This window comes from Balaenoptera physalus (genome assembly GCF_965194825.1).
Source record: "Balaenoptera physalus genome assembly, contig: SUPER_1_unloc_22, whole genome shotgun sequence".
NCBI lineage: Eukaryota > Metazoa > Chordata > Mammalia > Artiodactyla > Balaenopteridae > Balaenoptera > Balaenoptera physalus.
The window spans coordinates 8,287-152,465 of NW_028126577.1; the positions used below are offsets into that span (position 1 = coordinate 8,287).

Here is a 144,179-nt window from a genome sequence, read left to right on the forward strand (position 1 = left end):
AGGTGGGACCGCTCTGCCCCCAGGCCTTCCGGGAGTGAGGGCGGCACCAGGGGAGGAGCCGCCTGCAGCCGCCAGGAGCCCTTCCGGGGGTCCTGGAGGGGCGACCCGGCCTGCGGGCCCCGCCCACTGTGGCTGCAGCCCAGGCCTTTTTCCTCGAATCCTACACAAAAAAGAAAGATACACAGTCTATAGTAAATATTCACAAATGATTGTTGCTGCTGTGCTTACTGTTCTATTAAAGGTGTAAAATCCATAAAACACTTTAAGTTCAAAGTTAAATATGAATTTTTACCTTTCTAATTATGTCTCTGCTATTCCCAACTGTGATTAATGAATCAGAGACTGTGGCATCACCAGTTAAAAATGAGCTTGAGAAAAAAATAGAACTCAGGCCCACCAGACCTACTGAATCACGATCTGCACTTTTACAATCTCCCCAGTGTACTTGTGTACCCATGAATAGTTGAAAGGTACATTTCTACCTCGACATGTCTTTTCTGTCTGAGAAATACACACATTTTATCCAGTTTGATATAAATAACACACTCAAAAATGCATATGCCTTTGTTGAAACCATCATTTTATCATTTCTTTTCAAGATAAGTATAGTCTCTACACTGGTTTTGTGGATCACGTGCCATACTCTTTTCTTGTAGTTAGAAATAAGGTAGAGAAAGTTACTTTGTAAATATATATATATATATATATATATATATATATATATATATATATATATATATATATATATATATATATATATATATAGTGGATAATTGAAGACAGTCTTCTAAATTAAAACCAGTTCTCTTAACTTGCTGTTTTCTTCTTGGGTCACATTATGAACTCTTCCCGTGGCCACATGGCATGTGTACTTTTAATTTCAGGGGCTGCTGACATTCCAGGATGTGGCCATAGATTTCTCTCAAGAGGAGTGAGAATGACTGGACCAAAATCAATGGGAATTGTACAGGGATGTGATTTTAGAGAAGTATAGGAACCTGCTCTCCTTGGGTGAGGATACCTTCCTTCCAGAATTCCTTATCCAACCACAGGGTTTAGAGTCCTTCATTTGTAGAATGTCTCCTGGAATCTTCTGCTTCCTACAATAGGGTTTCAGATTGCAACGTTTCAGGAAAGATTGGGAGTTTGTGGGTATAATTTATCTTATTCTTTTAAAATTGCAGCCTCCCTTTTAATATACTTTGTAACTGCTTGGGATGTGTCTATATGAACTGTGTACTATATGCTTCTGTTATAGTCCTTACAATATTTTTTTGCCTTATTTTCTGTAACAATTTTCCATGGATTCTTTGGGCTTAAGGTATACTAAAAGGGAGACTGCAATTCTGGGACTTCCCTGGTGATGCAGTGGTTAAGAATTCACCTGCCAATGCAGGGGACCCGGTTCGATCCCCGGTCCGGGAAGATCCCACGTGCCACGGAGCAACTAAGCCAGTGGGCCACAACTACTGAGCCTGCGCACCACAACTACTGAAGCCGGCGTGCCTTGAGCCCGTGCGCCATTTATTTTTTGGAGAATAAAACCGCCTCTGAGTGATTAAAATTTAGACCAACTAGTCAAAATCCTTTATCACCTGTTCTTTTAAACCACTGATCAACGGAACAAGTTTTACTAGGGATAACAGTGTGATTGTATTCTGGAGTTCATATGGGCAATGTGGTTTATGACCTTGATGCTGGATCACGACATTTCAATGGTATAACTGCTATTAATTGTCTGTTTGTTCAACGATTAAAGTCTCACGTGATCTGAGTTCAGACTGGAGTCATCCTGGTTGGTTTCTGTCTATTGCAGATTTCTTCCAGTATGAAAGGACAAGAGCAATTCGGCTTACTTTACAAAATGTCTTCAAACTAAATGATGATATAATCTATATTCAATTAATTTATACATACCCTACTGTAGAACAGAGTTTGTTACGGTGGCAGAGCCCGGTAATTATGTAAAACTGAAACCTTTATCTGCAGTGGTTCAAGTCCTCTTCCTAAGAATATGTTTATAATCAACATTCTTTCACAAATTACCCAATTTAATTCACCATAGCATTCCTCATATTAACTAAATGGAGAATCCTAGGCTATATACAAATCCAGAAAGGGCCAAGAATCATCAGCCCCCATGGATTATTACAACCCATTGCTGAGGCATTCAAATTACTTATTAAAGAACCACTATGTCCATCAACATCATCAATTTATATATTATTGCCCCAATGCTAGCCTTAACCCTGGCTCTCACAACATGAATTCCTCTTCCCATATCTTATCCACTAATTAATATAAATGTAGGCATACTATTTATATTAGCCATATCACACCTAGCCATCTATTCCATCCTCAGATCTGGATGAGCTTCACGTTCAAAATACTCACTCACTGGAGCTCTAGGGACAGTAGCACAGACAATCTCATATGAAGTAATGTAACAGTTATTCTATTCTCAGTCTTACTGATAAATGGATCATTTACACTTTCAACAGTAATTATTACACAAGAACACCTATGACTAATTTTCTCCTGACCCCTACCCAGAATTTGATTATCTCCGCAGTAGCAGAAATCCAATGAAGCCCCACTTGATTTAACAGAAGTAGAATCAAAACCTGTATATGTCTTCAATGTAAAAAATGTAGCAGGCCCATTCACCCCGTCCTTCCTAGAGAATATGTCAATTTCCCTATAATAAACATTTCCACAACAATCTATTTTTAGGAGCATTTGACAATCCCTAGGTGCCAGAATTATAGATTCTTTCATCTTGTGAATATAGTTTTTTTTTAATAATTTTTATAGTTTTACTACCTTTAAACAAAATGTACTCCATTGCTGTGGAATATTCCTTCATAGGAGCGTGCATGATTCATTTCTGCATCCGCTTGTGATGGCCTTCAAGTTCTTTCAGGTTTGGCTCCTGTGGCTGCAGAGTCCATGTCCGTGTGTCCTGGTGCAGGGCTGGTGGGTTTGTGTTCAACTGGGAGGAGCACTGTGGGTCTGTGTGCACGGACTTCGCTATCTGAGGCCCGATTGTTTCAGAAGTGGTTGCATCCCCCCCGCTGCGTACCAGGCTTTCCATTGCTCCACATCCTGCTGATATTTGATACTATGTCTTTCATGTCTGCCATTCTGGTAGGTGTATGCACAGTATTTTTCTTATGGCTTTAATCCCTCGGTTGTTAGTGAAGTTGTGCATCTTGTGGTATTCATGGACTATTTCCTGTTGTTTTTTAAAAAGTTTTTAAAATTGTGGTCAAATACACATAACATAAAATTTACTATCTTAACCATTTTTAAGTGCACATTTCAGGGTCAAGAAGTAATTCGCACTGTTGTGCAAACCTGACCGCCATCGTCCTCCAGAACTTTTTCATCTTGCAGAATTGAAACAGTCCCCATTAAACACTCACTCCCCATTGTCCCTCCCTCAGCCTCTGGCACTCAACATCCTACTTTATGTCTCTATGTTTCCGACTGCTCTAGGGGTCTTGTATGAGTGGATCAAGCACTGTTTGTTTTTTGTGTCTAGCTTACATCACTGAGCATAATGCCCTCAAGGTTCATCCCTGCTGCAGCCCGTGTCAGAATTGCCTTCCTTTTTAGGCTGAATAACATTCCCTTGTATTGATGGACTGTGTTTTTCTTCTCCATTCATCCATTAGTGGACACATGTAATATCTACATTCATTTCTCCTGTCATAATATTTGTGGAATAATGTCAGAAAGTCCTATGAATCAAAAGTCATTTGCCATTAACTTTTTTCTTAAACTTTGTATTGTGAAAAACATCAAAGCTAAGAAAAGGGAAAAATACATGTCAGCTTCACTTGTGTTCAGGAATTAATACTTTACGGATTCACTTTATTCCCTGTGTGTGTGCTATGCTTGTGCATGTGCCTGTTTGCATACATATGCTGTGAATGTGCACAGGTATGTGCACTTGCACATGTTAGTGTGTCCATGGGCATATGCGTGCATGTGTGTTCATATGCTAGTGTGTGAATATATTTGTGCTGTGCACGTGCATATGTTTGTGTGTGTCCTGTGCCTGCCTGTGCGCACACCTGTGTGTTTGCTGGAACCACTTGCACTTGCAAGTTGGTTGCAGACTGAATTGTGCCCCAGATATATCCGCACGCAGCTGCTCCAACAATCCTGCGTAGCCACGTAAAGGTCACAGATCTCAGGGATTTAAATGGATGGAGCAGGATGTCCTGACACAGAGTCTCTCCTCCAATGACTGTCACCGTCTCAGTAACTTCTTTCACACCTTCTTTAAACACCATTCAGGGTCCAGTTTAGACCCCCATTACATTCAGTCACCTGCCCCAGGTCCCCTAAAGCAACAATGTCACAGTTGGGGAGCCCGGCCAAGTATGGGGGTGCCCCTCCTGTTGGCCTGGCCTCCAGGCCCTGCCCTTGGCTCCTGTGTTTCCATCTCTCAGCCAGGCCCCGACTTGGATGGGGCCGCCACCTCTTTCCTCACAGGGTCCCATCGCCCAGTCAAGGGGGTTCATTCTCCCCAAACACAGTATTAGGAGTGGGGGGGTGGTGACAGTCCCCACTGGGTCTCCTTCATGTGAGACCCTGTGCTGTTGAAAGATCAGGCACCCTGTCCTCGGGGGTGGGGGGCTGGGGTGTGACATGTGTCCCACGATGGGCAGGCGGGTCCCCAGGTGGGGCGAGCCAGCGTGCAAGGAGTTCCGCGGTAGGTTCTCCTCTCCAACGGCTTCTGTGCCCCTACATCTCCCCGTGCCTCCCCTGGAACACAGCGCGGTGCCTGGGACGGGAACCATGGGAGCCGTCAGCCACCGCCCCCTCTACACACACACACACACACGCACACGCACACGCTGCAGGGAAGCAGGACCTGAGTGTAGGGTTCTCAGCAGCCCTGAGCGCCACGCCCGGAATCGGCCAGCCGAATGGACAGACCGGATCTCCCGGCCCGGACCATGCAGGACTCTCCTGCCTGGGCTTCCAGTGTGATCACCTCCTTCTGGAAGCCTGGGAGGCTGGAATCAGGCCACTTCTTGTCTGTCTTGGCAGCAGACTGGGCTGCACTCTAAGAAGTTCGTGGCTCACCCATGGATCCTGACCATCAGGTGGCCAGAGAAATTGGGAACATTTCCGTTTTGCCTGTTGAAATGTTTAATGACAAAGATTTTGTTCAGTTTCCTGATGTGGGTGTCCAAAGATGAGAGACCCATGTGTGTGATCTGTACGTCCTATGAGATCAGCCCTAAGCTAGTTTAAACATGATCAAGTTCTGTCTACATGGTAGATTTAGACCTCTGCATGTCTTGTCTACCGAATATGTTTAGAGCTGACCATGTGTTGTCTATAATAAGAAGATTTAGACCTGACCATGTTCTGTGTACGCTAGGACTATGGGGACCTGGGTAGAGACCCGGCCTGGCCTCAGTACTGGGAAGCTCCATGCCTGCATCTGAATGTCAGTGCTTAGATGTCTGGGGTCTGGAGCTGAGGTGGGTTTGTCTACGTAACAGCCTCTCCTCTGAGTGTGGTGACCTGGTCCTCCCAAGGGTCAGTGCTATGGTCGGGGCCTTAGTCTTAATCCCTGCAAGGTTCACCTTCCCTGGGGCTCGTGGAGAATCCTCAAGGAGGCTACCTGGCAATAATTCCAATTTACCAGCACGTGCATGGTGCATAGGGAGGCAGGTTTAGCTGGTGAATTGATTGCAGGGCACGCAGATTGGGCAAAAGCCCGATAGGCAGGTTTAGCTGGTGAATTGATTGCAGGGCACGCAGATTGGGCAAAAGGCCGATGGGTAACAGCTGAGGCTGCTGCTGAGCACTCCTTCCAGTCTACCGTCCCTACTCAGCAGAGTCCAGAGCTGCCCCTCGGCTTTCAGCCCTGCTGTCCTGTGAGTTTTCTCAACATGTAAGTGAGACGAGAAAGGACTGAGCCTGCCAGCGCCAAGGTCGTGTGTTCAACTCTAGCCTGAAAGCTTTAAAAACAGTTAAAATCACACAGAACCAAAGTGAGAAGAGGAGGACTCCTGTGGGACAAGTGTGGGGAAAGGAGACCCACCTGACACTTTTTCCCATCCCAGGAGGTCCCAGGGACCCAGCTTGTTTCCACATTGGGGGAGCCCCCTGCAGAGCCATGGTGTCCTGACCAAGGGGACGTGTGACCCCAGGTGCAGGGTCTGGGGAGGTGAGGTCACCCTGGGACTGTGGACATGTGACCCAGGTGGAGGGGTATGGGGAGGTGGGTCACCCTGGTGAGTGTGGATGTGTGACCCCAGGTATAGGGTGCGGGGACTGTGTGGGTCTCACCACACATGCATGGGTCAGGATCACAAGTACGGGGAGACCGCATATGCGCTCTTTGCCTGCAGTGTGTCCTGTCCCCTTTGAGATTTCCAACCTCTGCATTAAGGGTGTTGCCCTGATTAACCTGTGGTTCCTTTTCTTCTCTTCATCTTGTCACAATCATATGAGGTCAGACATGTTTGAGTGGGTTGCTGCTCTGTGTTCTGGTGAGTGACAACACTTGGTGGTATCATATTAATATCATAGCATATCATATGTCTAATCTATGGGGGTCACCACTGCCTGGGTCCCCCTGGACAGAGGTCAGGTGAGCACAGACTAGCCCCCCCCCAAGAATGGTCTCCCACGTGCTCTGTGAGGGTACCGTGATGGCCCCTAAGGTAGGGGACTGTGTCAGGGCCTCTGACATTTGTGATGAAGGGGAGTCGAAATGGAATCTCAATTAACAAGACATTATTTTAAGAATTTATTTTAAGTGAAATAAAACACACATCACAAAAAAACAAAAAAACACACACATCACATACCCTTTACCATCATCACCATTTTAAGTGCACGTTTCTGAGGCATCAGATATATTCACTTTCTCGTGGAGCCATCACCCCCACCCCTAGAACTTTTCATCTGGCAAAACGAAAATTCCACAACCATGAAAGTCTCACTTCCCATTCCCTCCCACTGCCCCTGGCACCGATATCCACTTCAGTCACTGAGTTGTCCACTCCAGGGCACCCACTGGAGTGGAATCCTGCAGTGTTTGCTGATGGGTCATTTTGGAAGAGCTGACTTTCAGTCTGAAGCTCTGCCTGTTTGCATCTGAAGATTCTGCATTTAAGGAGAGGGTGTATGAGGAAGGGGGTGTATGAGGGACAAAGGTGTCCGGGGTGCAGATGCCAGGACCTGACCAGCTGCCTGTTGGGTCCTCTGGTCCCATCTCTTGGTCTGTGCCTCATCTGCATCATCACTGTCCCCACTGGCACCCCTGGGGTGTTGTTGTCTGAGTGAGACTCCCCTGGTGCCCCTGCTCTCCTCCCCTCCTCCTGCTGGTTGGGGAGGGAACTGCTTGTTGTGTGGTCTGTACTCCTGAGGCACGAAGGACCCTGTGGCATGGACCTGCAGAGTGTGGGATGTGATCCCAAGAGCATGGGGCCCACATAGGACACAACATCGGGGCGTGACAAGTGCTAGGGCTGCCTCATCACTGACAGGGAATGTTGTGCACATCCTGCTCGGGAGGGTGTGGTGGGTGGCCTGGGACCCTAGAGGCCCCATTCCTATCCTGGAGCTTGGAGAGTGCATCCACATGGGCTCCAGAATCACCCCCATATCTCAGCCATATCCCTCTGTCCTGTCTTTGAACTCAGGAAAACGAGCTCTCTTGTCCACAACATAGGCCTGGTCCTGTTGGTACTAGGATTCTTTAAGTTAGGCGTCCTGGGATAGCAGCTCTTTTTAGGTCTGAGAAGGAACAACTCAGGAGTGTACAACAATTTCAGATGAAACTAATATTCAATGGCTATCTCTAACTATTCGGTTGTTGACTTCTATTAGTCATTATTCTCCTGGTTTTAGCTCTGATGTGGGGATTTCAGAGGAGTCAACATTTAAATCTTCATAATCTGTGTATTTGTAGCTTCAGTATCATTACTGACCCATAGTTTTTTATGCTTTGGGAAGAGTTATTCATTTCATGTGTCATGTAAAGGATTCACAATGATGATAGGGCAATTAAGAGTACAATAGTGGCTAGTAAATTGTTCACATTTTCTCTACCTGTGCATCTATTGTATGCAAGTGAGTTAGTTTAGATGTCAATATTAGTGAAATGATATAGAGGACTAGAGAACTTATTTTAAAAATCACTATTCATGTGTGATGATGAAAATGTAAAAGTTCTTCCATAATCGGTGATGTTGTATCTTGAGAGCCTAGATGAAATTGATATGCCTTAGTGATATACAGGATTTTAGCCTATGATTTAACTTTGACAAAGCTACATCACTTTTTACTTTTATCTCATTTATTGAGAAAGACATAATTGTTATGGTGTTGGCTTGAAACTGGTTGAAAAGGACTTGAGTCCTTCCTTATTTTACATTTACATAGGTAGGATCTTGAAACATAGGATATGGTGAAGGACATTCGTGTAACCATTCTAGGTTAGGAGTAGCAGTTTCCGCTGCTAAGACTTCTCGTTTAGACGCAAATGCTTTTCAAAGTATGAAGATTATTAGCATTACTGCTGCTACTGAGATGAATGAGCCTAAAGACAAAATATTTCATGTTGTGTGTGCCTCAGGGTACTCAGACTAACGTAGTGACATCCCTGAGAGGCCACGAAAGTGCTGCAGGAAGTCATATTTACTACTACAAATATACTTGTGAAGTGAATTTTTGCTCATGCTGAGTTAACTGTATAACCTGAGAATAGTGGGAATCAGTGTAGGAAGCCTCCTATAATAGTGAAGACTGCTCCCATGGACATTAGGTCATGGAAGTGTGCTACTACATAGTATGTATCCTGGAGGACAATGTCTGCGATGAGTTGGCTAAGATGATTCCTGTCAAACCACCTACTGTAGAAAGAAAAACTAAAGCCTAAAACTCATAATATAGTGGGAGGTCATATAATATTACTTCCGTGAACAGTTGCTAACCAGGGACTTCCCTGGTGATGCAGTGGTTAAGAATTCGCCTGCCAATGCAGCGGACACGGGTTTGAGCCCTCGTCTGGGAAGATTCCACATGCCGCGGAGCAAAAAGCCCATGCACCACAACTACTGAGCTGCCCTCTAGAGCCCACAAGCCACAACTACTGTAGCCCACGCGCCTAGAGGCTGTGCTCTGCAACAAGAGAAGCCACTGCAATGAAAAGGCCGCACACCGCACGAAGAGTAGCTGCCGCTCAACGCAACCAGAGAAAGCCCACGTGCAGCAAACAAGACCCAACGCAGCCAAAAAAAAAGAAAAGAAAAAGAAAAATTAAATAAAGAGTTGCTAATCAGCTAGATGCTTTTACTCCTGTAGGGATAGAAGTAATTACGGTAGCTGATGCAAAGTATGCTCCTGAGTTGACAGCTATCCCTATGGTAAACATATGATGGGCCCACAAGAGAAATCCTAAAAAACCAGTGAACATGACTCATACTAATCCCAATTAGCTGAAAGGCAATTTTTGTCCTAAATAGTATGTAATGATATGTGAGTTTACAACAAACCCTGGTAGGCCATGAATACAGACTTCAGGGTGAGCAAAGAGTCAAAATAGGTGTTGGTATAGGATTCAGTCCCCTCCTGCAGGGTCAAAGAAAGTAGTGTTTAGATTTCTATCTCTTAACAATATGGCAATTCTGGCTGCTCGGACTGAGAGTGGTAATTATAGTAATATGGCTATAGTTGGGAAAGATTAAACAAATACTGGTGTTTGGTATTGAGATATGACTGCTGGTTTTGTATTAAAGACTATAGTAATAAAAGTAATAATACCAAGAATTGAAGAGACACCTGCTAAATGTAAGGAGAAAACAGTTAGGTCGACAGAGGCTCCTGCATGGGCCAGATTGCAGGCTAGAGCTGAATACACGGTTCCACTGGTACCAGAACCAGCTTCTACTACTGGTGATATGAGTAGGAGTAAGAATGATGGGGGAAGTAGTCAAAAGTTTATATGATTTATTGGGGGAAATGCTACTTCAGGTGTCCGAGTTATTAGTGGTCCAAGTCAGTTTTCAAAGCCTGCAATCATAATGGGTACAACTATAAAGAAAATTATTACAAGTGCAGGGACTGTTATGACTACCTTACAGGTTTGGGCATCTCCAAGTAGCGCTCCAGGTCAGCATAGCTCAGCCTGGATTAATATACTTAAGGTGCTGCCTGCTACTCCAGCTCAAGCACCAAATAGTAAATATAAAATGCCGATATCTTTGTGATTTGTTGAAAATAATCAGCAGTGTATGAACAGAGGTAAAATGACTGAGTTAGCATTAGACTCTAAATCTAAAGACAGAGATTGAGCCCTCTTTCTTGCAAACCCTGTGGTGAATCAACTAAGTGAATTGTAACTTCAGAGAAGCAGCTTCAATTCTGCCGGTGATTTTCCTGCCTTTTTTTCTCTTTTTCTTTCTCAAATGAAGGAGAAGTAGACTGAAGCCAGTTGACTAGAGGATTTGCCTGTTAACTAAAGTTTCCTGGGGTTAAAACTCATCAATCTCGTAAAAATTTGGCTTAAATACAATGTTTGCTTTACATTCAATTGATGTAGAATAAAGTCTTGCAATCCTTATTTTTAGGAATTAAGTAAATTTTACTCGTTTAGGGTTTTGAAAGCTCTTGGTCTGAACTAACCTAAATTCCTAGTCCAGCACCAATAGAATGGGTGTTGTGTGTAGTAATCGTGTGGGTATTAGGATTGGTAATGATAGGAAGGTTATTTCTTTGTATGTTCAAATTGTTTTGTCTTTGTGTTGTTTAATGAAGGGAATATAGTTATTGATGTGGAGTATGTTAGCTGCAAGTAGAAATATATGCTGAGGACTGCTATGATGGCTATTAGTGTTGGGAGAATGATGTCATTTTTGTTATCTCTTGGATAATTATTCATTTGGTTAAAAACCTTGATAGTGATGGGTGATGTCCTAATGATACTATAATGGTGAGGAAAAGGATTGTGATGGGAGGTGTTTTATCACATGTGTGTGACAATGATACTCTTGTACATGATCTGGGCATAAATAAGAAGAAGATAGTGTTGTTATGATATAAATTAGTATGTTTAGGATTGTTATAATCTGAATATACATTATAATAGCTGTTATTCATCCTATATGGGCAATTGATGAGGAGGCTGTAATTTTTTCCAGGTGAGTATGGCGAAGTCTGCCTCAGCCTCCAGCTATGATTTATAATATCACTATGATTAATAGTTTATTTAGGTTGATGGATGGTGACATGTGGTATAAAACTGATAGGGGTGCAATTTTGTGATGTTGATAGCATCAGGTCTGCTGTTCATGGGATGCCTTGTGTGACTTCAGGCACTCAGAAGTGAAATGGGGAAAGTCCTATTTTTGTGACAAGGGGCGATTGTCATGAGGGTGGATGCTGCTGGATTAAAGATTTTTGTTATTCATTGTGTTCTTTGACCAGAGTATATTAGATTAATGATAATAGCCATTATAAGTAGTATTGATGTGGTGGATTGTTTTCGGAAATATTTGTTGGATGCTTCTGTAGCTTATGGGTTCATGTTTTTTATTAAAATGGGGATACCATTAACCAGTGTGAGCTTGTTATACAATTATATTTCCTGAGATAATGGTCAGTAGAATGATAGTAAAAAACAATGAGAGTTTATTAGCACAGGAAGGATATACAAAAACATTTTGTGGGTATGGGCCTGAAGCTTACATAGAGAGCCTTACTATATAGCATGTGGTGTCATGTGGTAGCATGGAGAATGTAAAATTCTTTGGAAGAATTCAATTCCAGGAATAAGAGCATTGAAACCTCTATGAGTTACTCTATCAAAGTAACTGTTTTGTCAGACATATTTCTTAAGTTTGCTGTGGGTTGCCTGGTATGATGACAGGTAGAGGAAACTCTCATATACATAGGGCTAATGTTAGTAGTAAAAAAACTTTTTATAAGAGTTGTATATGTTGATCATATCAAAATTGTGGGTAAGATGCTCAAATTCATAGAAAGGAGATTTTTAGATGTATTTTAATGATGACTTGGGCTGTATATAATTCTGGCGCCTAGGGACTGTTGAATGCTCCTAAAAATAGATTGTTGTGGAAATGTTTATTATAGGGAAATTGACATATTCTCTAGGAAGGACGGGGTGAATGGGCCTGCTACATTTTCTACATTGAAGACATATACAGGTTTTGATTCTACTTCTGTTAAATCAAGTGGGGCTTCATTGGATTTCTGCTACTGTGGAGATAATCAAATTCTGGGTAGGGGTCAGGAGAAAATTAGTCATAGGTGTTCTTGTGTAATAATTACTGTTGAAAGTGTAAATGATCCATTTATCAGTAAGACTGAGAATAGAATAACTGTTACATTACTTCATATGAGATTGTCTGTGCTACTGTCCCTAGAGCTCCAGTGAGTGAGTATTTTGAACGTGAAGCTCATCCAGATCTGAGGATGGAATAGATGGCTAGGTGTGATATGGCTAATATAAATAGTATGCCTACATTTATATTAATTAGTGGATAAGATATGGGAAGAGGAATTCATGTTGTGAGAGCCAGGGTTAAGGCTAGCATTGGGGCAATAATATATAAATTGATGATGTTGATGGACATAGTGGTTCTTTAATAAGTAATTTGAATGCCTCAGCAATGGGTTGTAATAATCCATGGGGGCTGATGATTTTTGGCCCTTTCTGGATTTGTATATAGCCTAGGATTCTCCATTTAGTTAATATGAGGAATGCTATGGTGAATTAAATTGGGTAATTTGTGAAAGAATGTTGATTATAAACATATTCTTAGGAAGAGGACTTGAACCACTGCAGATAAAGGTTTCAGTTTTACATAATTACCGGGCTCTGCCACCGTAACAAACTCTGTTCTACAGTAGGGTATGTATAAATTAATTGAATGTAGATTATATCATCATTTAGTTTGAAGACATTTTGTAAAGTAAGCCGAATTGCTCTTGTCCTTTCATACTGGAAGAAATCTGCAATAGATAGAAACCAACCAGGATGACTCCAGTCTGAACTCAGATCACGTGAGACTTTAATCGTTGAACAAACAGACAATTAATAGCAGTTATACCATTGAAATGTCGTGATCCAGCATCAAGGTCATAAACCACATTGCCCATATGAACTCCAGAATACAATCACACTGTTATCCCTAGTAAAACTTGTTCCGTTGATCAGTGGTTTAAAAGAACAGGTGATAAAGGATTTTGACTAGTTGGTCTAAATTTTAATCACTCAGAGGCGGTTTTATTCTCCGAAAAATAAATGGCGCACGGGCTCAAGGCACGCCGGCTTCAGTAGTTGTGGTGCGCAGGCTCAGTAGTTGTGGCCCACTGGCTTAGTTGCTCCGTGGCACGTGGGATCTTCCCGGACCGGGGATCGAACTGGGTCCCCTGCATTGGCAAGAGAATTCTTAACCACTGCATCACCAGGGAAGTCCCAGAATTGCAGTCTCCCTTTTAGTATACCTTAAGCCCAAAGAATCCATGGAAATTTGTTACAGAAAATAAGACAAAAAATATTGTAAGGACTATAACAGAAGCATATAGTACACAGTTCATATAGACACATCCCAATCAGTTACAAAGTATATTAAAAGGGAGGCTGCAATTTTAAAAGAATAAGATAAATTATATCCACAAACTCCCAATCTTTCCTGAAACGTTGCAAACTGAAACCCTATTGTATGAAGCAGAAGATTCCAGGAGACATTCTACAAATGAAGGACTCTAAACCCTGTGGTTGGATAAGGAATTCTGGAAGGAAGGTATCCTCACCCAAGGAGAGCAGGTTCCTATACTTCTCTAAAATCACATCCCTGTACAATTCCCATTGATTTTGGTCCAGTCATTCTCACTCCTCTTGAGAGAAATCTATGGCCACATCCTGGAATGCCAGCAGCCCCTGAAATTAAACGTACACATGCCATGTGGCCACGGGAAGAGTTCATAATATGACCCAAGAAGAAAACAGCAAGTTAAGAGAACTGGTTTTAATTTAGAAGACTGTCTTCAATTATCCCCTAATATATATACATATATATATATACATATATTTTTTATTTTTTTACAAAGTAACTTTCTCTACCTTATTTCTAACTACAAGAAAGAGTATGGCATGTGATCCACAAATCCAGTATAGAGACTATACTTGTCTGGAAAAATGATAAAATGATGGTTTCAACACAGGCATATGCATTTTTGAGTGTTTTATTTATATCAAACTGGATAAAATGTGTGTATTTCTCAGACAGAAAAGACATGTCGAGGTAGAAATGTACCTTTCAACTATTCATGGGTACACAAGTACACTGGGGAGATTGTAAAAGTGCAGATCGTGATTCAGTAGGTCCGGTGGGCCTGAGTTCTATTTTTTTCTCAAGCTCATTTTTAACTGGTGATGCCACAGTCTCTGATTCATTAACCACAATTGTGAATATCAGAGACATAATTAGAAAGGTAAAAATTCATATTTAATGTTGAACTTAAAGTGTTTTATGGATTTTACACCTTTAATAGAATAGTAAACACAGCAACAACAATCATTTGTGAATATTTACTATAGACCGTGTATCTTTCTAACTTTTGTGTGTAGGATTCCAGGAAAAAGGCCTGGGCTGCGGTCACAGTGGGCGTGGACCCCGGGCCGGGCCACCCCTCCAGGACCCCCGTTGAGGCCGTACGCTCCTGGCGGCTCCCTCCCCCAGCGTCCCCCTCCCTCCCGGAAGGCCTCTGGGCAGAGCCGTCCCACCCCCTGCGCCCAGAACGGAGCCCGCATTTCCGCAGAGCTGGAACTCCCGGCTCGGGGTCTCTTCCCTCCGCCGTCACGGAACTGCCCTGGAGCCCGAGGGGAGGGCGGCCTCACTGAGGTTGCCGGCTCTGGAGGGGCCCCGGCGGGCGAAGCCGCGACAGTCGTGGGGACGGCGGGCCAGGTAAGTGGGCACCGACCCTCCTCCTGGTGCGGTGCCCGGGCGTCAGCGCAAGACCAGCTTCTGAGGGGCAGGGGTTCGCTGCCACCCGCCGCTGCTGGGCAGAAAGAGCGGCCCCCAGCGTCTGGTCCCGGGGAACTTCGGTCCCTCCTCTCGCCCCTGCCCTTGGCCTGGCTTGCGGGGCCTGGTGGGTGTGGGGAGGGGGGTCGGCCTGAGCTTCCTGAGGGGAAACGGGGCAAGGGAGGCGCAGGGTCCAGTTGGAGCGTCAGCGCCCCTCCTCCTGACTGCAGGGAAAGCGGCTGAAAACGCATCCCCAGGCTTGCAGGCCCCTTGTTCAGCCGAGTCTCTCTGCGCTCCTTCCTCCCTGAGCTAAAGTACAGGGGGGAGGGGACAGGGGAGTGGAATGGCGCAGGTAATCGGGAACATCAAAAGGTGACTGTTAACTAAGGAAAACCAGCTCTCCCAAGGTGAGGAATGGAATGCTTTTCTTTGTATGGGAAGTTGCAAGCGTCTGGGCTCACTGAAATCCTTCCTTTGATATGCACCTCAGCTCTCTGGGTCCTGCATTCTGTATTTGCATATCCTGAGTTCCTCAGGGCCTGCCGGCTCACACTGGAGGGCTGCAAGTGCTGATGTCTGTGACATCCTTTGTTTACTGATATGGCAAGAAATATTCCATTTCTCACAGGTTTGAGGGGCAGACAGTGAAAAAGAGTAGAAGAATCTCGGCATGTACTTTGGTTTACATATAGATAATATTTATACTTAACTGTGCTAATAGAGGTTCTCAAGTCCAATCAACTTGTACTACTGCCCTTTATGTATCAATTTCATCAATATCGTACGATAAATGCGTATAGAATTCACTTAATCCATTTTAATAGGATAATGATTTTTAAAGGAAACATAATAGAAATATAACAACAAAACCTTTACCATTAAAGGCTGGGTCTGGAACAACCTAAATAAATGTTCCATTGTTAAAATATTGAAAGATGTATTCAATAGAAATATCAACAAAATTGACAAATAATAAGGGCAGCAGAATGTTCAAATGTTCTATCTTTATCATTAAAGTGGCAGAAAATCATTTATTAGTAGGCACTGGGGGCAGAAGATGCCTGATTTTATATCTTTGTCATATTTGTGCAGTTGTTTCAGCAAGTAACTTAAAGACAAAATGGAAAAACAAGGAGGTTTGTGCCTGAGATCATGTTGATGTGAAACCAGGGATGGCCACCTTGTGCCAGGTGCATGAAGTTTACCTGCCCAGGTAGACCGCAGAGCTCCTGAGAAGCCAGGGTTGGAATTCTTCTGCTGGGTGCCCCTTAGCTTCTGTGAGTTGATTGATTGTGAGTCATGTTGGGGGAAAGACCTGATCACAGGAAATGGGTGGAAATAGAGTGATTTGGGGAGCAGCTAACGACATTCATCACAGCTCGTGACCTGACTGAATTTTATAGAAACAGGAAAACAAATGCTTCTTATGGAATCAGAGAATATGAGGGTGGGACAATCCCAGAAAATGAGAAACACCCATCCCATTTTCCAGATGAGAAAACAGAGGCCCAGCAAGGTGAAATCCCTCACCCAAGTTGCACCCGTCTCTCCTCCCCACTACATGGGTCATGAAAGCAGGACTCTTCCTGCCTTGATCACTGCTGAACCCCAAAAAGGGCCAGGCATCTAGCAGCTGCTCCAAAAATTTTGGTTGACTATAGGAACAATGCTATTTCTTTCTTTCTCACTCTTATTCAGGATTGTGCCAAGAACTCCCCAGGTTGCGATGTAATTCGATAAATGTAAATATTAATTGAGTTTTGTTGTCATGAGGACTTAGGCTTTGAAGGTAACAGACTTGGTTCAGATCCTGGTTCTGCCACTCAATAGCTGTTTGGCTTTGGGAAAATTACTAAACCTCTCTGAGATTATTTCCTCCTTTGTAAAGTGAGGATAAATCTATCTGAGCCAGCAGAGCACCTGCATGAGAGATGTGCACTAAATATTGGTCTTTCTCACTCTCCTACACCATCTCTCTGTTCTTCCCAGAGAAGTTGTACAGAAGAATATAGTACTCTTTTAAAATAGCTAACTAATTAATTTGTTTTTGGCTGCGTTGTGTATTCGTTGTTATGCACAGGCTTTCTCTAGTTGCGGCAAGCGGGGGCTACTCTTTGTTGTGGTGCGTGGGCTTCTCATTGCGGTGGCTTCTCTTGCTGCACTTGTTGTGGAGCACCGGCTCTGGGCGCGCGGGCTTCAGTAGTTGTGGCCTGCAGGCTCAGTAGTTGTGGTGCATGGGCTTAGCTGCTCTGCGGCATGTGGGATCTTCCCTGACCAGGGCTCGAACCCATGTCCCCTGCCTTGGCAGGCAGATTCTTAACCAATGTGCCACCAGGGAAGTCCGATATAGTACTTTTTAAAAAGGGGTTTTAATTTATTTCAGATTGTGTACATTTTTCTTGTAGAAAAGATTATTCCACTATAGAAACATAAACACGCAAAACCACTCCAAATGCTGTATTCTATGGGTTAGATATTATCAGTCACATTTTATAAGTAATTGGGCAAATGCCAAAGCACTAGCTACTGGGGAGTAAGAAGACTCAAATCTGGAGTGCCCCTCACCCCAATTTCAAGAGCAGAGTGTGTTTTTCAAATCCATGTTTCATCTGGTCTTTGCTTCTCATCCATCTTTGCTTCTCATCCATCCTCTGTGTCTGCCTTTCTCAAGAAGGCTCAGATCCTCCGCTTTCACACCCTCGTGGCTGGTTGTGCCCCAGCTCCCGCCCTGGAGCCTCTGCATGCCTGGGTGTGCCTGCTCCCCCTGTGCATCACCAGCTTTGCCAGGGAGCTGCTGTATCGTGCACTGCTTGCTGTGCCCAGAGTACCTGGACCCTTCTGGTACATGAAGTACACCCTCATCACCATGTGTGCATGCCCATCCCCTTACCTTATATCCTGCCTCTAAGCCAGGGTTGGGGTTGACTACAGTGTGCATTCAGCTGTGTGAGGTGCTGGGATCAAAGTGAAGTTCCCAACTTTTGAAGTTGCAGGCTTGAGGGGCACACAGTGATTTAAAATCAGGTCACCTGACTTAAAGGGGGGACTGATTGATTTAAAGCCAAGGCAGCTGACTTAAAGCCTGTGTCCCTCAGCTGCAGGACGAGACCAAATTTGGCGGTGCACGGGTTCTATCCAAGCCAACAATGCTATTCAGGAAGAGCTTCCAGCAGCGCCTTAGTGCAGGGGGACTTGGTCGGTGGTCTTGCCCCTGCCCTCAGAGGGGGGCCACCTGCTCTTCTGGAGCATCGGGGGTGTGGGGGGGGAGTGCAGAGTCCCAGCTGGAGTTGCGGCACCCTTGTCTGATGGCAGGGAAAGGGGGGCGGGGCTGTGTGGTGTCCTGGGGCTGGACTCACCAGGTCGACTCAGCCTCTCAGCCTCCTAAGCTACCCCTCACACACCCCACAAGAGTTTCCAATAATATGTAATTGCGCCTTAGGTTCTCGGTCTTCAAACTCATACCCAGGCTCCCAGATCCCTTGATTCAGCCTATTCCTCTGTGCTCTTTCTTCTATTACATAGAGTCCGAGAGGGAGGGGCTGGGGGATGGGACTGGAGGGATCCCGGCAGCACTGGCCTCAGCTGACTAAAGAGATCCGGGGCCTGCGCTATCACACACGTGCGAGGACCCTTAAGGCGGAATCGAGGGGGCCAGTTAGACGCAGTGCTTGCTGCCTCAAGTGAGTATGGATCACCGTCGGGTGGGGAGCACGCTGACCCCTGAGAAGTACTGTTAGGAGGATGTGTTCCTCCCTTGGCTTCAAGGACGTGGGTGGGCTTCAGGGCTCCAGTTCCTCTCCAGGCCTCCAGGTCCGACTGCACCGCAGCGGGCTTGCAGACCTGTCTTCCTGTCCCAGAACTTGCCAGGCTCCAGGAAGAATCCAGACTGCAGAAATGGTGCCTGAGCACTCCAGCGTAAGAAGTGCTGTCCCTGGGGACCCAACAGTGGAGGGAGGAAGGGTGAAGGGACTGGGGGTTAGGGTAGGGAGGGGTGGCTGCCCTGGGAGACATTGAGAGAGAAATATCGCCCCCCACACCCCTGCCCCTGCAACTGACGCATTGATGCCATAGGATCTCAGGGCCTTTTAGTCAGAGATGCCTCTGCTTCTTTACTCCTGTGTTCAAAACTATGCAAAACCAACTCTTCATCCTCTTGCTGCCTTGCCAGGACTTTTAAAGCACTGTTCTTTTGAAGCACTCGTTCCCTAAACTGCAGTTTGGAGCTGTTCCAGCTATTTAAAAGTGTTCTCCTTAAACTGAGACTAAATCCTACTCTTTTGGAAAAATGTCCTTAACTTCATTGGAGATCGTCTTTTCTGCCCATTCCTTCCTTCTACTGCCCTCTTAAGAACCCCTGTGCTCAAAGAGCTTGGTGATTTATTTTTTGCTTGATGTCAAAAAGAAACCTTCCCCATGCACCCCAAAAAGCTTTCCTGGATCATAGGTGTTTCAAAACCATGACAGTGTTTTGCAGTTAGTATACACTGGGTAGACTGCCTAGCAATCCCTCCAAGAGCCAGAGGTGAGCAACACTTTTGCTTATTTGATTGGATGTCCTTCAAGTTTAGGAAGGTACCATTCTTATGACCCAGGAGATAAGACAGAGCCCTGGATGGCTGTGGCTGTGATTAGATAACTTCTGATGATTTTATTTCCCTTACTGAGCTGCTGCTTCTAGGTTAAATTCATTTTATTACCTGTCCATTTTTAAAGAAAGACTGACAAAGTCACTGGAATAGGTCAGGAGTCTGAGCTCAGGGTTGGTCAAAGGTACTCACAGGGAGGAAGGTGGATAAAAATAGGTGGGTAAATAGGAGGGTTAGCAAGTACAGCCAGGACACCCGTGTTCATCGTGCATACTAATAAAGGCCAGAATCGCCTCATTTATCTCTGGTGGGAAGTTCTGATGGTTTCACAGGATCAAACTCAAATCATATTCAAACTAGGGGATTTCCCTGAGCATAAAAGGAAGTGTCCATCCCTAGCAGGAGTCGCTGCAGAGGAATAAAGATGTAGATGTAGAGAATGGACTTGAGGACACAGGGAAGGACAAGGGTAAGCTGGGATGAAGTGAGAGAGTGGCATGGACATATATACACTACCAAAGGTGAAATAGATACCTATTGGGAAGCAGCTGCATATAGCACAGGGAGATCAGCTCAGTGCTTTGTGACCACCTAGAGGGGTGGGATAGGGAGGGTGGGAGGGAGACACAAGAGGGAGAGGATATGGGAATATATGTATACGAATAGTTGATTCACTTTGTTATACAGCAGAAGCTAACACAAAAAGGTAAAGCAATTATACTCCAATAAAGATGTTAACAACAACAACAAAAAAACCCCAAAATCTAAGTCAATCAAGCCAACGCAGACAATGTATGTGTTTACAGTTCAAGAAATCCACAAGAGAATCCTTTATTCTGTAGGCAATGAATGGTCCATTCGAAAAGAAAAAAACTTTCTAAAATGTTGTTTTTCCATTTATTGTTCAGAACATCCTTTTTATACCTCTGCATTTCTTACTATTCAAAGCCAAGTCACGTGAGTTACAGGGAAGCAGCTGATTGATTTAAAGTTGGGTCATGTGATTTAAAAACCAGTGGCAGTTGATTGATTTAAGTCCTGGTCATATGACATGAGAAGGGGGTGCTAAAAACTGCTTTTTCATCTCTGGCTCAGAATATCATATTTACCTACCTTGGTTTTTCTTATGATTTAGAAAACTTGGGCTGTCTCTCCTTGGAATCATCAGGAGAAAAATACAGCATTTCAGGTTCATTCTTGAAACCAACTTCTCACGGTTAAGGTGTATTGGCTAAAAGATCTTCCTTCTTCAAGAGATTCCAAACCTCTGTAAGACACTTCATTGTAATTGGAGAAAAAAGAAGAATGAATTCAGGCCAGCAGCTGCAGGAGACCAAGGCAGCCCCCAGGATTAGGGAAGGAGGGGGAGGAAGGGCTGAGAGTTTGGCTTTAGAGCAGACAACCCCCAGAGGACACTGAAGCACAGGCAGAGCCCACCTGCCACTCCCAGTTTGGCACTCCAGGGTCAGATTTGGGTTTGGAGATGGGGTTGCTGTAACCCCAAGGAGGTGAGCAGAGAGGAGGAGTTGATTACCGGTCTCCTCTGACTCTCTGACCCAAATTGCCTGGCTTCACAGGGGGGACAGAGTTTTGCTTTCAGCAACTGATGGGCACTTCCAGGCTGGTCGGGTTGCCCAGTGACCCGACAGCCTGACAGGCTGACAGCAGTGTGACCGCCCTTTGTTTTTCCAGAATCTGTACATCAGGAGGTTCATGGGTGTGGGAGCCCATTCACTGCCCCTCCCCCCAAGGGGGATGACACCTTCCCTGGCTGTACCCTATGATCACCAGGTACTTGAAATGAATGCAAGTTTTTTGACTTCAAGGAAATGCTCACATAACCGTTTCTTCCTCATAATGTGTGAGATTTACTATAATGGAAGGACATTATAAAGAACAAGTAGGAAACTCACCTGTTGGTCTCCATGTAGGAGTTTATTTTGCATGAATCCCTCCTACATGAGTAGATAACAGAGGTTTATTTTTGTTCCCGTGTGTGTAGTTGTGTCAGAGGATGTAGGTATGGTGATTTGAAGCCGTCAAAGAAATATTCTCAGAACTCTCAAGACTTCTCTTGATTGGAACCGAAAGAGACCTGGAAAAGGAGGAAAAGAAAAGGAGGAGGGAGAAAGAATGACTGTGTCTCAGTAAATTCACCTTCCTGGTTGATTGTTCTGTCTTCTCATTTCTTTTAACTTCTATATATGTCTAATGGAATAATGTAGAAAGGCTGATTTTTATGCTTTAAAAGATTTTACATCACAAAGAAACTAGAAGTGGCTAACAGAACTTATTCAAATCAATTTTACATAGAGACTTTGATATTAAATTTGTATACTAAAATGGGTTTATCCAAATTTTCTCTTTCTTTTTGAGTGAATATTTGTAACATATTTTTGTAGATAATAATTTATCCTAGATATACAAAATTGTGAGAATGGGTACCATTTTTTTACCACTTAAATAGTTTCTTTTAAATGAATAGATTTGTACACGTTAAATGCCAATGTTGTGTCTTCCATTTTGTTTTTCAATTCCTTGATTTCCAAAACTTGTGTTTATTTAATTGATTTCTATCTAATAATCTGTCTCCCCTTTATTGTTTCTTACTTTATATTTTATTGATCTATAGTTAATTTACATTATTATATTAGTTTCAGAGGTACAACAGTGATTCATAAATGTTTAGGTTCTTCTCCATTTATAGATATTATAAAAGAGTGGCTATATTCCCCATGCTATACAGTACACCACTGTAGATTATTGATTTTATACATAGTGGATTGTACCTCAAAATCTCCTACCACTATTTTGCTCCTCTACCCTATCTCTCCCTGCTGGTAACCACTAGTCTGTTCTTTAATCTGTGAGTCTGTTTTTTTTGTTGTTGTTGTTTGTGTTGTATTCAAATTTTTAGATGCCACGTGTAAGTGATAACATACCATGCTTGTTTTCTCATAACATACCATGCTTTTTTTCTCATAACATACCATGCTTGTTTTCTCTGCGGCTTATTTTACTAAGCATAATACCCTCCAAGTCCATCCATGTTCTTGCAAATGGCAAAATTTCATTTTTTGCTGGTCATCATAAAAAATCTTTTTTATCCACTAAGCTATTGATGAACACTTATTTTGACTCTATATCTTGGCTATGGCAAATAACACTGTTATGAACATTGGGGTGCAGTTATTTTTTTGAAATAGTGTTTTTGTTTTCTTCTGATATACCCAACAGTGAAATTGCTGGATATTATGGTAGTTCTATTTTTAGTTTTTTGTGGAACCTCCATTCTGCCTTCCACAGTAGCTGCACTACTTCACATTCACATCAAGAGTGTACAAGAGTTTCCCTTTCTCCACATCCTCACTAACCTTTGTTATTTGTGATCTTTTTGATGACAGCCTTTCTGACAAGACTGAGGTGATATATCTCGTAGTTTTGATTTGCATTTTACTGCCGATTAGCTATGTTTAGCATCTTTGTGAGTTCTGGCTGTCTATCTGTATTTTTTCCTTGGAAAAATGTCTATTTAGGTCTTCTCATTTTTTTAAAAAAGATTTTGGGTGTTCTTTTGATATTGAGTTGTATGTGCTGTTTCTGTAGTTTAGATATGAACCCTTGCTTGGTCATCTTTTTGGTGTTAACCTCTTATCATGTGCAAATATTGTGTCTCCTTCAGCAGGTTGTCTTTTCATTTTGTCTTTGGTTTCCTTTGCTGTGCAAAATCTTTTAAGTTTAGTGAAGTCCCATTTGTTTATTTTTGCTTTTGTTTCATTTGCCTTAGTAGACTGAACCTAAAACTGTTGCTATCATTTATGTTGAAGAATGTTGTATACTTTCCTCTAGGGGTTTTATGGTTTCTGGTCCTACATTTAGGTGGTTATTCAGTTTTGCATTTATTTTATATATGCTGTGCTAAAATAATCTAATTTTATTCTTCTCCATCTAGCTGTCCAGTTTTCCCAGTACCACTTATTGAAGAGACAGTTTTTTCTCCATATTGCCTGCTTTGTCATAAATCAATTAAATATAAGTGTGTGGGCTTATTTCTGGGATCTCTGTTCTCTTCCAGTGATCTTTGTGTCTGTTTTTGCTCCGGTACGATTCTCTCTGATTACTGTCACTTTGCAGTATAGTCTGAAGTCAAGGTGCGTGATGCCTCCAGCTCTGTTCTTTCTCAAGATTGTTTGGCTATTTGGGATCTTTGTGTTTCTATACAAATTTTAAAATTACTTTTTCAAGTTCTGTGCAAATGCTTTGGTATTCTGATAGGGATTGCATTAAATCTGTAGATTGTCTTTGGTAGTATGGTTATTTTAAGAGTATTAATTCTTCCAGTCTATGCACATGCTATATTTTACCATCATTTTGTGTTGTCTTCAACTTCTTTCACCAATGGCTGATAGATTTCTGCGCACATGTCTTTTACCTGCTTAGGTGTGTTTATTCGTAGGTATCTTATTCTTTTTGATGTGATTGCATATGGTGTTGTTTTCTTAATTTTTCTTTCTGACAGCTTTGAGGTTTTTTTTTTCTTCTTTTTCTAATTCCTTCAGGTGTAATGTTATGTTGTTTATTTGATATTTTTCTTGATTCCTAAGAATAAGCTTGTATCATTATAACATCCCCCCGTGAACTGTGTTGGCTCTGTCCCATAGATTTTGGATCATTGTGTGTTCGTTTTCATTTGTCTTTGGTATTTTTGGAATCCCTCTTTAATTTCTTCAGTGTTCCTTTCTTCCCCTTTTATTCCCTTCATCTGTGATGTGAGGACTATCTTTAATATTATGTTTGGATTTCTTTCAGTTTTGTGTATTTGTGTTTGTGTGTGTGTGTGTGTGTGTGATTATTTAAGTTGCTGAGCTCTTAATTTCACTTGGAAACTACCAACCCTGCATTGTTACTCTCCTCCCCCACAGTTGCTGAATTTGACCTTATATTTTACATCTACTTGTTTGTGTGTCCCTTAACTTCTTATTGTGAATATAGATTTTATTACTGTTTTCTTTCATCCGTCCCATTAGCTGTGTACATGGTTGATTTACTACCTTTGTTGAATATTTACCTTAGCAAATGAGCTTTTTCCTTTAGTAAGTTTCCTTTCCTAATTTTTATGTTTCAGTCGTGACCATTTCTGTTTCACTTAGAAAAGCCCCTTTAAGATTTCTCATAAAGCTGGTTTGGCGATGCTGAGCTCTTTTAGTTTTGCTTCTCTGTAAAACTTTAGATATCACCATCAAATCTGAAGGAGAGCCTCGCTAGGTAGAGTATTTTAGGTTATCGGCTTTTCCCTTTCATGACTTTAAATATACCATGCCACTCCCTTCTGGCATGCAGAGGTTATCGAGAAAAGTCAGCAGATAACTTTATGCAATTTCCCATGTTTGTAACTTGTTGCTTTTCCTTTGCTCCTTTTAATAGTGTCTTTTTATCTTTATTATTTTTTCCATTTTAATTACAATGAGTCTTGGTGTAGTCCTCTTTGGGTTGATCCTGTTTTGGCCTTACTGTGTTTACTGGACTTGGATGTCTGTTTTCTTTCCCAGATTAAGGAACTTTTCAGCTCATATGTCTTCAGGTTTGTTCTACACCGCTTTCTCTTTCCTTTTTGCTTCTGGGACCAGTATAATGCAAGTATTAGTACACTTGATGTTATTTCACAAGTCTGTTCAACTTTCCTCATGTCCTTTTAATCTATTGTTTTACCGTTCATCTTCAGTGATTGCCAGTACTCTGTCCTTCAGTTTTCTGATTCATTCCTCTGTATCATTTAGTCTACCGTAGTTTCCTTTTAGTGTATTTTTCATTTCAGTTATTGCATTCGTCATCTCTGTTTTGTTGTTCTTTAATGGTCTAACTCTTTTTAAAAAACTTCTAACTTCTTGCTCTGGTCGTCCATTCTTCTCCTGAGTTCTCTGATCATCTTTACCGTCATTACCTTGAACTCTTTCTTGAGTAGATTGGCTACCTCCACTTCACTTAGATCTTCTTCTGAGTTCTTATCTTGTTCCTTCATTTGGATCGTGTTTCTGTGTCACCTCATTTTTCTTAACTTGCTGTTTTTATTGCTATGTATGTAGTAGATTCGTTACATTTCCTGACCTTGGAGAAGTGGCCTTTTGTAGGAGAGGTCCTATGTGTCCCAGCAACCCAGTGTCCCCTGGTCACTAGAACTATATGTTCTAGGTGTACCCCCTATGTGGGCTGCTTGGGCTCTTCTGTTGTGGTGGGCTGACTACTGTGGGTGGTCTGGTAGGCTTGGCTGTCCCCAGACTGCTTGTTTGCCAGGCTCTGCCTTGTATGGAGGCTGTCTGTGCTGCTTGGTGAGACTAAATCATAAGGCAGCTGGCTGCACAACTCTGGGGGACACCAAATCTAGTGCTGGTTCACTTATGGGTAGAACTGCAGTCCAGGTGATAATCAGGGCTAGTGCCCAGTCACTGGTCCTGGGGTTATTCTAGCTACTGGGAGGAAGAGACAGGTCCTGAATTCTGGCTGCAGGGCCCAGGAGTCGCAGAGTTGGTGTTGGATCACTGTTCCTGACACAGCTATCTGCAGGGTCTGGGGTGTCCCTAATCTTGTGTTGGCATTCTGATGGGCAGGGTCAGGACCCAGCTGAGTCCATGGCTGCTTCTGGCCTGCAAGTGAGTGTTCTGGTCACACAGGCTGCTGGGCTGTGGTATTCCTGGAGCTGGTGTGTGCCTGTTGGTGTATGAGGCTGATCCCAATGCTAGAGCAGGTTTGCTGTTGGGTAGGTCCAAGCTCCATCCAGTCCCTGTGCAGTTATCACCTGCCAATGGTGAGGCTGACTCCAAGGCCAGAGTAGGCTCACTTGTCAGAGGGGCCAGAGACTCTGGGGCTGGTGCCTGTCCACTGAGGTGTGGAGGCTGGTCCTGGGGCTTTTGGTGGCTGGGCCCATGTCCAGGGGCAGCTGTGCATTGAGAGGGTCTGAAGGCAGCCTGTTTGCCGGTGGGTGGCGCTATGCCCCTGCTCAGTTAGTTGCTTGGCCTGCAGCATCCTAGTACTTGTGTCTCTAGTCTGGTGGAAATGGGTAGGGCTAGGTCCTGAGGCTAAAAAGATAGAGGGAGGATTCTCAAATTATGCTTGCTGGTACCAGTGTCCACGAGGTAGAAGGAGCTCCCCCGAATGGCTGCTGCCAGTGTCTCTGTCCCTGAGGCTGTGCTGTAGTTGCCTCTTGCCTCTCTGGGAGACTCTCCAAGATCAGGAGGTAGGTGTGACCCGGGATCCTTTCAAATGACTGCTTCTGTTCTGATTCTCGGATCATGTGGGATTTTGTGAGCATCTTTTAAGAGTGGAATCTCTATTTCCCACAACCCTCTGGCTCTCTGGAAAATAAGCACTACTGGTCTTCAAAGCCCAACTTTCTAGGAACTCTTCTTTCCAGAACAGGATCCCTGGGCTTGGGAGCCTGATGTTGGCTTCATACCCCTTGCTACCTGGGAGCACCTCTGAAATTGTAATTATTCTCACATTTGTGGGCCACCCACCTGGTGGTATGGGTCTTGACTCTATTGAGATTTTGCCCTTCTTTCCTGTCTTGTCGAGGTGCCTTCCTTATATCTTTAGCTGTAAAACATCTTTTACGGTAGGTCCCGGCCTGTTTCATCAATTGCTGATCTGTAAACAGTTGTGACTTTGGTGTGCCCATGAGAGGCAGCAAGCTCCGGGTCTTTGAATGCTACCATCTTGGACAATCTGTCCACTTCATTCTTAATCATATTATTTAAGCTTTCTTAGTATCTTATTTGATTAGCGACAGTTTGAAATTTATTATCACTCATGTTTACTTCGCCTGTTTAAAGAAATTGAATAGTGCATTCATTCAGTTTGAAATGAAGGTAGTGACCTGTGAATTTCCATACCTCAAAAATCAAGGATAGGACAAAAGCCTTTTCGACCTGTGTTACCCTCAAACTCTGCACCCCACCCCAGCCTGGCAATTAACCTCTTACACCCATGCTCACACCTTCTGTTTTCGGACCGTTAACCATCATTGCATCTTTATGTGTGTTGACAAAGTGAACTCTAGTCTTTCCAGTTTTTGAGTTTTGTTTTTTGGTTTAGGGAACAGTCCTACTATGAATGTACATTTACTGGTCTGCTGAAGTTCATATATAAACCTGTCAAGCACATTACCAGAATTGGAATTGCTTGTATACACACTTTGATAAATTTTAGAGACAATGGTAGAACAGAAGTAAATTGTATTTCAAATCCCACAATATTTTCACACCATGAAAACCCTTCCCTGTTTACTATATTTGTGTGTAGTTTATCTTTATGCCCATACTATATTTCCCAGAGATGGGTAAGTGTTACTTTTCTTGCTAGCACATTTACCGTATTGTTCAAAGTCAGGCGTTTAGTGGTTTTAGCATGATCCTATTTCCATGAACTCGCAAATACAAGATCTTCTCTCACACTGTCTTTTACTCCCTGCTGTTTTATATTGCCCTCCTAATTCTCAGTCCTGGTCTTTCTTTATGTTCTTCATCAACCTGGATAGGTTATACTATTTTCTCCCTTATTCAAGACCAACAGAATAGAATAGAACACCCAGAAATAAACCCTGATATATGGCCAAATGATTCTTGACAAGTTGCCAAGACTTTTCAAAGTAGAAAGGATAGTATTTTCAACAAATGGTGCTGAGAAGTCATGTTGTCAACATGCAAAGTAGGAAGATGGACCCTTACCTAACATCATATGCAAAAATTAATGAAAACGTATCAAGAAACTAACTATAAGACCTAATAAAATAAAAAGTCTTAGAAGAAGACACAGGACAAGGGCTTCATGACATTGGATTGGCAGTGTTTTCCTCAATATGAAACGAAGGAACAACAAAGGTACAGCTGAGAAAAAAATTAACAATTTGCAGTACATAATTAAAAAAAAATGTGTATCAAAGAAATGTAAACAGAATAAAATGGCAACCCACAAGATGGGAGAAAATATTTGAAAGCCATGTATCTGACAAGAGATGTCTATTCAGAATATACAGAGAACTCCTACACCTCAACAAAAAGCAAACACCCTGATTCAAAAATGGATAAAAGACTTGAGTAGATGGTTCTTCAAAAAGATGTACAAATGACTAAGCACTTGAATAGATGCTCCATATCACTAAATGCATGTTTATATATTTGTGTGCATGCATACACACACAAGCACACACACACATACACAAGCAGAAAACAAGTATTGGTGAGGATGCGAGGGAGTTGGAACCATTGTGCTATGTCAGTGGGAATGTAGAATGATACAGCTACTTTGCAAAAGAGTATGGCAATTTTTCACATATTGAAAAAAAGAATTACTACATGATCCAAGAATTTTACTATGAGGTATACCCAAAGGAATTGAAATCAGGGTCTTAAAGAAATATTTGTACTCCAGTGTTTAGAGCAGTAATAATCAGAGTAGCTAAAATATGAAAGCAACCTAAGTGTTCATCCACTAGTTCCTGGATAAGCAAAGTGTGGTATACCCATATAATACAATATTATTCAGCCTTAAGAAGGAAAAGATCTAGGAATATGCTACAACATGGATGAATCTTGAGGAAATTGAGCTACCAAAAATGCCATTTTTGTGACTTTTAGTGAGTCATAACAATACAACTACTTATTTCAATTATATGGGGTACTTAGTGTAGTCAAAACCATAGAAATTGGAGGGTAATGATTCTTTTCAGGTTGTTATGGAACAAGAAGGAAAGTTATGTTTAAAGGATACAGAGTTACAGTTTTAAAACGTAGAAAAGTATTAGAAAGATAAATGGTGATGTTGATTGCCCAATAATATGAATGTATTTAATATCACTGAATGGTGCACTTTATAATAATTAACATGTTATATTTTATGTTATTTGATTTTACCAACATACACAATTGGGAAAGAATGTAATATCAGGAAAGGGAGTGGACCTGGGATAGAGCAGAGAGTAATCAGAAGGGTGAGACCCTGCATATGTTGAAGAAGAAGAACTGAGAGTCTTCATTGGCCAGAAGAATCTTTATTAAAAAAAAATTACTCTGAGGGTGTATTAAATAGATATCTATGGGTGCACTGCTATCTCCCATGGGTTATCTTAAAGAGTCTTTAATAAAGTCCATAAGGCTTGCTGAGGCTTTTTTAAAAACTGGATTCCCTAGGAGATAATTAGAGGTTGGTACTTAAGTCTATGTCTAGGTTGACAGATTTTGCAAGGAAGACGAACCTGAGAACAGTGGAGGTCTTAAGAGTGTAAGTACATGGAAATTAGAAAAAAAAATAAAAAGAATTAGGAAAACTGTGGACTTCGAAGGTCATGTATTATTACTGAGTCAGACCTGAGGTTTCTAAGGAGTTATATACACAGTTGCTATTTGGATTACTTGTTGATAAAGATAAGTGGAACAACTAGAATCGTTCCCAAGTGTAGGTAAGATATAATGAGAGGATGGAGGTGGAAAGTAGGGAGGCCCAGAGAGAAGTGGGAAGGTCATATTGGGCCAAGATGGTGGTAATATCCAGCAGAACAGATGGTAGGACAGACTATGGGTTCATCGTTTTCATTTCGGCTCCCCCCCTCATCCTTAATAATTCTTTGGGAATATTTCATGGCTCTGTGATGCAGGTACAGAATTCGAGTGAGGAGACTGCACCCTCAGTGTCCAGCTGTCTGAGTCCTCAGTGTGCTTCAAATGATGGAGAACTATTGCTTCTTTATGAGAAGAGTTAGTACCTCGTAGCTAAGCTTAAGCTGGAGCTTATGCAATATTGATTCCATTTTATATATACTGTTGGCATGGAGGTTCCTCCTCCTCTTTTCTTGACCATTATGAAATGAATCTATATTTCTCAATATTTGGGTATATCAGGTAAATACATTAAGTAAAGGAATCTTATATATTGCTCCCTGCATAGTTTGCTCTTTCTTGTTTCTCTTTTCTCTTTACTAAATTAGCACAGGGAGAGACCTTGAAATGTTCTAATCAGGAGAGATTAGAACATCATATTTCTAGAGAGGTTGGTTGGACAGAGCAGGGGTCCCAGTGAGAACCCAAGCTTCTGTTTCTACTTGGAAGTGTACCTGTGTAGAATAGAGGACTCCAGGAAATATCCTAGAATATTCCAATGTCCCTGCAGGAGATCATTAAGAGAGGCAGGATCTGGTACCAGATCAGTGTACTATGCCATGTTTGTCAGTCATCTGATGTGAGATTCTCAGAGCCAATCCCTTATGGTAGGGCTGAGTGCAGAGTGATGAAGAACCTGTGAAAGCCTTTGATTGCATGTTAAAGATGAAGCTCTGATTTCGGGGAGAATTTTCTTACCTGACTGAATGTCACCCTTCTGTGGGGATGAGATTCTGTGCTTTTCCTCCGTTGATGACCACTGACTGAAAATCATTAGAGGATCATGTCTAGAAAGCATTCCTTATTTAATTTCTTAAAGAAGAAAACATAGAAAACATTTTTATCCACTTTCAAATTGAGGATCATGGGGAATGTCATCAGTGAAAATGTCAGAGTAGGGAGCTCTGGCTTGTGTCCATCCCCAGAAACACTGACATACGTGGTAAAACCTGTCAAAATGATCTTATCCAGACATGTAAGTTTTCTTTTCTTTTCGCCCTGTAGATTTATCTTTCATTGAAACTTTGCTTACTACAGGGTGTGGAGAATAAACAGGGAAGTAGAAACTGTATTTCCTGATGAGAGAATCACTAAGTCACATTAGCTGTTCTGAGCTACGTCTTACTCACCATGACTCTAATTAAAACAAACAAACAAAATACTTTTTTTGTAAGTCAGTTCTGACATTTCCTCGTTAAAGACAAGGTAACAGATATAGACTTAGATCTACCAGAATTGAGCAAATTTTTGATTTTACCTGTGTTGAATATATGAGCATGACCTGCTACAAATCTTCATTATACTTATTGACACAACTGACAAATTCCCTTTTTCCACTCCTGATATGTTGCATGTAAAGAATGCATAGGTCACTAATCCCAGCTGTTCACAGGTAAACTCTGCCACATGGATTACTGCATGTTTTCCTGCTGGAAGACCACACATTCTCGAGTATCATGCCTGCCGAGTATCTGGGCTCTTCTTTTTTTCTGGATAAAGGTTAGATAATCACCTAATTTTATGAGAAATATATAAAATGTATTTGCATATTCTTCCGGTTTTTATTTATCCATTCTCTTTCAAGTCCTAAGTGCAAATATTAAAGTGATTTCCAAGAGGGTGGTAAATAAGACAGCTACATTTATGCTCCAAAATTAGCAATAAATCATAATACAATTGTAAATGCATTAATGTGTGATTAATATGTAGATACTTATGTAAATGCAAGTTTAGTAATGCTTTGTGGAGAGCTTCAAAATCTAGGTATTAAAAAAAAAAAAGAAGGAGTTCTTGAAACTCTGAGGGAATTATAGAGAAGTCTTTGTGTCTATAAATATCACTCTGAAATAATGCATTTTCTCAGAAGTAAACTAGGCATAAAACTGTAGGAAAAAACTTCATGAAATGAAAGAGCACGTGAGATGGCCATACAAGAAAAAGAATATTCTCACAGAATAATGAACAGTGTGGAGTTCAGCAGAAGGGTCATACAGATTCAGAGAGTAAAACTTTGTAGAGCCTAATTGTGAGTTCCTCATATTTCATCTTTGGAGACATGGTAGTCATTGGAAATATGATGTTATAAGATGACGTTAACATACTTAAATACTTTCGTTTAGAAATGACCACTTAGAACCAGAATAAATGAAAGAGAACACAAAATTATGTTTTTGTTGATTTTTAAAGACCTCAGGTGAGTGCTGATAATTTAAAAATACATGATGTCTTTCACTGCAAAGTAAAGGAGCTGTTACAGTGGAGGATTACTGGACTGAATGTCAATATTATGACACAGTATGAGTGTGTTTCGTGTTTGGTAATTGCAATCATTGTTGCTTTTGTTGTGCTCATCCATTTACAATGCTTGGTGTCAGTTGATTTATCTCTTGTAAAAATAAAATACAGTGTGTGTGTGTGTGAAAAAAAGCATACATGATTTCTTGACTAAAGTTGTATGGAATTTGAGATCTGGAAAAAAAGCATTTCTTTTCTGTAATGCTAGGATGCTAATTGGACATTTTTGCAAGAAAGAGATTTCAGGATGCAAATCTCGTGTCTCTAAGGTGGGAAGTCAGTTCATGGCGGAACATTCTATTAAACTTGTGTGAGTGGAGAAATATTTCTTTGGAAGGAAGAGGTCACGAATCCCTTTTTAATAGTTATTGGTTTATAGTATACCAAATGAGCAAAATGGCTATTTCTGAACGTTAGAAACAAATAATATAGTTTTTCTGCATTTATAATATGAAGCTGATGTAAAATATCAAAAATTCTTTATTTTGCAAAGCAATGTAATCAATTTGACATAATTCACATATATTGAACCTGTGGTACACACACACACAATAAAACTTACATTCAGAAAATTTTTGCAGTTAAGAAATATTTTCAAGTGTAGTTGATTTACAATGTTGTGGGTTTTTAAAATACATGTTTATTGGAGTATAATTGCTTTATAATACTGTATTAATTTCTGCTTTACAACAAAGTGAATCATCTATATGTATACATATATTCCCCACATCCCTCCCTCTTGAGCCTCCCTCTCACACTCCCTACCCCACCCCTCTGGGGGACATAAAGCACCGAGCTGATCACCCTGTGCTATGAGGCAGCTTACCACTAGCTATTTTACATTTGGTAGTGTATATATGTCAGTGCTACTCTCTCACTACGTCCCTGTCTCCCCTTCCCCCCTGTGTCCTTAAGTCCGTTCTCTACGTCTGTGTCTTTATTCCTGCCCTGTCACTAGGTTCGTCAGTACCATTTTTCTAGATTCCATATATATGTGTTAGCATACGGTATTTGTTTTTCTCTTTCTGACTTACTTCACTCTGTATGACAGACTCTAGGTCCAACCACCGCACTACAAATAACTCAATTTTGTTCCTTTTTATGGCTGAGTAATACTCCATTGTATAGATGTGCCACATCTTCTTTATATATTCATCTGTCGATGGACATTTAGGTTGCTTCTATGTCCTGGCTATTGTAAATAGTGCTACAGTGAACATTGTGGTACATGTATCTTTTTGAATTATGGTTTTCTCCAGGTATATGTCCAGTAGTGGGATTGCTGTGTCATATGGTAGTTGTATTTTTAGCTTTTAAGGAATCTCCATACTGTTCTCCATAGTGGCTGTATCAGTTTACATTCCCACCAACAGTTCAGGAGGGTTCCCTTTTCTCCACACCCTCTGCAGCATTTATACATTGTTGTATTAATTTCTGCTGTGCAGCAAAGTGATTCAGTTTTATATATATATAGATATATAGATATATATCTATATCTATATATATGTATATCTATATATGTATATATATTCTTTTCCATTATGTTTTATCACAGGATATTGAATATAGTTTCCTGTGCTAAACAGTAGGTCTTTGTGGGTTGTCCATCCTATGTAGAATAGTTTGCTTCTGCTATTCCAAAGCTCCCAATCTTTCCTTCACTCTCTCCTTGGCAACCACAACTGTGTTTTCTATATCTGTGTGTTTGTTTCTGTTTCGCTGACATGTTCATTTGTGTCCTATTTTCGATTCCACATATAAGTGATATTATATGGTATTTGTCTTTCTCTCTCTGACTTACTTCACTTAGTATCATTATCTCTAGGTCCATCCATGTTGCTTCAAATGGCATTATTTCATTCTTTTTTATGTCTGAGTAATATCTATTGTATACTTATATCACACCTTCTTTATACATTCATTTTTCAATGAACATTTAGGTGGTTTCCATGTCTTGGCTATTATAAATAGTGCTGCTATGAACATAGGGTTTCATGTATCTTTTTGAATTATAGTTTTGTCTAGATATTTGTCCACAAGTGGGATTGCTAGATCATATGGCAACTCTCTTTATAGTTTTTTTGAGGAACATCCATACTGTTTTCCACAGTGGCTGCACCAACTTACATGGCCACTGACAGTGTAGAAGCGTTCCCTCTTCTCCATATCCCCTCCAGCATTTGTTAATTGTAGATTTTTTTTAATGATGGCCATTCTGATCAGTGTGAAGTGATACCTCATTGTAATTTGGATTTGCGTTTCTCTAATAATTAGTGATGATGAGCATCTTTTCATGTGCCTATTGGCTATCTGTATGTCTTCTTTGGAGAAATGTTTATTTAGATCTTCTACCCATTTTTCCATTGAGTTATTTGTTATTTTGTTATTGAGTTGTATCAGCTGTTTGTATAGTTTGGAAATTAAGCCCTTGTCAGTCTCATCATTTGCTAATATTTTCTCCCAGTCCATAGATTGTATTTTCATTTTGATTATGGTTTCCTTTGCTGTGCAAAAGCTTATAAGTTTGATTAGTTCCTGTTTCTTTTTTGCTTTTACAGTAAGTCCCCTACATATGAACAAGTTCCCTTCCAAGAGTGCGTTTGTAAGTCCAATTTGTTTGTAAGTCCAACAAAGTTCGCCTAGGTACACAACTTACACAGTCGGCTATATGGTATGGTACCGTAATAGGTTTATAATACTTTTCATGCAAACAATACATTAAAAACAAGCACAAAAACAAAGAAAACATTTTTAATCTTACAGTACAGTAACTTGAAAATTACAGTAATACAGTACAACAGCTGGCATACTCGGGCTGGCATCGAGGGAATAGGCGAGAAGAGTTACTGATTCAAGAGGGAGAGGAGGTGGGAGATGGTAGAGGTGAAGGATTATCAGTAGTAGGAGACAGAGGGCAAGCTTCAAATTCACTCATACCTGACGTTGATGGCAAATGTTCTGGTTCCTTGTTGGATTTAATTCTATCTACCCTCTTGAAAGAATGATCCATTGATGTCTGGGTAGTAGCTCTTTTTTTCTCATCATAGATGACAAGGTAGCACTGGATTGCATTCTGAATGGCTGCTGCCACCTTTGGGTCCCATTCTAGGTTCGGGTCCTGTGCCTCAAAAACTAACAGTGTTTCCTCAAATAACGAAGATTCCCTTGCCATTTTCTGTGTCGTGAATCTCTTCAGTTCTTCAGTTACTTCTTCTTTCTCCTGTCCCTCTTCATCCTTTCTCTGGGCCTCCAATTCCATCAGTAAGCTCCTCATGTTGCACAGCAAGGAGTTCAATGGAATCATCCTCTTGCAGATCTAGCTCCAGCTTCTCACTGAGGTTCACTGCGTTGCTGAAGACCTCTTTGGACTTCTGATCTACCTTCTCAAATCCACAAAAATCATGAACAAACTGTGGGCAGAAGTTCTTCTAAACCCTATTCATGGTGACCGCCATACCCTCACACCATGCAAAGTCAATGTTTTTTATGGTCTTGTAGATGTTATAGTCTTTCCAAAGTTGTCCCTAGGTTGTTCCTGATTTGTTACTTACCTTTACTGCCTGACAAAAAGTGTGACATAAATAATATTTCTTGAAAGTCGTTATAACTCCCTGGTCCATAGGTTGGATGAGCAACGTAGTATTCGGTGACAGATGCAGTACTTTGACGTTGGGATGAAAGTCATCCATGAATGGGGGGTGGCCCAGAGCATAGTCAAGCAGCAACAGAATGTTTTGCTGGAACGTCCTTCTCCAAGTAATATTTCTCTACATCTGGGATAAAGTGGTGGCAAAACCAGTCCTGGAATGTGGCCTGTGTAATCCAGGATTTGGGGTTACGCTTCCACACAACAGGAAGGGTTCTTGGGTTCTCTGAATGATAAACTGAGAGAGGTTTCAGCTTCAATTCACTGGAAGCATTGCCACCAAACAACAGTTAGCCTGTCCTTTGCTGCTTTACAGCCCGGCATCAACTTTTCCTCCTTACTGATGTAACGTCGGTCTGGCATCCTCTTCCAGTACAGTTGTGTCTCATCCACGTTAAAAACCTGGTTGGGTAAATACACACCATCATCAATAATTTCTCAAAGTGTTTCTGGATGTTCCTGGACAGCTACCCTATCTGCACTTGCTGCCTCTCCACTTACTTTTACATTGTGAAGGTTGGCTCTAGCCTTGAACCGATGAAACCAGCCATGGTTGGCATTAAAAGATGTGCCCTCTGATTCTTTGCCGTGTTTCTTCTTCAAGTCTTCATAAAGGCTTTTAGCTTTCTCTTGAATCAGTGTTAAGTTGAGCAGGACTCAGCGCTGATGTTGATCCTGCATCCGCACACTGAGAAGTTTCTCCATCTCCTCCATCACTTTTCCATGCTTCTTCGATATTTTGTCAACATCATCGGCACAGCAGACTTCACATGTTCCATGATCTTGTCCCTGTTCTTTAGATTCCTGACAATGATTGAATGATTCATGTTATAAGAATGAGCAATGTCTAACATCTTTTTGCCTCGCTCCACTCTCTCAATTACTTTCACTTTTGTTTCCATCATTATCGCTTGGCGCTTCTTAACAGTACCAGCTACATCACCTCTGCTTTTACGCTTGCTTCCAGACATCTTGGGCTTGAAATAAAGATACTGTACTACTGTACTCTATACAGTACTGTAAAGTACACAAAAGCACAACCACATATAGAGGAAGCACGCACGTGACAATGTATGCCAGACACGTGAACTAACTTACATGATTTGACATGCAAATGGACGTTTGCATCTTTGAAAGTTTGCAACTTGAAGGTTCGTATGTAGGTGACTTACCGTATTCGTACTGCCTAAGGAGAACTACCTAGGAAAACTTTGGTATGACTTATGTCAGAGAATGTTTTGCTTATGTTCTCTTCTAGGAGTTATAAGGTGTCCTATCTTATATTTAAGCATATAAGCCGTTTTGAGTTTATTTTTGTGTATGGTGTGAGGGTATGTTCTGACTTCACTGATTTGCATACGGCTCTCCAACTTTCAAAACACCACTTGCTGAAGAGACTCTCTTTTCCCCATTGTATATTCTTGCCTCCTTTGTCAAATGTTAATTGACCATAGGTGTGTGGGTTTATTTCTTAGTTCTCTATTCCATTCCATTGATCCATGTGTCTCTTTCTGTGCCAATACCATGTGGCTTTGATTACTGTAACTCTGTAGTATTGTCTGAAGTTTAGGAGGGTTATGCCTCCTGCTTTGTTCTTTTTCCTGGGGATTGTGTTGACAGTTCTGACTTTTTATGGTTCCAGATACATTTTAAGATTATTTGTTCTAGTTCTGGGGAAAATGTCATGGGTAATTTGATAGGGATCACATTAAATCTGTAGATTGCTTTGGGTAGTATAGCCATTTTAACAGTATTAATTCTTCCCATCCAAGAGCGTGGGATGTCTTTCCATTTCTTTGAATCATCTTCAGTTTCCTTTACTAACGTTTTGTAGTTCTCAGCATATAAGTCTTTCACCTCCTTGGTGAGGTTTATTCCTAAGAATTTATTTTTTTGATGCCATTTAAAAAAGGATTGCTTGTTTACAGTTCCTTTCTGATATTTCATTGTTAGTATAAAGAAATGCAACCAGGGACTTCCCTGGTGGCTCTGTGGTTGAGAATCTGCCTGCCAATACAGGGGACATGGGTTTGAGCCCTGATGCAGGAAGATCTCACATGCCGTGGAGCAACTAAACCTGTGTGCCACAACTACTTAGCCTGCACTCTAGAGCCAGAGAGCCACAACTACTGAGCCCGTGTGCCACAACTACTTAAGCCTGCGTGCCTAGAGCCCATGCTCCACAACAAGAGAAGCCACTGCAATAAGAAGCCTGTGCACCACACGAAAGACTAGTCCCCACTGGCCACAACTAGAGAAAGCCCGTGCACAGCAATGAAGACCCAATGCAGCCGAAATAAATTTTAAAAAAAGAAAGAAAAACCAAGAAATGCAACCAATTTATGTATGTTAATCTTGTATCCTGCTACTTTGCTGAATTTGTTTATCAGTTCTAGTAGTGTTTGTGTGGAATTTTTAGGGTTTCCTTTATATATATTATCATGTCATCACATATAATGACAACTTTACCTCTTCCCTTCCAATTTGGTTGGATTTTATTTCTTTTTCTTGTCTGATTGCTGTGGCTAGGACTTCCAGTACTATGTTGAAGAGAAGAGGTGAGAGTGGGCATCCTTGTCTTGTTCCAGATTTTAGTGGGAAGGCTTTCAGCTTATGAACATTGAGTATTATATTGGCTGTGGGTTTGTCATAAATAGCTTTTATTATGTTGAGATATGTTTCCTCTATACCCACTTTGGTAAGTGTTTTTATCATGAATGGATGTTGAAGTTTTTCAAATGTTTTTTCGCCATCTATTGAGATGATCGTTTGTTTTGTGTTTTTCCTTTGTTGACGGGATGTATCATGTCGATTGACTTGCATATGTTGAAACAACTTTGTGACACTGGGATGAATCAAATTTGGTCATGGTGTATGATCCTCTTCTGTGATGTCAGTTTCAGTTTTCTAATATTCAGTTGAGAATTTTTGCATCTATATTTATCAAAGATATTGGCCTGCAGTTTTCTTTTTTGGTAGTGTCTTCCTCTGTGTTTTTTGTTAAAGTCTTTATTGAATTTGTTCCAATATTGTTTCTGTTTTATGTTTTGGTTCCTTGTTTGTGAGGCATGTGGGATCTTAGCTCCAAAACCAGGGATCGAACCTGCACCCCCTGCACTGGAAGGCAAAGTCTTAACTGCTGGACCACCAGAAAAGTCCCCATCTGTTTTATTTTGTTTTTTTTAAGTAAATTTCTTTATCTATTTATTTTTGGATGCATTGGGCGTTCGTTGCTGTGCTCGGGCTCTCTCTAGTTGAGGCGAGCGGGGGCTACTCTTCACTGTGGTGTGCAGGCTGTTCATTACAGTGGCTTCTTTTGTTGCAGATCATGTGCTCTAGGTGCACAGGTTTCAGCAGTTGTGGCTATCAGGCTCAGTAGTTGTGGCTCGTGGGCTGTAGAGCGCAGGCTCAGTAGTTGTGGCACACAGGCTTAGTTGCTCCGTGGCATGTGGGATCTTTCCAGACCAGGTCTCGAACCTATGTCCCCTGCATTGGCAGACTGATTCTTAACCACTGTACCACCAGGGAAGTCGCCCCCCCCATCTGTTTTTGATATCAGCGTGATAGTGGCTTCATAGAATGTCTTTGGAAGTATTCTTTACTCTTTAGTCTTTTCAAAGAGTTTGAGAAGAATCAGTGTAAGTTCTGCTTTGTATATTTGGTAGAATTTGCCTGTGAAACCATCTGATCCTGGACTTCTGTTGGTAGGGAGTTTTTTAAAATTACAGATTCTATTTTTTTAAAATTTTATTTATTTATTTATTTATTTATTTTTGGCTGTGTTGGATCTTCGTTTCTGTGCGAGGGCCTTCTCTATTTGCAGCGAGCGGGGGCCACTCTTCATCGCGGTGCATGGACCTCTCACTATCGTGACCTCTCTTGTTGCGGAGCACGGGCTCCAGACGCGCAGGCTCAGTAGTTGTGGCTCACAGACCCAGTTGCTCCGCGACATGTTGGATCTTCCCAGACCAGGGCTCGAACCCATGTCCCCTGCATTGGCAGGCAGATTCTTAACCACTGCGCCACCAGGGAAGCCCTCTGTTTTGCTTTTAGTGATCAGTATGTTCAAGTTATCTATTTCCTCTTGATTCAGTTTTGTTCAGCTGTAAAAAAACAAAATATATTTTTAAGTTATGTTAGCATCTAAATACTTACCATGTATTAGACCACAAAAGAGTGAAGAAAAAAATATTAAAATATTTTTTCGAATACAAAAAGTATTGAAATGTTTTTAAGAAATTGGTATAATAATACTAATTACAATAATGACAAATTGTTCTGAACTTAAAGACTACTTATATCTAAGATGCATATTATATGCTTATTGTTTTATTATTTTTAAAAACATGGAATGTTTTCTCCTTTCTAATGTAGTTCTTTTATTTTACCTGTATATTGTGAAGAAAATTTAGTTGCACATAATATAAAAAATTACACTTTAATAGGAGGTATTAATCCATTTACATTTACTATAGTACTGAAAATACTTCGGTTTAGAGTTCCATGTCATTGAGTGCTCTTTTTTATTTATTTATTTTTTAAAAAGATTTAATTTGGGGGGGCATAAATTATTTATTTATTTATTTATTTATTTATTTATTTTTAGCATCTTTATTGGACTATAATTGCTTTACAATGGTGTGTTAGTCTCTGCTTTATAGCAAAGTGAATCAGCTATACATATCCATATATCCCCATATCTCCTGCCTGTTGCATCTCCCTCCCACCCTCCCTATCCCACCCCTCTAAGTGGTCACAAAGCACTGAGCTGATCTCCCTGTGCTATGCAGCTGTTTCCTACTAGCTAGCTATTTTACATTTGGTAGTATGTATAAGTCCATGCCACTCTCTCACTTCGTCCCAGCTTACCCTTCCCCCTCCCCATGTCCTCAAGTCCATTCTCTATGTCTGCGTCTTTATTCCTGTCCTGTCCCTAGGTTCTTCCCAACCATTTTTTCTTCTTTTTTTTTTAGATTCCACATATATGTGTTAGCATACAGTATTTGTTTTTCTCTTTCTGACTTACTTCACTCTGTATGACAGACCCTAGGTCCATCCATCTCACTACAAATAACTCAATTTCATTTCTTTTTATGGCTGAGTAATATTCCATTTTATATTGAAGATGTGCAACATCTTTTTTACCCATTCATCAGTTGATGGACACTTAGGTTGCTTCCATGTCCTGGCTATTGCAAATAGAGCTGCAATGAACATTGTGGAACATGACTCTTTTTGAATTATGGTTTTCTCCAGATATATGCCCAGTAGTGGGATTGCTGTGTCATATGGTAGTTCTATTTTTAGTTTTTTAAAGAACGTCCATACTGTTCTCGATAGTGGCTGTATCAATTTACACTCCCACCAACGGTGCAAGAGGGTTCCCTTTTTTCCACACTTCTGCAGCATTTATTGTTTGTAGATTTTTTTGATGATGGCCATTCTTACCTGTGTGTGGTGATATCTCATTGTAATTTCGATTTGCATTTCTCTAATGATCAATGATGTTGAGCATTCTTTCATGTGTTTGTTGGCAATCTGTATATCTTCTTTGGAGAAATGTCTATTTAAGTCTTCTGCCCATTTATGGATTGGGTTGTTTGTTTTTTTGATATTGAGTTGCATGGGCTGCTTGTAAAGTTTGGAGATTAATCCTCTGTCAGTTGCTTCATTGGCAAATATTTTCTCCCATTCTGAGGGTTGCCTTTTCATCTTGTTTACATTTTCCTTTGCTGTGCAAAACCTTTTAAGTCTCCTTAGGTCTCATTTGTTTATGTTTTTTTTTTTAATTTCCATTTCTCTAGGAGGTGGGTCAAAAAGGATCTTGCTGTGATTGATGTCATAGAGTGTTCTGCCTATGTTTTCCTCTAAGAGTTTTATAGTGTCTGGCCTTACATTTAGGTCTTTAATCCATTTTGAGTTTATTTTTGTGTGTGGTGTTAGGGAGTCTTCTAATTTCATTCTTTTACCTGTAGCTGTCCAGTTTTCCCAGCACCACTTATTGAAGAGGCTGTGATTTCTCCATTGTATATTCTTGCCTCCTTTATCAAAAATAAGGTGACCATATGTGTATGGGTTTATGTCTGGGCTTTCACTCCTGTTCCATTGATCTATATTTCTGTTTTTGTGCCAGTACCATACTGTCTTGGCTAATGTAGCTTTGTAGTATTGTCTGAAGTCAGGGAGCCTGATTCCTCCAGCTCTGTTTTTCTTCTCAAGATTGCTTTGGCTGTTCAGGGTCTTTTGTGTTTCCATACAAATTGTGAAATTTTTTTGTGCTAGTTCTCTGAAAAATTCCATTGGTAGTTTGATAGGGATTGCAATGAATCTGTAGATTGCTTTGGGCAGTAGAGTCATTTTCACAATGTTGATTCTTCCAATCCAAGAACATGGTATATCTCTGTATCTGTTTGTGTCATCTTTGATTTCTTTCATCAGTGTCTTATAGTTTGTTGAGTAAACGTCTTTTGTCTCCTTAGGTAGGTTTATTCCTAGGTATTTTATTCTTTTTGTTGCAGTGGTAAATGGGAGTGTTTCTTGAATTTCTCTTTCAGATTTTTCATCTTTAATGTATAGGAATGAAAGAGATATCTGTACATTAATTTTGTATCCTGCAACCTTACCAGATTCATTGATTAACTCTAGTAGGTTTCTGGTAGCATCTTTAGGATTCTCTATATATAGTATCATGTCATCTGCAAACAGTGAGAGCTTAACTTCTTCTTTTCCGATTTGGATTCCTTTTATTTCTTTTTCTTCTCTGATTGCTGTAGCTAAAAATTCCAAAAGTGTGTGGAATAATAGTGGTGAGAGTGGGCAATCTTGTCTTGTTCCTGATCTTGGTGGAAATGGTTTCACTTTTTCACCATTGAGAACGATGCTGGCTGTGGGTTTGTCATATATGGCCTTTATTATGTTCAGGAAAGTTCCCTCTATGCCTACTTTCTGGAGGGTTTTTATCATAAATGGGTGTTTAATATTGTCGAAAGCATTTTCTGCATCTATTGAGATGACCATATGGTTTTATCCTTCAGCTTTTTAATATGGTGTATCACATTGATTTGCATGTATTGAAGACTCCTTGCATCCCTGGGATAAACCCCACTTGATCATGGTGTATGATCCTTTTAAGGTGCTGTTGGATTCTGTTTGCTAGTATTGTGCCGTGGATTTTTGCAGCTATGTTCATCAGTGATATTGGCCTGTAGTTTTCTTTCTTTGTGACATCTTTGTCTGGTTTTGGTGTCAGGGAGATGGTGGTCTCATAGAATAAGTTTGGGAGAGTTCCTCCCTCTGCTATATTTTGGAAGAGTTTGAGAAGGATAGGTGTTAACTCTTCTCTAAATGTTTGATAGAATTTGCCTGTGAAGCCATCTGGTCCTGGGCTTTTGTTTGTTGGAAGATTTTTAATCACAGTCTCAATTTCAGTGCTTGGGATTGGTTTGTTTATAGTTTCTATTTCTTCCTGGTTCAGTCTTGGAAGGTTGTGCTTTTCTAAGAATTTGTCCATTTCTTCCAGGTTGTCCATTTTATTGGCATATAGTTGCTTGCAGTAATCTCTCATGATCCTTTGTATTTCTGCCATGTCAGTTGTTCCTTCTCCTTTTTCATTTGTAATTCTATTGATTTGAGTCTTCTCCCTTTTTTTCTTGATGAGTCTGGCTAATAGTTTATCAATTTTGTTTATCTTCTCAAAGAACCAGCTTTTAGTTTTTTTGATCTTTGCTGTTGTTTCCTTCATTTCTTTTTCATTTATTTCTGATCTGATCTTTATGATTTCTTTCCTCTGCTGACTTTGGGGTTTTTTTTTCTTTCTTTCTCTAATTGCTTTAGGTGTAAGGTTAACTTGTTTATTTAAGATGTTTCTAGTTTCTTGAGGTAGGATTGTATTGCTATAAACTTCCCTCTTAGGACTGCTTTTGCTGCATCCCATAGGTTTTGGGTCTTCATGTTTCCATTGTCATTTGTTTCTAGGTATTTTTTTATTTCCTCTTTGATTTCTTCAGTGATGTCTTGGTTATTAAGTAGCGTATTGTTTAACGTCCATGTGTTTGTATTTTTTTACAGATTTTTTCCTGTAATTGATATCTAGTCTGATAGCGTTGTGGTCGGAAAAGATACTTGATACGATTTCAATTTTCTTAAATTTACCAAGGCTTGCTTTGTGACCCAAGATATGATCTATCCTGGAGAATGTTCCATGAGCACTTGAGAAAAATGTGTATTCTGTTGTTTTTGGGTGGAATGTCCTATAAATATCAATTAAGTCCATCTTGTTTAATGCATCATTTAAAGCTTGTGTTTCCTTATTTATTTTCATTTTGGATGATCTGTTCATTGGTGAAAGAGGGGTGCTAAAGTCCCCTACTATGATTGTGTTACTGTCAATGTCCCCTTTTATGGCTGTTAGCATTTGCCTTATGTATTGAGGTGCTCCTATGTTGGGTGCATAAATATGTACAATTGTTATATCTTCTTCTTGGATTGATCCCTTGATCATTATGTAGTGTCCTTCTTTATCTCCTGTAATAGTCTTTATTTTAAAGTCTTTTTTGTCTGATATGAGAATTGCTACTCTAGCTTTCTTTTGATTTCCATTTGCATGGAATATCTTATTCCATCCCCTCACTTTCCGTCTGTATGTGTCCCTAGGTCTGAAGTGGGTCTCTTGTAGACCACATATATACCGGTCGTGTTCTCGGAGCCATTCAGCCAGTCTATGTCTTTGGTTGGAGCATTTAATTCATTTACATTTAAGGTAATTATTGATATGTATGTTCTTATTACCATTTTCTTAATTGTTTTGGGTTTGTTATTGTAGGTCTTTTCCTTCTCTTGTGTTTCCTGCCTAGAGAAGTTCCTTTAGCATTTGTTGTAAAGCAGGTTTGGTGGTGCTGAATTCTCTTAGCTTTTGCTTGTCTGTAAAGGTTTTAATTTCTCTGTCGAATCTGAACGAGATCCTTGGTGGGTCGAGTAATCTTGGTTGTAGCTCTTCCCCTTTCATCACTTTAAATGTGTCCTGCCAGTCCCTTCTGGCTTGCAGAGTTTCTGCTGAAAGATCAGCTGTTAACCTTATGGGGATTCCCTTGTATGTTATTTGTTGTTTTTTCCCTTGCTGCTTTTAATAATTTTTCTTTGTATTTAATTTTTGATAGTTTGATTAATATATGTTTTGGAATGTTTCTCCTTGGGTTTATCTTGTATGGGACTCTCTGCACTTCCTGGTCTTGATTAATGATTTCCTTTCCCATATTAGGGAAGTTTTCAACTATAATCTCTTTAAATATTTTCTCAGTGTCTTTCTTTTTCTCTTTTACTTCTTGGACCCCTATATTCGAATGTTGGTGCATTTAATGTTGTCCCAGAGGTGTCTCAGATTGTCCTCAATTCTTTTCATTCTTTTTTCTTTTTTCTGCTCTGCAGTAGTTATTTCCACTATTTTATCTTCCAGGTCATTTATCCATTCTTCTGCCTCAGTTATTCTACTATTGTTTCCTTCTAGAGAATTTTTAATTCCATTTATTGTGCTGTTCATCATTGTTTGTTTGCTCTTTAGTTCTTCTAGGTCCTTGTTAAACGTTTCTTGTCTATTCTCCAGTCCAGTTCCAAGATTTGGGATCATCTTTATTATCATTACTCTGAATTCTTTTTCAGGTAGACTGCCTATTTCCTCCACATTTGTTTGATCTGGTGGGTTTTTACCTTGCTCCTTCATCTGCTGTGTGTTTCTGTGTTTTCTCATTTGGCTTTGGGGACTGTGTTTGGGGTCTCCTTTTCGGAGGCTGCAGATTCATAGTTCCCGTTGTTTTTGGTATCTGCCCCCAGTGGCTAAGATTGGTTCAGTGGGTTGTTTAGGCTTTCTGATGGAGGGGACTGGTGCCTGTGTTCTGGTGGGTGTGTCTGGATCTTGTCTTTCTGGTGGACAGGTCAGCATCCGGTGGTGTGTTTTGGGGTGTCTGTGACCTTATTATGATTTTAGGCAGCCTCTCTGCTAATGGGTGGGCCTGCATTCCTGTCTTGCTAGTTGTTTGGCATGGGACGTCCAGCACTGGATCTTGCTGGTCTCTGAGTGGAGCTGGGTCTTAGCATTGAGAAGGGTACCTCTGGGAGAGCTTTTGCCGTTTGATATTACAAGGTGCCGGAGGTCTCTGGTAGACCAATATCCTGAATTCGGCTCTCCCGCCTCAGAGGCACAGGCTTGACACCCGGCTGGAGTACCAAGACCCTGTCAGCCACATGGCTGGGGGTGAGAGCAAGAGGTAACTTTGGTACATCTCAAAGACCACCAATGAGAATCACTGACCATTTTCTCTCCAGAAGTGAAGAAAACAAAATTCAGACTTCGGCTTGTCAGCCACTTTGGTAGCCAACCTCCAAGATGGCCCTAATTATCCCCTAATTATCTCCCAGTCTTCATGTACCTGTGTGGCTCCTCGCACTTGAAAAGGGTTGACTGTTTAACTAATAAGAAATTGCAGAAATGACAAAGTGCAGCTTCCAAAGTTATAAAAGACATTGCAGCTTCTGCTTTGGTTTCTGCTAGATCACTCATCCTGGGGTAAGCCAGCTGCCATGTCATGAGGACACTCAAGCAGCCCTAAGGAGAGATCCATGTGGCAAGGAACTGAGGCCTCTTACCTACAGCCACGTGAGTGAGTCATCTCAGAAGTCAAAAGATTTAATTTTATTTATTTTTGGTTGCGTTGGGTCTTCGTTGCTGCACAGGGTTTCTCTAGTTGTGTCAAGCAGGGGTTACTCATCGTTGTGGTGCGTGGGTTTCTCCTTGTGGTGGTTTCTCTTGTTGTGGAGTATGGGCACTAGGTGCATGGGCTCCAGTAGTTGTGTCATGCAGGCTCAATAGTTGTTGCTTGCAGGCTCTAGAGCACAGGCTCAGTAGTTGTGGCACACAGGCTTAGTTGCTCTGTGGCATGTGGGATCTTCCCAGACCAGGGATTGAACCACTGTTCCCTGCATTGGCAGGCAAATTCTTACCCACTGTGCCACCAGGGAAGTCCAGTGTGCTCTTTTTTAAACCTAGTCTGTTTTCATTATTTTCTATCTTAACGATTCTTTTTATTAAAGAAAAAAAAATAACACTCCTTTCTACCCCTCCTCTTTGAGGATTATATATGAAGAAGTATGTCTTATTCATTAACCTCAAAGTTTCACCTTACATTTAAGAAGTAATCACAATGTCAAGTATTTAATACCTTTCACTTCCACCTTGAAAAGCATGGATATTAAAGTGCTAATATAATTACCTTCCCTAGTCTATCTTTTTTACTTTTTGTTATGTATAAAAAACAACTAAAAACATGCATGGTTTGTAAGGAAATGACAAATTTCAGAAAATTCAGCATCTGAATACACTCTCTACATAGCTTCTAGATAAAGACACAGAAAATTGCCAGATACTCAGAGGTCCCCTGGTCCCATTCTAGTGACTCCCCTTAAGGTTTAATATTGTTCTGGTATCTAACAAAAAGATAACTTTACCTGTATTTTGTATTTTATATAAATGTTATGGCACAGTAAAATCACTTTTGGATTGGGCTTTTTTATTTTATGTTGTTTGTGAATATGCCTATATGGTTGCCTGTTGTTGTGATCATGCATTGCCACTGATGCATAGGATTCCATAGTGTAAATATTTAACTATTAATTAATTTATTCCAATGTGTATTACAATATGAGTGATTTTCAGTTTGTGTCTATTGAGAACAGCACTGGTATATAAATTCTAGAACTTGAGCTTTGGCAGTGTGTGTGTAAATTATTGTTCAGTATACATGTAGTAGTAAAATTTTCGAGTCATAGCTTTCTTGTGTTTATCTTTTTAGATATTTCTAAATATTTTCAAAACATTTGTATGATTTTTCATCCTCAGCAGCAATGAATGAGATTCAAGGATTATACACATTCTTGTCAAACTTGATAATACTTGTCATTTTCATTTGAACTTTCTGGTTGGTGAGTGATAATTCCAGGTATCACGTTTTTGCATTTAATTGACTACTAAGAAGCCAAGCATCTTTTGATATGTTTACTTAACATTCTGTACTCTCTTTTTTGAAATATCTTTTGGTATATTTTCCCCATTTTGCTATTCCATTATCTTCTTATTGAAGACTTCTTTTTTTTAACATCTGAAGACTTTTTATTTAAGAGTTTTTAATATATGCTTGATATGAGTTCTTCTCTCTTTGTGTCTCTCCTTCTCTTTCTTTAGATGAGTGTCAGTTTTTAATGTTAATAACATCTAATTTGTTATTTTCTTCTTTATTTATTTATTTAGTCTTATTTCTATTTATTTATGTAGTCTTCTTATCTGTAGCAGAACACATTATTTATTCTAAACCACAAATATGTTTTCGTTTCTTTAATAAATCTAATTATTAAGCTTTAAAATTAAGTTAACTTTCTAAACTAAATATGTTGTATCATAGTGAGTATTAATTTTTCTATGACAGCTGAAATGTTACATTTATTCAGAAAATGTTGTATTCAGTTTTCTTTTCATTTGCTCCTACTTCTCATTGATTCACAGTGGTAAACATCACTTCATCCATGGATCTGACTTTTCTCTGATTTCTCATGGTCATTCTCACTAATTCGTCTTGCCTCCTGAAATATTTAGCAATCCCATTATTCCACAGAAGCAAAAACCTTCCTTGGGCCTTTTTCCTCAGAAGATTGATTATTCCCACATTTTAAATGGGAGATTGCAATAAGTTAGGAGAAAATGCCACAAGGGTCTCTCATTTTTTTTTCACATCTTGTATCAGCCTCTGCTTGCACTCTCTGTTCAAAGATTTTTGTACAACACATTGATGGAAGATGCCAGTTGTTTCTCTCCTTGGGGAAAAGACAGATTAATTACCTGACAAATAAAATAAAGAGAGTGTCTTGCTCTGTTCAAATGCTGGACAGGATTGCTTGCATCCTAATTTAAATGTTTCAGGTGACTGAAGCTTAAGATTCCTAAGCTTTAATCCATACTTGCACCATGCACAGCACCCAACAGGAGTGCTTTACATAACCCCATGAGACACTTGTGTGCAAGTGGAACAGATAAAAATATAAAACTATTGCTGTCTTTTTGTGCCATAAAAATGATTTTTTGTCTCATTTAAAATATTTTTTTCTAAAATCCAAAAACGTGTCAGGCTAAAATATTGTTATTTCAAATATGGTAAAATCGAAGACCCTTCAAATTTCTTTCCAGTTTTGTTGATGATGGAATGTTGTCAGAGATATGACTTCATTAAACACAATAGGTAAGATTCCTTCATAGGCCTGATTGGGGAATATGAAAATAATCCCCAGAAAAATCTGGACATTTTCTAGTTCTCAAATATTGGTTAAGATGGTAGAAAGGGCCCTTCATTGTCCTATATGTTAATGCAGATCAATTGTGAGAGGTGGGAATAAAACAAGCAGCCTAAATATCCTTTATGTTTGTTGTACTACTAGTAGAAAGAGGAAGGGTCAACATGTCACCATGGTTGATATAGCAAATAAGCTGCTTGAAACTACACAGAAATGTATCTGCTTGTGTTTTCTGTGCAGTTACCCTCTCTTTTGGTGTGCCCTGATACCTCCCTCAACTTATGTACCAACTCCAGCAGCATTAAGCAGAAATCCAAAGAAATCTATTCTTTGGAATTATGAGGAAGGGAAGAGTCGAAAATTTTATAGCATACTCTGTACAAGGATACACGTCACCATTCTTATCTATGTCATGCCATTCATGGAGGGTCAGTAGGTTCAGGGGATTCTGGAAGCACCAAGTTCTGTGGGGTTAATCACAGCTGCGTTCATGGGCAGTAAAAGAGAAGGGCCTTATCTTGGTCACTTTCTCAATGCTAGTAGCTACAAAAAGAAGAGGACAGCAGACATCTTAGGGAGAAGAGCCAACATTAAATGAAATGTCCTAATTACTCTAGGCAACTTCTCATGATGGACTCACATAGCTCCTCAAATCCCTACATACTTGCACAAGGGATAGTGTAATATTACTGGAGTGTCTGACTGCAGATTAACATTATTTTTGTTGAAAAAAATAAAAATAGGTTCAAGTGATAGGGTCTGAAAAGGGTTCACAGTGCGAGGGAAGCTATTGTAACAATGTGGACAGAACTCTTTGGATGGATTCATCATGTTTTGTTTTGTTTTTTTGCTGCTTCAGAATCTGTAGTAGAGATTGGTGTGTTCCATGATGCATTCCCGTTTCTTATAAGTTTTACATGGAATACCCCATTAGGAAGAAGTGCACGTAAGGAAGATTAGTGAATCAAACTCCTCTGCCCTCTGTCAGCAGTGGGTGCAAAGGGATTTAGACCAAGTGCTTTCATCCTTTTATGTGCAAAGTTTTCACTATATGAATGATGTTTTGTTTGTTTGCAGGTCAGGAGCCTTGGTCTCAATATCCCTGTTTAAAGTGTTATCACGTGTCTGCCAGAAAGAATTGCTGATGATACTGGAAAAAATTGAGAGTTATCCTTAACAATTAAGGGTTTTGTAACAACATGGATGGACCTAGAGATTGTTATACTGAGTGAAGCAACTCAGACACACAAAGACAGATATCATATGATACTGCTTATATGAGGAATCTAAAAAAAAAAAGGTACAAATGAACTTATTTACACAACAGAAATAGAGTCATGGATATAGAAAACAAACTTATGGTTACCAGGGGATAAGTGGGGAAGGGATAAATTGGGAGATTGGGACTGACATATACACACTACTATATATAAAATAGATAAGTATTGATAAAGACCTGCTTTATAGCACAGGGAACTCTACTCAATGGTCTGTACTGGCATATACAGAAAAAGAATCTTAAAAAAAAACAAGGGTTTGGGGATTATATAATAAATATAAATGTACAAACCTTTAACATGAAAGGAAAAGTCAGTTAACTCTGTGGTCCCTGTTATGGTGTAAACAATTTGTACCTCTAATTTTAAAATTTTGAAACCTAGCTCCCATGTTGATGGTATTAGGAGGAGGAGTTTTTGGGAGGTGATTAGGTCATGAGGCCAGAGACCTCAAACATGGGCTTAGTGACCTAATAAATGTAGCACACAGAATATCTTATGCCCATTCCATGATTTCATTGCCGAGCGAGAAGACCCATATTATGAACCAGAAATTGGTCGCTCGCCACACACTAAGTCAGCTGGCAAATTGTTCTTTTTTTAAAAAATTAATTAGAAAATTAATTAATTAATTTTTGGGCTGTGTTGGGTCTTTGTTGCAGTGTGCGGGCTTCTCATTGGGTGGCTTCTCTTGTTGCGGAGCACAGGCTCTAGGCGTACGGGTTTCAGTGGTTGTGGCTCACGGGCTCAGTAGTTGTGGCCTGTGGGCTCTAGAGCACAGGCTCAGTATTTGTGGTGCGTGGGCTTAGTTGTTCCATGGCATGTGGGATCTCCCCGGACCATGGCTCGAACTCTTGTCCCCTTTATTGGTAGGCAGATTCTTAACCACTGCACCACCAGGGAAGCCCCTGGTAATTTGTTCTTGAACTTTTCAGCCTCAGCAATTATGAGAAAACAAAAATATTCTGTTGTTTATAAAATACCAAGTCTCTCATATTTTGTTTTAGCAGTCAAAGAGCTGGCTGAGGAGAAATATCTGTGAGCTTGAAGAAACATCAAGAGAAACCTTTAAATCTCAAAAGAAAAGAGAAAATGGGCAGGAAAGAAATCAACAGAACAGAGTAATCAATAATTGTGGAACAATGAAAAATGCTGCGACCTATACATAATGGGTATAGCAGGAGGAGAATAAAGATAACAAAGAACAGAAAATATTTTCTAAAAATGACTGAGAATCTCCCCAAATGAATGTCTGACACTAAATCCACAACATCCAAACTTAGAGGAACATCCGAATAGTAAAGAAAACTGACCAATATCTCTCAGGAACATCAGTGCAAAAATCCTCAACAAAATATTACCAAATCGAATCCAACAATATTTTGAGAGAATTTTATATCATGAATGAGAGGGAATAATCCCAGGTATGCAAGCCTGGTTCAACATTCTAAAATCAAATAATTATAGCCATCATATCAACACCCTAAAGACAATCATTAGCATATCAATAGATTCAGAAGCCCTTTGAAAAAATCTAACACCCATTCTTCATAAAAACTCTCAGTTAAAGAAATAGACTGGAGCTTTCTCAAGTTGATAACAAAGATTTACAGGAAACTTTTATCTTACATCATGATTAATGGTCAAAAACATGAAGCTTTTCCACTAAGTTCAGGTAAAAGCAAGGATGTCCTCTTTCATGGCTCCTTTTCCATATTTTACTTCAAGTCCTTGCTAATGCAATAAGGCACAAAAATAAATAAAACAAATACAGATTGGGTAGAAAAAAATGAAAGCAACCTAAATAAAATGTGGACCAATATACTTTATGGACACCTCACCAAAGAAAATAGACACTATGCATATAAGTATACAGAAGAATAATCCAGATTACATGCTGCCATGAAAAAGCAAATTAAAAATACAATTACATACCACCATGTAACACTTAGAATGGCTAAAATGTGAACAATGACAAGAACAAATTCTGTAGGAGATGTGGAACAATAGGAAATGTCATTTGTTATTGGTGGAAATGAAAAATAATACAGCTACTTTGGTAGTCTGATTGACACTTGCTATAATATTGAACATTCCCTTACTGTACAATCCGGCAAGTGTTCTCATGGATATTTACTGAAAGTAGTTTAAAACATACTTCCAGACGAAAACCTGCATATGGATATTTATAGCACCTAATTCAATATTGCCAAAATGTGAATGAAACTAAGGTGTCCTCCAGTAGGTGAATGAAATGATATAGTATTAATATATTCTGGGAATGGGATAATATTGAGCACTAAAAAAGTAAACTATCAAGCCATAAAAATAGATGGGGATTCTTATTTTCTTTTGAAATATAGGTGATTTTCTTTATCTTGTAATTTAAATTTTATTGGAGTATAGTTGATTTACAATGTTGTGTTCATTTCAGCTGCACAGCAAGTGATTCAGTTACACATATGCATATATTCATTCTTTTTCAGATTCTTTTCTGATAAAGGTATTCTCAGAATATTGAGTAGAGTTCCCTGTGCTATACAGTAGGTCCTTGTTGCTTATCTATGTTATATATAGTAGTATTCGTATGTTTACCCCAAGTTCCTGATTTATCCCTACCCCCCACCTTTCCCCTTTGGTAACCATAAGTTTGTTTTCCAAGTCTGTGAGTCTGCCTCTGTTTTGCAAGTTAGTTCATTTGTATCAATTTCTAGGTTCCACCTAGAAGTGATATCATACAATATTTGTCTTACTCTGTCTGACTTACTTCACTTAGTACAATCATCTCTAGGTCCATCCAAGTGACTGCAATTGGCATTATTTTCTTCTATTTTATGGCTGAGTCATATTCCATTGTATATATGTATCACATATTCTTTACCTATATTCATATGTTGATGGACATTTTGGTTGCTTCCATGTCTTCGCTATTGTAAAGAGTGTTGCAGTGAACATTGGGGAAGATGTGTCTTTTCGATTTATGCTTTCCTCCAGATATGCGCACAGGAGTGAACTTGCTGGATCATCTGGTAGCTCTATTTTATTTTATTTCATTTCATTTCATTTCAATTTCAATTTTTTTGGAGAAGAGTTGATTTACAATGTTGTGTTACTTTCTGCTGTGCAGCACAGTGAAGCAGTTATACATATATCCAATCCTTTTTGGATTCCTTTCCCATACAGGTCATTACAGAGTATTGAGTAGAGTTCCCTGTGCTATACAGTAAGCCCTTATTTGTTTTCTCTTTTATATATAGTGGTGTGTATATGTCAATCCCAATTTCCAGTTTATCCCTGCCGCCTCCCCTCACTCTGGTAACCTCCATTCTGTGCTCCATAGTGGCTATTACCAATTGACATTGCCACTGATAGCGTAGTATTGGTGGCACAGTGGTTAAGAATCTGCCTGCCATTTCAGGGGTCACAGGTTCGAGCCCTGGCCCGGGAAGACCTCACATGTCACAGAACAAGTAAGCCCGTGCACCACAACTACTGAGTCTGCACTCTAGAGCCCACGAGCCACAACTACTGAAGCCTGTGTGCCTAGAGCCTGTGCTCCACAAGAGAAGCCACCGAAAAGAGAAGGCTTTGTACCACAACGATGAGTAGCCCCCGCTTGCTGCAGCTAGAGAAAAGCCACATGCAGCAATGAAGACCCAATGCAGATTAAAAAAAATAATAATAAGTAGTAGGTTTCTCTTTTTCCCACACCATCTGAAGCATTTCGTGTTTGTAGACATTGTGATGATGGCTATTCTGAGTGGTTCCAGGTGATACTTCTTTGTACATCTGATTTGCATTTGTCTAACATAAAGCAATGGTGAGCATCTTCATATGTGCTTTTCTTTTTGAACAGTGTGAGTAAAATTTACCCCTTGAAAAAGGGTTATTGAAAGGTTGCCTTGTTTTGAAGTCTATTTCGATTACCTACCCTAAGACATTTTTTGAGGGCTGTTGTCATTTACAGCTCCCCAGGCATTTTGAATATGAAGTGCCTATAAGGTCCAGTTTTTAGAGTTGTTGTTATGGGAAACAGAAGGCGGCAGGATTTCTACTGTCCCTGTCTGGTTGCTGACACAACCTTAGATGTAGGGAAAGTCCTATTCCTGGGTTTTAAATTAGAGTGGAATGTGCCTGACCAAACATGTAAGGGCTTCTGTCCCATTCCTTCTTCCCCCTTACCCTTCATCCCCCGAACAAATACAAACCCCTGCAAAATCACCTGTTGAGGGTGCTGTCTTGCAGAGTGGGATGACCCTAACGAAGAAGTCTGGAGGTCGGAACCCAAACACCAGGATATGTTGAGACCAGGTGATTTTCCAAGTGTCATCCAGCCCAGAGAGTCCACCATCCTTTGGGTGTCAGAGGGTTGATTTAGTAGTATGAGGGCACACTTAGATCTGGAGATTGTGATCCCATGCAGAGGGGACCAGGTACTACATGTTCAAGGGGGGTGAATTAGCTGGCATATCCTCCCGAGGTCCTCAGGCCCACAACAGTCCAGTCTTGGGACCAAATTGGGTCTGTGTCCAGGGATGTGACACTAGCACGTTCACCGCGACTAAACGAATTTAGTGATCATTTTTCATTTCTGTAATTTAATTTTAAATTTATAATGGAGTATAGTTGATTTACCATATTGTGTTCATTTTTGACATACACCAACATGATGCATTTATACAGAGATGACTATATATTCTTTTTAGAATTATTTTCCCATTGAGGTTACTAAAGGGTGTTGAGAAGAGTTCCAAGTGCTCTACAGCGGGTCCATGTTGATTACAAGTTTTCTCTCTGTAAATATGTATATACTAACTCCAACCTCATGATTTATGCCTCCAACACACCTTTCCAGTTTGGTAACCATAAGTTTGTGTTCTAAGTCTGGGACTCTGTTTCTGTGTTGTAAGATAGTACCTTTCTATCAATTTTTAGATTCCCCTGATAAGTAATATCATATGATATTTTTCATTGTCTGATTTATGACACTTAGTATGAATGTATCTAGGTCCTTCCGAGTGGCTGCAAATGGCCTTATTTCATTCATTTCATGGCTGAGTAATATTCCATTGTACATATCTACCATAATTTCTTTATCCATTCTTCCTTCCAAGGACTTTTAGGTAGCTTCCAAGTAGAGGCTCTTGTAAACAGGGCTGCATAAATTTTGGAATGCCTGGGTCCTGTCAATTTACGTTTTTTCCAAGATACAGGCCCAGGAGTGGTATCGCCATATGCTCTGAAGCTCTGGTTTTTAGATTTTTAAGGAATCACCACCCACTTCTCCAGAGTGGCTGTTAGCAATTTACATTCCCACCATCAGCTTGTCAGGGTTCCCTTTTCTGCACACCCTGTCCTGCATTTCAGGTTTTACACTTTGTGAGGTTGGCCATTCTGACTGGTGCGAAGTGATATCTCTTTGTAGTATTAATTTACATTGCCCACCTGTTCTGTTGGTCAAAAATGGAGTAAGAGTTTTTCCTGAATATATTAAGGAATAACGCATACGGCCTTTTTGGCAAACTGCATCATTGGCGATGTTCAGCAGCTTTGCATGTGCTTTAATGGCGAGTGCAAACTACCTCTTGAAATTCCTTTCCTGCAATTCTGCCTTGCTTACAAGGCCTTTAGGAATACTTGGCTGAAGAAATGGCTCCATTAGAGGTGTCAATTACAACCCTGCATGTTTGTGAATTGCAGTGCCCCTGAGCACCGGTTTTCAACTTGTTGTTTAGGGAAGCAGACACAAAGGGGCTGGATTTCTACAGACCCATTCCGGTTACTGGGGCACCTGAAGGCTAGGGAAATTCTTCTTCCAGATTAGGAAACTAGAGTGGCATATGCCTGTCCAAACATCTAAGGCTCGTGTCTCATTCCATCCCCCCATTCCCCTTCTTCACCGGAAAATTCCAAGCCGTGAAAAACTGGCTGTTGAGTGTGCTGCCTTCCCAAAGTGGGGAGACTCTAAGGAAAGGAGCTGGGGAACCCGAATACCAGGAGAAGTGGAGATGGGGTGACTTTTCCAAACTCTTCCCGATCAGACGGTGTACCATCCTCTGGATGTCCCATGAATGTTTTAGCTGTAGGAAGGGTCCCCTGCATCTGGAGATATGGGACCCATGGAATGGGGGCCAGGCAGTATTACTCTAAAAGTGTTGCATTTGCTGTCCCATCCTCACGAAGCCTCTTAGACCAACGAGTGTAGAGCCTTAGGTCCCATCCAGCTCTGTGTCTAGATGTGGTCAGTCCAGGTTGCATCACAGCCCTTGAACAAATTTTGTAAGAATTTCTCTCTCTCTCACTGTCTTTTTTTTTGTTCTTGTTATTTAATTTTATAATGGGGTATAGCTGATTTTCAATACTGTGTTTCTTCCTACTCTGCATCTATCCACTTGATTCACTTAAAGAGAGACATCAATAAATTGTTTTACAGATTCTTACCAGTCTTATATATCCTTTTCCGGTGACAACAGTGTGCTGAGTCCAGCTCGTTGAGCTATACAGTAGGTCCTGTCGAATACCTATTTTGTTTATGGAACTGTATCTATGCTAATTTCAACCTCCTGGTTTATGCATCACCCCACCCCACCTTTCTTCTTTAGCAGCCATAAGTGTGTTTTCTAAATGTGTGACTGTTTCTGTTTTGTAATTGAGTTCATGTGTAGCCATTTTTAGATACTATCTATAAGTGATACCTTATGGTAAGTCTCCTTTTATGTCTGACTTAGGTCACTTAGAATGATCATACCTCAGTCTCCACGAGTTGCTGCAATTGGCCTTATTTCATTGATTTAATTGCAGAGTAATGTTCCATTGTACAGAAGTACCACATCTTCGTTATCCATTTATTGCTTCCAAGGACATGTAAGTTGTACCCAAATCGAGGCATTTCTAAACAGAGCAGCACTAAACGTATGGGGTGCCTGTGTCCTGTCGATTTTTGGTTTTCCCAAGATATGCGGCAAAGAGTGGAAGAGATGTATGCTCTGTAGCTCTGTATTTTAGACGTTTTAGGGAACACCATAGACTTCTCCAGAGTGGCCGTTGGCTATTTACATCCCCGTCATCAGTGAAACAAAGCTCCCTCTTCTCCATGGCCTGTCCAGCATTTTTGCTGTCTACACTTTTCCAGGATGGCCTTTTGATGAATGCGAAGTGATACTTCTTTGTAGTATGGATTTGCATTGCCCGCTTGTTTGATTGGCCAAAAAGGGCGTATGCGTTTTTTTCTGAATATATTTATTTTTATAATGGGGTTTAGCTGATTTTCACTGCTGTGTTTATGCCACTTTACACCCACTTGATTCATTTACAGAGAGAAGTCAATACATAGGTTTTAAGATTCTTACTAGTCAGATATATTCTTGTGCGATGAATAGGGGGAGTTGAGTCCAGTTCACTGAGCAAGGAGTAGGTCTTGTCTATTACACATTTGGTTTATGGAACGGTATCTGTGCTAATTTCAAACCCTTGTTTTATGCATCACCCCACCTCACCTTTCCCGTTAAGCAGCCATAGTGTGTTTTCTAAATGTGTGACTCTCTTCTGTTTTGTAATACAGTTAATGTGTAGCGATTTTTACATGCCCTCTATAAGTGATATCTTATGATGTGTCTTTTTCTGTGTGACTTATTTCACTTAGAATCATCGTACTTAAATCCACTCATCATGCTGCTACTAGCCTTATGACATTGATTTCATGGCTGAGTGATATTCCATTGTACATAAGTAGCACAACTTGTTTATTACATTTTTCTCTTTCCTGGGATATTTAAGGTGTACCGAAGTGGAGGTTCTTGTAAACAAAGCAGCCCTAAACTTTGGGGTGCCTGTGTCTTGTTGATATTTAGCTTTCCCTATTTATACGCCCATGAGTGGAAGTGCCCTATGCTCTCTAGCTGTGTTTTTTAGATGTTTTGGGAAACACCATACACTTCTCCAGAGTGGCCGTTGGCAATTAACATCCCGCCCATCAGCGTAACAAGGCTCCCATTTCTCCCTGGCCTGTCCTGCATTTCTCGTTTTTACACTTTTTTAGGATGGCCATTTTGACCGCTGGGAAGTGAGACTTCTTTGTAGCGCTGATTTGCATTTCCTGCTTGCTTGGTTGGCCCAAAAGCACGTATGCGTTTTTTTCTGAATATATTCGGGAAAAAACGCATACGCCCTTTTTGGCTAAGGGCATCATTGTCAACGTTTTGCCGCTTTTCATGTGCTTTTAAAGCGATTCGAATCTACCTCCTGAAATCTGTTTCCTGCAATTCTGCCTTACTTTCAAATCCTCTTCGTTGCCTTCCTTCAATATATTTTTGGATGATAGTTATCATTTATAACTCTGCAGGTTTGTGAATTACAGTGCCCCTGAGCTCCATTTTTCAACTCGCTTTTTTGGGAGCTGGCTGCAAAACCACAGGATTGCTTCAGGCCCTATTCTTGTTCTGGGGGCAGACTGAGCCTGTGGTTAATTCTTCTTCCTGATGGCAAATTAGAGTGACCTGTGCCTGTCCGAAGAGCTAGAGCTAGTCTCTCATTGGTTGTCCCTCTTCCCATTCATCCTCAGGACAAATTGCAAACTGTACGAAAGAGGAGGTTAAAGGTGCTGATTCTCCAAGTGGGGAGATTGTTAGGAAAGCGGCTGGAATGGCGAACCCGAGCACCAGGAGATGAGAAATGAGGTGCGTTTTAGAAACCTTTCCCGATCACACGGTGTCCCATCCTCTGGGTTTCCCATGCATGTTTTCGCTGTAGAAAGATTCCCTTGAACCTGGAGATTTGGGACCCATGGAATGGGTCCCACGCAGTATTACTTTAAAGGGTCTGCATTTGCTCACCCAACCTCACCAAACCTCGCAGCCCCAAGAGTGTCCAGCCTTATGTCTCATTCAGTTGAGGGTCTAGATATGGTCAATCCAGGTTGCATCACAGTCCCTGAAAGAATTTTGTAAGAATTTCTCTGACTTTCACTGTCTTTGTATTTTTTTTGTAATTTATTTTTATAATGGGGATTAGCTGATTTTCACTGCTGTGTTTATGGCACTTTACACCCACTTGATTCACTTACAGAGAGATATCAATACATAAGGTTTCAGATGCTTACTAGTCAGATATATACTTGTGCAGTGAATAGGGGGTGTTGAGTCCAGTTCACTGAGCAAGGAGTAGGTCTTGTCTATTACGTATTGGGTTTATGGAACGGTATCTGAGCTAATTTCAAACCCTTGTTTTATGCATCACCCCACCTACCTTTCCCGTTAAGCAGCCATAGTATGTTTTCTAAATGTGTGATTCTGTTCTGTTTTGTGATTCAGTCCATGAGTAGCGATTTTTACATTCCCTCTATAAGTGATATCTTATGATAATTGTCTTTTTCTGTGTGACTTATTTCACTTAGACTCATCGTACCTAAATCCACTGATCATGCTGCTGCTAGCCTTATGACATTGATTTCATGGCTGAGTGACATTCCATTGTACATAAGTACCACAACTTCTTTATCCATTTTTCTCTTTCCTGGGATATTTAAAGTGTACCGAAGTGGAGGTTCTTGTAAACAGAGCAGCCGTAAACATTGTGGTGCCTGTGTCTTGTTGATTTTTAGCTTTCCCTATTTATACGCCCATGAGTGGAAGTGCCCTATGCTCTCTAGCTGTGTTTTTCAGATGTTTTGGGAAACACCATACACTTCTCCAGAGTGGCCGTTGGCAATTTACATCCCGCCCATCAGCGTAACAAGGCTCCCATTTCGCCCTGGCCTGTCCTGCACTTCTGGGTTTTACACTTTTTTAGGATGGCCCTTTTGACCGCTGGGAAGTGAGACTTCTTTGTAGTGCTGATTTCCATTTCCCGCTTGCTTGGTTGGCCAAAAAGGGCGTATGCGTTTTTTCCTGAATATATTCAGGAAAAAACGCATACGCCCTTTTTGGCCAAGTGCATCATTGTGAACGTTTTGCCGCTTTTCAGGTGCTTTAAAGGCGATTCGAATCTACCTCCTGAAATCTGTTTCCTGCAATTCTGCCTTACTTTCAAATCCTCTTCGTTTCCTTCCCTCAATATATTTTTGGACGATAGTTATCATTTATAACTCTGCAGGTTTGTGAATTGCAGTGCCCCTGAGCTCCATTATTCAACTCGCTTTTGGCGAACTGGCTGCAAAAACGGAGGATTGCTTCAGGCCCTATTTTGGTTCCGTGGAGCAGGCTGAGCCTGTGGTTAATTCTTCTTCCTGATGGGAAATTAGAATGACAAGTGCCTGTCCGAAGAGCTAGAGCTAGTCTCTCATTGGTTGCCCCTCTTCCCATTCATCCTCAGGACAAATTGCAACCTGTACGAAACAGGAGCTTAAAGGTGCTGATTCTCCAACTGGGGAGATTGTTAGGAAAGCAGCTGGAATGGCGAACCCGAGCACCAGGAGATAAGAAATGAGGTGCTTTTTAGAAAGCTTTCCCGATCACATGGTGTACCATTCTCTGGGTTTCCTATGCATGTTTTCGATGTAGGAAGATTCCCTTGAACCCGGAGATTTGGGACGCATGGAATGGGTACCACGCAGTATTACTTTAAAGGGTCTGCATTTGCTCACCCAACCTCACCAAACCTCGCAGCCCCAAGAGTGTCCAGCCTTATGTCTCATTCAGCTGTGAACCTCGATATGGTCAATCCAGTTTGCATCACAGCCCCTGAAAGAATTTTGTAAGAATTTCTCTCTCTTTCACTGTCGTTGTTTCTTTCTTTGTAATTTATTTTTATAATGGGGATTAGCTGATTTTCACTGCTATGTTTATGGCACTTTACACCCACTGGATTCACTTACAGAGAGATATCAATATATAGGTTTTCAGATGCTTACTAGTCAGATATATTCTTGTGTGGTGAATATGGGGTGGTGAGTCCAGTTCACTGAGCAAGGAGTAGGTCTTGTCTATTACACATTTGGTTTATGGAACGGTATCTGTGCTAATCTCAAACCCTTGCTTTATGCATCACCCCACCTCACCTTTCCCGTTAAGCAGCCATAGTGTGTTTTCTAATTGTGTGACTCTGTTCTGTTTTGTAACTCAGTTCATGAGTAGCGATTTTTACATTCCCTCTATAAGTGATATCTTATGATAAGTGTCTTTTTCTGTGTGACTTATTTCACTTAGAATCATCGTACCTAAATCCACTGATCATGCTGCTGCTAGCCTTATGACATTGATTTCATGGCTGAGTGATATTCCATTGTACATAAGTACCTCAACTTCTTTATCCATTTTTCTCTTTCCTGGGATATTTAAGTTGTACCGAAGTGGAGGTTCTTGTAAACAGAGCAGCCGTAAACATTGTGGTGCCTGTGTCTTGTTGATTTTTAGCTTTCCCTATTTATACGCCCATGAGTGGAAGTGCCCTATGCTCTCTAGCTGTGTTTTGTAGATGTTTTGGGAAACACCATACACTTCTCCAGAGTGACCGTTGGCAATTTACATCCCGCCCATCAGCGTAACAAGGCTCCTATTTCTCCCTCGCCTGTCCTGCACTTCTGGGTTTTACACTTTTTTAGGATGGCCCTTTTGACCGCTGGGAAGTGAGACTTCTTTGTAGGGCTGATTTGCATTTCCCGCTTGCTTCCTTGGCCAAAAGGGCCTTTGCGTTTTTTCCTGAATATGTTCAGGAAAAAACGCATACGCCCTTTTTGGCCAAGTGCATCATTGTCAACGTTTTGCCGCTTTTCATGTGCTTTAAAGGACATTCGAATCTACCTCCTGAAATCTGTTTCCTGCAATTCTGCCTTACTTTCAGATCCTCTTTGTTGCCTTCCCTCAATATATTTTTGTACGATAGTTATCATTTGTAACTCTGCAGGTTTGTGCATTGTAGTGTCACTGAGCTCCATTTTTCAACTCGCTTTTTTGGGAGCTGGCTGCAAAACCGCAGGATTGCTTCAGGCCCTATTCTGGTTCGGGGAAGCAGGCTGAGCCTATGGTTAATTCTTCTTCCTGATGAGAAATTAGAGTGAGCAGTGCCTGTCCGAATAGCTAGAGCTAGTCTCTCATTGGTTCCCCCTCTTCCCATTCATCCTCAGGACAAATTGCAACCTGTAGGAAACAGGAACTTAAAGGTGGTGATACTCCAAGTGCGGAGATTGTTAGGAAAGTGGCTGGAATGGCGAACCAGAGCACCAGGAGATGAGAAATGAGGTGCGTTTTAGAAACCTTTCCCGATCACACGGTGTACCATCCTCTGGGTTTCCTATACATGTTTTTGCTGCAAGAAGATTCCCTTGAACCTGGAGATTTTGGGCCCATGGAATGATTACCACGCAGTATTACTTTAACGGGTCTGCATTTGCGCACCCAACCTCACCAAACCTCGCAACCCGACGAGTGTCCAGCCTTATGTCTCATTCAGCTGTGGGTCTAGATATGGTCAATCCAGGTTGCATCACAGCCCCCGAACGAATTTTGTAAGTATGTCTCTCTCTTTCACTGTCTTTATTTTTTTGGAATTTATTTTTATAATGGGGTTTATCTGATTTTCAATGCTGTGTTTATGCTGCTTTACACCCACTTGCTTCTCTTACTTAGAGATTTCAGTACATAGGTTTTAAGATTCTTACTAGTCAGATATATTCTTGTGCAGTGAATAGAGGGTGTTGAGTCCAGTTCATTGAGCAAGGAATAGGTCTTCTCTATCACATATTTGGTTTATGGAACGGTATCTGTGCTAATTTCATACCCTTGTTTTATGCATCACCCCACCTCAGCTTTCCCATTAAGCAGCCCTAGTGTGTTTTCTAAATGTGTGAGTTTGTTCCGTTTTGTAATTCAGTTTATCTGTAGCGATTTTTACATTTCCTCTATAAGTGATATCTTTTGAAAGGTGTTTTTTTCCTTTTGACTTATTTCACTTAGAATCTTCGTGCCTAAATCCACTCATCACGCTGCTACTAGCCTTATGACATTGATTTCATGGCTGAGTGATATTCCATTGTACATAAGTACCGCAACTTCTATATCCATTTTTCTCTTTCCTGGGATATCTAAGGTGTACCGAAGTGGAGGTTCTTGTAAGCAGAGCAGCCCTATACTTTGGGGTGCCTGTGTCTTGTTGATTTTTAGTTTTCCCAATTTATACGCCCATGAGTGGAAGTGCCATATGCTCTCTAGCTGTGTTTTTTAGATCTTTTAGGAAAGCCCATACTCTTCTCCAGAGTGGCCGTTGGCAATTTCCATCCCACCCATCAGCCTAACAAGGCTCCCTTTTCTACTTGGCCTGTCCTGCATTTCTGGTTTTTACACTTTTTTAGGATGGCCCTTCTGACCGTTGTGAAGTGAGACTTCTTTGTAGTGCTGATTTGCATTTCCTGCTTGCTTGAGTGGCCTAAAAGGGCCAGGAGGGAGAAGGGAAGGAGTTTCAAGGAGAAGGACAGAGAGCAGGAGAAGGAGGGGGTGAGGGAGAGAGAGGGGGGAGTGGGATAGAGGGATAGAGGGAAGGAGGGAAAGACAAAGATATCTCTCCCTCACTCCCTCTATCCGTCTCTCCCTCCCTCTATCCCTCTCCCTCGCTCCCTCTCCTCCCTCTCCCTGTCCCTCCAGCTCTCCCTCTCCCTCCGTCTCTCCATCTCCCTTACTCCCTCCCAGAGATGGAGAGATGTAGGGACAGGCAGAGACAAGGGAGAGGGAGAGAGGGAGAGAGAGAGGGGAGAGAATTAGAGAGGGAGAGAGAGAGAGGTCTCTTCCTTCCTCTCTTTCCCTCTCTCCTCCTTCTCTCCCTCTCTGCCTCTTCCCTCTCCCTCTCCCTCTCTCCCCCCTCCCTCTCCCCATCTCTCTGGTCTCTGCCTCTCCCTCCATCTCTCCCTCTCTGGGAGCGAGTGAGGGAGCGGGAGAGACGGAGGGAGAGGGAGAGACAGAGGGAGAGGGAGAGACAGAGGGAGGGAGAGGGAGAGGGAGGGAGAGAGGAAGGGAAAATGCGAGGGAGGGAGAGGGAAGGAGGGCAAGACATCTCTCCCTCTCCCTCTCCTTCCACCTGCCTCTCTCCCTCTCCCTCCCTTCCTCTTCCTTTCCTAGAGGGAGGGAGGGAGAGGGAGAGACAGAGGAAGAGGAGAGGGAGGGAGCAAAGGAGAGGGGGAGTCGGAGAAGGAGGTAGGGAGAGGGAGAAGGACAGAGGGTGCCTGCTTCCCTCTCTGTCTCCCTCCCTCCCTCCCTCTCCGTGTCCCTCTCTCCCCTCCTCTCCCTCTCCCTCTGTCTCTCCTTCTCTGGGAGGGAGAGAGGGAGAGGAAGAGGGAGGGAGAGTGAGAAGGAGGGAAAGTGATGGAGGGAGGGAGAGGGAGAGAGGGAGGGAGAGAGGGATAGAGGGACGGAGGGAGAGATGTCTTTCCCTCCGTCCCTCTATCACTCTCTCCCTCTACCCCCCTTTCTCTCCCTCTCCCCCTCCCTCTCCTGCTCTCTGTCCCTCTCCCTCCACCTCCTTCCCTCTCCAGAGAGGGAAGGAGGTGGAGGGAGAGGGAGAAGGAGGGAGGGAGGGAGAGGGAAAGAGGTAGAGGCAGAGCGGAACAGGGAAACAAGGACAGGGAAACAGGCACAGGGAGAGGGAGGGAGAGAGGGAGAGAGGAGAGGGAAGAGGGAGATGAAAGAAGGAGAGGAAAGAGGTAGAGGGAGAGAGGGAGAGGGAAGAGGGAAAGGGAGAGGGAGCGAGGGAGGGGAAAGAGAGAGAGGGAGAGGGAGAGAGGGAGGGAGAGAGGGAGAGACAGATGGAGAGAAAGAGAGGGAGAGGGAAAGAGGGAGAGGGAAGAGGGAGAGGGAAGAGGGAAAGGGAGAGGGAGCGAGGGAGGGGAAAGAGAGAGAGGGAGAGGGAGAGAGGGAGGGAGAGAGGGAGAGACAGATGGAGAGAAAGAGAGGGAAAGAGGGAGAGGGAGAGTGGAACAGGGAAAGAGGGAGAGGGAGAGAGGGAGGGATAGAGGGAGGAGAGGAAGCAGGGAGAAAAGAGAGAAAGAACACACCATCTACACTTCTGTCAAATGACACCGGGGATCCTTACACAACCAGGAGAAAATAACACAGGGAGGCTCTTTCTCAGCTGGAACTGGAACTGCAGACGGGGCCAAACACCACCAGGCTGGCCACAAATGTCCAGCCGCTGCTCCAGCCCCGTCAGCTGTGAGTCCGGTCACCAGGGCTCTGAGTGTCTGCTCCAGGGAGCTGGGGTTCACCCTCTCACCCGGGAGGCTGGGCCAAGACAGCAGGGCCCCGGGCTGGAACATAGGTGGGAAAGCATCCCCACAGGATAGCTTGTGTAAGCAGATTCAGCTGCCAGATTCTAGAGGCCCGGGACCACCCTGTGGCCCGTGAAACCCAGGAGCCACGAGGGTCTTGCATCGTGATTCCTGTCCATTGGACTGTAAAGTTTATGTAGGGAATCTTGGAAACAGTGGTAACAAGGCTGAATTGGAACGAGCTTTAGGCTATTATGGACCACTCTGAAGTGTGTGGGGTGCTAAAAACCCTCCTGGCTTCGCTCTTGTTGAATGTGAAGATCCCCGAGATGCAGCTGATGCTGTCCGAGAACTAGATGGGAGAACACTATGTGGCTGCCGAGTAAGAGTGGACCTGTCGAATGGGGAAAAGAGAAGTCGAAATCGTGACGCCTCCTTCTTGGGGTCGTCGCCCTCGAGATGATTATCGGAGGAGGAGTCCTCCACCTCCCACACATCTCCAAGATGGAGAGCCTTCTCCGTCAGCCAGAGCAGGTCCCTTTCTAGATATAGGAGAAGAGAGAGATCCCTGTCCCAAGAGAGAAATCACAAGCCATCCCGATCTTTCTCTAGGTCTCCTAGCCGATCTAGGTCAAATGAAAGGGAAATGGAAGACCACTTTGCAAGAAGAGTGGTGTACAGGCAATAACTTCATTTGGCAGGAGTATGTACAGAATATTCAAGTTTTGTTTGAGACTTCCGAAGCTTGGTGCACTTTTTAAATGTTTTAGTTGTTCACACTTGTTTGTCTCTTGGGACAGTGACACATAAAGGTGTCATTCTCTATGGTTTGAAATGGATCCTATGAGGCATGTAATATGAAGAATTGTTACCTTACAATGTTCCCTTAAGCAAAATTGAATTTGCTTTGAATTTTTGGTCTTGCCTAGACTGATAATGAAACTCTAACTCCTGCCCACCTAAAGTGTGATGTTTACTATTATGGAAACAACACTGGCAAACATTGAAAAGACTTTCTGTAGCTGGGATATGGTATGCAGCTGTAGTTAAGCAAGCAGTCTTTAAAAGGTGCTGTGAACCCAAGCCAGCAGGTAAAAATGAAAGCCGCACCCTTACCCTAGATTAGAGGTTTAAAAATTCCACTAGTCTTCACACTGGACAAGAGGTTGTCCAGGGAGTTTAAAATCTAAGAAGTTTAAAGGAAGTTAGTTTACCTTTGAGTTAGGTCATACGTCCCCTCTGTGTTTGCTGTACATGAATACATAGCTCTTTGTAATATTCTTTGGAAATTTGAGATTATCAAGATACCAATGTCCTGCCAGATTAAGAGTATATTGTAGAGCTGAACTTTGAGTTACTGTGCAATTTTTTTTTTTCATGCTGTCATTTGTAATATGTTTTGTGAGAATCCTTGGGATTAAAGTTTTGGTTGCAAAAGAAAAAAAGAAAAGAAAAGAATCCGCCTGCCAATGCAGGGGACACAGGTTCAAGCCCTGGTCCGGGAAGATCCCAGGTGCTGCAGATCAACTAAGCCCGTGGGCCACAACTACTGAGCCTGCACTCTAGATCCTGGGAGCCAGAACTACTGAGCCCCCGTGCCACAACTACAGAAGCCCACACGCAACGACGACCCAACGCAGCAAGAAAAAAAAGACGATACTGGCCAGGTGATCAAGGGTAAAATCGTTTGTCATAAGTCCCGTTGATGGTGTGTATCCTTGATGTGACCTGAGGAAAATGGCATTTTTATCTCTGTCTGGGTCTTCCGCCCCAAACCCCATAACTCCAGACCAACCATAAGAAAACATCCGAAAACAAACAGACAAACAAATTGAGGGACAAAATACCTGACCAGTCCTCCTCAAAACTTTCAAGGTATCAAAACCCAGCGACGTCTGAGAAATGTCACAGCCCAGAGGAGACTGGGACAGAAAAAGGATGTTAGGGGAACACTAGGGAAATGCTAATAAAGTTTGGACTTTAGTTAATAACAATGTATCCATCTTGGTTCCTTAGTTGGATAAACATGTCGTACTAAGGTACTAACGAGTTGGAAATAGGGGTACTGGGTCAGGGTCCACGGCACTCTGTACACTCTGTACAGATCTTTGCAACTTTTTTGTAACTCTAAGCTCTAAAATTAAGCGAGTACTGAACAGAGCTAAGAATGTTATTTCCCTGATTTGAACATGCCTGAGTTTCTTTTCATGGTCACATTTTTGCTATCTGGATGTGTCTTGGCATCAGTAGCAAAGGAGAGTTGCCAGCCCCTGGGAAGATGTGGGTGGTTTGCAGGTGGCTTGCTCTGGAGCTGAAGACCACGGTGGGAAGTCTGCAGCCTCGGGCTGCACTTAGAACCATGGGAGGGGATGGGCCAGCTCAGTTAGGGATGGAACCTATAAATAAAACTTTTTTCTTTTCCGTTATGGCTTATCACAGGATACTGAATATAGTTCCCTGTGCTAGACAGTAGGACGTTGTAGTTTATCCATCCTATATTTAATAGTTTGCATCTGCTAACCCCAAACTCCCAATCCAACCCTCCCTCACTGTTTCTCCCCCTTGGCAACCACAAGTCTGTTCTCTATGTCTGTGAGTCTGTTTTTGTTTTGTGGACGAGTTCATTTGTGTCGTATTTTAGATTTCACATATAAGTGAGATCATATGATATTTGTCTTTCTCTTCTGACTTACTTCACTTAGTATGATCATCTCTAGGTCCATCCACGTTGCTGCAAATAGCATTATTTCATTCTTTTTATGGCTGAATAATATTCCATTGTATATATGTACCACATCTTCTTTATCCATTCATCCATCAGTGGACATTTAGGTAGCTTCCATGTCTTGGCTACTGTAAATAGTGCTGCAATGAACATTGGGGTGCGTGTATCTTTTCTTTCTTTCTTCCTTCTTTCTTCCTTTCTTCTTTTCTTTCTCTCTCTCTCTTTCTCTCTTTCTTCCTTTTTTTCTCTCTCTCTTTCTCTCTTTCTTTCTTTTTTCTTTCTTCTTTTATTGTCACACGGCATGTGAGATCTTAGTTCCCTGACCAGAAATGGAACCCATGCCCCCTGCACTGAAAGCGCGGAGTCTTAACCACTGGGCAACCAGGGAAATCCCAGGGGTGTATGTATAGTTTTGAATTAGAGTTTTCTCCGGATCTATGCCCAGGAGTGGAATTGTGGGACCCTATGGCAGCTGTATCTGTTCCTGCACGCCTCACATCAACCACCTGCACTCCAATCCTTGCTCTCAACGTCATCTTCGGGGAACCCAACCTGCGACAGGGACCTTGACAAGAAGAAATGGCTCAGGGAAAAGCTACCTGCACAGGGAGGAGATAGAGGCCATCGCCCCTGGGGTGCGGCGGGGACAGTGGGCACAGAAATTTGTCATTTCACCCACCCCCGATACTCATCTCAGCCCTCCTGGCTGCCCCACTCTAGGTCACCTCGGGATACAGAGGTGACCCGGTTAGAGTCCCTGCCTGTGCAGGAATCTGGGGGCACCAGCGGGTCTGAATAATATTAGTGCAGGGTATCCCCCATGGCACTGGGTTTATTCGGAGCGGGTCATCCTCTGCTGAGGGCCTCTCCTGGTCACTGTGTGGGGTTTAGCAGCATCCCTGGCCGCACCCATTTGATTCCAGGGTCCCCTCCCCCCCAGTTGTGACAACCACAGATTTTCCACACACATCACGGAAGAACTGGGTGAGGCGGGGGCAGGATGGCTCTGGGCGAGGACAGCTGTGTTGAAGCAACCAGCCTGGCCCAGGGCAAGGTCTGCCCCAATCCCGTCAGCGCCTGAATTTAGAACTGCCCCTTTCCTCTCCCACCTCCCTTGCCCTGCAGTGGTCTCCGAGACATCATCCCCAAGTAATAAATCACACCTTCTCAGTTTACTGTTTGCTGCCCTCGCTAGAACGTGAGCTCTTTGAGGACAGGGATGCTGTTATGTCCGCAGCACCTAGAATAGTGTCTGCTCTGTAGTAGATGCTTCATAAATACTTGCTGAATAAAGGAGTTGAATACAGGGATAAGTGGATGAATGAATGAAGGTTACAATGGAAGGAGGGGGGAGATTCCCTTTCTGGCTCTCGGGGGTTGGGAGATCAAGTGAAAGATCTGTCCTAAATAGGCTGACCAGCCTTCTGGGGTCCCCTGGGACTGAGGGTTTCCCCAGAATTCCAGCGCTCAAACCTGAGCGGTCCTGGGCAAACTGGGGGCGGGTGTTGGTCACCCTATCTAAACACAGTAACAATTCCAGCTGCAATAGCAATGGCCAATGACCTCTACGGTCTTATTGACCATGCACAGTTCTCTACCTGGCAGGGAAGGGTGGGCCGGGATTGGAATTCTGGTGATCCAGGGCGGGTGAGGGCACACCCCGGGCTTGTGGAGTGGAGTCCAGGAAGGTTCTGGAGGAAGTGACAGTGACACAGGAGGGAGGGAGGAGTCTAAGGAAGAACGTCCCACATGACAACATGTGCCAATGGCCCTGGGCCCAAGGTCACACCTGACCAGGGCTTGCTTTTTTTTATTTTCTAATTTACTTTTTCCCACATGGATATGCAATTGTCCTAATGCCATTTATTGAAAACTCCTTAATTTCCCTACTTTCTATCATATCAAGTTCTCATATATCTGTTTCTGGACCTTTATTCTATACCATAGAGCTATACGTCCCATCCTTGCACCACTAGGGCTGTTTCATCACTATAACTTTATTTATCCATTTTTTTTGGCCGTGCCGTGCGGCATGTGGGATCTTATTTCCCTGACCAGTGATCGAACCCGCGTCCCCTGCAGTGGAAGCTCGGAGTCTTAATCACTGGACCTCCAGGGAAGTCCCCAGGGCTTGCTTTGACATCCATGGAATGGTGGCAGGTGGGCACAGGGAGCAGCTGTCTGTGAGCCATCCTGTGTAGAAATGCAGGGTGGAGGGGAGGACAGGTGGAGCTGGAGGGGGAGAAGCGGAGGAGGGAGGGAGGAAGGGAGGGAGGCCGGGTGAGAGACAGACAGAGAGTTTCCTGAGACAATAGCTCTGGCCGTGTCCTAGGGCATGAAAGCTGAAAATAGCTCCTAGTGCCGGGAGCCTTGGAGCCGGAGCCTGGGAGCCACGGTGACTGGCTCTCCTCCCTGGTGTGTGTGTGTTGCAGCGGGGGGGTGGGGGGGTTGGCTCTGGGCTTCTCAGGCTGGGAATGGGGTGCACAGAGCAGGGACGGAGCAGGGACCCTTCTCTCTGGGACCTCGTGGGCCATCCTCAGCTCACAAAGCTGAGCCACTCCTGGCCCTACGAGTGGGGGGCTTATCCTCCCTGTCCCCTGGATCATACCCCCTCACACACAACTTCCCCATGTGTGTTCCCAGCAACCAAGAGAATCTGTTTTTAAAAGATTTGGGGGAGGGGGGTAACCATACAAACAAGAGCAGAATGGATACTTTTTCAGAATATGAATGGCTCTGTGTAAGCCCACCCCCAGGGTAACCACAGTCCTGACCTCTAACACTCTTGACGAGTCAGCCTTGGTCTGGGCTTGCGGACCCACGGAAGCTTCCTCATCCCCTCCTTCAGATCCTGACTCTCCCTCGGCGTCTTTGTGAGAAGCACCCGGGGAAGTGGGACTGCTAGGCTGTACTGCTGCTAGAACTCCACCTGGGCTCCACCAGGCTCCAGCCCCCTGCCCTGTCCACCTAACTGATCCTGAGGCACCTCAACTGGTAGGAGCAGCATCACCTTCCCTCCTGGGACTTGTGACACTTAAGGGAGACCCCGAAAGACAAGCCTTTGGCTCCCTGGCTGGCAAAGAGCAGGTACTCAATTGTCATAAGTGTCCGTATCAGTGAGGGTTCTCCAGACAAACAGAATCCATACGGGGTGTGTGTGTATATACACACACACGTACATATGTACAAGCATACAAAAATATACAGCTGTGTACATATGCAGTATGCGTACACACATATACACATATAGTATATACAATAAACTCATACATATATACACACATAAAATGCAGTTTGTATATATACAGTATGTATACACACATATACACATAATATATACAATACACACATACATATACACTATACATACACACATATAAAATGCATAGTTTGTATATATACAGTATGTACACATACGTATAACATATGCAATATACACACCTAGGTACATATATATCATACATATATACACACATACAAAGATATTTAGGTGTGCATATAGACAGTATACATACATACACATATAATATATGCAATACATACACGTACATACATATAGACACACATATACACCTACATATAAAAGCATATAGCATAAAAATATATGTGTACTGTATATAGAAATTCATCGTATATATACATACATATATCATATATATAAGATATATACACATACATATATACAATGTATACACACACACACACCTATATGTAAATATGCGCATGGACATACACATATAAATTCATACGCAAGTGTGTATATAATAGTATATTCATATATACATATAATACCTAGAAACATATACACATGCAGGTATACAACAGATATACACACCTATATATAAATATACACTGTATACATACATACATACAGTGTACATACACTGTCTATATACACACACCCATAAATCAATATATGGGTGTGTGTATATATACAGCATGTTCACATTTATAATATGTATACTATATATATATATACACATACATACATGTATACAATATATACACACAAATATATAGGCTTGTATGTATACTGTATATAGTACTTACACATATACTACAAACGCACGCACATATAAACATATGTGTATACATATATATAATATGTATACACACATATACAAATTAATAGGCTTGTATATATTCAGTATTTTTACATATATAGTTTTGTTTTAAGGAGTTGACTCATGTGACCGTGAGGCAGGCAAGTCAGGGCAGGACTCTGGGCTGGAGACACAGGGAAGAGCTGATGTGCCAAGGCCATTGGAGGAACAGTTCCCTCTTTCTACGGAACCTCATTTTTCTCTCCAGTCCTTCAACTGATGGACGAGGCCCACCCACGCCACGGCATTGACAATCTCCTTTATGCAAAGTGGTCCAATTTCAGTGTTCATCTCTTCTGAAAAATACCTTCCTGGCCACATCTGGAATAATGTTTGTGGTTGCCGGGGCCCCACGCAGTGCGCACATGAGATTAACCATCCCCGTGGCGATGACACTTTATTTTCTCCCTTGACCATTGTCACTACTATTCCAATTAAAATGGCAGCGCCATGAGGGCAGGGCATTTCCTTTTTTGCCAGTACTGAGCGTCCAGGTCTGGTGCCTAGCATAGGCTAAATACACAGCATTTTTGTGAACAGAAGCCAGGATTCCGGCTGCCATATTTAATGAGGAATTATAGTCTTATTATTGGGGGGGAGGTGTCACGGTACGTCAAGGGCGGGAGTCGAACCCGCCACCCCAGGCCCCGAGGGGTCTCCCCGGGTCTCCACTTCGGGCCGGTGGGTGTGGCCGGGGGCAGCTGAAGACGTGCGTGCGTGCTTGCGTGCGTACGTGCGTGCGTGCGTTCGTACGTGCGTGCGTGCGTGCGAGGGGGCGGGTCCACGGGGCGGGAGGCGCTCGCTGCGAGTGAGTGGTTCAGCTGGCCCCCGGCTCATTGTGCTTGCCTCACGCCGGCCCCAGTTGGCAGCAGCGCTGGAGGCCCCGGGCCTGTGACCACAAAGAGGGAGCCGGGGGCCGGACGGGAGCAGGCCGCCGGCGGCGGCGGCGGCGGCGGCGGCGGCGGCGGCGCGGCGGCGGCGCCGGCTGAGGCCCAGGCCAGGCTCCCTCCCCTCAGCCTCCCGCCCGCCCGCCTGTCCCGCCCCCGCCGGCGGCGCCCCGCCCCTCCCCCAACCGCCAGACTAGCCTGGTGCGGGGGCCGCGCGCGAAAACGTGGGGGAGAAGCTGAGGCTGGAGTCGCCCGTGGTGGCCGAGCCCGCCGTCTACCCATGGCTGCTGCTGGTCTACGTGAGTGCCGCCCGTCCCCTCTTCCTGGACCTCCACCTCTCTTCCCCCAGGGCGCGCGCTGAGCCCACCGAGAAACGGAGCGACTCGAGTCGCCAGACCCTCTTTGGAGCCCCCCTTCCCGCCCTGCCTGCTTCTCCGCGGCCGTTTCCAGCCCCCGTGCGCAGGGTGGGCAGAGGGGAGCCGGGGCCGGCCGGGGGCACAGACTCGGCCGCGGGGACCCCGCGCTTCCGAGGGTCGCCCGAGCCGGTCTGCCGTTGGCCCTGTAGGGCTGGGGACCCCGGTCCCCCCCCACCGGCCTGAACTGCTGGCGGGCTTGCCCTTCCGTACTTTATGATCTGACACGTCGGGTTTCTTTTTCCTGGCCAGCTTTACCATTACCTGCCCAGCTTTCCCAGCATCCCCTGATAATGTGTTAGATATTCAAGTTTTAGGGCCCGGTCCCAGCCCTATGGAATCAGCAACTCTGGTGGGGCTCAGTGATCTCTGTTACAACAGACCCTCCAGATGATTTTTATTCACCTTAAAGTTTGAAAATATCTGCATTGTCAGCTGGCCAAAGCATCCACCAGCAGGTGAAGGGGAGTGGCGCCTGGAAAAGATAGGGACTAGCCAAGGTAAGTACAGTAGCATTTGCCATGGTAGTAATGGAGAATGCCTTTTCTCCACTGGTTGGCACAGACTAGTAGTATCTGGGAGCAGTGGCAGGGTTATTTCGGATGCTTTACATTGCAATGTAGAGTGACCGCTGTCCTGGTTTGCCAGGGACTTCCCCTGTGTGAGCACTTAAAATCTCATCCTGGCAAACCCCTTAGCCTTGGGTTTGAAAAACTTAGGGAATAACATGAAATTTAGGGGAAACATGATCTAGGTTTTGGGCAAGTCACAAGTGCTAATTAAAGCTAAGCAAGTATGGACAACATCTAGCCTCCTTTACCCCTTTGCGGGGAGGTAAATCTTGATTGGGTGAGAGGACTTATTGTTAAGAGATCTTTGTAGAAACATCCCCTTCTGCTTAGTCCGCTGGTTCTCGGTTCTGGCTAGACATTGGCATCGTCTGAGGAGAGTTAAAATGATTGTATTGGTCTAGCATGACCAACCGTCGGTGTGAGGGTTTTTAAAAAGTGCTTCAGAGGATTCTAATGTGCAGCCAAATTTAGGTGCCACTGCTTAAGCTTTTGAACCGCTGCTACGTATTTTCACCTCATCTTGCTGTGAGAATATCCAACTGTAGTTGAGGTTTGTTTTTTTTCTTTTTCTTTTTTTAACTGTCTTATTATAAGATTTACTGTCTTAAATAAGATTGAATGTACAGAAACTCCTGCTAGTCCATCTGGTATAGCTGGATACCCGGAGTAATATCGTTAAGATATGTACCATTTAAGTATTGTGACTGGCCTTTTAAAAATTAACATATGCATTAAATTAGTATTGATAGTATAGATCTCTTTCGAAGTTGTCATGTTGGGGAGCTATACCTCTAATCTGCTGCCATTGCTAAATATCTGGACACCTCTTATTAGGAATTGCTTTAAAAAATCTTTAGGGATTAAAACCAAGATTGCTGTATTATTTGTACTGGGACCACAAAAACCTCACGAAGTTCCCCTGCTGTACCTTCTACCCCCATCTCTAACCCTTGGCAACTTCTAATCTGTTCTCCATCTCCACAGTTTTGTTATTTTAAGAATAATATGTAAACATAATCATGAATTACTTAATCTTCGGAGATTGGCTTTTAAAAAATTTTCCCTCGGCATCATTCCCTTGAAGTTCATTTCAATTTTTGCATATATTAATAATTTGTTCCTTGTTGTTGCTCGGTAGTATTCTATCATAAGATTTTATCACAATTTGTTTCAACATTCACCCATTGAAAGACATTTGGGTAGTTGCCAGTTTTCGGCTATTAGAAATAAAACTGCTATGAACATTTATGTGTAAGTTTCTGTGGGAACTTCATTAAGTTTTTGTTTCTTTTGGATAAATGCTCAAGAGTACAATTACTGCATTGTAGGGTGAATCTACTTTTAGGATTAAAAGAGACTGTCAAGCTGTTTCTCAGAGTGGCTAAACCATTTTATTTTCCCACCAGTGATGTGATATAATTTTTCTACGTACTCGCTAGCATTTGATGTTGTCACTATACTTTAATTTTAGTTATTCTCTGATATCTCATTATGGTCTTAATTTGCATTTCCCTGACGGCTAACGATGTTGAACATCTTTTCATGTGCTTCTTTGCCATGTGTATATTCTCTTCCATGAAATGTCTGTTCCTGTCTTCTGACTATTTTCTAGTTGGATTTTTTTAAGTTGTTTGGAGAGTTCTTTGTATATTATAGATACAAGTCATTTGTCTCCTATGGGGTTTTCAAATATGTTTTCCCACTGTGTAATTTGAGTTTTCATCCACTTAAAAGGATCTTCTATGAAGCATTTTTAACTTATTTTGATGAGATCCAATTTATCAGTTTTTGCTTTTATTGATCATACTTTCGGTGTCAAGTCTAAGAATTATTCACCTAGTTCTAGATGCCAAAGATTTTCTCCTATTTTTTTTTTCTAAAACTGTCCTGCTTTTACATTTAAGATTATGATCCACTTTGATTTAATTTTTGTGTAAGATGTGTAAGGTTTAGGTTAAGGTTCATTGTTTGTTTGTTTGTTTTTGTCGAGGGATGTCCAACTGTTTCAGTACCATTTTTTGAAAAGTCTATTCTTCCCTGATAGCTTTTGCACTGCTGTCAAAACCAAGTTAAATGTATTTGTGTCGGTCTATTTCTGGGTTCTCTGTTCCATTCCATTGATCTGTGTATCTACCCTCCATCATTATGGCGAAATCTTGAAATTGGGTAGATTAATTCCTCCCATTTTAATCTTCCTTTACAAATTGTTTTAGCTATTCTTCAGCCTCTTCCTACCATATAAATCTTAGAATAAGCTTGTCTATATCCACAAAAACCTTGAGGGCATTTTAAGAGTAATTGTGTTAAGCCTGTTAACTTGGGGAGAATTGACATCTTTATTATGTTGTGTTTTCTAATCCATGAACAAGGTATGTCTCCCTATTTGTTTGGGACTTTTAAAATTTTCTTCATCAGCATTTTGTAATTTTCAGTATAGAGGTCCTATAAATGTCTTATTGGGCTTCTATTTAAGTATTTATTTAGGTCAGTTGTAAATGGCATCACATATTTTTATTTAAGCTTCTACACATTTGTTATTAATATGTAATTTGATAAAATTGTGTGGATCTTGTACTCTAAAACATTTACAAACGAATATTATTTCTCAAGCTTTTTGTGGATTCCTTGGTATTTTCTCCATTTAGATTATCATCTCATCTTCAGATATAGACAGTTTTAGTTTTCCTTATTCAATATAATAGGATATATTACTATTCAACATTCAGTAGGATATATTCCTTCCTATTCAACATAGTAGGAATAGTTCTTTCATCTTTTAAATAAACTTTTTAAAAATTTAACTGTTAAATTTATCTATTTATTTATTTTTGCTTTATTTTCTTACTAGAACCTCCAGTAATATATTTAATAAAAGTGGTGAGAGCAGATATCGGTGCCTTGTTTCTGATCTTACAGAGAAAGCGTTCAGTCTTTCACAGTTAAATATAATGTCGGTATAGGTTGTTTGTAGATCATCTTTATGAGTTTCAGTATGTTCCTTTTCTATTCCTAGTTTGCTTGGAGTTTTTTTTCTTCTTTTTTTAAAATCATGAATGGGATTGGATTTTATCAAATGCTTTCTCTGCATTAATGATTAGGATCACATGACTTTTCCCCCTTAATCTGTTGGATATGGTAGATTACATTGTTTGATTTTCAAATATTTAACCAACTTTGCATAACTGGAATAAATACCGCTTGGTCATGGTATATTATTCTTTTTATATATTTCTGGATTTAATTTGCTAATATTTGGCTGAGGATTTTTACAGCCAATTTCATAAAAAATACTGGGCTGTAGTTTTCTTCTTTCTATACTGTCCCAGTCTGGTTTTGGTATCAAGGTAATACTGGCTTCATAAAATTAATTAGGAACTGTTCCCTCTACTTCCGTTTCTTATCAAGTCATGTAAAATTGGTGTTAATGCTTTAAGTCTTGGGTAAAAGTGAAACATCTAAGCCTGAATATTTCTTTTGGGAGTTTTTAAATGAAAAATCAGTGTTTCTCATAGTTACAGGAAAATTGAGATTGTCTCTTTCATCTTGGCTGAGTTTTGGTAATTTTGGGTGTAGACGCATTGGTCCATTTCATCCACAGTTTTGAATTTATAGTGTAGACTTGTTCATAATAACGTGTCCCTTATTAACCTGCAGGATATGTCATGGTATCCCTGGTTGCATTTCTGATATCTGTGATTTGTGCCATCTCTCTTTTTATCTTTATCAGTCTTGCTACATCTTTCTTGATTAGATTGTTTATTTTGAAGAACCAGCCTTTTGTTTCATTGATTTCCTCCCCCCCCCCATTTTCCTGTTTTTAGTTTCATGGATTTTTGTTTCATCTTTATTATTTCCTTCTTTCTGCTTGTTTAGTGTTTTTTCCTCTTCCGTTTTTACTATTTTAATATAGAAAATTAGACTATTTCTTTGAAATATTTTCTTTCCCAATTTAGTGCTATAAACTTGCCTTTCAGCATTGCTTTCACTTCATTCCACAAACGTTGATCTGTTATATCTCCATTTTCTTTTATTCTATGCATTTAAAATTTTTTCCTTGACTTTTTACCCATGAGTTATTTGGAATTGTGATGTTTAGTTTTCATGTGATTGAAGATTTTCCTGTTGTCTTTCTGTTATTGATTTCTAGTCTGGTTCCATTATGGCTAGAGAACATACTCTCTCTGATTTTAATTCTTTTAAATCTGCTAATGTTTTTTTATCACCCAGTGTATGGTATATGAGTGAATGTTCCATGGACACTTGAATATGTATTCTGCTTTTATTGAGTGTGTTCTTTAAATGTCAGTTATATCCTGTTGATTGATGATGTTTTCAGTTCTTCCATACCCTTGCTGATTTTTCTCTCTGGGAGTTCTATAAATTGCTGTGTTGAAGTCTCAAATAATAATTGTGGATTTGAAATTTTCTCCTTTTACCTTTTTCAGTGTTTGCTTCATGTGTTTTGAAGTTCTGTTGTTTGGTGCACACGCATTTAGTATCACTAGGTCATCTAGGTGGATTATTCCTGTTATCTTTATGTAATGACCCTCTTTGCCCCTAATAATTTCCTTTGCTCTGAAATCTACTTTATCTGATATTAATATAGCCATTTCTGCTTTTTCTGATGAATGTTCACATGATATACCTTTTTCATCCTTTTACTCTGAACTACCAATATCATGATGTTTAAAGTAAGCTTCTTATAGACAGTATATAGTTGGATCATGCTTGTGATTTTTTCATCTACTCTTCCAATGTCTGTCTTTGACTTGGCTATTTAGATCATTTACAGTTAATGTAACGATTGCTATGTTAAAGATGAGGTCTAGCATTTTATTTTTTTTATGTTTATTTTTTATTTTATTTTTTTCACACACACACACACTGTATTTTATTTTTACAAGAGATAAATAGACTGACAACAAGCATTCTACATGGATGACCACAACAAAAGCAACAATGATTGCAATTACCAAACATGAAACACACTCATGCTATGTCATAATATTGACATTCAGTCCAGTAATCCTCCACTGTAACAGCTCCTTTACTTTGCAGTGAAAATTGATTTGTATATTCTTTGCCTCTGAGTCCTTGTGAGATTTTTTTTTAATTCAGACGGAAAGTCACAAAAATTATACTCATCCTCATCAGTTCACTCAGTCCCATGTAATTAAATTTTTTTTCATCTTGATCTTTTGTTAGCACTTTTATGAGTTCATCAGTTTTTCATTAGAGTTCTGAAAATGCTTATTCATTCAGTTCAGTAGTACAGTCAGTTACCAGAAACCTGTACTTGTCAGAGTCTTTTCCATGAATTTCTTGAAGATGAAACCCTTTTATAGGAACATATTTGCCAAAGCATCAGAGTACACCCAGAACTGTCTGTAAATGAGAAAAGACTTAAAAATGACCACAGTTAAAGATTTGATGAAAGTTCATAATAATGCAGTTGACAAGAAAATTAGTTATTTCTGAGATATACATTTTAAAGTAATAACTAGGATTATTACTTATAACATTATACCAGAACATATAAGATTTTTAGAAATTTCATGTAATGTCTGAAACATTTATATTAACATATTTCCATACATATTTCAATACAAATACAAATATAAGATTTTTAGAAATTTCATGTAATGTCTGAAACATTTATATTAACATATTTCCATACAAATAACCCAATGAAAGTTTAGTATTAGTTGTTTTGTTTGTTTGTTTTTTTATACTGCAGGTTCTTATTAGGCATCAATTTTATACACATCAGTGTATACATGTCAATCCCAATCGCCCAATTCAGCACACCACCATCCCCACCCCACCGCAGTTTACCATTTTATTTTTTGTTTTGTCTTTTACCTCAGTTTCTCAATCCTGTGTTTCTCTTATTTTGCCTTCTTGTGGGTTACTTAAACATTTTTTAATAAGTCCATTTTAATCTAATTTATTTATAATCGTTTGTGGATACTGTTTGTATAGTTTTCTTAGTGGTTGCTTTTGGCATTACACTATACATATGTAACTTATCATAGCCTACTGGAATCAGTGGTTTATTACTTCAAGTGAAGTTTCAAAATTTTACTTCCATTTAGGTCTCTTAATAGTCCCCAGTTTTAAAGTATGATTTTCTGTAGTATTTCCTTTATATACATTGAGAACCACATCAGATGGTGTCATAATTTTTGCTTTGACCATCAGAGGGAATTTAAGAAACTCATGAGGCTAATGATAGTCTCTTATATTTATCCCACTTGTTTTCACCCATTCCATTGTTCCCCTTTTCTTTCTGAAGTTGCCAGTCTTCTGTTATTTTTTTTTATGTTTGCATAACAGTAGGTGATATCTGGGCTTTCCAGTGCCATTGGATATGAGTTTCAGGAAACACTGAGCCTGGCTCACTTAATGCTACTGAGTTGGAGGGTTTGTATACGTTGGGCCTGTTGGCACAGCAGATGCTAGCAGATTAGACTAATGCTGATGGGACTAGTGCCACAGGAGGATGCATTCCCATTCAGGCTATGCTGCTGCTACAGTAGATCAAATCCCCCTCTACCCCAAGTGTGGGGCAGTGACCTGCTGCTGTCACTGCTTCTTTATTAGGCTGCTTTCGCCTCAGGTGTGTGGTGGGATCCCTTGGAAGCTGCTGCTGCTGTCAATCACAGGGTTAAATTCATTTTAGAAATACTTAAATATAAATATATAGCCTGGCTCTTGTAGGACCTCTGTATTTGTTTTTTTATTGCTTTCATACGAATTACCACAAATTGAGTGACTCAAAACATCGTAAATTTATTACCTTACAAGTCTGACATTGGTCTCAATTGAGTAAAGTAAAAGTGTTGGCAGGATCGACAGATGAATGGATAAAGCTGTGGCACATATATACAATGGAATATTACTCAGCCATAAAAAGAAATGAAATTGAGTTATTTGTAGTGAGGGGGATTGACCTAGAGACTGTCATACAGAGTGAAGTAAGTCAGAAAGAGAAAAACAAATACCGTATGCTAACACATATATATGGAATCTAAAAAAAAAAGAAAAAAATGGTTATGAAGAACCTAGGGGCAGGACAGGAATAAAGACTCAGCCATAGAGAATGGACTTGAGGACACAGGGAGGGGGAAGGGTAATCTGGGATGAAGTGAGAGAGTGGCATGGACATATATATACTACCAAATGTAAAATAAATAGCTAGTGGGAAGCAGCCACAAAGCACAGGGAGTGGAATCCTGCAGTGTTTGCTGATGGGTCATTTTGGAAGAGCTGACTTTCAGTCTGAAGCTCTGCCTGTTTGCATCTGAAGAATCTGCATTTAAGGAGAGGGTGTATGAGGAAGGGGGTGTATGAGGGACAAAGGTGTCCTGGGTGCAGATGAGCCAGGACCTGACCAGCTGCCTTTTGGGTCCTCTGGTCCCATCTCTTGGTCTGTGCCTCATCTGCATCATCACTGTCCCCGCTGGCACCCCTGGGGTGTTGCTGTCTGAGTGAGATTTCCCTGGTGCCCCTGCTCTCCTCCCCTCCTCCTGCTGGTTGGGGAGGGAACTGCTTGTTGTGTGGTCTGTACTCCTGAGGCACGAAGGACCCTGTAGCATGGACCTGCAGAGTGTGGGATGTGGTCCCAAGAGCATGGGGCCCACATAGGACACAACATCGGGGCATGACCAGTATTAGGGCTGCCTCATCACTGACAGGGAATGTTGTCCAGATCGTGCTCGGGAGGGTGTGGTGGGTGGCCTGGGACCCTAGAGGCCCCATTCCTATCCTGGAGCTTGGAGAGTGCATCCCCATGGGCTCCAGATTCACCCCATATCTCAGCCATATCCCTCTGTCCTGTCTTTGAACTCAGGAAAACGAGTTCTCTTGTCCACAACATAGGCCTGGTCCTGTTGGTATTAGGATTCTTTAAGTTAGGCATCCTGGGATAGCTCTTTTTAGGCCTGAGAAGGAACAACTCAGGAGTGTACAACAATTTCAGATGAAACTAATATTCAATGACTATCTCTAACTACTCGGTTGTTGACTTCTATTAGTCATTATTCTCCTGGTTTTAGCTCTGATGTGGGGATTACAGAGGAGTCAACATTTAAATCTTCATAATCTGTGTATTTGTAGCTTCAGTATCATTACTGACCCATAGTTTTTTATGGTTTGGGAAGAGTTATTGATTTCATGTGTCATGTAAAGGATTCACAATGATGATAGGGCAATTAAGATTACAATAATGGCTAGTAAATTGTTCACATTTTCTCTACCTGTGCATCTATTGTATGCAAGTGAGTTAGTTTAGATGTCAATATTAGTGAAATGATATAGAGGACTAGAGAACTTATTTTAAAAATCACTATTAATGTGTGATGATGAAAATGTAAAAGTTCTTCCATAATCGGTGATGTTGTATCTTGAGAGCCTAGATGAAAGTGATATGCCTTAGTAATATACAGGATTTTAGCCTATGATTTAACTTTGACAAAGCTACATCACTTTTTACTTTTATCTCATTTATTGAGAAAGACATAATTGTTATGGTGTTGGCTTGAAACTGGTTGAAAAGGACTTGAGTCCTTCCTTATTTCACATTTACATAGGTAGGATCTTGAAACATAGGATATGGTGGAGGGCATTCGTGTAACCATTCTAGGTTAGGAGTAGCAATTTCCACTGCTAAGACTTCTTGTTTAGATGCAAATGCTTTTCAAAGTATGAAGATTATTAGCATTACTGCTGCTACGGAGATGAATGAGCCTAAAGATAAAATATTTCATGTTGTGTGTGCCTCAGGGTACTCAGACTAACGTAGTGACATCCCTGAGAGGCCAAGAAAGTGCTGCAGGAAGTCATATTTACTACTACAAATATACTTGTGAAGTGAATTTTTGCTCATGCTGAGTTAACTGTATAACCTGAGAATAGTGGGAATCAGTGTAGGAAGCCTCCTATAATAGTGAAGACTGCTCCCATGGACATTAGGTCACGGAAGTGTGCTACTACATAGTATGTATCCTGGAGGACAATGTCTGGGGATGAGTTGGCTAAGATGATTCCTGTCAAACCACCTACTGTAAAAAGAAAAACTAAAGCCTAAAACTCATAGTATAGTGGGAGGTCATATAATATTACCTCCGTGAACAGTTGCTAACCAGGGACTTCCCTGGTGACGCAGTGGTTATGAATTCGCCTGCCAATGCAGGGGACATGGGTTCGAGCCCTCGTCTGGGAAGATTCCGCATGGCGCGGAGCAAAAAGCCCATGCACCACAACTACTGAGCTGCCCTCTAGAGCCTGCAAGCCACAACTACTGAAGCCCACGCGCCTAGAGGCCGTGCTCTGCAACAAGAGAAGCCACTGCAATGAAAAGGCCGTGCACCGCAACCAGAGAAAGCCCACGTGCAGCAACCAAGACCCAACGCAGCCAAAAAAAAAAAGAAACGAGAAAGAAAACTTAAATAAAGAGTTGCTAATCAGCTAGATACTTTTACTCCTGTAGGGATAGAAGTAATTACGGTAGCTGATGCAAAGTATGCTCCTGAGTCGACAGCTATCCCTATGGTAAACATATGATGGGCCCACAAGAGAAATCCTAAAAAGCCAGTGGACGTGACTCATACTAGTCCCAAATAGCTGAAAGGCACTTTTTGTCCTAAATAGTATGTAATGATATGTGAGATTATAACAAAGCCTGGTAGGCCATGAATACAGACTTCAGGGTGACCAAAGAGTCAGAATAGGTGTTGGTATAGGATTCAGTCTCCTCCTGCAGGGTCAAAGAAAGTAGTGTTTAGATTTCTGTCTCTTAACAATATGGCAATTCTGGCTGCTCAGACTGAGAGTGGTAATTATAGTAATATGGCTATAGTTGGGAAAGATTAAACAAATACTGGTGTTTGGTATTGGGATATGACTGATAGTTTTGTATTAAAGACTATAGTAATAAAAGTAATAGCACCAAGAATTGAAGAGACACCTGCTAAATGTAAGGAGAAAATGGTTAGATCGACAGAGGCTCCTTCATGGGCCAGATTGCAGGCTAGAGCTGAATATAGGGTTCCACTTGTACCAGAACCAGCTTCTACTATTGGTGATATGAGTAAGAGTAAGAATGATGGGGGAAGTAGTCAAAAGTTTATATGATGTACTGGGGGAAATGCTACCTCAGGTGCCCCAGTTATTAGTGGCCCAAGTCAGTTTTCAAATCCTGAAATCATAATGGGTACAACTATAAAGAAAATTATTACAAGTGCAGGGACTGTTATGACTACCTTACAGATTTGGGCATCTCCAAGTAGCGCTCCAGGTTAGCATAGGTCAGCCAGGATTAATATACTTAAGGCGCTGCCTGCTACTCCAGCTCAAGCACCAAATAGTAAAGATAAAATGCCGATATCTTTGTGATTTGTTGAAAATAATCAGCAGTGTATGAACAGAGGTAAAATGACTGAGCTAGCATTCGACTGTAAATCTAAAGACAGAGATTGAGCCCTCTTTCTGGCAAACCCTGTGGTGAATCAACAGATTGAATTGTAACTTGAGAGAAGCAGCTTCAATTCTGCCGGTGATTTTCCTGCCTTTTTTTTTCTTCTTTTTTCTTTCTCAAAGGGAGGAGAAGTAGATTGAAGCCAGTTGACTAGAGGATTTGCCTGTTAACTAAAATTTCCTGGGGTTAAAACTCATCAATCTCGTAAGGATTTGGCTTAATTACAGTGTTTGCTTTGCATTCAATTGATATAGGAGAAAGTCCTGCAGTCCTTATTTTTAGAAATTAAGTAAATTGTACTTGTTTAGGGTTTTGAAAGCTCTTGGTCTAAGCTAACCTAAATTCCTAGTCCAGCACTGATAGGATGGGTGTTATGGGTAGTAATCGTGTGGCTATTATGATGAGTAATGATAGGAAAGTTATTTGTTTTGTATGTTCAAATTGTTGTACTTTTGTGTTGTTTAATGAAGGGAATATAGTTAGTGATGTGGGTTATGTTAGCTGCAAGTAGAAGTATATGCTGAGGACTGCTGTGATGGCTATTAGTGTTGGTAGAATGATGTTATCATTTTTGTTATCTCTTGGATAATTATTCATTTGGGTCAAAACCCTGATAATGGTGGGCGACCTCCTAATGACACTATAATGCTGAGGATAAGGATCCTGATGGGAGGTGTTTTATCTCATGTGTGTGATAATGATACCCTTGTAGTACATGATCTGGGTATAAATAGGAAGAAGATAGTGTTGTTATGATATAAATTAGTATGTTTAGGATTGTTATACTTGGAATATACATTATAATAGCTGTTATTCATCCTATATGGGCAACTGATGAGGAGGCTGTAATTTTTTCCAGGTGAGTATGGCTAAGTCTGCCTCAGCGTCCAACTATGATTTATAATATCACTATGATTAACAGTATGTTTAGGTTGATGGATGGTGACATGTGGTATAAAACTGATAGGGGTGCAATTTTGTCATGTTGATAGCATCAGGCCTGCTGTTCATGGAATGCCTTGAGTTACTTCGGGCACTCAGAAGTGAAATGGGGAATGTCCTACTTTTGTGACAAGGACGATTGTCATGATAGTGGATGCTGCTGGATTAAAGATTTTTGTAATCCATTGTGTTCTTTGACCAGAGTATATTAGATTAATGATAATAGCCATTATAAGTAGTATTGATGTGGTGTATTGTTTTAGAAAATATTTGTTGGATGCTTCTGTAGCTTATGGGTTCATGTTTTTTATTAGAATGGGGATACCATTAACCAGTGTGAGCTTGTTACTACAATTATATTTCCTGAAATAATGGTCAGTAGAATGATAGTAAAAAACAATGAGAGTTTATTAGTACAGGAAGGATATACAACAATATTTTGGGGGTATGGGCCTTGAAGCTTTCTTAGAGAACCTTACTATATAGCATTGTGGTGTAATGTGGTAGCATGGAGAATGTAAAATTCTTAGAAATAAGTTCAATTCCAGGAATAAGCGCATTTAAACCTCTATCATTTACTTTATCAAAGTAACTCTTTAGTCAAACATATTTCTTAAGTTTGCTGTGGGTTGCCTGGTATGATGACAGGTAGTGAAAACTCTCATATACATAGGGCTAATGTTAGTAGTAAAAAGATTTTTTATAAGAGATGTATACGTTGATCATATCAAAATTGTGGGTAGGATGCTCGAATTCATCGAAAGGAGATTGTTAGATGTGTTTTAATGATGACTTGGGCTGTATATAATTCTGGCACGTAGGGATTGTCGAATGCTCCTAAAAATAGAATGTTGTGGAAATGTTTATTATAAGGAAATTGACATATTCTCTAGGAAGGACGGGGTGAATGGGCCTGCTACATTTTCTACATTGAAGACATAGACAGGTTTTGATTCTACTTCTGTTAAATCAAGTGGGGCTTCATTGGATTTCTGCTACTGCGGAGATAATCAAATTCTGGGTAGGGGTCAGGAGAAAATTAGTCATAGGTGTTCTTGTGTAATAATTACTGTTGAAAGTGTAAATGATCCATTTAGCATTAGGACTGAGAATAGAATAACTGCCAGCAAGACTTCATATGAGATTGTCTGTGCTACTGTCCGTAGAGCTCCAGTGAGTGAGTATTTTGAATCTGAAGCTCAACCAGATCAGAGGATGGAATAAATGGCTAGGCTTGATATGGCTAATATAAATAGTATGCCTACATTTATATCAATTAGTGGATAAGATATGGGAAGAGGAATTCATGTTGTGAGAGCCAGGGTTAAGGCTAGCATTGGGGCAATAATATATAAATTGATGATGTTGATGGTCATGGTGGTTCTTTAATAAATAATTTGAATGTCTCAGTAATGGGTTGTAATAATCCATAGGGGCTGATGACTTTTGGCCCTTTCTGGATTTGTATATAGCCTAGGATTCTCCATTTAGTTAATATGAGGAATGCTATGGTGAATTAAATTGGGTACTTTGTGAAAGAATGTTGATTATAAATATATTCTTAGGAAGAGAACTTGAACCACTGCAGATAAATGTTTCAGTTTTACCTAATTACCGGGCTCTGCCACCGTAACAAACCCTGTTCTACAGTAGGGTATGTATAAATTAACTGAATGTAGATTATATCATCATTTAGTTTGAAGACATTTTGTAAAGTAAGCCGTATTGCTCTTGTCCTTTCATACTGGAAGAAATCTGCAATAGACAGAAACCAACCAGGATGACTCCAGTCTGAACTCAGATCACGTGAGACTTTAATCGTTGAACAAACAGACAATTAATAGCAGTTATACCATTGAAATGTCGTGATCCAGCATCAAGGTCATAAAACATATTGCTGATATGAACTCCAGAATACAATTACTCTGTTATCCCTAGTAAAACTTGTTCCGTTGATCAGTGGTTTAGAAGAACAGGTGATAAAGCATTTTGACTAGCTGGTCTAGATTTTAATCACTCAGAGGCAGTTTTATTCTCCAAAAAATAAATGGCGCACGGGCTCAAGGCACACCGGCTTCAGTACTTGTGGCACGCAGGCTCAGTAGTTGTGGCCCACTGGCTTAGTTGCTCCGTGGCACGTGGGAAATTCCCAGACCGGGGATCGAACAGGGTCCCCTGCATTGGCAGGCGAAATCCTAACCACTGCATCACCAGGGAAGTCCCAGAATCGCAGTCTCCCTTTTAATATACCTTAAGCCCAAAGAATCCATGGAAAATTGTTACAGAAAATAAGACAAAAAAATATTGTAAGGACTATAACAGAAGCATATAATACACAGTTCATATAGACACATCCCAAGCAGTTACAAAGTATATTAAAAGGGAGGCTGCGATTTTAAAAGAATAAGATAAATTATACCCACAAACTCCCAGTCTTTCCTGAAACATTGCAATCTGAAACCCTATTGTAGGAAGCAGAAGATTCCAGGAGACATTCTACAAATGAAGGACTCTAAACCCTGTGGTTGGAAAAGGAATTCTGGAAGGAAGGTATCCTCACCCAAGGAGAGCAGGTTCCTATACTTCTCTAACATCACACCCCTGTAGAATTCCCATTGATCTTGGTCCAGGCATTGTCACTCCTCTTGAGAGAAATCTATGGCCACATCCTGGAATGGCAGCAGTCCCTGAAATTAAAAGTACACATGCCATGTGGCCATGGGAAGAGTTCATAATGTGACCCAAGAAGAAAACAGCAAGTTAAGAGAACTGGTTTTAATTATAGAAGACTGTCTTCAATTATCCACTAATATATATATATTTACAAAGTAACTTTCTCTACCTTATTTGTAACTACAAGAAAAGAGTATGGCATGTGATCCACAAAACCAGTGTAGAGACTATACTTATCTGGAAAAGAAATGATAGAATGATGGTTTCAACACAGGCATATGCATTTTTGAGTGTTTTATTTATATCAAACTGGATAAAATGTGTGTATTTCTCAGACAGAAAAGACATGTCGAGGTAGAAATGTACCTTTCAACTATTCATGGGTACACAAGTACACTGGGGAGATTTTAAAAGTGCAGATCGTGATTCAGTAGGTCTGGTGGGCCTGAGTTCTGTTTTTTCCTCAAGCTCATTTTTAACTAGTGATGCCACAGTCTCTGATTCATTAACCACAGTTGGGAATAGCAGAGACATAATTAGAAAGGTAAAAATTCATATTTAACTTTGAACTTAAAGTGTTTTATGGATTTTACACCTTTAATAGAATAGTAAGCACAGCAGCAACAATCATTTGTGAATATTTACTATAGACTGTGTATCTTTCTTTCTTGTGTAGGATTCCAGGAAAAAGGCCTGGGCTGCGGCCACAGTGGGCCGGCCCCCCAGGCCGGGCCGCCCCTCCAGGACCCCCAGAAGGGCTCCTGGAGGCTCCAGGCGGCTTCTCCCCCGGCGCCACCCTCCCTCCCGGAAGGCCTGGGGGCAGAGCGGTCCCACCTCCTCGCCCAGAACGGATCCCGCGTTTCCGCAGAGCTGGAACTCCCGGCTCGGGGTCTCTTCCCTCCGCCGTCACTGAAGTGCCCCGGAGCCCGAAGGGAGGGCGGCCTCACTGAGGCTGCCGGCTCTGGAGGGGCCCCGGCGGCCAAAGCCGCGACAGTCCTGGGGATCGCGGGCCGGGTAAGTGGGCGCCAACCCTCCTCCTGGTCTGGTGCCCGGGCGTCAGTGCAAGACCAGCTTCTGAGGGGCAGGGGTTCGCTGCCACCCGCCGCTGCTGTGCAGAAAGAGCGGCCCCCAGCGTTCTGGTCCCGGGGAACTTCGGTCCCTCCTCTCGCCCCTGCCCTCGGCCTGGCTCGCGGGGCCTGGTGGGCGTGGGGAGTGGGTCGGCCTGAGCGTCCTGAGGGGAAACGGGGAAAGGGAGGCGCAGGGTCCGGTTGGAGCGTCAGCGCCCCTCCTCCTGACTGCGGGGAAAGCAGCTGAAAACGCATCCCCAGGCTCGGAGGTCCCTTGTTCAGCCGAGTCTCTCTGCGCTCCTTCCTCCCTGAGCTAAAGTACTGGGGGGAGGGGACAGGGGAGGGGAATGGCGCAGGTAATGGGGAACATCAAAAGGTGATTGTTAACTAAGGAAAACCAGCTCTCCCAAGGTGAGGAATGTAGCGCTTTTCTTTGTATGGGAAGATGCAAGCGTCTGGGCTCACTGAAATCATTCCTTTGATATGCACCTCAGCTCGCTGGGGCCAGCATTCTGTATTTGCATATCCTGAGTTCCTCAGGGCCTGCTGGCTCACACTGGAGGGCTGCAAGTGCTGATGTCTGTGACATCCTTTTTTTACTGATATGGCAAGAAATATTCCATTTCTTACAGGCTTGAGGGGCAGAGAGTGAAAAAGAGTAGGAGAATCTCACTCAGCATGTAATTTGGCATATATATATATATATATATATATATATATATATATATATATATATATATATATATATATAATATTTATATTTAACTGTGCTAATAGAGACTCTCAATTCCAATCAATTTGTACTACTGCCCTCTATGTATTAATTTCATCAGTATCATATAAAAAATGCCTATAAAGTTGACATAATCCATTTAAACAGGATAATTATTTTTAAAGGAAACATAATAGAAATATAACAACAAAACCCTTACCACCAAAGGCTGTGTGTGGAACAACCTAAATATATGTTCCATTGTTAAAATATTGAAAGATGTATTCAGTAGAAATATCAACAAAATGAAAAATAATAAGGGCAGCGGAATGCTGAAATATTGTATCTTTATCATTAAAGTGGCAGAAAATCATTTATTAGTAGGCAGTGAGGGCAGAGGATGCCTGATTTTTATATCTTTTTCATATTTGTGCAGTTGTTTCAGCAAGTAACTTAAAGAAAAGATGGAAAAACAAGGAGGTTTGTGCCTGAGATCATGTTGATGTGAAACCAGGGATGGCCACCTTGTGCCAGGTGCGTGAAGTTTACCTGGCCAGGTAGACCGCAGAGCTCCTGAGAAGCCAGGGTTGGAATTCTTCTGCTGGTTGCCCCTTAGCTTCTGTGACTTGATTGATTTTGAGTCATGTTGGGGGATAGACCTGATCACAGGAAATGGGTGGAAATAGAGTGATTTGGGGAGCAGCTAACGACATTCATCACAGCTCATGGCCTGATTGAATTTTAAAAAACAGGAAAACAAATGCTTCTTATGGAATCAGAGAATGTGAGGGGTGGACAATCCCAGAAAATGAGAAACACCCATCCCATTTTCCAGATGAGAAAACAGAGGCCCAGCAAGGTGAAATCCCTCACCCAAGTTGCACCTCTCTCTCCTCCCCACTACATGGTTCATGAAAGTAGGACTCTTCCTGTCTTGATCACTGCTGAACTCCAAACAGGGCCAGGCATCTAGCAGCTGCTTCAAAAATTTTGGTTGGGCTTCCCTGGTGGTGCGGTGGTTGAGAATCTGCCTGCCAATGCAGGGGACGCGGGTTCGAGCCCTGGTCTGGGAAGATCCCACATGCCGCAGAGCAACTCGGCCTGTGAGCCACAATTACTGAGCCTGCGTGTCTGGAGCCTGTGCTTGGCAACGAGAGGCCACGATAGTGAGAGGCCCGTGCACCGCGATGAAGAGTGGCCCCCGCTTGCCACAACTAGAGAAAGCCCTCGCACAGAAACGAAGACCCAACACAGCCATACATACATACATACATACATAAATAAAAAGAATGTAAGCAGACAAGAATAGCATTAAAAAAAAATTTGGTTGACTGGATGAACAACGCTATTTCTTTCTTTCTCACTCTTATTCAGGACTGTGCCAAGAACTCCCCAGGTTGCAATGTAATTCGATAAATGTAAATATTAATTGAGTTTTGGTGTGATGAGGGCTTAGGCTTTGAAGGTTACAGATTTGGTTCAGATCCTGGTTCTGCCACTCAATAGCTGTTTGGCTTTGGGAAAATTACTAAACCTCTCTGAGCTTACTTCCTCCTTTGTAAAGTGGGGATAAAACTATCTGAGCCAGCAGAGCACCTGCATCCGGGATGTGCACTAAGTATTGGTCTTTCTCACTCTCCCACTCCTTCCCTCTGTTCTTCCCCAAGAAGATGTATAGAAGGATATAGTAGTTTTAAAAAAAATTAATTTAATTATTTTTGGCTGCGTTTGGTCTTCGTTGCTGCGTGTGGGCTTTCTCTAGTTGCAGGGAGCGGGGGTTATTGTTTGTTGCGGTGCGTGGGCTTCTCATTGCGGTGGATTCTCTTGTTGCGCTTGTTGTGGAGCACCAGCTTTAGGCGCGCAGGCTTCAGTAGTTGTGGCCTCCAGGCTCAGTAGTTGTGGCGCATGGGCTTAGCTGCTCCGCAGCATTTGGGATCTTCCCTGACCAGGACTCGAGCCCAGGTCCCCTGCCTTGGCAGGCAGATTCTTAACCACTGCGCCACCAGGGAAGTCCGATACGGTACTTTTTAAAAAGGGGTTTTAATTTATTTCAGAAAATATACATTTTTCTTGTAGAAAAGTTTATTCCCCTATAGAAACATAAACACGCAAACCACTCCAAATGCTGTATTCTATGGGTTAGATATTATCAGTCACATTTTATAAGTAATTGGGCAAATGCCAAAGCACTAGCTACTGGGGAGTAAGAAGACTCAAATCTGGGGTGCCCCCCACCCCAATTTCAAGAGCATGGTGTGTTTTTCAAATCCATGTTTCATCTGGTCTTTGTTTCTCATCCATATTCTGTGTCTGCCTTTCACCAGAAGGCTCAGATCCTCCGCTTTCACACCCTCCCGGCTGGCTGTGCCCCAGCTCCCGCCCTGGAACCTCTGAATGCCTGGGTGTGCCTGCTCCCCCTGTGCATCACCAGCTTTGCCAGGGAGCTGCTGTATCGTGCACTGCTTGCTGTGCCCAGAGTACCTGGACCCTTCTGGTACATGAAGTACACCCTCATCACCATGTGTGCACGCCCATCCCCTTACCTTATATCCTGCCTCTAAGCCAGGGTTGGGGGTGACTACAGTGTGCATTCAGCTGTGTGTGAGGTGCTGGGATCAAAGTGAAGTTCCCAACTTTTGAAGTTGCTGGCTTGAGGGGCACACAGGGATTTAAAATCAGGTCACCTGACTTAAAGGGGGAACTGATTGATTTAAAGCCAAGGCAGCTGACTTAAAGCCTGCGTCCCTCAGCTGCAGGACGAGACCAGCTTTGGCGGTACACGGGTTCGCTCCAAGGCAGGACTGCTTTTCAGGAAGAGCTTCCAGTAGTGCCTTAGTGCAGGGGGACTTGGTCTGTGGTCTTGCCCCTGCCCTCAGAGGGGGGCCACCTGCTCTTCTGGAGAATCAGGGAGGGGGAAGTGCAGAGTCCCAGCTGGAGTTGCGTCACCCTTGTCTGATGGCAAGGAAAGGGGGGCAGGGCTGTGTGGTGTCCTGGGGCTGGACTCACCAGGTCGACTCAGCCTCTCAGCCCCCTAACCTCCCCTCACACACCCCACAAGAGTTTTCAGTAATATGTAATTGCGCCTTAGGTTCTCGGTCTTCAAACTCATACCCAGGCTCCCAGATCCCTTGATTCAGCCTATTCCTCTGTGCTCTTTCTTCTGTTACATACAGTCCGAGAGGGAGGGGCTGGGGGATGGGACTGGAGGGATCCCGGCAGCACTGGCCTCAGCTGACTAAAGAGATCCGGGGCCTGCGCTATCACACATGTGCGAGGACCCTTAAGGCGGAATCGAGGGGGCCAGTTAGAGGCAGTGCTTGCTGCCTCAAGTGAGTATGGATCACCATCGGGTGGGGAGCATGCTGACCCCTGAGAAGTACTGTTAGGAGGATGTGTTCCTCCCTCGGCTTCAAGGACGTGGGTGGGCTTCAGGGCTCCAGTTCCTCTCCAGGCCTCCAGGTCCGACTGCACCACAGCGGGCTTGCAGACCTGTCTTCCTGTCCCAGAACTTGCCAGGCTCCAGGAAGAATCCAGACTGCAGAAATGGTGCCTGAGCACTCCAGCGTAAGAAGTGCTGTCCCTGGGGACCCAACAGTGGAGGGAGGAAGGGTGAAGGGACTGGGGGTTAGGGTAGGGAGGGGTGGCTGCCCTGGGAGACATTGAGAGAAATATCGCCCCCCACACCCCTGCCCCTGCAACTGACGCATTGATGCCATAGGATCTCAGGGCCTTTTAGTCAGAGATGCCTCTGCTTCTTTACTCCTGTGTTCAAAACTATGCAAAACCAACTCTTCATCCTCTTGCTGCCTTGCCAGGACTTTTAAAGCACTGTTCTTTTGAAGCACTCGTTCCCTAAACTGCAGTTTGGAGCTGTCCCAGCTATTTAAAAGTGTTCTCCTTAAACTGAGACTAAATCCTACTCTTTTGGAAAAATTTCCTTAACTTCATTGGAGATCATCTTTTCTGCCCATTCCTTCCTTCTACTGCCCTCTTAAGAACCCCTGTGCTCAAAGAGCTTGGTGATTTATTTTTTGCTTGATGTCTAAAAGAAACCTTCCCCATGCACCCCAAAAAGCTTTCCTGGATCATAGGTGTTTCAAAACCATGACAGTGTTTTGCAGTTAGTATACACTGTGTAGATTGCCTAGCAATCCCTCCAAGAGCCAGAGGTGAGCAACACTTTTGCTTATTTGATGGGATGTCCTTCAAGTTTAGGAAGGTACCATTCTTATGACCCAGGAGATAAGACAGAGCCCTGGATGGCTGTGGCTGTGATTAGATAACTTCTGATGATTTTATTTCCCTTACTGAGCTGCTGCTTCTAGGTCAATTTCATTTCATTACCTGTCCATTTTTAAAGAAAGACTGACAAAGTCACTGGAATAGGTCAGGAGTCTGAGCTCAGGGTTGGTCAAAGGTACTCACAGGGAGGAAGGTGGATAAAAATAGGTAGGTAAATAGGAGGGTTGGCAAGTACAGCCAGGACACCCGTGTTCATCGTGCATACTAATAAAGGCCAGAATCTCCTCATTTATCTCTGGTGGGAAGTTCTGATGGTTTCACAGGATCAAACTCAAATCATATTCAAACTAGGGGATTTCCTTGAGCATAAAAGGAAGTATCCATCCCTAGCAGGAGTCGCTGCAGAGGAATAAAGACGTAGATGTAGAGAATGGACTTAAGGACACAGGGAGGGGTAAGGGTAAGCTGGGATGAAGTGAGGGAGTGGCATGGACATATATACACTACCAAAGGTGAAATAGATACCTATTGGGAAGCAGCTGCATATAGCACAGGGAGATCAGCTCAGTGCTTTGTGACCACCTAGAGGGGTGGGTTAGGGAAGGTGGGAGGGAGACACAAGAGGGAGAGGATATGGGAATATATGTATACGAATAGTTGATTCACTTTGTTATACAGCAGAAGCTAACACAACAAGGTAAAGTAATTATACTCCAAGAAATATGTTAACAATAGCAACAACAAAAAAACCCAAATCTAAGTCAATCAAGCCAACGGAGACATTGTATGTGTTTACAGTTCAAGAAATCCACAAGAGAATCCTTTATTCTGTAGGCAATGAATGGTCCATTCGAAAAGAAAAAAACTTTCTAAAATGTTGTTTTTCCATTTATTGTTCAGAACATCCTTTTTATACCTCTGCATTTCTTACTATTCAAAGCCAAGTCACGTGAGTTACAGGGAAGCAGCTGATTGATTTAAAGTTGGGTCATGTGATTTAAAATCCAGTGGCAGTTGTTTGATTTAAATCCCAGTTAAATGACATGAGGAAGGGGTGCTAGAAACTGCTTTTTCATCTCTGGCTCAGAATATCATATTTACCTTGGTTCTTCTTATGATTTAGAAAACTTGTGCTGTCTCTCCTTGGAATCATCAGGAGAAAAATACAGTATTTCAGGTTCATTCTTGATACCAACTTCTCACAGTTAAGGTGTATTGACTAAAAGATCTTCCTTCTTCAAGAGATTCCAAACTTCTGTAAGACACTTCATTGTAATTGGAGAAAAAAGAAGAATGAAATCAGGCCAGCAGCTGCAGGAGACCAAGGCAGCCCCCATGACTAGGGAAGGAGAAGGAAGGGCTGAGAGTTGCCTTTAGAGCAGACAACCTCCAGAGGGCGCTGAAGCACGGGCAGAGCCCACCTGCCACTCCCAGTTTGGCACTCCAGGGTCAGATTTGGGTTTGGAGATGGGGTTGCTGTAACCCCAAGGAGGTGAGCAGAGAGGAGGAGTTGATTACCTCTGATTGTCCTCTGACTCTCTGATTTGATTATCCTCTGACTCTCTGGCCCAAATTGCCTGACGTCACAGGGGGGGGACAGAGTTTTGCTTTCAGCAGCTGATGGGACCCTTCCAGGCTGGTCCGGTCGCCCAGTGGCCCGACAGCCTGACAGGCTGACTGCGGTATGATCGCCCTTCTTTTCTCCAGAATCTGTACATCAGGAGGTGCATGGGTGTGGGAGCCCATTCACCGCCACCCCCCACCCCCAGGGGGGATGGCACCTTCCCTGGCTGTACCCTATGATCACCAGGTGCTTGAAATGAATGCAAGATTTTTGACTTGAAGGAAAAGCTCACGTAACCACTTCTGCCTCATAATGTGTGGGATTTACTATAATGGAAGGACATTATAAAGAACAGGTAGAAAACTCACCTGTTGGTCTCCATGTAGGAGTTAATTTTGCATGAATCCCTCCTACATGAGTAGATAGCAGAGGTTTATTTTTGTTCCCGTGTGTGTAGTTGTGTCAGAGGATGTAGGTATGGTGATTTGAAGCCGTCAAAGAAATATTCTCAGAACTCTCAAGACTTCTCTTGATTGGAACCGAAAGAGACCTGGAAAAGGAGGAAAAGAAAAGGAGGAGGGAGAACGAATGACTGTTTCTCAGTAAATTCACCTTCCTGGTTGATTGTTCTGTCTTCTCATTTCTTTTAACTTCCATGTATGTCTAGTGGTATAATGTAGAAAGGCTGATTTTTATGCTTTAAAAGATTTTACATCACAAAGAAACTAGAAGTGGCTAACAGAACTTATTCAAATCAATTTTACCTAGAGACTTTGATATTAAATTTGTATACTAAAATGGGTTTATCCAAATTTTCTCTTTCTTTTTGAGTGAATATTTGTAACATATTTTTGTAGATAATAATTTATCCTAGATATACAAAATTGTGAGAATGGGTACCATTTTTTACCACTTAAATGATTTCTTTTAAATGAATAGATTGTACACTTTAAATGCCAATGTTGTGTCTTACATGTTGTGTTTTAATTCCTGATTTCCAAAACTTGTGTTTATTTAATTGATTTCTATCTAATAATCTGTCTCCCCTTTATTGTTTCTTACTTTATATTTTATTGATCTATAGTTAATTTACATTATTATATTAGTTTCAGAGGTACAACAGTGATTCATAAATGTTTAGCTTCTTCTCCATTTATAGTTATTATAAAAGAGTGGCTATATTCCCCATGCTATACAGTACACCACTGTAGATTATTGATTTTATACATAGTGGATTGTACCTCAAAATCTCCTACCACTATTTTGCTCCTCCACCCTATCTCTCCCTGCTGGTAACCACTAGTCTGTTTTTTAATCTGTGAGTCTGTTTTTTGGTTGTTGTTGTTGTATTCAATTTTTCAGATGCCATGTGTAAGTGATAACATACCATGCTTGTTTTCTCATAACATACCATGCTTGTTTTCTCTGCAGCTTATTTTACTAAGCATAATACCCTCCAAGTCCATCCATGTTATTGCAAATGGCAAAATTTTATTTTTTGCTGAAGTCATCATAAAAAATCTTTTTTATCCACTAAGCTATTGATGAACACTTAGTTTGACTCTATATCTTGGCTATGGCAAATAACACTGTTTTGAACATTGGGGTGCAGTTATTTTTTTGAAATAGTGTTTTTGTTTTCTTCTGATATACCCAAGAGTGAAACTGCTGGATATTATGGTAGTTCTATTTTTAGTTTTTTGTGGAACCTCCATTCTGCTTTCCACAGTAGCTGCACTAATTCACATTCACATCAAGAGTGTACAAGAGTTTCCCTTTCTCCACATCCTCACTAACCTTTGTTATTTGTGATCTTTTTGATGACAGCCATTCTGACAAGACTGAGGTGATATATCTCATAGTTTTGATTTGCATTTTACTGCCGATTAGCTATGTTTAGCATCTTTGTGAGTTCTGGCTGTCTATCTGTATATTTTCCTTGGAAAAGTGTCTATTTAGGTCTTCTCATTTTTTAAAAAAAAAGATTTTGGGTGTTTTTTTGATATTGAGTTGTATGTGCTCTTTCTGTAGTTTAGCTATGAACCCTTGCTTAGTCATCTTTTTGGTGTTAACCTCTTATCATGTGCAAATATTTTCTCTCCTTCAGCAGGTTGTCTTTTCATTTTGTCTTTGGTTTCCTTTGCTGTGCAAAATCTTTTAAGTTTAGTGAAGTCCCATTTGTTTATTTTTGCTTTTGTTTCATTTGCCTTAGTAGATTGAACCTAAAACTGTTGCTATCATTTATGTTGAAGAATGTTCTATATTTTCCTTTAGGGGTTTTATGGTTTCTGGTCCTACATTTAGGTGTCTATTCAGTTTTGCATTTATTTTATATATGGTGTTCTAAAATAATCTAATTTTATTCTTTTCCATGTAGCTGACCAGTTTTCCTAGTACCACTTATTGAAGAGACAGTTTTTTCTCCATATTGCCTGCTTTGTCATAAATCAATTAAATATAAGTGTGTGGGCTTATTTATGGGATCGCTGTTCTCTTCCAGTGATCTTTGTGTCTGTTTTTGCTCTGGTACGATTCTCTCTGATTACTGTCACTTTGCAGTATAGTCTGAAGTCAAGGTGCGTGATGCCTCCAGCTCTGTTCTTTCTCAAGATTGTTTGGCTATTTGGGGCCTTTGTGTTTCTATACAAATTTTAAAATTACTTTTTCAAGTTCTGTGCAAATGCTTTGGTATTCTGATAGGGATTGCATTAAATCTGTAGACTGTCTTTGGTAGTATGGTTATTTTAAGAGTATTAATTCTTCCAGTCCATGCACATGCTATGTTTTTCCATCTTTTTGTGTTGCCTTCAACTTCTTTCACCAATGGCTGATAGATTTCTGAGCACGTCTTTTTTTTTATAGTGATTTCTTTAATTTATTTATTACTTATTTATTATTTATATTTTGGCTGTGTTGGGTCTTCGTTTCTGTGCGAGGGCTTTCTCCAGCCGCGGCAAGCGGGGGCCACTCTTCATCGCGATGCGTGGGCCTCTCACTATTGCGGCCTCTCCTGTTGCGGAGCACAGGCTCCAGACGCGCAGGCTCAGTAGTTGTGGCTCACGGGCCCAGCTGTTCCGCGGAATGTGGGATCTTCCCAGACCAGGGCTCGAACCCGTGTCCCCTGCATTGGCAGGCAGACTCTTAACCACTGCGCCACCAGGGAAGCCCTGAGCACATGTCTTTTACCTGCTTAGGTGTGTTTATTCCTAGGTATCTTATTCTTTTTTTAAAGAAATTCACGTTCTTTTATTTATTTATTTATTTATTTATTTATTTATGACTGTGTTGAGTCTTCGTTTCTGTGCGAGGGCTTTCTCTAGTTGCGGCAAATGGGGACCACTCTTCATTGTGGTGCGCGGGCCTCTCACCATCGCTGCCTCCCTTGTTGCGGAGCACAGGCTCCAGACGCGCAGGCTCAGTAATTGTGGCTCACGGGCCCAGTTGCTCCATGGCATGTGGGATCTTCCCAGACCAGGGCTCGAACCCGTGTCCCCTGCATTGGCAGGCAGATTCTCAACCACTGCGCCACCAGGGAAGCCCTCTTATTCTTTTCGATGTGATTGCATATGGTATAGTTTTCTTAATTTTTCTTTCTGACAACTTTGGGTTTTGTTTTTTCTTCTTTTTCTAATTCCTTCAGGTGTAGTGTTAGGTTGTTTATTTGATATTTTTCTTGTTTCCTAAGAATAAGCTTGTATCACTGTAACTTCCCCCGTGAACTGCGTTGGCTGTGTCCCATAGATTTTGGATCATTGTGTGTTCATTTTCATTTGTCTTGGGTATTTTTAGAATCCCTCTTTAATTTCTTCAGTGTTCCTTTCTTCCCCGTTTATTCCCTTCATCTGTGACGTGAGGACTATCTTTAATATTATGTTTGGATTTCTTTCAGTTTTGTGTGAGTGTGTATGTGTGTGATTATTTAAGTTGCTGAGCTCTTAATTTCACATGGACACTACCAACCATGCATTGTTACCCTCCTCCCCCACAGTTACTGAATTTGACCTTATATTTTACATCTACTTGTTTTGTGTGTCCCTTAACTTCTTATTGTGAATATAGATGGTTTTATTTCTGTTTTCTTTCATCCTTCCTATTAGCTGTGTACATGGTTGATTTACTACCTCTGTTGAATATTTGCCTTAAGCAATGAGGTTTTTCCTTTAGTAAATTTCCTTTCCTAATTTTTATGTTTCAGTCGTGGCCTTTTCTTTTTCACTTAGAAAAGCCCCCTTAAGATTTCTCATAAAGCTGGTTTGGCGATGCTGAGCTCTTTTAGTTTTGCTTCTCTGTAAAACTTTAGATCTCTCCATCAAGTCTGAAGGAGAGCCTTGCTGGGTAGAGTATTTTTGGTTATGGGCTTTTCCCTTCCATGACTTTAAATATACCGTGCCACTCCCTTCTGGCATGCAGAGGTTATCCTGAAATGTCAGCTGATAACTTTATGCAAGTTCCCATGTTTGTAACTTGTTGCTTTTCCTTTGCTCCTTTTAATAGTGTCTTTTTATCTTTATTTTTTTTGCCATTTTAATTACAGTGAGTCTTGGTGTGGTCCTCTTTGGGTTGATCCTGTTTTGGCCTTACTGTGTTTACTGGCCTTGGATGTCTGTTTTCTTTCCCAGGTTATGGAAGGTTTCAGCTCGTATGTCTTCAGGTAGATTCTACACTGCTTTCTCTTCCCTTTTGCTTCTGGGACCTGTATAATGCAAATATTAGTACACTTGATGTTGTTTCACAAGTCTGTTCAACTTTCCTCTTTTCATTTTAATCTATTGTTTTACCGTTCATCTTCAGTGATTGCCAGTACTCTGTCCTTCAGTTTTCTGATTCATTCCTCTGTATCATTTAGTCTACAGTAGTTTCCTTTTAGTGTATTTTTCATTTCAGTTATTGCATTCGTCATCTCTGTTTTGTTGTTCTTTAATGGTCTAACTCTTTTTAAAAAAACTTCTAACTTCTTGCTCTGGTCGTCCATTCTTCTCCTGAGTTCTCTGATCATCTTTACCGTCATTACCTTGAACTCTTTCTTGAGCAGATTGGCTATCTCCACTTCACTTAGATCTTCTTCTGAGTTCTTATCTTGTTCCTTCATTTGGATCGTGTTTCTGTGTCACCTCATTTTTCTTAACTTGCTGTTTTTATTGCTATGTATGTAGTAGGTTCGTTACATTTCCTGACCTTGGAGAAGTGGCCTTTTGTAGGAGAGGTCCTATGTGTCCCAGCAACCCAGTGTCCCCTGGTCACTAGAACTATATGTTCTAGGTGTACCCCCTATGTGGGCTGCTTGGGCTCTTCTGTTGTGGTGGGCTGACTACTGTGGGTGGTCTGGTAGGCTTGGCTGCCCCCAGGCTGCTTGTTTGCCAGGCTCTGCCTTGTATGGAGGCTGTCTGTGCTGCTTGGTGAGACTAAATCATAAGGCAGCTGGCTGCACAACTCTGGGGGACACCAAATCTAGTGCTGGTTCACTTATGGGTAGAACTGCAGTCCATGTGATATCAGGGTTAGTGCCCAGTCACTGGTCCTGGGGCTATGCTGGCTACTGGGAGGAAGAGACAGGTCCTGAGTTCTGGCTGCAGGGCCCAGGAGTTGCAGAGTTGGTGTTGGATCACTGTTCCTGACACAGCTATCTGCAGGGTCTGGGGTGTCCCTAATCTTGTGTTGGCATTCTGATGGGCAGGGTCAGGACCCAGCTGAGTCCATGGCTGCTTCTGGCCTGCAAGTGAGTGTTCTGGTCACACAGGCTGCTGGGCTGTGGTATTCCTGGAGCTGGTGTGTGCCTGTTGGTGTATGAGGCTGATCCCAATGCTAGAGCAGGTTTGCTGTTGGGTAGGTCCAAGCTCCATCCAGTCCCTGTGCAGTTATCACCTGCCAATGGTGAGGCTGACTCCAAGGCCAGAGTAGACTCACTTGTCAGAGGGGCCAGGGACTCTGGGGCTGGTGCCTGTCCACTGAGGAGGCTGGTCCTGGGGCTTTTGGTGGCTGGGCCCATGTCCAGGGGCAGCTGTGCATTGAGAGGGTCTGAAGGCAGCCTGTTTGCCGGTGGGTGGCGCTATGCCCCTGCTCAGTTAGTTGCTTGGCCTGCAGCATCCTAGTACTTGTGTCTCTAGTTTGGTGGAAATGGGTAGGGGTAGGTCCTGAGGCTAAAAAGATAGAGAGAAGATTCTAAAATTATGCTTGCTGGTACCAGTGTCCACGAGGTAGAAGGAGCTCCCCCGAATGGCTGCTGCCAGTGTCTCTGTCCCTGAGGCTGTGCTGTAGTTGCCTCTTGCCTCTCTGGGAGACTCTCCAAGATCAGGAGGTAGGTGTGACCCGGGATCCTTTCAAATGACTGACTGCTTCTGTTCTGATTCTCGGATCATGTGGGATTTTGTGAGCATCTTTTAAGAGTGGAATCTCTATTTCCCACAACCCTCTGGCTCTCTGGAAAATAAGCACTACTGGTCTTCAAAGCCCAACTTTCTAGGAACTCTTCTTTCCAGAACAGGATCCCTGGGCTTGAGAGCCTGATGTTGGCTTCATATCCCTTGCTACCTGGGAGCACCTCTGCAATTGTAATTATTCTCCCATTTGTGGGCCACCCACCTGGTGGTATGGGTCTTGACTCTATTGAGATTTTGCCCTTCCTTCCTGTCTTGTCGAGGTGCCGTCCTTATATCTTTAGCTGTAAAACATCTTTTACGGTAGGTCCCGGTCTTTTTCATCAATTGCTGTTCTGTAAACTGTTGTGACTTTGGTGTCCCCATGAGAGGCATCAAGCTCTGGGTCTTTGAATGCTACCATATTGGACAATCTGTCCACTTCTTTCTTAAATCACATTATTTAATTTTTCTTAGTATCTTATTTGATTAGCGACAGTTTGAAATTTATTATCACTCATGTTTACTTCGCCTGTTTAAAGAAATTGAATAGTGCATTCATTCAGTTTGAAATGAAGGTAGTGGCCGGTGAATTTCCATACCTCAAAAATCAAGGATAGGACAAAAGCCTTTTCGACCTGTGTTACCCTCAAACTCTGCACCCCACCCCAGCCTGGGGATTAACCTCTTGCACCCATGCTCACTTTCTGTTTTTGGACCGTTAACCATCATTGCATCTGTATGTGTGTTGACAAAGTGAACTCTAGTCTTTCCAGTTTTTGAGTTTTGTTTTTTGGTTTAGGGAAGAGTCCTAGTATGAATGTACATTTACTGGTCTGCTGGAGTTCATATATAAACCTGTCAAGCACATTACTAGAATTGGTATTGCTTGTATATACACTTTCATAAATTTTAGAGACAATGGTAGAACAGAAGTGAATTGTATTTCAAATCCCACAATATTTTCACACCATGAAAACCCTTCCCTGTTTAATATATTTGTGTGTAGTTTATCTTTATGCCCATACTATATTTCCCAGAGATGGGTAAGTGTTATGTTTCTTGCTAGCACATTTACCGTATTGTTCAAAGTCAGGCGTTTAGTGGTTTTAGCATGATCCTATTTCCATGAACTCGCAAATACAAGACCTTCTCTCACACTGTCTTTTACTCCCTGCTGTTTTATATTGCCCTCCTAATTCTCAGTCCTGGTCTTTCTTTATGTTCTTCATCAACCTGGATAGGTTATACTATTTTCTCCCTTATTCAAGACCAATAGAATAGAATAGAACACCCAGAAATAAACCCTGATATATGGCCATATGATTTTTGACACGTTGCCAAGGCTTTTCAAAGTAGAAAGGATAGTATTTTCAACAAATGGTGCTGAGAAGTCATGTTGTCAACATGCAAAAGTAGGAAGATGGACCCATACCTAACATCATATGCAAAAATTAATGAAAACGTATCAAGAAACTAACTATAAGACCTAATAAAATAAAAAGTCTTATTAGAAGATACAGGACAAGGGCTTTATGACATTGGATTTGGCAGTGTTTTCCTCAATATGAAACAACAGAACAACAAAGGTACAGCTAACAAAACAATTAAAAATGTGCAGTACATAATTTAAAAAAAATGTGTATCAAAGAAATGTAAACGGAATAAAATGGCAACCCACAAGATGGGAGAAAATATTTGAAAGCCATGTATCTGACAAGAGATTTCTATTCAGAATACACAGAGAATTCCTATACCTCAATAAAAAGCAAACACCCTGTTTCAAAAATGGATAAAAGACTTGAATAGATGGTTCTTCAGAAAGATGTACAAATGACTAAGCACTTGAATAGATGCTCCATATCACTAAATGCATGTTTATATATTTGTGTGCATGCATACACACACAAATACACAAGCAGAAAACAAGTACTGGTGAGGATGTGAGGGAGTTGGAACCATTGTGCTATGACAGTGGGCATGTAGAATGATACAGCTGCTTTGCAAAAGAGTATGGCAATTTTTCAGATATTGAAAAATAGAATTACTACATGATCCAAGAATTTTACTATGAGGTATACCCAAAGGAATTGAAATCAGGGTCTTAAAGAAATATTTGTACTCCAGTGTTTAGAGGAGTAATAATCACAGTAGCTAAAATATGAAAGCAACCTAAGTGTTCATCCACTAGTTCCTGGATAAGCAAAGTGTGGTATACCCATATAACACAATATTATTCAGCCTTAAGAAGGAAAAGATCTAGGAATATGCTACAACATGGATGAATCTTGAGGAAATTGAGCTACCAAAAATGCCATTTTTTGTGACTTTAAGTGAGTCATAACAATACAACTACTTATTTCAATTATATGGGGTACTTAGTGTAGTCAAAACCATAGAAATTGGGAGGGTAATGATGCTTTTCAGGTGGTTATGGAACAAAAAGGAAAGTTATGTTGAAAGGATACAGAGTTACAGTTTTAAAACGTAGAAAAGAATTAGAAAGATAAATGGTGATGTTGATCGCCCAATAATATGAATGTATTTAATATCACTGAATGGTGCACTTTATAATAATTAACATGTTATATTTTATGTTATTTGATTTTACCAACATACACAATTGGGAAAGAATGTAATATCAGGAAAGGGAGTGGACCTGGGGTAGAGCAGAGAGTAATCAGAAGGGTGAGACCCTGCATATGTTGAAGAAGAAGAACTGAGAGTCTTCATTGGCCAGAAGAGACTTTATAAAAAAAAATTACTCTGAGGGTGTATTAAATAGATATCTATGGGTGTACTGCTATCTCCCATGGGTTATCTTAAAGAGTCTTTAATAAAGTCCATAAGGCTTGCTGAGGCTTTTTTAAAAACTGGATTCCCTAGGAGATATTTAGATGGTGGTACTTAAGTCTATGTCTAGGTTGACAGATTTTGCAGGGAAGACGAACTTGAGAACAGTGGAGGTCCTGAGAGTGTAAGTACATGGAAATTAGAAAAAAATAATAAAGGGAATTAGGAAAACTGTGGACTTCGAAGGTCATGTATTAGTGAGTCAGTCCTGAGGTTTCTAAGGATTTATATACACAGTTGCTATTTGGATTACTTGTTGATAAAGATAAGTGGAAAAACTAGAGTCGTTTCCAAGTGTAGGTAAGATATAATGAGAGGATGGAGGTAGAAAGTAGGGAGGCCCAGAGAGAAGTGGGAATGTCATATTGGGCCAAGATGGTGGTAATATCCAGCAGAACAGATGGTAGGGCAGACTATGGATTCATCTTTTTTATTTCGGCTCCCCACCTCATCCTTAATAATTCTTTGGGAATATTTCATGGCTCTGTGATGCAGGTACAGAATTCGAGTGAGGAGACTGCACCCTCAGTGTCCAGCTGTCTGAGTCCTCAGTGTGCTTCAAATGATGGAGAACTATTGCTTCTTTATGAGAAGAGTTAGTACCTCGTAGCTAAGCTTAAGCTGGAGCTTATGCAATATTGATTCCATTTTATATATACTGTTGGCATGGAGGTTCCTCCTCCTCTTTTCTTGACCATTATGAAATGAATCTATATTTCTCAATATTTGGGTATATCAGGTAAATACATTAAGTAAAGGAATCTTATATATTGCTCCCTGCATAGTTTGCTCTTTCTTGTTTCTCTTTTCTCTTTACTAAATTAGCACAGGGAGAGACCTTGAAATGTTCTAATCAGGAGAGATTAGAACATCATATTTCTAGAGAGGTTGGTTGGACAGAGCAGGGGTCCCAGTGAAAATCAAAGCTTCTGTTTCTACTTGGAAGTGTACCTGTATAGAGTAGAGGGCTCCAGGAAATATCCTAGAATATTCCAATGTCCCTGCAGGAGATCATTAAGAGAGGTAGGATCTGGTACCAGATCAGTGTACTATGCCATGTTTGTCAGTCATCTGATGTGAGATTCTCAGAGCCAATCCCATATGGTAGGGCTGAGTGCAGAGTGATGAAGAACCTGTGAAAGCCTTTGACTTCATGTTAAAGATGAAGCTCTGATTTCGGGGAGAATTTTCTTACCTGACTGAATGTCACCCTTCTGTGGTGATGAGATTCTGTGCTTTACCTCCGTTGATGACCACTGACTGAAAATCATTAGAGAGTCATGTCTAGAAAGCATTCTTTATTTAATTCCTTAAAGAAGAAAACATAGAAAATATTTTTATCCACTTTCAAATTGAGGATCAAGGGGAATGACATCAGTGAAAATGTCAGAGTAAGGAGCTCTGGCTTGTGTCCATCCCCAGAAACACTGACATACGTGGTGCAACCTGTCAAAATGATCTTATCAACACATGTAAGTTTTCTTTTCTTTTCGCCCTGTAGATTTATCTTTCATTGAAACTCTGCTTACTACAGGATGTGGAGAATAAACAGGGAAGTAGAAACTGTATTTCCTGATGAGAGAATCACTAAGTCACATTAGCTATTCTGAGCTACGTCTTACTCACCGTGACTGTAATTAAAACAAACAAACAAACACTTTTTTTTTGATAAGTCAGTTCTGACATTTCCTCGTTAAAGACATGGTAACATGGTAACAGATACAGACTTAGACATTTGCCTGCCTCTGTCTTTCCGATTCTTGTGGTCTTAGGTTATAGGCCCAAAAGGTGCCCTGCCGCATCATCTGGTAGCTCAATTTTTACCTTTTCAAGCAGGTCCATTCAGTTTTCGTTAGTGCTGTTACCACTTTACATTCCACCAGCAGCTAGAAGGTACAGAGTTCTCTAAAAGCCCTTTAGCATTTATCGTTTGTAGACTTTGTGCTGATGGTCATTTGACTGGTGTGAGCTGAAACTTTTTGGAAGTTGGATTTGTATGTGGCTAATAATTCCTTATACTGAGTTTTAGGCATGTCCTTTTCTTTTCATTTTTTATTTAAAGAGTGACTACAACTTCCCTCTTCATATTGACTTCTTGAAACATTTGTCATGTGTTGAATTTTCTTACCTATTCCCGACACCAGGGCATTTTTTGAGGACAGGTGTCATTTACAGCCCTGCAGTCCTTGTGACTATTAAGCAACCATTAGCACTTGGTTTAAAGCTGCTGTTGTGGGGAACAGCCACAAGGCGGCAGCATTATTATGTTCTCAACTCTTGTTACTAGTGCAAAAGAGTCTTCCTGGAGGTAGTGTTCCAAGGCTGTCAATTAGAGAGGAATGTGCTGAGACAAGTCCCCAGAAGTTTATGTCTCTTTACTTCTGTTTGTTTTTTAAATTTAATTTCTATTTCTTATAGTACTAAATTTGATTAGAGTGTTGTGGTTTTCTGGCTGTACAGAATCTGCTCAATGATTCACACATATGTCTGTTCATCTTCAGATCCTGTTACCATGTATGTTGTTAGTGAATGTTGAGTAGACCTCCCTTGGTATTTGGTAGGTGTTTTGTCATTATATATTTTATATGTATTGGTGACTATATAATTCATATAGTTTATATACATTTAACATACATTAGTATATGTATGTTAGCCCCATAGTCCTAATTTATCCATCCTCCCACCTTTCATTTTGGCTAACCATTAGTTTGTTTTATAAGTCTGTGAGTGTCTTTTTCTGTGGAAATGTGTTCATTGGTAACAATCTTAAGATAACATGTATACGTGATATCATAGGATATTTGTCATTCCCTCTTGACTTACTTAACCTAATATGATTATTTCTAGGCTCATCTGTAGTCCTGAAAACAGCATTGTTCATTGTTTTCACGAAGCTACTATTCCGTTCTGTCCATATACCACATTTTCTTTGTCCATTCATCTGTTTATGGACCTTTTTTTTGCTTCCATGTCTTGGCTATTTCAGTATTGCTGCACTGCACATTTGCCAGTCTCCGTCTTTCCGATTCTGGTGGTCTTAGGTTATAGGCCCAAAAGGTGCCCTGCCGCATCATATGGTAGCTCAGTTTTTACCTTTTAAAGCAGCTCCGTTCAGTTTTTGTTAGTGCTGTTACCACTTTACATCCCACCAGAAGCTAGAAGGTACAGAGTTCTCTAAAACCCCTTCAGCATTTATAGTTTGTAGACTTTTTGCTGATGGTCATTTGACTGGTGTGAGCTGAAACCTTTTTGGACATTGGATTTGCATATGGCTAATAATTCCTTACACTAAGCTTTAGGCATGTCCTTTTTTTTCTTTTCCTTTTTTTTTAAAGAGTGACTACAACTTCCCTCTTCTTATTGAGTTCTTGAAAAATTTGTCATGTGTTGAATTTTCTTGCGTATTCCCTACCGCAGAGCATTTTTTGAGGGCAGGTGTCATTTACAGCCCTGCAGTCCTTCTGACTATTAAGCAAACATTAGCACTTGGTTTAAAGCTGCTGTTGTGGGAAACAGCCACAGGGCGGCAGCATCATTATGTTCTCAACTCTTGTTACTAGTGCAAAAGAGTCTTCCTGGAGGTAGTGTTCCAAGGTTGTAGATTAGAGTGGAATGTGCTGGGACAAGCCCCCAGAAGTTTATTTCTCCTTAGTTATGTTTGCTTTTTAAATTGAATTTCTATTTCTTATTGGAGTAAATTTGATTAGAGTGTTGTGATTGTCTGGCTGTACAGAATCGGCTCAATGATTCATACATATGTCTGTTCATGTTCGGATCCTGTTACCAGGTATGTTATTACAGAATGTTGAGTAGACCTCCCTTGGTATTTGGTAGGTGTTTTGTCATTATATATTTTATATATATTGGTGACTATATAATTCATATAGTTTATATGTTACAAGTTTATATACATTTAACATACATTAATATATCTATGTTAGCCCCATAGTCTTAAGTTATCCATCATCCCACCTTTCATTTGGCTAACCATTAGTTTGTTGTATAAGTCTGTGAGTGTCTGTTTCTGTGGAAATATGTTCATTGGTAGCAATCTTAGGATAACATGTACACATGATATCATAGGATATTTGTCATTCCCTTTTGACTTACTTAACCTAATATGATTATTTCTAGGCTCATCTGTAGTCCTGAAAACGGCATTGTTCATTTTTTTCCCGAGGCTACTATTCCATTCGGTATGTATACCTCTTCTTCTTTGTCCATTTATCTGTTGATGGACATTTTGTTTGCTTCCATGTCTTGACTATTGTAAATACTGCTGCAGTACACGATTTTCCATCCTGTGTCGTTTTTTTTTTTAAGATTTTTTTTTAAATTAATTAATTAATTAATTTATTTATTTTTGGCTGTGCTGGTTCCTTGTTTCTGTGCGAGGGCTTTCTCCAGTTGCGGCAAGTGGGGGCCACTCCTCATCACGGTGCGCGGGCCTCCCACCATAGCGGCCTATCCCGCTGCGGAGCACAGGCTCCAGACCCGCAGGCTCAGCAGCTGTGGCTCACGGCTCCAAATGCTCCACGGCATGCGGGATCCTCCCACACCAGGGATCGAACCCGTGGCCCCTGCATTGGCAGGCATACTCTCAACCACTGCGCCACCAGGGAATCCCCATCCCGTGTCTTTTTGATTCTGACTTTCACAGGTGAAAAGCCCAATAGTGGGACTTCCGGATCATATGGTGACTCAATTTTTACCTTTAAACGCGCTGCCATTCTGTTCCTATTATTGGCCGTTACCAGTTTACATCCCACTTAGACCGAGAGGTTTCGCTATTCTCCACAACTTCTTCAACATCTATTGTTTGTAGACTTTTGGCTGATGGTCATTCTGACTGGTGTGAGGTGATACCTTTGTGTAGATTGGATTTGCATGCGTCTCACATTTCCTGATGTTTTGCGTTTATCAATGTCCTTTTCACTTTTTTTTAAGATTGAGCGAAACTTACAACTTCTAACTGCCTTCTTGAAAGATTTGCTGCGTTTGGAATTTTTTGGCCATTCCCTTCCCCAGGACATTTTTTGAGGGCATGAGTCATTTACAGCCCTGCAGTCCTTGTGAATATTAGTGACCATTAGCAGTAGATTTAAAGCTGCTGTTTGAGGAAACGGCTTTAGGGTGGCAGCATTTCTACGTTGCCAACTCTGCTTGCTAGGGAAGCAGAACCTCGCTGCAAGTTGTGGTTTTAGGTTGCAGATTAGAGTGGAATGTGCCAGGACAAACCCCCATAAGTTTAACCTCCGTAATTCTTGTCTGTCTCTTTAAGTTGTAGTTTTTATCAGAGCAAATTTGATTGAAAAATGTCTTTTTTTCTAGGTGTACAGAATCTTGTTCATTTACACATATACCTATATCTATTGATCTTTGGGTCCTTTTCCATGTAGGTTGTTACAGAGTGTTGAGTAGACCACTCTTGGTATTCCATAGGTCTTTGGGGATTATATATTTTATATGTATTAGTATATGTGTGTTAACCCCAATATCCTAATTTATCCATTCCTCACACCTTTTCTTTGGCTTAACCATAAGTTTGTCTTCTCAATCTGAGATTGCCTTTCTCTATGGAGATATGTTCATTTTTATGAATTTTCAGATAACATAAGGGACATCATAGGGCATTTGTCTTTCGCATTCTGACTTACTTCACGTTGTGTGATTATCTCTAGGCTCATCTGTGGTGCTGCATATGCCATTCTTTTATTTTTTTCCGTGACGGATATTCCATTCTGTCCATATACCACTTCTTCTTTTTCCATTCATCTGTTTATGGACCTTTTTTTTGCTTCCATGTCTTGGCTCTTTCAGTATTGCTGCACTGCACATTTGCCTGACTCTGTCTTTCCGATTCTGGTGGTCTTAGGTTATAGGCCCAAAACGTGCCCTGCTGCATCATATGGTAGCTCAATTTTTACCTTTTAAAGCAGCTCCATTCAGTTTTCGTTAGTGCTGTTACCACTTTACATCCCACCAGCAGCTAGAAGGATGAGAGGTCTCTAAAACCCCTTCAGCATTTATAGTTTGTAGACTTTTTGCTGATGGTCATTTGACTGGTGTGAGCTGAAACCTTTTTCACGTTGCCTTTGCATGTGGCTAATAATTCCTTATACTGAGCTTTAGGCATCTCCTTTTTTTTCTTTTCCTTTTTTTTTAAAGAGTGATTACAACTTCCCTCTTCCTATTGACTTCTTGAAAAATTTGTCATGTGTTGAATTTTCTTGCCTATTCCCTATCCCAGGGCATTTTTTGAGGACAGGTGTCATTTACAGCCCTTCAGTCCTTGTGACTATTAAGCAACCATTAGCACTTGGTTTAAAGCTGCTGTTGTGGGATACAGCCACAAGGCAGCAGCATTATTACGTTCTCAGCTCTTGTTACTAGTGCAAAAGAATCTTCCTGGAGGTAGAGTTCCAAGGTTGTATATTAGAGTGGAATGTGCTGGGACAAGCCCCCAGAACTTTATGTCGCCTTACTTATGTTTGCTTTTTAAATTTAATTTCTATTTCTTCTCGGAGTAAATTTGATTAGAGTGTTGTGGTTTTCTGGCTGTACAGAATCTGCTCAATGATTCATACGTATGTCTGTTCATCTTCGGATTCTGTTACCTTGTATGTTATTACAGAATGTTGAGTAGACCTCCCTTGGTATTTGGTAGGTGTTTTGTCATTATATATTTTATATGTATTGGTGACTAAATAATTCATATAGTTTATATGTTATATGTTTATATACATTTAACATACATTACTATATCTATGTTACCCCATAGTCCTTATTTATCCATCCTCCCACCTTTCATTTTGGCTAACCCTTAGTTTGTTTTATAAGTCTGTGAGTGTCTTTTTCTGTGGAAATATGTTCATTGGTAGCAATCTTAGGATAACATGTATACATGATATCATAGGATATTTGTCATTCCCTCTTGACTTACTTAAGCTAATATGATTATTTCTAGGCTCATGTGTAGTCCTGAAAACGGCATTGTTCATTTTTTTCCCGAGGCTACTCTTCCATTCGGTATGTGTACAACTTCTTCTTTGTCCATTTATCTGTTGATGGACATTTTGTTTGCTTCCATGTTTTGGCTATTGTAAGTACTGCTGCAATACACGGTTTTCCATCCCGTGCCTTTTTGATTCTGGCTTTCACAGGTGACAGGCCCAGATCATATGGTGACTCAATTTTTACCTTTAAACGCACTGCCGTCCTGTTCCTATTATTTGGCCATTACCAGTTTACATCCCACTTAGACCGAGAGGTTACGCTTTTCTCCACAACTGCTTCAGCACCTATTGTTTGTTGACATTTTTTTTCACACACACACAGTGTATTTTATTTTTACAAGAGATAAATAGACTGACACTAAGCATTGTACATGGATGACCACAACAAAAGCAACAATGATTGCAGTTACCAAACCTGAAAGACACTCATACTATGTCATAATATTGACATTCAGTCCAGTAATCCTCCACTGTAACAGCTCCTTTACTTTGCAGTGAAAATTGATTTGTATATTCTTTGCCTCTGAGTCCTTGTGGGATTTTTTTTTAAATTCAGACAGAAAGTCACAAAAATTATACTCATCCTCATCAGTTCACTCAGTCCCATGTAATTAATTTTTGTTTTCATCTTGATCTTTCGTTAGCACTTTTTTGAGTTCATCAGTTTTTCATTAGAGTTCTGAAAATGCTTATTCATTCAGTTCAGCAGTGCAGTCAGTTACCAGAAACTTGTACTTGTCAGAGTCTTTTACATGAATTTCTTGAAGATGAAACCCTTTAATAGGAACATATTTGCCAAAGCATCAGAGTACACCCAGAACTGTCTGTAAATGAGAAAAGACTTAAAAATGACCACAGTTAAAGATTTGATGAAAGTTCATAATAATGCAGTTGACAAGAAAATTAGTTATTTCTGAGATATACATTTTAAAGTAATAACTAGGATTATTACTTATAACATTATACCAGAACATATAAGATTTTTAGAAATTTCATGTAATGTCTGAAACATTTATATTAACATATTTCCATACATATTTCCATACAAATACAAATATAAGATTTTTAGAAATTTCATGTAATGTCTGAAACATTTATATTAACCTATTTCCATACAAATAACCCAATGAAAGTTTAGTATTAGTTGTTTTGTTTGTTTGTTTTTTTATACTGCAGGTTCTTATTAGGCATCAATTTTATACACATCAGTGTATACATGTCAATCCCAATCGCCCAATTCAGCACACCACCATCCCCACCCCACCGCAGTTTTCCCCCCTTGGTGTCCATATGTCCTTTCTCTACATCTGTGTCTCAACTTCTGCCCTGCAAACCGGCTCATCTGTACCATTTTTCTGGGTTCCACATACATGCATTAATATACGATATTTGTTTTTCTCTTTGTGACTTACTTCACTCTGTATGACAGTCTCTAGATCCATCCACTTCTCAACAAATGACTCAATTTCGTTCCTTTTTATGGCTGAGTAATATTCCATTGTATATATGTACCACAACTTCTTTATCCATTCGTCTGTTGATGGGCATTTAGGTTGCTTCCATGACCTGGCTATTGTAAATAGTGCTGCAATGAACATTCGGGTGCATGTGTCTTTTTGAATTACGGTTTTCTCTGGGTATATGCTCAGTAGTGGGATTGCTGGGTCATATGGTAATTCTATTTTTAGTTTTTTAAGGAACCTCCATATTGTTCTCCATAGTGGCTGTATCAATTTACATTCCCACCAACAGTGCAAGAGGGTTCCCTTTTCTCCACACCCTCTCCAGCATTTGTTGTTTGTAGATTTTCTGATGATGCCCATTCTAACAGGAGTGAGGTGATACCTCATTGTAGTTTTGATTTGCATTTCTCTAATAATTAGCGATGTTGAGCATCTTTTCATGTGCTTCGTGGCCGTCTGTATGTCTTCTTTGGAGAAATGTCTACTTAGGTCTTCTGCCCATTTTTGGATTGGGGTGTTTGTTTCTTTAATATTGAGCTGAATGAGCTGTTTATATATTTTGGAGATTAATCCTTTGTCCGTTGATTCGTTTGCAAATATTTTCTCCCATTCCGAGGGTTGTCTTTTCGTCTTGTTTATGGTTTCCTTTGCTGTGCAAAAGCTTTGAGGTTTCATTAGGTCCCATTTGTTTATTTTTGTTTTTATTTCCATTACTCTAGGAGGTGGATCAAAAAAGATCTTGCTGTGATTTATGTCAAAGAGTGTTCTTCCTATGTTTTCCTCTAAGGGTTTTATAGTGTCCAGTCTTATATTTAGGTCTCTAATCCATTTTGAGTTTATTTTTGTGTATGGTGTTAGGGAGTATTCTAATTTCATTCTTTTGCATGTAGCTGTCCAGTTTTCCCAGCACCACTTATTGAAGAGACTGTCTTTTCTCCATTGTATATCTTTGCCTCCTTTGTCATAGATTAGTTGACCATAGGTGCGTGGGTTAATCTGTGGGCTTGCTATCTTGTTCCATTGATCTATGTTTCTGTTTTTGTGCCAGTACCATATTGTCTTGATTACTGTAGCTTTGTAGTATAGTCTGAAGTCAGGGAGTCTGATTCCTCCAGCTCCATTTTTTTCCCTCAAGACTGCTTTGGCTATTCGGGGTCTTTTGTGACTCCATACAAATTTTAAGATGATTTGTTCTAGCTCCGTAAAAAATGCCATTGGTAATTTGATAGGGATTGCGTTGAATCTGTATATTGCTTTGGGTAGTATACTCATTATCACAATGTTGATTCTTCCAATCCAAGAACATGGTATATCTCTCCATCTGTTGGTATCATCTTTAATTTCTTTCATCAGTGTCTTATAGTTTTCTGCATACAGGTCTTTTGTCTCCCTAGGTAGGTTTACTCCTAGGTATTTTATTCTTTTTGTTGCAATGGTAAATGGGAGTGTTTCCATAATTTCTCTTTCAGATTTTTCATCATTAGTGTATAGGAATGCAAGAGATTTCTGTGCATTCATTTTGTATCCTGCAACTTTAGCATATTCATTCATTAGCTCTAGCAGTTTTCTGGTGGCAGTTTTAGGATTCTCTATGTATAGTATCATGTCATCCGCAAACAGTGACAGTTTTACCTCCTCTTTTCCAATTTGTATTCCTTTTATTTCTTTTTCTTCTCTGATTGCCGTGCATAGGACTTCCAGAACTATGTTGAATAATAGCGGTGAGAGTGGACATCCTTGTCTCGTTCCTGATCTTAGAGGAAATGCTTTCAGTTTTTCACCTTTGAGAATGATGTTTGCTGTGGGTTTGTCATATATGGCCTTTATTATGTTGAGGTAGGTTCCCTCTATGCCCACTTTCTGGAGAGTTTTTATCATAAATGGGTGTTGAATTTTGTCAAAAGCTTTTTCTGCATCTATTGAGATGATCATATGGTTTTTATTCTTCAATTTGTTAAGATGGTGTATCACATTGATTGATTTGCGTATATTGACGAATCCTTGCATCCCTGGGATAAATCCCACTTGATCGTGGTGTATGATCCTTTTAATGTGTTGTTGGATTCTGTTTGCTAGTGTTTTGTTGAGGATTTTTGCATCTATATTCATCAGTGATATTGGTCTGTAATTTTCTTTTTTTGTAGTGTCTTTGTCTGGTTTTGGTATCAGGGTGATGGTGGCCTCATAGAATGAGTTTGGGAGTGTTCCTTCCTCTGCAATTTTTGGAAGAGTTTGAGAAGGATAGGTCTTAGCCCTTCTCTAAATGTTTGATAGAATTCACCTGTGAAGCCATCTGGTCCTGGACTTTTGTTTGTTGGAAGATTCTTAATCACAGTTTCAATTTCATTACTTGTGATTGGTCTGTTCATATTTTCTGTTTCTTCCTGGTTCAGTCTTGGAAGGTTATACCTTTCTAAAAATGTGTCCATTTCTTCCAGGTTGTCCATTTTATTGGCGTAAAGTTGCTCGTAGTAGTCTCTTGGGATGCTTTGTATTTCTGCGGTGTCTGTTGTAACTTCTCCTTTTTCATTTCTGATTTTATTGATTTGAGTCCTCTCCCTCTTTTTCTTGATGAGTCTGGGCTAATGGCTTATCAATTTTGTTTATCTTCTCAAAGAACCAACTTTTAGTTTTATTGATCTTTGCTATTGTTTTCTTTGTTTCTATTTCATTTATTTCTGCTCTGATCTTTATGATTTCTTTCCTTCTGCTAACTTTGGGTTTTGTTTGTTCTTCTTTCTCTAGTTTCTTTAGGTGTAAGGTTAGATTGTTTACTTGAGATTTTTCTTGTTTCCTGAGATAGGCTTGTATAGCTATCAACTTCCCTCTTAGAACTGCTTTTGCTGCATCCCATAGGTTTTGGGTCGTCGTGTTTTCATTGTCATTTGTCTCTAGGTATTTTTTGATTTCCTCTCTGATTTCTTCAGTGATCTCTTGGTTATTTAGTAACGTATTGTTTAGCCTCCACGTGTTTGTCTGTTTTACGTTTTTTTCCCTGTAATTCATTTCTAATCTCATAGCGTTGTGGTCCGAAAAGATGCTTGATATGATTTCAATTTTCTTAAATTTACTGAGGCTTGATTTGTGACCCAAGATGTGATCTATCCTGGAGAATGTTCCGTGCGCACTTGAGAAGAACGTGTAATCTGCTGGTTTTGGATGGAATGTCCTATATATACCAGTTAAATCTAACTGGTCTGTTGTGTCATTTAAAGCTTCTGTTTCCTTATTCATTTTCATTTTGGATGATCTGTCCATTGGTGTAAGTGAGGTGTTAAAGTCCCCCACTATGATTGTGTTACTGTCGATCTCCTCTTTCATAGCTGTTAGCAGTTGCCTTATGTATTGAGGTGCTCCTATGTTGGGTGCATATATATTTATAATTGTTATATCTTCTTCTTGGATTGATCCCTTGATCGTTATGTAGTGTCCTTCCTTGTCTCTTGTAACATTCTTTATTTTAAAGTCTATTTTATCTGATATGAGTATAGCTACTCCAGCTTTCTTTTGATTTCCATTTGCATGGAATATCCTTTTCCATCGCCTCACTTTCAGTCTGTATGTGTCCCTAGGTCTAAAGTGGGTCTCTTGTAGATAGCATATATATGGGTCTTGTTTTTGTATCCATTCAGCCAGTCTATGTCTTTTGGTTGGGGCATTTAATCCATTCACGTTTAAGGTAATTATCGATATGTATGTTCCTATGACCATTTTCTGAATTGTTTTGGGTTTGTTTTTGTAGGTCCTTTTCTTCTCTTGTGTTTCCCACTTAGAGAAGTTCCTTTAGCATTTGTTGTAGAGCTGGTTTGGTGGTGCTGAATTCTCGTAGCTTTTGCTTGTCTGTAAAGCTTTTGATTTCTCCATCAAATCTAGATGAGATCCTTGCCGGGTAGAGTAATCTTGGTTGTAGGTTCTTCCCTTTCATCACTTTAAGTATATCATGCCACTCCCTTCTGGCTTGTAGAGTTTCTGCTGAGAAATCAGCTGTTAACCTTATGGGAGTTCCCTTGTATGTTATTTGTCGTTTTTCCCTTGCTGCTTTCAATAATTTTTCTTTGTCTTTAATTTTTGCCACTTTGATTACTATGTGTCTCGGCGTGTTTCTCCTTGGGTTTATCCTGTATGGGACTCTCTGCGCTTCCTGGACTTGGGTGGCTATTTCCTTTCCCATGTTAGGGAAGTTTTCGACTATAATCTCTTCAAATATTTTCTCTGGTCCTTTCTCTCTCTCTTCTCCTTCTGGGACCCCTATAATGCGAATGTTGTTGCATTTAATGTTGTCCCAGAGGTCTCTCAGGCTGTCTTCATTTCTTTTCATTCTTTTTTCTTTATTCTGTTCCGCAGCAGTGAATTCCACCATTCTGTCTTCCAGGTCACTTATCCGTTCTTCTGCCTCAGTTATTCTGCTATTGATTCCTTCTAGCGTAGTTTTCATTTCACTTATTGTATTGGTCATCTCTGTTTGTTTGTTCTTTAATTCTTCTAGGTCTTTGTTAATCATTTCTTGCATCTTCTCAATCTTTGCCTCCATTCTTATTCCGAGGTCCTGGATCATCTTCACTATCATTATTCTGAATTCTTTTTCTGGAAGGTTGCCTATCTCCACTTCATTTAGTTGTTTTTCTGGGGTTTTTTCTTGTTCCTTCATCTGGTACATAGCCCTCTGCCTTTTCATCTTGTCTATCTTTCTGTAACTGTGGTTTTTGGTCCACAGGCTGCAGGATTGTCGTTTTTCTTGTTTCTGCTGTCTGCCCTCTGGTGGTTGAGGCTATCTAAGAGGCTTGATGGGAGGCTCTGGTGGTGGGTAGAGCTGACTGTTGCTGTGGCGGTCAGAGCTCAGTAAAACTTTAATCCACTTGACTGTTGATGGGTGGGGCTGGGTTCCCTCCCTGTTGGTTGTTTTGCCTGAGGCAACCCAACACTGGAGCCTACCTGGGCTCTTTGGTGGGGTTAATGGCAGACTCTGGGAGGGCTCACGCCAAGGAGCACTTCCCAGAACCTCCGCTGCCAGTGTCCTTGTCCCCACGGTGAAACAGAGCCACGCCCCGCCTCTGCAGGAGACCCCCAAACACCAGCAGGTAGGTCTGGTTCAGTCTCCCCCAGGGTCACTGCTCCTTCCCCTGGGTCCCGATGCGCACACTACTTTGTGTGTGCCCTCCAAGAGTGGGGCCTCTGTTTCCCCCAGTCCTGTAGGAGTCCTGCAATCAATTCCCACTAGGCTTCAAAGTCTGATTCTCTAGGAATTCCTCCTCCCGTTGCAGGACCCCCAGGTTGGGAAGCCTGACGTGGGGCTCAGAACCTTCACTCCAGTGGGTGGACTTCTGTGGTATAAGTGTTCGCCAGTCTGTGAGTCACCCACCCAGCAGTTATGGGATTTGATTTTACTCTGATTGTGCCCTCCTACCGTCTCACTGTGGCTTCTCCTCTGTCCTTGGACGTGCGGTATCCTCCTTGGTGTAGTCCAGGGTCTTCCTGTCAGTGATTGTCCAGCAGCCAGTTGTGATTCTGGTGCTCTCGCAAGAGGGAGTGAGAGCACGTCCTTCTACTCCGCCATCTTGGTTAATGCTCTGTTTGTTGACATTTTGCTGATGGTCATTCTGACTGGTGTGAGGTGATAGCTTTGTGTAGATTGGATTTGCATGCGTCTCATAATTCCTGATGTTTTGCGTTTATCAATGTTCTTTTCATTTTTTTTTAAGATGGAGCTAAAGTTACAACTTCAAATTGCCTTCTTGAAAAATTTGCCACGTTTCGATTTTTTTGGCCATTCCCTACCCCAGGACATTTTTTGAGGGTATGAGTCATTTACAGCCCTGCAGTCCTTGTGAATATTAGTGACCATTAGCAGTAGATTTAAAGCTGCTGTTTGAGGAAACAGCCTTAGGGTGGCAGCATTTCCATGTTGCCAACTCTGCTTGCTAGGCAAACAGAACCTTGCTGCAAGTTGTGCTTTTAGGTTGCAGATTAGAGTGGAATGTGCCAGGACAAACCCCCGTAAGTTTTAGCCTCCGTAATTCTTGTTTGTGTCTTTAAGTTGTAGTTTTTATCAGAGCAAATTTGATTGAAAAATGTCTTTTTTTCTAGGTGTACAGAATCTTGTTCATTTACACATATACATATATATCTGTTGATCTTTGGGTCCTTTCCCATGTAGGTTGTTACAGAGTGTTGAGTAGACCACTTTTGGTATTCCATAGGTCTTTGGGGATTATATATTTTATATGTATTAATATATGTGTGTTAACCCCAATATCCTAATTTATCCATTCCTCACACCTTTTCTATGGCTTAACCATAAGTTTGTCTTCTCAATCTGAGATTGCCTTTCTCTAGGAAATATGTTCATTTTTATGAATTTTCAGATAACATAAGGGACATCATAGGGCATTTGTCTTTCGCATTCTGACTTACTTCACATTGTGTGATTATCTCTAGGCTCATCTGTGGTGCTGCATATGCCATTGTTTTATTTTTTTTGTGACTGATACTCCGATCTGTCCATATACCACTTCTTCTTTGTCCATTCATCTGATTATGGACCTTTTTTTTGCTTCCATGTCTTGGCAATTTCAATATTGCTGCAGTACCATTTGCCTGCCTCTGTCTTTCCGATTCTTGTGGTCTTAGGTTATAGGCCCAAAAGGTGCCCTGCAGCATCATATGGTAGCTTAATTTTTACCTTTTAAAGCAGCTCCGTTCAGTTTTCGTTAGTGCTGTTACCATTTTACATTCCACCAGCAGCTAGAAGGTACAGAGTTCTCTAAAAGCCCTTCAGCATTTATAGTTTGTAGACTTTTTGCTGATGGTCATTTGACTGGTGTAAGCTGAAACCTTTTTGGAAGTTGGATTTGCATGTGGCTAATAATTCCTTATACTGAGCTTTAGGCATGTCCTTTTTTGTCCTTTTCCTTTTTTATTTAAAGAGTGACTAAAACTTCCCTCTTCATATTGACTTCTTGAAACATTTGTCATGTGTTGAATTTTCTTGCCTATTCCCTACGCCAGGGCATTTTTTGGGGACAGGTGTCATTTATAGCCCTGCAGTCCTTGTGCCTATTAAGCAACCATTAGCACTTGGTTTAAAGCTGCTGTTATGGGAAACAGCCACAAGGCGGCAGCATTATTACGTTCTCAACTCTTGTTACTAGTGCAAAAGAGTCTTCCTGGAGGTAGTGTTCCAAGGTTGTAAATTAGAGTGGAATGTGCTGGGACAAGCCCCCAGAAGTTTATGTCACCTTACTTATGTTTGTTTTTTAAATTTAATTTCTATTTCTTATCGGAGTAAATTTGATTAGAGTGTTGTGGTTTTCTGGCTGTACAGAATCTGCTCAATGATTCATACAGATGTCTGTTCATCTTCGGATCCTGTTACCTTGTATGTTATTACAGAATGTTGAGTAGACCTCCCTTGGTATTTGGTAGGTGTTTTGTCACTATATATTTTATATGTATTGGCGACTATATAATTCATATAGTTTATATGTTATATGTTTATATACATTTAATATACATTAGTATATGTATGTTAGCCCCATAGTCCTAATTTATCCATCCTCCCACCTTTCATTTTGGCTAACCATTAGTTTCTTTTGTAAATCTGTGATTGTCTTTTTCTGTAGACATATGTTCATTGGTAGCAATCTTAGGATAACATGTACGCATGATATCATAGGATATTTGTCATACCTTTTTGACTTACTTAACCTTATATGATTATTTCTAGGCTCATTTGTAGTCCTGAAAACGGCATTGTTCATTTTTTTCCCAAGGCTACTACTATTCCATTCTGTCCATATACCACTTCTTCTTTGTCCATTCTTCTGTTTATGGAACTTTTTTTTGCTTCCATGTGTTGGCTATTTCAGTATTGCTGCAGTGCACATTTGCCTGCCTCTGTCTTTCCGATTCTGGTGGTCTTAGGTTATAGGCCCAAAACGTGCCCTGCTGCATCATATGGTAGCTCAATTTTTACCTTTTAAAGCAGCTCCATTCAGTTTTCGTTAGTGCTGTTACCACTTTACATCCCACCAGCAGCTAGAAGGATGAGAGGTCTCTAAAACCCCTTCAGCATTTATAGTTTGTAGACTTTTTGCTGATGGTCATTTGACTGGTGTGAGTTGAAACTTTTTTCACGTTGCCTTTGCATGTGGCTAATAATTCCTTATACTGAGCTTTAGGCATCTCCTTTTTTTTCTTTTCCTTTTTTTTTAAAGAGTGAGTACAACTTCCCTCCTCTTATTGACTTCTTGAAAAGTTACTCATGTGTTGAATTTTCTTGCCAATTCCATACCCCAGGGCATTTTTTGAGGGCCTGTGTCTTTTACAGCCCTGCAGTCCTTGTGACTATATAAGCAACCATTGGCACTGGGTTTAAAGCTACTGTTGTGGGAAGCAGCCACAAGGCGGCAGCATTATTACGTTCTCAAGTCTTGTTACTAGGACAACACAGTCTTGCTGGAGGTAGTGTTCCGAGCTTGTAAATTAGAGTGCAATGTGCTGGGACAAGCCCCCAGAAGTTTATGTCTCCTAACTTATGTTTGTTTTTTAAATTTAATTTCTATTTCTTATCGGAGTAAATTTGATTAGAGTGTTGTGGTTTTCTGGCTGTACAGAATCTGCTCAATGATTCATACATATGTCTGTTCATCTTCGAACCTGTTAGCATGTATGTGATTACAGAATGTATATTTTAAAGGTATTGGTGATTATATTATTTATATATTTCATATGTTATATGTTTATATACATTTAACATACATTAGTATATGTATTTTAACCCCATTGTCCTAATTTACCCATCCTCCCACCTTTCATTTTGGCTAGCCATTAGTTTATTTGATAAGTCTGTGAGTGTCTTTTTCTGTGGAAATATGTTCATTGGTAGCAATGTTAGGATAACATGTATAAATGATGTCATAGGATATTTGTCATACCCTTTTGACTTACTTAACCTTCTATGATTATTTCTAGGCTCAACTGTAGTCCTGAAAACGGCATTGTTCATTTTTTTCCCGAGGCTACTATTCCATTTGGTACGTATCCCACTTCGTCTTTGTCCATTCATCTGTTTATGGACCTTTTTTTTTGCTTCCATGTCTTTGCTATTTCAATATTGTTGCAGTGCACATTTGCCTGCCTCTGTCTTTCCGATTCTGGTGGTCTTAGGTTATAGGCCCAAAAGGTGCCCTGCCGCATCATATGGTAGCTCAATTTTTACGTTTTCAAGCAGCTCGATTCAGTTTGCATTAGTGCTGTTACGACTTTATATCCCACCAGCAGCTAGAAGGTACACACTTCTCTAAAACCCCTTCAGCATTTATAGTTTGTAGACTTTTTGCCGATGGTCATGACTGGTGTGAGCTGAAACCTTTTTGGAGGTTGGATACGCATGTGGCTAATAATTCCTTATGCTGAGCTTTAGGCATGTCCTTTTTTTCTTTTCCTTTTTTTTTAGAGTGAGTACAACTTCCGTACTCTTATTGACTTCTTGAAAATTTCTCATGTGTTGAATTTCCTTGCCTATTCCCTACACCAGGGCATTTTTTGAGGGCCTGTGTCTTTTACAGCCCTGCAGTCCTTGTGACTATATAAGCAACCATTGGTACTGGGTTTAAAGCTACTGTTGTGGGAAGCAGCCACAAGGCGGCAGCATTATTACGTTCTCAAGTCTTGTTACTAGGACAACACAGTCTTCCTGGAGGTAGTGTTCCGAGCCTGTAAATTAGAGTGCAATGTCCTGGGACAAGCCCCCAGAAGTTTATGTCTCCTAACTTATGTTTGTGTTTTAAATTTAATTTCTATTTCTTATCGGAGTAAATTTGATTAGAGTGTTGTGGTTTTCTGGCTGTACAGAATCTGCTCAATGATTCATACATATGTCTGTTCATCTTCGGATCCTGTTACCATGTATGTGATTACAGAATGTATATTTTGAAGGTATTGGTGAATATATAATTCATATCATTTATATGTTATATGTTTATATACATTTAACATACATTAGTATATGTATGTTAACCCCATAGTCCTAATTTACCCATCCTCCCACCTTTCATTTTGGCTAACCATTAGTTTATATGATAAGTCTGTGAGTGTCTTTTTCTGTGGAAATATGTTCATTGGTAGCAATCTTAGGATAACATGTATAAATGATATCATAGGATATTTGTCATACCCTTTTGACTTACTTAACCTTATATGATTATTTCTAGGCTCAACTCTAGTCCTGAAAACAGCATTGTTCATTTTTTTCCAGAGGCTACTATTCCATTTGGTACGTATACCATTTCGTCTTTGTCCATTCATCTGTTTATGGACCTTTTTTTGCTTCCATGTCTTGGCTATTTCAGTATTGTTGCAGTGCACATTTGCCTGCCTCTGTCTTTCCGATTCTGGTGGTCTTAGGTTATAGGCCCAAAAGGTGCCCTGCCGCATCGTATGGTAACTCAATTTTTACCTTTTCAAGCAGCTCCATTCAGTTTGCATTAGTGGTATTACTTCTTTACATCCCACCAGCAGCTAGAAGGTACACATTCCTCTAAAACCCCTTCAGCATTTATAGTTTGTAGACTTTTTGATGATGGTCATGAGTGGTGTTACCTGAAACCTTTTTGAATTTGAATTTGCATGTGGCTAATAATTCCTTATACTGAGCTTCAGGCATGTCATTTTTTTCTTTTCCTTTTGTTTTAAAGAGTGAGTACAACTTCCCTCCTCTTATTGACTTCTTGAAAAGTTTCTCATGTGTTGAATTTTTTTGCCTATTTCCTACCCCAGGGCATTTTTTGAAGGCAGGTGTCATTTAGAGCCCTTCAGTCCTTGTGACTATTAAGCAACCTTTGGCACTGGGTTTAAAGCTGCTGTTGTGGGAAACAGCCACAAGGTGGCAGCATTATTACGTTCTCATCTCTTGTTACTAGGGCAACAGAGTCTTCCTGGAGGTAGTTTTCCAAGGTTGTAAATTAGAGTGGAATGTGCTGGGACAAGCCCCCAGAAGTTTATGTCTCCTAACTTATGTTTGCTTTTTAAATTTAATTTCTATTTCTTATCGGAGTAAATTTGATTAGAGTGTTTTGATTGGCTGTACAGAATCTGCTCAATGATTCATACATATATCTGTTCATCTTCGGAACCTGTTATCAAGTATGTGATTACAGAATATATATTTTGAAGGTATTGGTGATTATATAATTCATATCGTTTATATGTTATATGTTTATATACATTTAACTTACATTAGTATATGTATGTTAACCCCATAGTCCTAACTTACCCATCCCCCCACCTTTCATTTTGGCTAACCATTAGTTTATTTGATAAGTCTGTGAGTGTCTTTTTCTGTGGAAATATGTTCATTGGTAGCAATCTTAAGAAAACTTGTATAAATGATATCATAGGATATTTGTCATACCCTTTTGACTTACTTAACCTTATATGATTTTTTCTAGGCTCAACTGTAGTCCTGAAAACAGCATTGTTCATTTTTCTCCCGAGGCTACTATTCCATTCTGTCCGTATACCACTTCTTCTTTGTCCATTCATCTGTTTATGGACCTTTTTTTTGCTTCCATATCTTGGCTATTTCAGTATTGTTGCAGTGCATATTTGCCTGCCTCTGTCTTTCCAATTTTGGTGGTCTTAGGTTATAGGCCTAAAAGGTGCCCTGCCGCATCATTTGGTAGCTCAATTTATACCTTTTCAAGCAGCTCGATTCAGTTTGCGTTACTGCTGTTTCCACTTTACATCCCACCAGCAGCTAGAAGGTACACAGATCTCTAAAACCCCTTCAGCATTTATAGTTTGTAGACATTTTGCTGATGGTAATGACTGGTGTGAGCTGAAACCTTTTTGAATTTGAATTTGTATGTGGCTAATAATTCCTTATACTAAGCTTTAGGCATGTCCTTTTTTTTCTTTTCCTTTTTTTTTTAAAGAGTGAGTACAACTTCCCTCCTCTTATTGACTTCTTGGAAATTTCTCATGTGTTGAATGTTCTTGCCAATTCCCTACCCCATGGCATATTTTGAGGGCTTGTGTCATTTACAGCCCTGCAGTCCTTGTGACTATATAAGCAATCATTGGCACTGGGTTTAAAGTGCTGTTGTGGGAAGCAGCCGCAAGGCGGCAGCATTATTGCGTTCTCAAGTCTTGTTACTAGGAGAACAGAGTCTTCCTGGAGGTAGTGTTCTGAGCTTGTAAATTAGAGTGCAATATGCTGGGACAAGCCCCCAGCAGTTTATGTCTCCTAACTTATGTTTTTTTTTTAAATTTAATTTCTATTTCTTATCGGAGTAAATTTGAGTAGAGTGTTTTGATTGTCTGGCTGTACAGAATCTGCTCAATGATTCATACATATGTCTGTTCATCTTCGGATCCTGTTACCATGTATGTGATCACAGAATATATATTTTGAACGTATTGGTGATTATATAATTCATATCGTTTATATGTTATATGTTTATATACATTTAACTTACATTAGTATATGTATGTTAACCCCATAGTCCTAACTTACCCATCCCCCCACCTTTCATTTTGGCTAACCATTAGTTTATTTGATAAGTCTGTGAGTGTCTTTTTCTGTGGAAATATGTTCATTGGTAGCAATCTTAAGAAAACTTGTATAAATGATATCATAGGATATTTGTCATACCCTTTTGACTTACTTAACCTTATATGATTTTTTCTAGGCTCAACTGTAGTCCTGAAAACAGCATTGTTCATTTTTCTCCCGAGGCTACTATTCCATTCTGTCCGTATACCACTTCTTCTTTGTCCATTCATCTGTTTATGGACCTTTTTTTTGCTTCCATATCTTGGCTATTTCAGTATTGTTGCAGTGCATATTTGCCTGCCTCTGTCTTTCCAATTTTGGTGGTCTTAGTTTATAGGCCCAAAAGGTGCCCTGCCGCATCATTTGGTAGCTCAATTTTTACCTTTTCAAGCAGCTCGATTCAGTTTGCGTTAGTGCTGTTTCCACTTTACATCCCACCAGCAGCTAGAAGGTACACAGATCTCTAAAACCCCTTCACCATTTATACTTTGTAGATATTTTGCTGATGGTAATGACTGGTGTGAGCTGAAACCTTTTTGAATTTGAATTTGTATGTGGCTAATAATTCCTTATACTAAGCTTTAGGCATGTCCTTTTTTTTCTTTTCCTTTTTTTTTTTAAAGAGTGAGTACAACTCCCCTCCTCTTATTGACTTCTTGAAAAATTTCTCATGTGTTGGATTTTCTTGCCTATTCCCTACCCCAGGGCAATTTTTGAGGGCCTGTGTCATTTACAGCCCTGCAGTCCTTGTGACTATATAAGCAACCATTGTCAATGGGTTTAAAGCTGCTGTTTTGGGAGACAGCCACAAGGCGGCAGCATTATTACGTTCTCAAGTCTTGTTACTAGGACAACAGAGTCTTCCTGGAGGTAGTGTTCCGAGCTTTTAAATTAGAGTGCAATGTGCTGGGACAAGCCCCCAGAAGTTTATGTCTCCTTACTTATGTTTGTTTTTTAAATTTAATTTGTCTTTCTTATCGGAGTAAATTTGATTAGAGTGTTTTGATTGTCTGGCTGTACAGAATCTGCTCAATGATTCACACATATGTCTGTTCATCTTCGGATCCTGTTACCATGTATGTGATCACAGAATATATATTTTGAAGGTATTGGTGAATATATAATTCATATCATTTATATGTTATATGTTTATATACATTTAACTTACATTAGTATATGTATGTTAACCCCATAGTCCTAATTTACCCATCCTCCCACCTTTCATTTTGGCTAACCATTAGTTTATTTGATAAGTCTGTGAGTGTCTTTTTCTGTGGAAATATGTTCATTGGTAGCAATCTTAGGAAAACTTGTATAAATAATATCATAGGATATTTGTAATACCCTTTTGTCTTACTTAACCTTATATGATTATTTCTAGTCTCAACTCTAGTCCTGAAAACGGCATTGTTCATTTTTTTCCCGAGGCTACTCTTCCATTCTGTCCATATACCACTTCTTCTTTGTCCATTCACCTGTTTATGGACCTTTTTTTTGCTTCCATGTCTTTGCTATTTCAGTATTGTTGCAGTGCACATTTGCCTGCCTCTGTCTTTCCGATTCTGGTGGTCTTAGGTTATAGGCCCAAAAGGTGCCCTGCCGCATCATATGGTAGCTCAATTTTTACGTTTTCAAGCAGCTCGATTCAGTTTGCATTAGTGCTGTTACGACTTTATATCCCACCAGCAGCTAGAAGGTACACACTTCTCTAAAACCCCTTCAGCATTTATAGTTTGTAGACTTTTTGCTGATGGTCATGACTGGTGTGAGCTGAAACCTTTTTGGAGGTTGGATACGCATGTGGCTAATAATTCCTTATGCTGAGCTTTAGGCATGTCCTTTTTTTCTTTTCCTTTTTTTTTAAAGAGTGAGTTCAACTTCCGTACTCTTATTGACTTTTGAAAATTTCTCATGTGTTGAATTTTCTTGCCAATTCCCTACCCTAGGGCATTTTTTGAGGGCCTGTGTCTTTTACAGCCCTGCAGTCCTTTTGACTATATAAGCAACCATTGGCACTGGGTTTAAAGCTACTGTTGTGGGAAGCAGCCACAAGGCGGCAGCAGTATTACGTTCTCAAGTCTTGTTACTAGGACAACACAGTCTTCCTGGAGGTAGTGTTCCGAGCTTGTAAATTAGAGTGCAATGTGCTGGGACAAGCCCCCAAAAGTTTATGTCTCCTAACTTATGTTTGTTTTTTAAATTTAATTTCTATTTCTTATCAGAGTAAATTTGATTAGAGTGTTTTGATTGTCTGGCTGTACAGAATCTGCTCAATGATTCATACATATGTCTGTTCATCTTCGGATCCTGTTACCATGTATGTGATTACAGAATGTATATTTTGAAGGTATTGGTGAATATATAATTCATATCATTTATATGTTATATGTTTATATACATTTAACATACATTAGTATATGTATGTTAACCCCATAGTCCTAATTTACCCATCCTCCCACCTTTCATATTGGCTTACCATTAGTTTATATGATAAGTCTGTGAGTGTCTTTTTCTGTGGAAATATGTTCATTGGTAGCAATCTTAGGATAACATGTATAAATGATATCATAGGATATTTGTCATACCCTTTTGACTTACTTAACCTTATATGATTATTTCTAGGCTCAACTCTAGTCCTGAAAACAGCATTGTTCATTTTTTTCCAGAGGCTACTATTCCATTTGTTACGTATACCATTTCGTCTTTGTTCATTCATCTGTTTATGGACCTTTTTTTGCTTCCATGTCTTGGCTATTTCAGTATTGTTGCAGTGCACATTTGCCTGCCTCTGTCTTTCCGATTCTGGTGGTCTTAGGTTATAGGCCCAAAAGGTGCCCTGCCGCATCGTATGGTAACTCAGTTTTTACCTTTTCAAGCAGCTCCATTCAGTTTGCATTAATGGTATTACTTCTTTACATCCCACCAGCAGCTAGAAGGTACACATTCCTCTAAAACCCATTCAGCATTTATAGTTTGTAGACTTTTTGATGATGGTCATGACTGGTGTTACCTGAAACCTTTTTGAATTTGAATTTGCATGTGGCTAATAATTCCTTATACTGAGCTTTAGGCATGTCATTTTTTTCTTTTCCTTTTGTTTTAAAGAGTGAGTACAACTTCCCTCCTCTTATTGACTTCTTGAAAAGTTTCTCATGTGTTGAATTTTTTTGCCTATTCCCTACCCCAGGGCATTTTTTGAAGGCAGGTGTCATTTAGAGCCCTTCAGTCCTTGTGACTATTAAGCAACCTTTCGCACTGGGTTTAAAGCTGCTGTTGTGGGAAACAGCCACAAGGCGGCAGCATTATTACATTCTCAACTCTTCTTACTAGGGCAACAGAGTCTTCCTGGAGGTAGTTTTCCAAGGTTGTAAATTAGAGTGGAATGTGCTGGGACAAGCCCCCAGAAGTTTATGTCTCCTAACTTATGTTTGCTTTTTAAATTTAATTTCTATTTCTTATCGGAGTAAATTTGATTAGAGTGTTTTGATTGGCTGTACAGAATCTGCTCAATGATTCATACATATATCTGTTCATCTTCGGAACCTGTTATCATGTATGTGATTACAGAATGTATATTTTAAAGGTTTGGTGATTATATATTTTATATAGTTCATATGTTATATGTTTATATACATTTAACATACATTAGTATATGTATGTTAACCCCATAGTCCTAATTTACCCATCCTCCCACCTTTCATTTTGGCTAACCATTAGTTTATTTGATAAGTCTGTGAGTGTCTTTTTTTGTGGAAATATGTTCATTGGTAGCAATCTTAGGATAACATGTATAAATGATATCATAGGATATTTGTCATACCCTTTTGACTAACTTACCCTTATATGATTATTTCTAGGCTCAACTGTAGTCATGAAAACGGCATTGTTCATTTTTTTCCCGAGGCTACTATTCCATTTGGTACGTATACCACTTCGTCTTTGTCCATTCATTTGTTTATGGAGCTTTTTTTTGCTTCTATGTCTTGGCTATTTCAATATTGTTGCAGTGCATATTTGCCTGCATCTGTCTTTCCGATTTTGGTGGTCTTATATTATAGGCCCAAAAGGTGCCCTGCCGCATCATACGGTAACTCAATTTTTACCTTTTCAAGTAGCTGCATTCAGTTTTCGTTAGTGCTCTTACCAGTTTACATCCCACCGGAACCTAGAAGGTACACAGTTCTCTAAAACCTGTTCAGCATTTATAGTTTGTAGATTTTTTGCTGATGGTCATGACTGGTGTGAGCTGAAACCTTATTGAATTTGAATTTGCATGTGCCTAATAATTTCCTTTACTGAGCTTTAGGCATGCCGTTTTTTTTCTTTTCCTTTCTTTTTTAGAGAGTGAGTACAACCTCCCTCCTCTTATTGACTTCTTGAAAAATTTCTCATGTGTTGAATTTTCTTGCCTATTCCCTACCCCAAGGCATTTTTTGAGGGCCTGTATCATTTACAGCCCTGCAGTCCTTGTGACAATATAAGCAACCATTTGCACTGGGTTTAAAGCTGCTGTTGTGGGAAATAGCCACAAGGCAGCAGCATTATTAGGTTCTCAACTCTTGTTAATAGGGAAGCAGAGTCTTCCTGGAGGTAGTGTTCCGAGGTTGTAAATTAGAGTGGAATGTGCTGGGACAAGCCCCCAGAAGTTTATGTCTCCTTACTTATGTTTGTTTTTTAAATTTAACTTCTACTTTTTATCGGAGTAAATTTGATTAGAGTGTTTTGATTGTCTGGCTGTACAGAATCTGCTCAATGATTCATACATATGTCTGTTCATCTGCGGATCCTGTTACCATGTATGTGATTACAGAATGTATATTTTGAAGGGATTGGTGATTATATAATTCATATCATTTATATGTTATATGTTTATATACATTTAACTTACATTAGTATATGTATGTTAACCCCATAGTCCTAATTTACCCATCCTCCCACCTTTCATTTTGGCTAACCGTTAGTATTTTTGATAAGTCTGTGAGTGTGTTTTTCTGTGGAAATATGTTCATTGGTAGTAATCTTAGGAAAACATGTATAAATGATTTCATAGGATATTTGTCACACCCTTTTGACTTACTTAACCTTATATGACTATTTCTAGTCTCAACTGTAGTTCTGAAAACGGCATTGTTCATTTTTTTCCCGAGGCTACTCTTCCATTCTGTCCATATACCACTTCTTCTTTGTCCATTCACCTGTTTATGGACCATTTTTTGCTTCCATGTCTTGGGTATTTCAGTATTGTTGCAGTGCACATTTGCCTGCCTCTGTATTTCCGATTTTGCTGGTCTTAGGTTATAGGCCCAAAAGGTGCCCTGCCGCATCATATGGTAACTCAATTTTTACCTTTTCAAGCAGCTCCATTCAGTATGCGTTAGTGCTGTTACCACTTTACATCCCACCAGCAGCTAGAATGTACACAATTCTCTAAAACCCCTTCAGCATTTATAGTTTGTAGACTTTTTGCTGATGGTCATGACTGGTGTCACCTGAAACCTTTTTGAATTTGAATTTGCATGTGGCTAATAATTCCTTATACTGAGCTTTAGGCATGTCCTTTTTTTTCTTTTCCTTTTTTTTTAAAGAGTGAGTACAACTTCCCTCCTCTTATTGACTTCTTGAAAAGTCACTCATGTGTTCAATTTTTTTGCCTATTCCCTACTCCAGGGCATTCTTTGAGGGCCGGTGTCATTTAGAGCCCTGCAGTCCTTGTGACTATTAAGCAACCTTTGGCACTGGGTTTAAAGCTGCTGTTGTGGGAAACAGCCACAAGGTGGCAGCATTATTACGTTCTCAACTCTTGTTACTAGGGCAACAGAGTCTTCCTGGAGGTAGTTTTCCAAGGTTGTAAATTAGAGTGGAATGTGCTGGGACAAGCCCCCAGAAGTTTATGTCTCCTAACTTATGTTTGCTTTTTAAATTTAATTTCTATTTCTTATCAGAGTCAATTTGATTAGAGTGTTTTGATTGTCTGGCTGTACAGAATCTGCTCAATGATTCATACATATGTCTGTTCATCTTCGGATCCTGCTACCATGTACGTGATTACAGAATGTATATTTTAAAGCTATTGGTGATGATATAATGCATATAGTTTATATGTGATATGTTTATATACATTTAACATACATTAGTATATGTATGTTAACCCCATAGTCCTAATTTACCTATTCTCCCACCTTTCATTTTGGCTAACCATTAGTTTATTTGATTAGTCTGTGAGTGCCTTTTTCTGTGGAAATATGTTCATGGGTAGCAATCTTAGGATAACTTTTATAAATGATATCGTAGGATATTTGTCATACCCTTTTGACTTACTTAACCTTATATAATTATTTCTAGTCTCAACTGTAGTCCTGGAAACGGCAGTGTTCATTTTTTTTCCGAGGCTACTATTCCATTTGGTACGTATACCACTTCGTCTTTGTCCATTCATCTGTTTATGGACCTTTTTTTTGCTTCCATGTCTTGGCTATTTCAGTATTGCTGCAGTGCACATTTCCCTGCCTCTGTCTTTCCGAATCTGGTTGTCTTAGGTTATAGGCCCAAAAGGTGCCCTGCCGCATCATATGGTTGCTCAATTTTTACGTTTTCAAGCAGCTCGATTCAGGTTGCGTTACTGCTGTTACCACTTTACATCCCCCCAGCAGCTAGAAGGTACACAGTTCTCTACAACCCCTTCACCATTTATAGTTTGTAGACTTTTTCCTGATGGTCATGAGTGGTGTGAGCTGAAACCTTTTTGAATTTGAAATTGCATGTTAGTAATAATTCCTTATACTGAGCTTTAGGCATGTCCTATTTTTTCTTTTCCTTTTTTTTTTAAAGAGTGAGTACAACTTCCCTCCTCTTATTGACTTCTTGAAAAGTTTCTCATGTGTTGAATTTTCTTGCCTATTCCCTTGCCCAGGGCATTTTTTGAGGGCAGGTGTCAGTTAGAGCCCTGCAGTCCTTGTGACTATTAAGCAACCATTGGCACTGGGTTTAAAGCTGCTGTTGTGGGAAACAGCCACAAGGCGGCAGCATTATTACGTTCTCAACTCTTGTTACTAGGGCAACAGAGTCTTCCTGGAGGTAGTTTTCCAAGGTTGTAAATTAGAGTGGAATGTTCTGGGAGAAGTCCCCAGAAGTTTATGTCTCCTAACTTATGTTTGCTTTTTAAATTTAATTTCTATTTCTTATCGGAGTAAATTTGATTAGAGTGTTTTTATTGTTTGACTGTACAGAATCTGCTCAATGATTCATACATATATCTGTTCATCTTCGGAACCTGTTAGCATGTATGTGATTACAGAATGTATATTTTAAAGGTATTGGTGATTATATTATTTATATAGTTTATATATTATATGTTTATATACATTTAACATACATTAGTATATGTATGTTAACCCCATTGTCCTAATTTACCCATCCTCCCACCTTTCATTTTGGCTAACCATTAGTTTATTTGATAAGTCTGTGAGTGTCTTTTTCTGTGGAAATATGTTCATTGGTAGCAATCTTAGGATAACATGTATTAATGATATCATAGGATATTTGTCATACCCTTTTGACTTACTTAACCTTATATGATTATTTCTAGGCTCAACTCTAGTCCTGAAAACGGCATTGTTCATTTTTTTCCAGAGGCTACTATTCCATTTGGTACGTGTACCATTTCGTCTTTGTCCATTCATCTGTTTATGGACCTTTTTTTTGCTTCCATGTCTTGGCTATTTCAATATTGTTGCAGTGCACATTTGCCTGCCTCTGTCTTTCCGAATCCAGTTGTCTTAGGTTATAGGCCCAAAATGTGCCCTGCCGCATCATATGGTAGCTCAATGTTTACCTTTTCAAGCAGCTCGATTCAGTTTGCGTTACTGCTGTTACCACTTTACATCCCACCAGCAGCTAGAAGGTACACAGTTCTCTAAAACCCCTTCAGCATTTATAGTTTGTAGACTTTTTGCTGATGGTCATGACTGGTGTGAGCTGAAACCTTTTTGGAGGTTGGATACGCATGTGGCTAATAATTCCTTATGCTGAGCTTTAGGCATGTCCTTTTTTTCTTTTCCTTTTTTTTTAAAGAGTGACTACAACTTCCCTCCTCTTATTGACTTCTTGAAAATTTCTCATATGTTGAATTTTCTTGCCAATTCCATACCCCAGGACATTTTTTGAGGGCCTGTGTCTTTTACAGCCCTGCAGTCCTTGTGACTATATAAGCAACCATTGGCACTGGGTTTAAAGTTACTGTTGTGGGAAGCAGCCACAAGGCGGCAGCATTATTACGTTCTCAAGTCTTGTTACTAGGACAACACAGTCTTCCTGGAGGTAGTGTTCCGAGCTTGTAAATTAGAGTGCAATGTGCTGGGACAAGCCCCCAGAAGTTTATGTCTCCTAACTTATGTTTGTTTTTTAAATTTAATTTCTATTTCTTATCGGAGTAAATTTGATTAGAGTGTTGTGGTTTTCTGGCTGTACAGAATCTGCTCAATGATTCATACATATGTCTGTTCATCTTCGAACCTGTTAGCATGTATGTGATTACAGAATGTATATTTTAAAGGTATTGGTGATTATATAATTTATATATTTCATATGTTATATGTTTATATACATTTAACATACATTAGTATATGTATTTTAACCCCATAGTCCTAATTTACCCATCCTCCCACCTTTCATTTTGGCTAGCCATTAGTTTATTTGATAAGTCTGTGAGTGTCTTTTTCTGTGGAAATATGTTCATTGGTAGCAATCTTAGGATAACATGTATAAAAGATGTCATAGGATATTTGTCATACCCTTTTGACTTACTTAACCTTATATGATTATTTCTAGGCTCAACTGTAGTCCTGAAAACGGCATTGTTCATTTTTTTCCCGAGGCTACTATTCCATTTGGTACGTATCCCACTTCGTCTTTGTCCATTCATCTGTTTATGGACCTTTTTTTTTGCTTCCATGTCTTGGCTATTTCAATATTGTTGCAATGCACATTTGCCTGCCTCTCTCTTTCCGAATCTGGTGGTCTTAGGTTATAGGCCCAAAAGGTGCCCTGCCGCACCATATGGTAACTCAATTTTTACCTTTTCAAGCAGCTCGATTCAGTTTGCGTTACTGCTGTTACCACTTTACATCCCACCAGCAGCTAGAAGGTACACACTTCTCTAAAACCCCTTCAGCATTTATGGTTTGTAGACTTTTTGCTGATGGTCATGACTGGAGTGAGCTGAAACCTTTTTGAATTTGAATTTGCATGTGGCTAATAATTCCTTATACTGAGCTTTAGGCATGTCCTTTTTTTCTTTTCCTTTTTTTTTTAAAGAGTGAGTACAACTTCCCTCCTCTTATTGACTTCTTGGAAATTTCTCATGTGTTGAATGTTCTTGCCAATTCCCTACCCCAGGGCATATTTTGAGGGCTTGTGTCATTTACAGCCCTGCAGTCCTTGTGACTATATAAGCAATCATTGGCACTGGGTTTAAAGTGCTGTTGTGGGAAGCAGCCACAAGGCGGCAGCATTATTGTGTTCTCAAGTCTTGTTACTAGGAGAACAGAGTCTTCCTGGAGGTAGTGTTCTGAGCTTGTAAATTAGAGTGCAATGTGCTGGGACAAGCCCCCAGAAGTTTATGTCTCCTAACTTATGTTTTTTTTTAAATTTAATTTCTATTTCTTATCGGAGTAAATTTGATTAGAGTGTTTTGATTGTCTGGCTGTACAGAATCTGCTCAATGATTCTTACATATGTCTGTTCATCTTCGGATCCTGTTACCATGTATGTGATCACAGAATATATATTTTGAAGGTATTGGTGATTATATAATTCATATCGTTTATATGTTATATGTTTATATACATTTAACTTACATTAGTATATGTATGTTAACCCCATAGTCCTAACTTACCCATCCCCCCACCTTTCATTTTGGCTAACCATTAGTTTATTTGATAAGTCTGTGAGTGTCTTTTTCTGTGGAAATATGTTCATTGGTAGCAATCTTAAGAAAACTTGTATAAATGATATCATAGGATATTTGTCATACCCTTTTGACTTACTTAACCTTATATGATTTTTTCTAGGCTCAACTGTAGTCCTGAAAACAGCATTGTTCATTTTTCTCCCGAGGCTTCTATTCCATTCTGTCCGTATACCACTTCTTCTTTGTCCATTCATCTGTTTATGGACCTTTTTTTTGCTTCCATATCTTGGCTATTTCAGTATTGTTGCAGTGCATATTTGCCTGCCTCTGTCTTTCCAATTTTGGTGGTCTTAGGTTATAGGCCCAAAAGGTGCCCTGCCGCATCATTTGGTAGCTCAATTTTTACCTTTTCAAGCAGCTCGATTCAGTTTGCGTTAGTGCTGTTTCCACTTTACATCCCACCAGCAGCTAGAAGGTACACAGATCTCTAAAACCCCTTCAGCATTTATAGTTTGTAGACATTTTGCTGATGGTAATGACTGGTGTGAGCTGAAACCTTTTTGAATTTGAATTTGTATGTGGCTAATAATTCCTTATACTAAGCTTTAGGCATGTCCTGTTTTTTCTTTTCCTTTTTTTTTTAAAGAGTGAGTACAACTTCCCTCCTCTTATTGACTTCTTGGAAATTTCTCATGTGTTGAATGTTCTTGCCAATTCCCTACCCCAGGGCATATTTTGAGGGCTTGTGTCATTTACAGCCCTGCAGTCCTTGTGACTATATAAGCAATCATTGGCACTGGGTTTAAAGTGCTGTTGTGGGAAGCAGCCGCAAGGCGGCAGCATTATTGCGTTCTCAAGTCTTGTTACTAGGACAACAGAGTCTTCCTGGAGGTAGTGTTCCGAGCTTTTAAATTAGAGTGCAATGTGCTGGGACAAGCCCCCAGAAGTTTATGTCTCCTTACTTATGTTTGTTTTTTAAATTTAATTTGTCTTTCTTATCGGAGTAAATTTGATTAGAGTGTTTTGATTGTCTGGCTGTACAGAATCTGCTCAATGATTCACACATATGTCTGTTCATCTTCGGATCCTGTTACCATGTATGTGATTACAGAATGTATATTTTGAAGGTATTGGTGAATATATAATTCATATCATTTATATGTTATATGTTTATATACATTTAACTTACATTAGTATATGTATGTTAACCCCATAGTCCTAATTTACCCATCCTCCCACCTTTCATTTTGGCTAACCATTAGTTTATTTGATAAGTCTGTGAGTGTCTTTTTCTGTGGAAATATGTTCATTGGTAGCAATCTTAGGAAAACTTGTATAAATAATATCATAGGATATTTGTAATACCCTTTTGTCTTACTTAACCTTATATGATTATTTCTAGTCTCAACTCTAGTCCTGAAAACGGCATTGTTCATTTTTTTCCCGAGGCTACTCTTCCATTCTGTCCATATACCACTTCTTCTTTGTCCATTCACCTGTTTATGGATCTTTTTTTTGCTTCCATGTCTTTGCTATTTCAGTATTGTTGCAGTGCACATTTGCCTGCCTCTGTCTTTCCGATTCTGGTGGTCTTAGGTTATAGGCCCAAAAGGTGCCCTGCCGCATCATATGGTAGCTCAATTTTTACGTTTTCAAGCAGCTCGATTCAGTTTGCATTAGTGCTGTTACGACTTTATATCCCACCAGCAGCTAGAAGGTAAACACTTCTCTAAAACCCCTTCAGCATTTATAGTTTGTAGACTTTTTGCTGATGGTCATGACTGGTGTGAGCTGAAACCTTTTTGGAGGTTGGATACGCATGTGGCTAATAATTCCTTTTGCTGACCTTTAGGCATGTCCTTTTTTTCTTTTCCTTTTTTTTTAAAGAGTGAGTTCAACTTCCGTACTCTTATTGACTTTTGAAAATTTCTCATGTGTTGAATTTTCTTGCCAATTCCCTACCCTAGGGCATTTTTTGAGGGCCTGTGTCTTTTACAGCCCTGCAGTCCTTGTGACTATATAAGCAACCATTGGCACTGGGTTTAAAGCTACTGTTGTGGGAAGCAGCCACAAGGCGGCAGCATTATTACGTTCTCAAGTCTTGTTACAAGGACAACACAGTCTTCCTGGAGGTAGTGTTCCGAGCTTGTAAATTAGAGTGCAATGTGCTGGGACAAGCCCCCAAAAGTTTATGTCTCCTAACTTATGTTTGTTTTTTAAATTTAATTTCTATTTCTTATCGGAGTAAATTTGATTAGAGTGTTTTGATTGTCTGGCTGTACAGAATCTGCTCAATGATTCATACATATGTCTGTTCATCTTCGGATCCTGTTACCATGTATGTGATTACAGAATGTATATTTTGAAGGTATTGGTGAATATATAATTCATATCATTTATATGTTATATGTTTATATACATTTAACATACATTAGTATATGTATGTTAACCCCATAGTCCTAATTTACCCATCCTCCCACCTTTCATTTTGGCTAACCATTAGTTTATATGATAAGTCTGTGAGTGTCTTTTTCTGTGGAAATATGTTCATTGGTAGCAATCTTAGCATAACATGTATAAATGATATCATAGGAAATTTGTCATACCCTTTTGACTTACTTAACCTTATATGATTATTTCTAGGCTCAACTGTAGTCCTGAAAACGGCATTGTTCATTTTTTTCCCGAGGCTACTATTCCATTTGGTACGTATCCCACTTCGTCTTTGTCCATTCATCTGTTTATGGACCTTTTTTTTTGCTTCCATGTCTTGGCTATTTCAATATTGTTGCAATGCACATTTGCCTGCCTCTCTCTTTCCGAATCTGGTGGTCTTAGGTTATAGGCCCAAAAGGTGCCCTGCCGCACCATATGGTAACTCAATTTTTACCTTTTCAAGCAGCTCTATTCAGTTTGCGTTACTGCTGGTACCACTTTACATCCCACCAGCAGCTAGAAGGTACACACTTCTCTAAAACCCCTTCAGCATTTATTGTTTGTAGACTTTTTGCTGATGGTCATGACTGGAGTGAGCTGAAACCTTTTTGAATTTGAATTTGCATGTGGCTAATAATTCCTTATACTGAGCTTTAGGCATGTCCTTTTTTTCTTTTCCTTTTTTTTTTAAAGAGTGAGTACAACTTCCCTCCTCTTATTGACTTCTTGGAAATTTCTCATGTGTTGAATGTTCTTGCCAATTCCCTACCCCAGGGCATATTTTGAGGGCTTGTGTCATTTACAGCCCTGCAGTCCTTGTGACTATATAAGCAATCATTGGCACTGGGTTTAAAGTGCTGTTGTGGGAAGCAGCCACAAGGCGGCAGCATTATTGCGTTCTCAAGTCTTGTTACTAGGAGAACAGAGTCTTCCTGGAGGTAGTGTTCTGAGCTTGTAAATTAGAGTGCAATGTGCTGGGACAAGCCCCCAGAAGTTTATGTCTCCTTACTTATGTTTGTTTTTTAAATTTAATTTGTCTTTCTTATCGGAGTAAATTTGATTAGAGTGTTTTGATTGTCTGGCTGTACAGAATCTGCTCAATGATTCACACATATGTCTGTTCATCTTCGGATCCTGTTACCATGTATGTGATTACAGAATGTATATTTTGAAGGTATTGGTGAATATATAATTCATATCATTTATATGTTATATGTTTATATACATTTAACTTACATTAGTATATGTATGTTAACCCCATAGTCCTAATTTACCCATCCTCCCACCTTTCATTTTGGCTAACCATTAGTTTATTTGATAAGTCTGTGAGTGTCTTTTTCTGTGGAAATATGTTCATTGGTAGCAATCTTAGGAAAACTTGTATAAATAATATCATAGGATATTTGTAATACCCTTTTGTCTTACTTAACCTTATATGATTATTTCTAGTCTCAACTCTAGTCCTGAAAACGGCATTGTTCATTTTTTTCCCGAGGCTACTCTTCCATTCTGTCCATATACCACTTCTTCTTTGTCCATTCACCTGTTTATGGACCTTTTTTTTGCTTCCATGTCTTTGCTATTTCAGTATTGTTGCAGTGCACATTTGCCTGCCTCTGTCTTTCCGATTCTGGTGGTCTTAGGTTATAGGCCCAAAAGGTGCCCTGCCGCATCATATGGTAGCTCAATTTTTACGTTTTCAAGCAGCTCGATTCAGTTTGCATTAGTGCTGTTACGACTTTATATCCCACCAGCAGCTAGAAGGTACACACTTCTCTAAAACCCCTTCAGCATTTATAGTTTGTAGACTTTTTGCTGATGGTCATGACTGGTGTGAGCTGAAACCTTTTTGGAGGTTGGATACGCATGTGGCTAATAATTCCTTATGCTGAGCTTTAGGCATGTCCTTTTTTTCTTTTCCTTTTTTTTTAAAGAGTGAGTTCAACTTCCGTACTCTTATTGACTTTTGAAAATTTCTCATGTGTTGAATTTTCTTGCCAATTCCCTACCCTAGGGCATTTTTTGAGGGCCTGTGTCTTTTACAGCCCTGCAGTCCTTGTGACTATATAAGCAACCATTGGCACTGGGTTTAAAGCTACTGTTGTGGGAAGCAGCCACAAGGCGGCAGCATTATTACGTTCTCAAGTCTTGTTACTAGGACAACACAGTCTTCCTGGAGGTAGTGTTCCGAGCTTGTAAATTAGAGTGCAATGTGCTGGGACAAGCCCCCAAAAGTTTATGTCTCCTAACTTATGTTTGTTTTTTAAATTTAATTTCTATTTCTTATCAGAGTAAATTTGATTAGAGTGTTTTGATTGTCTGGCTGTACAGAATCTGCTCAATGATTCATACATATGTCTGTTCATCTTCGGATCCTGTTACCATGTATGTGATTACAGAATGTATATTTTGAAGGTATTGGTGAATATATAATTCATATCATTTATATGTTATATGTTTATATACATTTAACATACATTAGTATATGTATGTTAACCCCATAGTCCTAATTTACCCATCCTCCCACCTTTCATATTGGCTAACCATTAGTTTATATGATAAGTCTGTGAGTGTCTTTTTCTGTGGAAATATGTTCATTGGTAGCAGTCTTAGGATAACATGTCTAAATGATATCATAGGATATTTGTCATACCCTTTTGACTTACTTAACCTTATATGATTATTTCTAGGCTCAACTCTAGTCCTGAAAACAGCATTGTTCATTTTTTTCCAGAGGCTACTATTCCATTTGGTACGTATACCATTTCGTCTTTGTTCATTCATCTGTTTATGGACCTTTTTTTGCTTCCATGTCTTGGCTATTTCAGTATTGTTGCAGTGCACATTTGCCTGCCTCTGTCTTTCCGATTCTGGTGGTCTTAGGTTATAGGCCCAAAAGGTGCCCTGCCGCATCGTATGGTAACTCAATTTTTACCTTTTCAAGCAGCTCCATTCAGTTTGCATTAGTGGTATTACTTCTTTACATCCCACCAGCAGCTAGAAGGTACACATTCCTCTAAAACCCCTTCAGCATTTATAGTTTGTAGACTTTTTGATGATGGTCATGACTGGTGTTACCTGAAACCTTTTTGAATTTGAATTTGCATGTGGCTAATAATTCCTTATACTGAGCTTTAGGCATGTCATTTTTTTCTTTTCCTTTTGTTTTAAAGAGTGAGTACAACTTCCCTCCTCTTATTGACTTCTTGAAAAGTTTCTCATGTGTTGAATTTTTTTGCCTATTCCCTACCCCAGGGCATTTTTTGAAGGCAGGTGTCATTTAGAGCCCTTCAGTCCTTGTGACTATTAAGCAACCTTTGGCACTGGGTTTAAAGCTGCTGTTGTGGGAAACAGCCACAAGGCGGCTGCATTATTACATTCTCAACTCTTCTTACTAGGGCAACAGAGTCTTCCTGGAGGTAGTTTTCCAAGGTTGTAAATTAGAGTGGAATGTGCTGGGACAAGCCCCCAGAAGTTTATGTCTCCTAACTTATGTTTGCTTTTTAAATTTAATTTCTATTTCTTATCGGAGTAAATTTGATTAGAGTGTTTTGATTGGCTGTACAGAATCTGCTCAATGATTCATACATATATCTGTTCATCTTCGGAACCTGTTATCATGTATGTGATTACAGAATGTATATTTTAAAGGTTTGGTGATTATATATTTTATATAGTTCATATGTTATATGTTTATATACATTTAACATACATTAGTATATGTATGTTAACCCCATAGTCCTAATTTACCCATCCTCCCACCTTTCATTTTGGCTAACCATTAGTTTATTTGATAAGTCTGTGAGTGTCTTTTTTTGTGGAAATATGTTCATTGGTAGCAATCTTAGGATAACATGTATAAATGATATCATAGGATATTTGTCATACCCTTTTGACTAACTTACCCTTATATGATTATTTCTAGGCTCAACTGTAGTCATGAAAACGGCATTGTTCATTTTTTTCCCGAGGCTACTATGCCATTTGGTACGTATACCACTTCGTCTTTGTCCATTCATTTGTTTATGGAGCTTTTTTTTGCTTCTATGTCTTGGCTATTTCAATATTGTTGCAGTGCATATTTGCCTGCATCTGTCTTTCCGATTTTGGTGGTCTTATATTATAGGCCCAAAAGGTGCCCTGCCGCATCATACGGTAACTCAATTTTTACCTTTTCAAGTAGCTGCATTCAGTTTTCGTTAGTGCTCTTACCAGTTTACATCCCACCGGAACCTAGAAGGTACACAGTTCTCTAAAACCTGTTCAGCATTTATAGTTTGTAGATTTTTTGCTGATGGTCATGACTGGTGTGAGCTGAAACCTTATTGAATTTGAATTTGCATGTGCCTAATAATTTCCTTTACTGAGCTTTAGGCATGCCGTTTTTTTTCTTTTCCTTTCTTTTTTAGAGAGTGAGTACAACCTCCCTCCTCTTATTGACTTCTTGAAAAATTTCTCATGTGTTGAATTTTCTTGCCTATTCCCTACCCCAAGGCATTTTTTGAGGGCCTGTATCATTTACAGCCCTGCAGTCCTTGTGACAATATAAGCAACCATTTGCACTGGGTTTAAAGCTGCTGTTGTGGGAAATAGCCACAAGGCAGCAGCATTATTAGGTTCTCAACTCTTGTTAATAGGGAAGCAGAGTCTTCCTGGAGGTAGTGTTCCGAGGTTGTAAATTAGAGTGGAATGTGCTGGGACAAGCCCCCAGAAGTTTATGTCTCCTTACTTATGTTTGTTTTTTAAATTTAACTTCTACTTTTTATCGGAGTAAATTTGATTAGAGTGTTTTGATTGTCTGGCTGTACAGAATCTGCTCAATGATTCATACATATGTCTGTTCATCTGCGGATCCTGTTACCATGTATGTGATTACAGAATGTATATTTTGAAGGGATTGGTGATTATATAATTCATATCATTTATATGTTATATGTTTATATACATTTAACTTACATTAGTATATGTATGTTAACCCCATAGTCCTAATTTACCCATCCTCCCACCTTTCATTTTGGCTAACCGTTAGTATTTTTGATAAGTCTGTGAGTGTGTTTTTCTGTGGAAATATGTTCATTGGTAGTAATCTTAGGAAAACATGTATAAATGATTTCATAGGATATTTGTCACACCCTTTTGACTTACTTAACCTTATATGACTATTTCTAGTCTCAACTGTAGTTCTGAAAACGGCATTGTTCATTTTTTTCCCGAGGCTACTCTTCCATT

General features: G+C 40.5%; 1 pseudogene across 1 annotated transcript; it reads left to right on the top strand.

The window, feature by feature from the left end:
* Positions 1-9,656: 9,656 nt before the first annotated feature.
* On the top strand, positions 9,657-109,159 carry LOC309650468 (annotated as a pseudogene). Its single transcript has 4 exons — positions 9,657-9,687; positions 66,136-66,673; positions 73,642-74,006; positions 108,077-109,159. The product of its transcript is annotated as an uncharacterized misc_RNA (transcript).
* The last annotated feature ends 35,020 nt before the right edge of the window (positions 109,160-144,179 follow it).